The sequence below is a fragment of the Scleropages formosus genome, chromosome 23, assembly GCF_900964775.1.
Source record: "Scleropages formosus chromosome 23, fSclFor1.1, whole genome shotgun sequence".
In the NCBI taxonomy this organism is placed as follows: Eukaryota; Metazoa; Chordata; class Actinopteri; order Osteoglossiformes; family Osteoglossidae; genus Scleropages; species Scleropages formosus.
The window spans coordinates 15,392,223-15,513,072 of record NC_041828.1 but is presented as its reverse complement, the minus strand read 5'-3'; the positions used below and the strand labels follow the sequence as shown (position 1 = coordinate 15,513,072).

General features: G+C 48.3%; 1 protein-coding gene across 1 annotated transcript; it reads left to right on the top strand.

Annotated features, from left to right (window-relative positions):
* The first annotated feature begins 18,971 nt into the window (after positions 1–18,971).
* Positions 18,972–118,984, top strand: jarid2b (jumonji and AT-rich interaction domain containing 2b). Its single transcript, XM_029248322.1, has 18 exons — positions 18,972–19,624; positions 69,719–69,854; positions 74,844–74,976; positions 89,093–89,262; positions 96,364–96,528; positions 100,502–100,704; positions 106,098–107,283; positions 109,166–109,671; positions 110,144–110,236; positions 110,656–110,774; positions 111,901–111,971; positions 113,353–113,467; positions 115,274–115,379; positions 116,059–116,241; positions 117,032–117,162; positions 117,244–117,427; positions 118,394–118,501; positions 118,617–118,984. The coding sequence occupies exons 1-18, from the start codon at positions 19,580–19,582 to the stop codon at positions 118,836–118,838; spliced, it is 3,876 nt and encodes a 1,291-aa protein (XP_029104155.1). The 5' UTR covers positions 18,972–19,579; the 3' UTR covers positions 118,839–118,984.
* The last annotated feature ends 1,866 nt before the right edge of the window (positions 118,985–120,850 follow it).

Genomic DNA, 120,850 nt, shown 5'->3' with positions numbered 1-120,850 from the left:
GTTCCACGGAGAACCTGCTGGCGTTCTGCTCGGATTTGGGCACGTGGATCACTTCAGTAAAAAGTATTGTGATCAAGGCAGTCCTGATGATGTTGTGAGCAGCACCGCTCTCCTGTGAATGTCAACAAAAGTGCTAAAGAAATAAACGTAAGGAAGGTTTTTTTCTTCAGTGCTTGAAAAAAAGTCATAGATTACAACCGTTTTTTGAGGATTTAAATGAAAGTTATATTTTTAGCCAAGATAAAGACGGAGTTGTGTACGTACAAAATTCTCAGAATTGTTATCATTTAATTCTTTTTTCTAAGAAAAAAAACATTTCTAATGGTAAGTGCTGTAAGTTAAATAATTTACCTTGCAGAAATAAGTAACATTATACAAGAAAAAAAATATTCTTTGCAATGAAACTTTCCATTTCAATCCTCCTTATATGGATCGGATCGTCTTAAATCCCCTGGATTAAAATCACGTGTAGAGCAGCAAGAAATACCCACCACAGATTTACTGAAGTAAAATCAACGGAGCACATGTAACAAATTAACTGACATATTATTTGACCAAACAAAATATTGCTGAAGTAAACCACACACACCGTCTGAAACCACTTATCCCGAGCACAGCCGTGGCAAAACCGGACCTTAACCTGGCAACACATGACGCGAGGCTGGAGGGGACACACCCAGGATGGGACGCCACTCTCTCACAAGGCACCCCAAGCAGGACTTGAACCCCAGACCCATCAGACAGCAGGACCCGGCCAAACCCACTCCCTCCACCTAGACTATTCTGGAGGAATTGTGTAATAGCCCTTAATGTTTTCACATTCAGTTTACATCTCTCTCCAACATGGGGGTTGAAGACTTGATGGCAGGGGCTGTAAGGCGTGTGATGTGTCAATGTGGTAAGAAAGATGACAGAAATTAGTGAAGGGGTCCAATGTGGGGTCTGGATGGCCCCAGGTGGGAAGTATTCTAATTATCCCTTTAGCTGGCTTGATTTAACTAAGGGGCAATTACTGTTTGACACGGTGCCACTTGGAGTTGGACAACTTTGTTCATTAAATGAACGAAATAACTAAAAAATGTGTTTTTTTTTTTTTTTTAAATCCACGTGCCCTTTATCTAATATTCAAATTTAGCTGAAGACATTCAGTGTGAAAAATTTGCCACGAAGGAGGAAATCAGGAAGGGGGCAAATATTTTTTCACGGCACTGTATATAGCATAGGGGGTGCGGTGGCGCAGTGGGTTGGGCCGCAGTCCTGCTGTCCGGTGGGTCTGGGGTTCGAGTCCCGCTTGGGGTACCTTGCGACGGACTGGCGTCCCGTCCTGGGTGTGTCCCCTTCCCCCTCAGGCCTTACGCCCTGTGTTGCCGGGTAGGCTCCGGTTCCCCGTGACCCCGTACGGGACAAGCGGTTCTGAAAATGTGTGTGTGTGTGTGTGTGTGTGTATATAGCATTGCTACGGTCTTCAGATTTATACTTCGTTGATAATGGTGTGCAGAGCTGTCATGTCCGTTGCCTCTGCCTTGCTACACCGAGAATATTTCTGTGTGTACCATACACAGTGCACACCACAGAGGTCAAGTGAACAGGCAGGTTCAGCCTAAACAAATTACAATCTACACCGAGTATTTGGTCAACATATCAGTTTAAAGGCAGGCCAGCATCATAAAACAAGCCCCAGTTTACGGACAGTATCTGTCTGACACTCGAGGTACAGTTTACCCTTAGGTTTCAGGGTAAATGTTGAAGTAATGGCTGCATTCCTTCCATTGACAGTGGACACAAAAGGTCCAGGAGAGTCAGGAGAGGAGGAGGTCTATTACAGACTAAAACCTAAACAGGAGACAACAGGAATTGAGTTTGGACCCCATGAAGACACTCATCCTGGCCTTTAATGAGCATCTCCCTCATTACTAATGGGAATAATGTTGCCGTGCTCCAACTGTGACGGCAGACGTCTCAGACCGGTCCTGCGCCCCTCTCAGAAAACTTGTGCCAGAAAGGTGATATAATTGAGTCCAGAAGGAAAACTCTCCACTGCTTGCTAGACCAGGCCCTTCTTAATGTCTCCAAAAGCTCCCAGTCTCAGCCTTCGGGGATCTTCTTTGAGGTTTTCTTTTTCACCCGAAGCTTTCATTATACTTCAGTCATTTCACACCTAGGAAATATATGGCTATGTGGCACTTATTTAATTCTAACTGTTTTGCAGCCTTGCGCTCGCAGGCATGGGCTCTTTGCCACCTCTTTCTTCCTTCGTCCGCCAAGTTTCCCCGCACTCCTCGGTCCCTCGCTCATCTCTTTTGACAGGTCATAAAATCCCAATTCCGCACTCACTGTAACTCGGCTCGTGAACCTCGTTATTGCTCCGCATTAAGTCTGAAAAGCGATGGCACTCTTTAAAAGTGCTGCTCGCTCTAAATATTTACAGATTCTTTCCCCATCTTCACCCTCCTGAACAACCCTGTTGGCACCTGCTCCCTGAAACAGGATGAAACAGAGCCAGAGTCCTCTTTGTTTTGGTGTAATTATTAGGATTACGTCAGTGAAGAAATGCATTAATGCATAATCCACCCCACCCAAGGCTTTATAGCATCGGCTGCTTTTAATTTGGAAATAGGAATGGAAGCTCTAATTTGGAGTGGCTTTGAGCCCCTGCCAAGCCCTCGCTTCCATTGTACTCTTACAGCTGCCCTTGCTTTCCTTCACGCCCGAAGCCCCCCACCCCACCCCACCCCTTCTGGCCTTTTTCTTACCCATCTATGAGGGCCAGACCAGCGGGTGGGGGTTTGAGGCTGAAAATTTGTGGTGGTGGTGATCAAGGGGGAGCTCACTACCCTCTCGGCATTCATTCTTGGGTTAGCGCCCCATGCCCTGCTTCCAGTGCCTTTTACAGTGGCACACAAGTGAGGCTGAAACGACACGTTCATTTCGGTCTCGGACCTCCCACCGCTTGTCCCTCTGCTCGTCCCTCATCGGCGAGAAGGTGGGGGACAAACAGATAGAACTTCGAGACACAACCGTACGCGGGCAAATCAGAGTGTGGTCAGGGAAGCAGTAAATAACATAATAGTAGCGAAGGTCACGCTCTTAGAGTCAAAGGACCTGGATTCGAACCCCACCTCCTGCTGTAGTACCCTTGACCAAGGTACTTACCTTGAACTGATACTGAACAATTACCCAGCTGCATAAATAGGTATCACTGTAAGTAACGTAACACTGCAAGCTGCTTTGGAGAAATGTGTTAGATAAATGAATAATTGCAAATGAAAAGATGCACAAAAATCCAAACATTCCTTCAAGGATTAAAAGAGAATTAAACTGGAATTAAGGATGGAAAATTAAGTGTCTAATTCTTCTAATTTGATCTGCAGATAACAGACCTGCAGCATCACAGCATCATACTGCCTGCACTAAAATTAAAGATTAAAATATCTGAAACATCCAAATTCAGACATATTATTAATATTTCATCAGTCTAATACATGATATTTTTGACCAATAAATCTTGGTAGAAAAGTGGATGCGGTGGTCAACTTTTAGCTATTATCAAATAACTGAAAATTAATGCAGATGATTTATCAAATTAATGCACAAATCCACTTTTCAAACTTTTTGATTAACGTCTGTGTTCTTCTATGGTGCGAGAAGAATGTGTGGGATACCAGAACAAGTTAATAAAATAAACGCACTAACAGTACGCATTTTTACTTTATTGCCCTATTCCAATCTAATACAAAAATTCAGTATATTTCAGTGCATTATCCAGAGCCAATGCAGAGCACCTCTGCACAAATTTATATTTAATTTGAATAACAAATTAATCCTTTTTGAAGGAGCTTTCCAATTTCCAAATGTGTGTTCATAATGACTTCCAAGGGAGCATTTTACATTGGTAAAGGTTACATCTCCATGACAACTGAAATAGCTAAAGGAGGGAAAACAGTTCATTCTGAACTCGTAATCATGCTGGGAAAAATTGTTTGTACTTTGGCACTGAGAATATAAAGAGATTTTTTTGAATAAACAACCTTTCAATAACTTACCAACTTCTACGATCCCCAGCACCGTTAGGATACGGTTAAAAACAAGTCGAATTTGAATTAAAATAATATGAGAGTGTAATTAGAAATAGTGGTTGTTCAAGTCTTTACTGCCTGATGTGGATAGTAATGTCTAAACTGGTAGCAACGGAGAAAAGAGAAGGCGGATGGGACACAATAAAAAGGTAAATCTGAATACAGAATATCGCTGTTGGCAAAGGAGCGCTCACTGAAAACGTGATACCGTGTAGCTGTGAAAGACCTATTCTTGTTTTTCGGTAACCCTTATGTTTCCGCACATCTCACAGGGCCGAGTCAACAGGCAAACGATTGATGTGTTAAAGCCGTGGTCTTAAACATGGTATGACTTAATAATGCTTAGGAATAACATTTGTATGACAGCATGATGCATATTCGCCCACTAAGTGAAACAGTGTGTGCTCCCGTAGTACAGATGGGAGACGGATACATGCCAGCTCTTTCCCCTTGGATGTATCAGAAAGAAGGCTGACCTCAGACTGACTCCGCGGGCCTGCGCTGCAGACCCGATCCTTGGGAAAACAGGAAACTGCGGTTTGGAAAATGTTACGTTTATGGGTTTTGGAAGCTCTTGCTGAGACTCCTCTCCCTGCTCCCTCTCCTCAGTGAATGTAAACAGCACAGGTTACAGTCACGTGTTTGTCTGTCGGCAACACTTTGTAGACCTGAGAATCAACGTTGCCGTTCATCAGCGGTCCACGTTGCCGGGGATGCGAGAGTAGGCAAGACTCGTGAGCGAAGCACACCTGCTCTAAGAACTGATGCGACTTACAGCGTACGGGGGGCGCGGTGGCACAGCGTGTTTGGCCGGGTCCTGCTCTCTGGTGGGTCTGAGGTTCAAGTCCCACTTGGGGTGCCTTGCGACGGACTGCTGTCCAGTCATGGGTGCGTCCCCGCCCTGCGTTGCCGGGCTAGGCTCCGGTTTGCCGCGACCCCGCTTGGGACAAGCAGTTTCAGACTGTGTGTGTGTGAGACTTACAGTGTTACGGTCTTCACGGTGATTTACCCTTTTATAGAGTTCAGCTGTTTCTGCTGTATCAACTCAGCAGGAGGGGGGATGCAGGCCCGTGACCTCAAAGTGCAGAGGTGGCGGCTCTGTCCGCAACACTGCCTACCGGCGCTGTACGTAGCCTCTTATCCTGTGCTTATCAAACAAGTTACCGCCATGCTCCCGTTCTTCCTTACACCCCCTGGACTTTATTTCATCTACTAACAGGTGTCCCCCTCAAAGACTGGCATAAAAACAAAGTTGGTTGCGAAGCCCGGCGGCTTCGTGCCCTCGGCTCAAGGAAGCGCGAGAGGCTAACAAGCGGATGGCCTCGGGTTCACTGTGCAAAGGCCAAGCTGTGATGAACCAGAGTGCACCCTTCTGAGAGAGAGAGCCAGTTGTATGCGTGCATGTGTGTGCGTGTGTGTGCGTGTGTGTGCGTGTGTGGCAGTCATGGCAGCGCCGGGGAGGTGCGTGGTTGGGTTTGCTGCTGGGACACGTGACTCACCCTAATTTGCATGAAAATGCAGGCAATCTTGAATCTCCCAGCAGGGGTTGGAAGAGGTTAAGTGGCAGGCCTTTGCCCCAGTTAAACAGGAAGCCTGATTCGTTCGCGGGTGAGCGGCGGCGGTTCGTTTGTGAATCGACATCTTTTCGAAGGCCGCGGGGACGCACGGCTCATTTAAGAAGCCTTCTGAAACCTCTCAAAAGTTACGGGGCGCCGAGATCCCTTCCCGAACTAAAGCAACCTCTCAGGAACCAAGTGTACGTCACACCGCGTCCCTTGGGACCGCGGGTAGGTGCGAGCTGCTTGTTCACGTGTAGGAAGCGAACTACGAACGAATGTGGAGAACATGAGGAGAAGCCCACCACGCTGCACCACCTAGGCGTCATGGTCCCAGCCCTGTCCCACACGTGCTTTCCTGAGCTCCTCGCTCTTTGTCATCCTAGCCTCATCATCCTCTCACTTTCCCTTTTTTCGCAGAGCTGTCACGCTGACATCAGCACAGGATGTGATTAATCCCGGTGCGTTTTAAGACCCAAACGGAGCCTCGATCGCTCGGCGATGCCGCAGTAAGTCGCGGCGTGGCCGGCGGCTGTCGTCGGCTGTCGTCGGCTGAAAGCCAAGCGGTTGGAGGGACAGATCGGACGTAGCGCTCCGTGGCTTGACAGCGTGTGTAATTAGCATGGGCGCATGTAGTCCCGTCCTATTACTCACTGTCAGAGACAAGGACAGGCTCTAAAAATAGCGACCGGGCATTATTCATGCCGTTTGGACCAGAATTTCTGCGAGGCCCCTGCGAGGCCACTTCCTGTCCCACTGGCGATGAAGCCCCTGAAATAGAAACAGGGCAGTTTGAGCGCGTACGAACAAAAGGGATGTGATCTGTCCTCAACCCTTAAAATAACTTTTCCGTTCTTCGCGTGTCAGCAGACGACAGTTCAACAATGCGCAAACCACGGGAGTCGAGAGGCATTCATTCACTTTGGGTCGTCTGGTAATTTCTTTGCGCAGAACTAATTTCCTTCCTTCAGGAGAGTGAAAATGTGAAAAAAAAAAATGCGCGAGCGCGCGCACACACACACACACACACACAGAGCCATCCAAGCTGCGAAAAGCCCACGAATGTTCCCAGGCCCCCTTCACACCACAGGAACTGGTCAAGCCTTGCAAACAGATCGACAAGGGAAAACCACAAGCTGGTTGCGCAGAACACTCAGCAGCATAGGAAGTGATGCAACTCGCGAGAGTCACAATGACAGGAAAATACGAGCGAACGTGAGCGGAACGCCCGAGCGGCATCCGCGACGTGGCGCGGCCGCCGACAGGACAGCCCGCGATCGCATTTGCCGATTGTTCTCTGCGGGGCAGAACCTTTTGTCGCATCTTTGAGGAACCGCTGACACGGCCGGAGCGGCGCGTACCTCTGGCCTTTCCTCTCAACCGCCCGCTTTGGGGAAGCGGACGGAAACACGCTGGCGGTGACAAACACTCGCGCGTCTCTGCGGGTTCGCATAAACACACGGATCTTGGCTCTTCTGAAAGGGACACCTGCTCCGCGCTGACATGATTCACTCCGCCAAAAGTGCTGTGAGAAACTTTTGGAGGAATATGTGACTCGTGAGCCATGACCCCCCCCCCCCCCCGCACCCCCCCGTGTGTGTTTTTCTACTGCTTTGTTTGTCTTGGTAAGGTGTTGCCATGATTCACTAGGCTCACTAGGGCGTATTGTTTTCTGAGATGTGCAGAACGTTGCTTTGGAAAGAGCATCTGTTAAATGGATAAAATGAAGCGGGTGAATATTTGGGAGCAGCAGGGAGAAGGTTTCGAACAGCGTATTGACGGGGTGTTTCGTATCTCGGAATCTAACATATCCATATTTCAGCCACTCGCCGCACCAGACAGCAGAGGCACTTGTGAAAAATATGTTCGGACTAAAAGCGCCACTTTCATATATATTAGTGCATGAACTGAACCGTAAATCATCAGACGCAACATTAATAATTAAAGAAATACTGATAGAGATCGCTGACATGCTACAGTATCAGTGACAATAAAAACAAAACGGTTCACACTTCGTTTATTTTAAAACTGTTAATGTTTAAGTACCTCCTGCTAAGCTGTGCGCTTAATGTTTTTTTCTTCAGTCTAAATTTGTTCTCAAAAATCTAATTTATTGCAGGCTCTCAAAGACAGTTTTCTTGTCTGTTTTCCCTGCAGAGATTAAAACGGTAGCTTATATGTTTGATTTTTAAATATCCTTCAAGAACACTGTGGTCTTTTCTTATTGTCCAAATGTGAAAAAAATAATATATGTGCCAGATATCATATTTTATGTTATTGTTACATAGTCAATGCCACCACTACTCATGTGTTTCAATGATGTGCAGCTTTTGTTTCATTCTAAGACCCAATCTTGTGTGCCACTATATATTTAAGAACGACATCCTGCGGGAGACGAGACATGTGGTATAACACAAAAACTTAAAACATCATTTTAGTCGAAGAAACATCCTGTTGCTGTGGCTGATCGCAGAGCAAAAAAACGCTTCCAGTAACCATTATCTCAAAATACAGATGAGGTCAAAAGCAGCACTGGAAGGACATTATTTTATTTCAAGGCAAATGCAATACCTTAGAAAGAGCTCCTAGTTAAAGTGGCAAGCAAAGTTTGACAGGAATTTCATATTTAAAATGCAGAGAAAGTGCTCCACTTCAAAAATGCGGAAAATCGGTTTCATCGGTAATTTTATCGACTGTTGTCCTTGGATAATTATTTCCAGATGAAATATGAGTTTTGTTAGTGTCTTTAAATGATGCCTGTCCATCTGCCCGAGGACATGGGAGCAGCAAAACCGTTTCGTATTTGTTGGCGCAGCAATGAGTGTGAAGGGTGGAGGAGTCATTTCAAGTGCAAAACATTGCGTTTGCTCTTTGCTGTTCACATCAAGTAGCGTAAGAGGTTACACTGGTGCTTCTGTTTTGAGTGTCTGTTCTAATATATAGGATGGGCTGCAATTGTCAAGGAGGACCTCAGGTGCAAGAGACGGGGGAATTGGGCCTTCACAAGCTCACAAATGTAATGTTTCTTGAAGAGTCTCTTTCCCCATAGTGGTGTAGGCCATGTACCCCCATAAATAGATTTTTTTTATATATATTTAAATTTTGTTTTTTTTTTTTTTTTTTTTTATCTCGCGCTATGCTTCTCTTGAATTTTGGATTTTGGATGTCCGTGTTATTTCTGTTGGAAGTTTGATTAACAATCATCTAACTTGTGGAAAGAGGCTGAGAAAGCTGGGGGTTTGTCCACTTCCTTGTAAAGTGTTCTTCAGGAAACAGCGAAGAAGGAACAATGTTTGATGTTCAGAATACGGGGCGAACATGTCAAATGGTAGGTTGCGACTTCTTCAGCCTGATGTGTGAGATTAAGTCCTCCTGACTGGGTGGGAGTACTGTGTTTGCCAGCAGTTGTGCCATGCGTTGGCCAGGAAATCTAATCTCGTGGCACCAGCACAGCTGGGTGGGGTTTTGCCGCCAGCCGGACCTCCATCACAACCCATATCGGCAGGGGACCGGATGCAATAAAAGCCATGAAGCCTGTTGTTTCCTTCACTTGTTGTTTTTAATCTGTCTTCCTGCATACCCAATATGTTTTTGAACCCCCTGCGCTGTGCCCATTTGAGGTGCTGAAAACAGTGACCTTGAGGGGCAGGAGGTCCCTTTGGTCCCCAAAGAGTCAATCATGCAACAGCTGAATACTGGCAATGCCCACCTTCTCAGGAGTCAGCTGAGATCAACCACCCAACCAATGTCAACAACCACGTGTCCCAAGCAGGGTCACAGCAAGCCAGAGCCTACCTGGCAACACAGGGGGCAAGGCCAAGGGGGACACACCCAGGAGGGGACACCAGTCCACCACAAGGCACCCCAAGCAAGGCTCGAACCCCCTGACCGGTCACGCAGCGGGCACCAGTCAAACTTGCCACACCACCACGCCCCCCAACAGAGCTCATGGCTCATGAAACAGCACAAAGCATGTTTTCCTGAGACAAAGGATGAAACAACAAGCTTTCCCAGCAGCCCCAGAGGTCAGCCAATAAGACAAAGAACACACTGAGTCCCTCGCTGTTGCAAAGGCTCAGCACAACCTGGAAGGATGATCCTTCCAGAAACTGTAAATAGCTGAGTTTGTATATCTGTGGCAGTGCCAAAGCAGATGTACAGTACAAAGAAGATTAAATATTACACCCTTTACTTATCGTCATCATAATGACATTACAAACAGTGGTAAAGCTTCATCTGTCCCGTACCATTTCCAAAACAAATATCGTGTAGAGGATGTCTTGTGGCTAGTAAACAATGACATTTCAACCGTGTGTCCGGAGACAGGTTTTTGACCTTGCTGTATCACAAAGTGAAGGAGAAGGGTTGGCAGTGCTGTATCCAGGTGAGTTGTAAGCTTGCGTTTGCGTGATTCTGCTCTGACATCGTACCCAGAACCGTGGCCGGTGGTGGAGCGAACGGTAGTGACGATCCTAGGGGCTCTCACCTGGAGAGGGGTTCGCAGATTTATTTTATTGAAAAGGGCATTAGCTGAATTGTTGTAGCTGATGGAAGCAGAAACACTGTTCCTCTAAATCCAGTCACGCTAAATCCAGGACTCTATACACAATGGCGGTTGTTTTCGAGAGACAAGAATAACACTGATTTGCACCTCTGGAACTACCCTGCTTTCTTTGAACTGACGTCTAGGCTCAACGGACAACTTCTCTCCAAAGTTTTCACCACTGTTTCATAGTAAATGCCATGATCCTCTGTAGGAAAAGACTCACTGATCTTACTGCTCCACGGTGACCTGTTCTTTAAAAGATGCTATAAAAGACTGTTAGCAGATGTTATTTGCTCTGTGTGTCACTTAACAATTTACCAAAAGCTCTTGATTTCAACACCTGAAATCTGCAACTCCGTGAGTCCATGAGTTACACCCTTCAAACTCAGCAAATTAATTTTACATGGATGCATTTTGGCTGGACGTCATGGGGGTGCGGTGGCACAGTGGGTTGGACCGGGTCCTCCTCTCCGGTGGTTCTGGGGTTCGAGCCCTGCTTGGGGTGCCCTGCGATGGACTGGTGTCCTGTCCTGGGTGTGTCCTCTAGCCTTATGCCATGTGTTGTCAGGTTAGGCTCTGGCTCCCCATGACCCTGAATGGGACAAGAGGTTCAGACAGTGTGCGTGTGTGTGCATGCATTTTGGCTAGATGTCTTCACCAGCATGCGTTCATACTATATCAAGAGACACATATACACAGTGTATGGAAAATGTGAGAGGTTACGGCATCATAATTACTAGACACGCAGATACCACAACAGAAAGGAGCCCAGTAATTTAATGGTGTGCATAGTATAAATGAAAGAAGACAAGGGCAGTATGTGGATCATAACCACGGCTAACAGCAGAAATAATAGAAAACTGGATGAAATCGTGAAAAAGAGATTAAAGGCATCTCATCAGTGAATATACTACGCACATGTGACTGTCACCACCGCTTCTTGACAGCTGGGCTGAGTTTCATAATTCGGCGCTGCGTTATTAGTACTGTGCGATTCTGGGGTTCAGACGTAAGGTTTTTCATGAGTAAACCCAAAGGCTCCCAAATTTAGCACATTTGCACTGACGAAAGGAGCGGTTTGGCGAAGGTACGAGCGCACAGACGCGGTGACAGTGACAACATGTTGAATTAATCACACACCGGGTCCTCCTTGGGACTCTGAATGTGAGCGTGAGGGGGTTTCAGAGGGAGCAGCACGCTTGGTTCAATGCATTGCACATGTACACACTCCAGCAGTACCGGTTACTGCCTCTGCAGCATTTATTTGTTTTCCAATTACACCGAGCCCACACACCCACTCCGGGCCCAAATGCCCCTCAAGAGGAAACATTTGAAGTTCCCACAGATGTCGCGGTATGGCTGCCAGCGCAAGACGAGCAGGAACTTGCAAAGAATTCATAGGTCCGGCCAGCGTGCTCCCACTGAAATACATCGGGAAAGAGATGGACCGAACAGATGTGGGGAAAGGGCCTCGTCTTCTGCTGTCGCAGCTTCGCCGTGTGGTTTCCGCTTCACCTGACAGGGACGGCCGCACCTCGATACCGCCGCCCACACCTTCCCAGGAAGACGTGGCGTCCGCACGCAGCCGTCGCGAAGACAATTCCAGGCGCGATGGTCAGCGACACGTTATGGAGATGCGGCTCTCTTTCTCCGCGGCAGACTGCGGTAGCTTCTTGCGCGTTATCAGCCGGCTACAAGTGAAGACGACTTCCCGAACAAGCGGGCAGTGGCCTGGCTAAACAGTCCCTGGCCCCCAGCGCTCATCATTTAGAAAAAAAGGGGTGGGGGTGGGGCACGCTAAACCGCATCCTGAGTAGATTAGAGATCGGCCCGACTAGTCGAGGACACTCCTCTCCGACGAGCTCGTCCGCGTCGGACCGGACCGTCCTCGAGCAGAAAGCAGCAAGCCTTCGCCGGGCACAAACCGAGCGCTCTTAGTAACAGCCCCAGCTTTCGACAGCTGTCGTGCCGGGTCCTCGCTCTGCCGGATGGAGAGGAGATGGGCTGCGAAGAGCCGATGCCGAAGCGTGTTTCGGGGGCCTGCGCGGAGGATCGGGCTTCGCGCCGCGAACCGGTTGCTAACGTGACGTGGTAAGGACAGCAGGACCTCGCTGCGCCTCTCCCGCGTCTGCGTGCGGTCGGTGGCTCTAACACACAGCTCGGTCCTCGGTCCTCGGGCCACCGGGCCAGCTCAATGCGGGCCCTGTTCTGCGTGCCAGCCCGGCCCTGCTCCCGCAATCCCCCGAAACATGTTCCCCGCTTGCAGCTGCGAGGCCGAATCCCCGGGGGGTCGAAGTACAAGTTTAACGCGGATGCGAACGACCGCGGTTATTTTCTTTCTTTACCGTAGCTAGCAGCGACGGACTCCTTGTAAATGAGAACAAGGAGAAATCTGAGTGCAATCACACTGTCGGGACCCGCCCCCACCAACCCCTCGCCCCCCCATCTTCTCCACAGGGATCTGGCCTCATAACAGATGATCCTGGTCGGATATTGTAATTGAAAGTAATGATAATTAATGTCATTGTAATCACAGTTTGTTATTTGGGATGTTTATGTGATTTAAAAAAAAAAAGAAATGTACAGAGCAACCATTAACCCTTTAGCACACAGCTTTTGCACTGACTAGTCTCGGAAAAAGGACTTTGTCTTATGTATCGAGCTCTTTAAATGCGACAACATGTGTATGTACTAACTGTAAATGAACAAACGGATTACCTTTGTGTTTACATATACTTTTTGTGTCTAAAAAAAAAAGGTTAGAAATTTTTTAACATGAAAACACTGCATTGAGGAATTGAAATGAAAGATAACTGTGCATTTAAAAATGCATAAATAAAGAATGAGGTAAAACTGCTCTGAAAAACTTACAATAAAAAACATATTTTTGTCCTTTATTATGAAATACTAATTTACTAAATTTTAATGGAAAAAACCAAAATGTAACAAATCACACACACATTTTCAGAACCGCTTGTCCCATACGGGGTCACAGGGGAACCGGAGCCTAACCCAGCAACACAGGGCGGAAGGGGAGGGGACACACCCAGGACGGGACGCCAGTCCGCCGCAAGGCACCCCAAGCGGGACTCGAACCCCAGACTTACCGGAGAGCAGGACCGTGGTCCAACCCACTGCGCCACCACACCCCCATTGTAACAAATCCATATGTTTATATAACAGTGAGTAAAGGCAGGAAGATGATGACAATTACACACACACACACACACACAGCCAGAGCCTAACCCGGCAACACAGGGCATAAGGCTAGAGGGGGAGGAGACACACCCAGGACAGGACACCAGTCCATCGCAAGGCACCCCAAGTGGGACTCGCACCCCAGACCCAGCGGAGAGCAGGACCCGGTCCAACCCACTGAGCCCCCCGATGACAATTACAAAAGGCATAAATATGCATATGAAGACACACACACAATGTCTACAACTGCTTGTACCAAGCGGGGGTGCAGCGAGCCGGAGCCTAACCTGACAACACAGGCCGCAATGCCGAAGGGGGAGGGGACACACCCAGGACGGGACATCAGTCCGCTGCAAGGCACCCTAAACGGGACTCGAACCCCCCGACCCACCGCAGAGCAGCCCACAGCCAAACCCGCTGCTCCACCGCACCCCTCTATATGAAGACCCTAAAGCAATACATTTTTGTTTAAACAGAACTTTACATATACGCAAGCTACTGTCAGTATTCTAGGTTTGAAAAGAATAGTCGACAGTAATTCTTTTGGAGACTCTACTGCGGTCTTAATACTAGAATGCTTGTCCTTCTGCGGAATTACATTAGACAAATGTAATGCACAGAACTAGTACAACTGATGAATATTTTAACCGGCATGCTTCACATTCAGCAATGGCACACCAGCAGATGCCCGTAAGTACATGCTGGGAACGGGAGGACAATATGAACGCGATGGGCACAATGTTGAACTTGATCCAGTACCGTACACATAGAGCTTTCTGTGAGCGGTGTGTATTTCAATGAGCTCTTTTCTGCACAAGTCCACTTGATGGAACAGTTATCCAGTGAATCCACTGGCACAAAAACACCGTGTTTATCTTGGAGTGTGTTTGTCATGTTGGTGAGCAGATTCAGAGCACTCGCTGATGGACATAGAATCGCGCAGCATTGTCAGGTCAATTTCAGCTCACAAAAAACACTCCGCACCTTCCTCTGTTATTTACTCCTCCCCAGCTAGCTAGTGATTATTGAGTTAGTTCAAGTACAATCGCGTCTTTTCAATTGCAAATAAGGCCCAGGAAGAATGAGAGAAGACAAACAAACGTGAAAAAGCAACGCTCGCTGAAAAAAACAACCTATTAGAAAGGGGACATATGTAGCTAAATTACAAGGGCCCATGGGAAATGCAAATTGGATGGACCTCCCACAAGAATTGCATCCTTTATTTTCATGCAAACTGTGCTGCTTAGAAAAAGCCCAATATAAAAACATAAGGAATATTGCCTTCATTGAGCACCTCTCTGAAAGGGCTATAATATATTCTCTCAGAACACTCAATTGACCCGTCATTAATAATCCTATAAGATTGCTTAAAGCAGTGCTCTAAATACTATTATTGAACAAATGAATTCAAACTGCTTCTAAATAGCCTCAAACTGAAAGGAAGCATCTAGAATGTTCCTCGTCAGTATAACATTGACCATCAAACTACCAGGTCAGTCAGCTACTGTAGTTTTAAATAGTCTTACCACATTTAAGCTGAGTTTAATGCACTACATGACATTAATTCCTTTTTCCGTAGCATTGTATTTCCTGTAAATATAAAAGATATTTTTGGCGTGCTCCGCTTCCCCAAACCTAAAATATCAACATGACATGAAATGCATTTGCAATTAAAGGTATTTGCCAGTTCGCGTATTCAAGAAAAAAAATAGATGGGGAATAAATTTAATCCATTTTTATCCTTTAACCCTCTCCATGATTATTAAGTGTTCCGTATTGGTGCTGGTGAACTTATTCAGTGAATCTCGATCAGGTACCCAATCAGTAGGCTGCTGAACTAACCCCCCACCCCCACCCCCTTACCCTACTCTGCGTCGAATGGACCACCCAAGCTGTCGTCAACCCGAACTACAGCTGGTCCCCAGCCACGGAGGCCAGTGTTACTTTGTCTCCACGCGGCAGAGGTCGATGGTGACGGCCCCCGCTGCCTCCTCCTGCCCACAATGGGCCGGGGAGGTGGCTTTTGTGCACGGTGCAGGTGTCCCACCATGAAAGGCGCCAGCGGGCCAGAGGCACCCCCCTTCGCCGAGCTCGGAGAGGCCCGCTCCACCTGTGCCACAGCCTGCCCCACATGAGTCATTAAAATGGCCACAAGAATACACCTTTTCATAGGGGCTTCCTGTCATCCCGCTGGAGAGGCTGAGAGGCGCAGTGGCATTCTGCCGTTCGTGTCTGGACTACAAAAGGCCAAAAGGCTCCCCATTCCTGTCATCTTCTGCTGAGATTCAAATACCCGCGAAAGCCATTAACACACAGCTGGGCGGGGGCGGGAGGTGAACGGGAGGTCTGGGTGAGGGGGGAAAGGTGTGGGTGGGTATTGAAAAGAAGCAGAAAAGTTTTGGCTCTGGCTCAGGTGTGGACGAGCGCTTCTTCGCTGGAGGAGACCAACTGGTGGAAGGCTCACATGGGACATTTTGGAAGCTCCACGCGTTATGCAAAAGTCACAGGCGGATTATTATTCTTTAGAGAAGCACATGGTCAGATTTTTCACCAAAAGTGGTTACAACCTAACTAGGTAGTGTCTGTACCTAATGAAAGAGCTGCACACTAACGGTTCAGCCAAATGCAGTCAAGTGAGAGCAAACCTATGACCTTGGAAGCCCAGTTCTCCTTCCCAAAATGTACTGTTTGCTTTGATTTACCTGATGCAACATCTCCATGAATGTTTCATTTCACAGGAGACTTTTGAACTCAATATACTAATTATCCTTTGTGAGAGGCTTAACTCCCAAGTCTCCCCACACCAGCAGAGAGATGAGCCACACAATAAACTGTGTCTGTGAGCTCGGGAATAGACGTGCTCTGTGGGCTTGTGCGAGGGGTGGGTTGGTTCACTCAGCTGGACTTTAATCACCTTTTCATATAATACAAATAATACAGATGTGTTTAATACATAAGCATGGTTTGCACTCAGTTCATCTATGTAACCGAGTCTAACACTGAGCTTTGCCTTATAAAGCAATATCTCCCACAAGAGCTAGGTTGTTACGTGCGATTTCATAGCTCCAGTTGTACATAATTACAAATCTTGCAAGAAAACAAGAGAATATCTACACCTCTGAAATAATGCCACTCATACAATTCCAGTTACGACAGTGCAGTGTTATATAAACAGAGAGGGACGAAATTTGTTACAAATTGAAGGAAAACATTAAAACCAGTTATTGAACATTGGAGTTGCTTGACATCAGTACTGGTTTTATGTTTGTGTTGCAACATACAACTCAGCCTTTCCACTTTGTTATTTAATGTTTAATAATTATAAGATCTTCATGATTAATAAAACTGGTGCTTAATTTCTGACCTGAGATGACAAATTTTTGGGTTAATTCGAGACATCACGACACACAACTGGAACTACCTTTAAAGCAAGTTTGTCCGAAGCAAAAAAAAACATTGTATAATCTATGAAAAATGAACAGCTATTTAATATTAAATTCAGATGTTCATTGGCATTTGGACATCGTGTCACCTCGACTGGTGATGAAACGTTTGCAGTCCAAATGCCGAGCTCGGCAAATACATGAACATCGGAATCAACAACTTGAACTACAAACACCACCAATCTTCTCCACCATTGCTAATTTAATATTAAAGTATGAAAAAATCAATTTTTAACAATTTTGTTCCTTTGCTTGGGGTTACTGACAACATAACCTTTGCACAAGGGTCCCAGCAATGCTTCCCTCATAAGAAGAGTTAGCAGTGTACACACACACACACACACACACACACTTTCAGAACCGCTTGTCCCAAGCAGGGTCGCAGCAAACCAGAGCCTAACTCGGCAACACAGGGCGTAAGGCCAGAGGGGGAGGGGACACACCCAGGACGGGACGCCAGTCCGCCGCAAGGCACCCCAAGCGGGACTCGAACCCCAGACCCACTGGAGGGCAGGACCCGGTCAAACCCGCTGCAGTTAGCAGCGTATGGAGCGTGTAGAGTTCAGAAAACTCATTAATGGTATGTATAGTTTACTGTCTATGGGCCACCAAACACCAAGGCTTTGAAGAAAAAAAAAAATCTTGCTGCAAGATTTGATGTCAGTGCCTCATCTGTGAGTGAGTACGGGGGGAAGAGGACATAGTCAGCAGTCATAACCACTTTATTGCAAAATCATCGTATCTGCGCATTCACGCCTCGTCAGACCCTCCTTCGGAGCTGCCGAAAAGCGGAGTTTCATCAGTTCTGCTTTTCCTGACAGCCGGGTCAGGGCAGGTCACCGGGGAGACAAAGGCGGAAAGCATCACCTTCCAAACACCGCAGCATCACAAATTCTTCGAAAGACAGGAAAACGCGTGTGTCCCATTGCTAATCCCACCCGGTGTTTTACACTCTTCTTTCGAATTGCGCAAAATGTGAAGGAGGGAGCAGCGCTCAACCAGAGCTACGTGACTGGAGAAAGGGCTACATTGTTTCTTTAACTCTGTCAACATGGTGCTATCAAAGGCTTGTCTTTTTTTTTAACTGTCTGCATAAAGAAGAGCTTTTCTGACACTTTTAATTCAAAACATTTACTCAGAAGTGCGCTGGGGCTCAATCCACACTCACTGGGGGCAGAACTTGGTTACTTCCATGGAAATAAAAACAGGTCTCATAACTACCATAATTACAGGTGTACTTTAATAACATTATTATTAGTATTATTACTGTAGTTTATTTCGATTGTAAGCAACATTTACAGCGCAGACATTATATTACATCGAACTAGCAATTTTAAGCTTTAAGGCCTACTCTTAATTAAAATATTTTATTACACAAAATTCCAAGCTTCGCAACAATGCAAGTCGCTCTGGATAAAGCTAAATAGAGAACAATAATAACCATTATTACAAATAACAATAATATGAGGTGAAAACAGTTTCTGACGTGTGAAAAAGCTCTTCCTTCAGCCGCTCTTTGCCAAAACACACCTGATAGAGCGCTTCGCTTCATTTCCATTTTTATGTCCAGACTTCAGTTACCCAGAGGTACATAATCCCTCACTTACTCTTAAATTCTCTCAACTTGGGTTGAATTTTGACCACAAAAATACTTTCCAACATTATCGTTTAATAACGTTACTCGCTCTAAGGGGGCGACTGCCGGGTGCAGACACTGGAGGCGCTGTTTAAGAGCGTCTTCTTTTTCTCCCTTTCACTTCCCACCGACGCTCCACGAAATTATCAAAAATATATACACACATATATATATATATATATATATATATAAATACATAAATATATATAAAATATATATTTATATATTTTACTGTGTTTACATATATCCAGGTCAGTCAGCTACTGCATGTGTATATACATGTAAACTCACTAAAGTGATAAACTTGGGAGTTTTCTAGCGGAGACACGCTTGTCCGGCGTACTTCTTGCCGGGAGCTGGAGCGCTGTTTTTAACAAAAGCCTCCAGAGCAGCGCAATCGGTGCGGTTCGGTAATTTGCACTCGGTCCCTTCCATCGGCGGCCCTTTAAAGTTGCCGCTGCGCGTGCCCTCGGCCGCGATAGGCCCCACGCCGCGGAAGAAAGGGGAACTCGCACCGCCCCCTACTCACCATCCCCCGTGCGCGCACATGAGCGGCGCCGCTGTGAGAGTTCACTTGTCGTACTGCAAGCTCCGGCGCAAAACGTGACCGCGCACCTTTTTTTTTTTTTTTTTTTTTAAAAAAAAAAAAAAAAAAAAAAAAAACAAAAAAAAATAATAAAATAAACAAAAATATTCTGCTCGCCCACATTTTTAAATACCCTTTTCCCCGAGCAAGATGTAACTTCTCACAGCGAATGAATGCCCGCTCTTTTTTACAACACTTATTTTCCATTTCTCTACAGGCACAGGATCGCGGGCGACGAGCCTTGCCGTTGATGGGAGATATATTGTGAATTGTTTTCAGTATGTTACGCCGAAGTGATCTCCTGTTTTGCTTCTTCCTTCTGCTCGTGGATCTCTGATTTCTCCGATTTGTCTCATTTCGGGAATTTGGCACCGAAAGCACTGAACCGGGGAGTGCGAGTGGAGCGCCTTCTATCCACAACAAACGGGGGATTTAAACGGCACTCGACGTGCTCCACAGAAATAGAGATAAATATAACAATAAAAATAAATTCATGTGGCGATTCTCTCTTTAGCAAGAAAACATTTTGGATTGCAGAATGAGCAAAGAAAGACCCAAGAGGAATATTATCCAAAAGAAATACGTAAGTCCATTTTAATTTAATCATTAACTGTAAATTGACCTTCCAAGTTTGTACGTCCTTCTGCTTGTTATCATGGAAACAGCTAGTACCGCTTCATCGCTGACCTCCCTTCGCTGTAAATTCCACACGAAGGAAGTATAACACGGTAAAACGTGGTACGGAGCGTTTAATGTTTGAGTTGCCTCGTGAGTGCTCGTGACGCTCGGTTTTCTCCATCTATTTTGATATATTTGATCGCTCGATCGCCGGCGAATGACGGTGTGAGGAATGTCGCGTGTGCGTGTTGTATTTCTGCAGCGGTTCATATTGATCAGTCACGTTGTGTGCTGGAATAAGGCGAATTTCCCCTCGATTGCTGTCAGGACGGCTTTGTTTGCTTTGCGTTGCGCTCTCGTTTAAAGCCGCGCAGCCATATCTCGCCTCCGGCTTGTTCCGGGTTCCCAGTCCTCCTTTCACGATCCGTTTTTTAAATCAGCTGCGCCCTCTTATTAACACAGCGGCGCCGCTTCTCCCCGTCTGATCAATCGCTATGTGTCGTGCTCTATTATTTTATTGGTGGGGGGTCTTGGGGGGCAGTAACACGTTCGCAGAGCTCGGCCACCGGACCGTGATGCATCGGAGGGGGGGGGGAGAAGCTGTTTGATCTGTAATTCTCCGGCTGCACGCGGAGGGAGAGAACACGGTCACGCGTTCGGGCCATTTAATTCGGCGCGGCGCGCGCCCGAACACAAACGGTCGGATACGTGCGTTCAGGATCAGGGCTTGTTTGTTGCCCCCCCCTCTCCGCCGAACGCGCGGCGTGGTGTGTTTTTGTTTCGCTTTGCGCGTGACCTCTGGGTGCGCGGGCGCGGGGTCCTGCTGCTGTTCGGGGTGGCCCTGCCGTCGTTGTTTCAGGCGATAAACAACTCTTACGTGGTTATACTATGAATTCCAGTGAGCACGGCTCACGTTGGCAGAGTCCACCGCCAAAACGTGAGCTAGTAAAAAGTGGGGGGGGGGGGGTCCGTTTCCGAGGAGGCAGTAATTCCTGCAGTCGCATTGCAGAGGCGCGTGTGTCGTGCAGAGGAGCAGCAGCAACCATTTTATCTTTGCAGGAGATCTTTAAAAAAAAAAAACAGGAGTGTTTGGAACGCGGCCATACGGGAAACACACACGCCATGCAAAGGCTTGTCTTTTTTCCCCCCGTCGTGCAGAGCAGTCTCACACCCGGGGATTAAAAAAGTGCAAGGCAAACAAAGACGTGAAGGCGAAGTGAGTCGCTCAGCACATTTCTGTATCCTCGTTTAGCATTTAACCCTGAGCTCACGGGCTCGCCACGCGCGCCTCCTGTGCTTTTTCGGAACGTCTCGTGTCCGCGTATTGCACAAACACGACGTACCGCTCTCCTTCCGACATTTTCCATACGTCCTATAGCCTTACGTGACCTCAAGTGTGCCGTGTACCTGACTGAGTTGGTTCGAGTGTTTGTTTAGGGTGCCCTTTAAAGCAGTCACGTTGCTCTTACGTCAACATGAAATTTGGTTCATTTTTAGAATTCCGTCCTACTTCCGCTACGAGTCCAACGTGATGAAACTTCCGCTCTCTGCCACTCTGGATCAACAGGTTAAATCGCGTAGATACGGAACGCCGGTAGAGGCTGTGACGTCACAATGGATTTAGGACTCGCAGTCCGAAAACTTTGGGGACTGCACGTACGCACGTCGACGTCACCCGCGTGCCGGCCGCTGTGCGCAATGCTTCGCGGCAGCCCGCGTGCGTTCGTTTGAAAGGAATTTCAGCTCGTGGACGTTCTAACGGAAACACCCCCGCACAACCGGCTCTAAAATATCCCAGATCTATCTATATATATATACATATATATATATTATACACATGTTCTGTAGGCTCGCAAATGTTGAATGCAAACATACACCACCTTTACTGTAAAGCCGGTGTTAAAACATTCTTAGAAATGAGAAAATCAAAATTTTTGTCGAAAAATTCCTCTTCAGAAGAGGTGTATAATTGTGCTGTTTCGGTAGAAACAATCGCAAGTATCGGATTGTGGCGCGTTAGTTTCAGCTTTATTGTAGGCAATTTCGTTTTCTATAATCCATTAACTTACTGAAGGTGTCTTTCCCTGGTGTTGGGAAGTTACAGTAAGTGTTTATGTAGGGTCTAAAACTGTTAGTTGTAGGATCAGCTGTTGAAAGTTTGTGCATGCCACACCTCAGCTCCTGAAAGGCACAGCCTGCTCTGGGATTTGCTGTTTTTATTTTTTTTAATTTATTTTCTTGGGCTCTCTTAAAATTTAAAAATAAGTATAGATTTTTTTGAACGAAGGAACTAAAGCGAGGCTGCCTTAAAAGGAAACGGTATTGTCTGCTGGTCTCTTGTAAAGTTTAAAGTGGCCCTTAATGAAGGACTTGGCGCCTAAATACCCAGCAGATTGAAATGAGAATACGTACGCGGTGAATTTGAGGCGAGGTGTGCAAGAAGTGTTGCGAATTTTAAAAAGGCAGGGTGAGAAACATTAGCTCAGACTTAGATGAAAATGAACACATTGGGGACACCAGGTGGCGTAGCAGTTAAGAGTTGATGAGGCCTCGCACTTGCGGGTCCGGGTTCAGATCCGTCCTGGCACGGTTCCCTCGAGCAAGGCACATACTCTGAAATGAAATAATAGAGAATACCTAGCTGTGTAGATGAGTAAATAAGTTGCTTTGGAGAAAGGAGTCGACTAAATGAATAAACGCAAGTGGTTGTGACGATCCCTCACTTTTGGCTGAGCTGTACTCTGCCATGTGGGAACTGAGTGCGTGTGGCAGTGCCAAGGCATTCACACTCTTGGCTGTTATGCTGACAGCAGAACTGACACAGGCCTCATAGTGGGCCTCAAAACAGCTTCTGTATAATGCAGTTCTCCAAGTTCTCCAAAGTTTCCCTCCTGGCTGAAAGGGGGGGGGGGGGCAATAAACTAAAAATCTGAAAGAGTTCAGTGGCACGTCATCGTGCCGCGTTTCATCGATTGTTTCCTGGTGACTTGACAGCAGCAGGTAGTGTGGCGGTTAGTGCTGTTGTCTTGCGATCTGAGGACACAGATTTGCTCCTGCTGTAGTACCCTTGGTCAAGGTGCTTACCCTGTATTGACACGGTAAAATTCCTCTACCGTATAAACGGGTAAAAAGGGTTTAGCGTACAAACCTATCATTCTAAGTTGCTTTGAAGAGAAGTAGCAGCTAAATTTATTAAAAATGAAATATATTTGCTGCAGAGGAAAGTAGTTATCGTTCCTGTCATTTATTTAAAGGCTAAACTTGAAAAAGGCCGGAGTCGGGCTGGGATTCAAGCCTCTTTGCAAAGTGGCGTTTTTCCGTGGGACGGGGGTGGGTAGGTATACTAGAGGCCTGCAGGACAGTATGTGTTGTCGCTCGTAACCAGGAAGACTAGTGTACAGTGTGACTTCCTCTGCTGGTCCACCTTTTTCCGTTACCCCGGTAAACCTGGCTGTGCTTCTTTACTCCATCTGTCAGTTTTGTACTTCAGGACAGCGGCAGTCCGTTCTCATTACAGGCAATCCCTTCAAATTGTTAATGCTCTTTCTCTTACAAATTAATTAAGGCTGATGGTCTGTTTCAGATGGGAATCCCGCTTAAAGGAGAAATTTACTTTGTCGTAATAATGCTGGTCTTCGAATATTTGGACGTTGCTTTGGTGTTGAATGTTTTAACGGTTGGTTCGAAACCACTGAAAAAAATCTGCGTGAACACGGGGCAGGGAAGAGCTTGGTGAAAATTTGCATTTTGGTCAGCCAGGAAAAGAAGCATACCGCATATTTGGAATGACTGAGCAGTTTAGAATATTCCTAACATTCTTTATTCTGCTGCTACTTGAGTGCTGTGTGTTTTGTCCTGGAAGGTCTTTGTTCAGAACAGCTCACATCTGCTAGGATCTCTGTGCTGCGCTTGAAATCCGCTCAGACCAAACCAGGCGAACAGCATCGACAACAACGGCGTACTGGGGACCTCCCAGGAGCCTCTGCTCCGACCAGAACTCTTGCCCTCCTAATTTAACCTCTCCTTAATTAGCGTAAGACAATTATACATGCTTGGCTTCACTATTGCCCCTGGAACAAGAGTTGTGTTTTTTTTTTTTTTTTTCCCCCCCCCTCCTCCCTCTTTTCTTTCTCCCCCCTCTTCCCCTCCATATTCACCAGAGGTGTTCTTAAAATATACTGGGGAGGATGCTCCTAAAAGTAAATGGGGAGATGGGACAGAAATGCCTTTAGTAAAATTAAATATGAATCTATAGAAGAGAAAGTATGATTTCGACATCCGGAAAAACTTGTTACTGAAAACCTGTACTGGCAGCGTCGTCACTGGTGCGGACATGTAGCCAAATATTGTAATGTTGGTGCTTCTGTGTTCATTTATGATTAAATTATATTTTTCATTTAGCTTAAGCGTTTTATTTTATCCTTTCGATTAAGCAAAAGTGACAATAAGGGCAGAGTTGATGTGGCTAACATGGCCGTTGTTGTGCAGGGCCGAGCTGCTGCCGGGGCCCAGCTGGGGCTCGGCCCTAATTCATGGCTGTATGGTGGGACAGGCACAGCTGCTGCGGGGCCCTTTACAAATGTAAAGGAGCTGTCAGTGTTTGTTCCGTCAGGCGTACAGCCGATGAGGCCAAGTTGAAAAATCCGCTGCTGCGTTCGCTGTGCAAAAAAAAAAAAGAGGGAGGGGGTTTGAAAAAAAAAAAAAAAAGAAAAAAACCTTGGGTGCGACCAGGGCGGCAAAAGCTGCCCGAGTCCTGCAGCTTTAAAATTTAAATGCAGGCCTTGCGATTTGCGATGGGCCTCGTGATGACCCTCGGGGTTGCCCTCTTTTTTTGTGCGTGAGCTCCAATGCGCTTCATTTAACCTTATGTTTTAATGCAAATGGTCTTTTTAAATTTACATGTGTGACATGCTGGCATTGTGGGCTGAGCCCTCACGGGGGATGGCTTTGTAATGGACCAGTCTAATTGTGTGAGGTGTTAAGGCAATGTGTGAGTCTAGTCTTCCTCAATCCATGTGAAGGAAATGGCACTGTGGTAAATGAGCATTTGTGGGACTGTTACTCAGCATGGTGAGCAAGTGACATGGGGAAAGTGAATATGTAGGCTGCTTGAATGTGCTCCCTTTGTGGTGATGCAGTGTGTTACGAATGTAGATCCCAAGTGCGGTCTTGGGCTGTATGAGGCCGGTGTCAGCCACTGACGGCTATGTTAACCACACTGGTTTCCTCCTTTCCCTTTTTTGCAGATGTTGCATAGATCTTTTTGTTTGTTTTGATTTTTTTTTTTTTTTGTTTTTGTTTTTCTCCTTGTTGCGTAAAACACAAAAGATACAAGAAACCCGATCCTCGATTTCAACGCTGTTCGAGACATGTCTAAAGACGGCAGTGTCCACATGATCGCCCTGAGCTGTGTCATCAACTGGCATGTTTTTACTTTAAAATAAACAGAACAATGGGCTATTTATGGCCTTTGGCCACGCAGTGTATTTAAAATCGAGGTGTCCTGTTTAACATCACTTTACGTCACATGGCTCAGCAGGCGCAACCAGATGCATGTGTAACGGAACTAAGACAGGATTGTTGGAAACCTCTGCTCTCATTGCCAAAAAGGGGTAAAAGCAACAATTACATGCCGTGAAAACTACAACTGAACTCATTTTGACAGTTTTTAAATGTGTATTTCTGAACACGGACCGAAGGAAGTCCTGACGATTGGTACGCTACAGAAGGACTGCGAGTCAGGGGTTTGAAAAGATACAAACACGTCAAGCTTGGATTGCTATTGATGACAGAGAACTGTTTGGTACTTGCCAGTGATGGATGATTCTACAAGGCTGACCTTATTTGAAATATGCCCAATATCAATTCAGCTGAGAATATGGCATGACTTTATAATTAAAACACCTACCCTATGTTACTGTAGCAAATTGAAGAAATAGTGCAGTTGTTCCATAATGATTTAATGTATGATTTTAATTTGTATGAATGTCGACATTTCTACATTATTGTAATCAGCTGCATAATGAGTGTGTAATTTATTGAAAATAATATGAATTACCAGACAGCTAACAAGACCTCTTATTTGAGTTGGTTAGTTGTGAGGTGATTATCGGTAATTTATGCAGTATTAATTGTTGTTTTAGAACAATGGTCCAGCTCTATTGGTCTCTTGATCTATTGCTTTGGTGCTGTTGGTTTTCCTGACTGCTGCCTTCAAAGAGATCTTCAAAAGCTGGGAAATAGGGCTCTCAAAGCGCTTGGCCTGGAAAGTGTGTGTGTGTGTGTGTGTGTGTGTGTGTGTGCGCACGGGCAGGCGGGCGGGGTGGGGTTTGTTTGTCCCCCTCTTCTCCCCGCAGAACAACTTGTCTGCCAACTGACCAGATTCCACATTTCTCCATCACCGGTGGTTTTGCCCTTGCTGCCGAGTCCACTCGGGCCCACGGTGACGGACAGTAGACGGTACGCTCCTCTGCTCCCCATACCTCTTGCTTGTCGTTATTGCATAATTATAGCTACGACATATTATGCAATTTGCCCTTTGTGATTGTGGGTGCAGATAACATCAGCGAGCAGGGAGGCATTCTGCCTCCTTAACACCTGATACGATTCCAGCAATGTTCCACGTATGCAGAAGCACTTGTACAAGGAACTTGGCAGAATTCTATTGCAAAAATAGATGCAGCGCTTGCAGAAGTGTGTGTAATGTGTATATGTGTGTGACCTGTATATAGGAGGCTATGTCGATTTCTGCTCGGTACAGATAGTTGCAGGTACTTTTTGACTTTCCCTTACACATGTGTAGTAATATTTCCTGGTGGGGCTGATGACATGAGACAAAGTGCTTTCAGACATAGCTGTCTGCATGCTCCTGTCGAACCAGATGGCCATATGGAGTGTTTTGGAGAGCTTACTTCTGTTTTCTCCTGGATGTGGGCGCCTGACTGCTGGTCTTCGATGCGGGTTTTGTCTGAAGGTGTGCGATACGCTCTTGAAATATAGACTGAATGTAAAACCAAGTATAATGGTCTATCCGTGAGGCCTGGTGAACTACACCTTGACGACCCCCCACCCGCTGTGGTATCGGCCACTTTGAACACAACTGTTTTTCTCTCGATAGACGACTAGTTGTCCGACATCTGTAAGGAGCCCTGTTTGCTGCCTGAGGAGTTTTAGAGGGTAATGATTGAATGGCCAATATCTGTCCTCTTAACACTCCCTAAGCCATAATTTTTTCAGTTATTGACAGTATTGTTTATCCGGTTTTGTCAAGATTCAGTTTCATAAGTTTTTTTCATGTTTTTTTCTATTCTACTTTTATGAATTCCTGTTAGTCTATTTGCAGCAGGCCACTCATTCTGAACTTGCGTAGTGTTTTCACTTCATGTAATTTCACTAAATGTCTGAGTGCCCGCTCAAGTCATAGTGTGAGTATATTATTTATGTTTAAAAAAAAAAAAAAACTTGATTATCTTCATCAGACTGCTGTTGACACACTGGGCGTTTGCGTAACCTTATGAAGAATCTGAACTTTTTGGATGTATTTTACATCTTGGTGCGAATGTATAATGGATATCTTGTTTTTGTGTCTGCAGTTTATTTTGCCAGGGATCTAAGGTGTGGGCCTCTCTGAAAAAGGCACCTTTCACTAATGGCAAATTAAGAACACCACTAACATGTGGCTCTGGTTATGGAGGAGTCATCCGGTCTGTAGTAAATTAGTTAACCAGCTGAATGATTTTAACAAAAAGCTGTTTTTTACTGCAAGGACACTGCCGTTGTCCCTTTGAATGCATTTTACCTGACGCTTCAGTTTCTGTGCATATTCAGCTCTGTACAATGCAATAGTTTCTGTTCCTTGCATGGTGCTCGGTCCTTCAGAGGCTCGGAGTAAATTGACAAGATTCCAAAAAAATTTGCATGAAAATTTGATGCAGAGAGATGTTTACTTTTTTTTTTGGCTGGATGCATTTGCTCACCAGTTAAGTAAGGCAGCTGGTTAAGTAACGTGTGGGAGATGTTGTTTCCCTGGACATGTGATCGAGCTGAAGAGAGTAAAGCGGCGACACAGGAAGTGCTGGTTCCCTGCTTGGCCCGTGTCAGCGAAGTCCTGCTGAGTCACGCTTCTGTACCGAAGGCCGGGGGGAACGCGTGCGAGGGGGTCGTACGACAGTTCGTGGGTAACGAGCACGGACAGAAGCGCTCTGCTCGCTGCATTGTCAGTTCTCCTTCTCCTGGATGCAGTGCAGATCCTTCTTGACATGTGGCCCCGATTATTATGTCCTACTCAGTTTGCATGTTTCTTTTTTCTTCTTTTAACCCCCGGTGGTTGCAAAGTTTGTTTTGGTTTAGGTCTGCCAAAGGAAATGTTGGCCTCTTCCCAACTATCTCTTGTGCAGCTGGATGGCGGATTGTGCGAGTTCCAGGCTGTCCTGTGTCGGGGCGCTGTTAAAAGTTGGCCATTCCAGAGCTTAAGAGGTTGTTGTTCCTCCTGCCCCTCTGGCAGCAGCGGCAGCGTCCCTCTTCCTTTGTCCTGCGTTGAAGCCGGCCGGCCGGCCAACTTTCACAAACTTGCTCGACGTGCACGGCCCTTTTCCCGCCTTCATCAAATTGAATCTTCACCATCGGGGAGACTGTGTGGAGCTCGCTTCACCGCAGAAGGACAGCGGTACCCAGCTAGCACTTGGGGAAGGATTTGCAAACAAGTCAGTGGAAGGAAGTAGATGCACGATCATTGGTGGCAGTTCTTTTTGGTACGTTAAAGATGAACAAGCATTCTGAAGTGCTTTTCGCACAGACGCATGTAGTCTGCACAATTACCACCCAATTACCAGATCAAAGCATCGTTACAATGAAAACATGCTTTATCTGAGGACACTGCTCCTCATTAACATCATCCAGGGATTTCCTCATGAATATCAATTGGCTATTAATGCCGCTCTACGGCGCATGCGTGTCCGAATATTAAATCCTGTGCCAGATATATCGTCCTACCACAGCGGCGCAGTCCTCTTATTGGTTATTTTACTGTATGATGGATGGATTTTTTTTAGTTTTTAACGAGCCAGAAATGCCCCGAAGTTTTAATCGGGGAGTTCTCGAGGGCTTCGGTGAATTTAACATGACGCTTTGTCTCAGTCTATCGCTTACATAAGCTCTGTTCTTGCAGTTGCAGGCGATGGCAAGTGTGAGGGAGACATGTGGCCTTACGGATTCAGCTGCATTTCTGAGGTTGTTGCATTTTGGTTCTATCTACTCACCTTGACATTCATGGTTTATATGAACAGGTCATGGGTCCCTGCTTTTATGTACCAGGTTTTCATAATGTTGCTTTGATTTGTCTTGGCTAAGGCTGTAATTTATATTCAATGATTTCACTTGGCAATCGTGGTGCTGCAGGGAATATAGGTGTTTGTAAGATCCTGCCTGCCCAAGGAGCACAGGTGTCTGGTGATGGGCAAATCTGGGGCCAAGAGCCTGCGTTCAGATCGCTGTGCTGTCCTGGCCAAAGTTGGAAGCTGGACTGAGCAGGAGACTCGAGTCAGACTTGAAGCAGTTCAACGCAGGAGGGTTGGAGCAGTTTAATTAAACGATATCTTGAATGGAATTTCACTTTTTCTTCGCTGTTGTTTTGGTTCTCAACTGAATGTTTTAAAATCGCTTTTTAATAGCACTACCAGTTCTCAAAGTAATGTGTTAAATTTTGCTGGAGCTAATGTTTTTTCATGACCCACTTGATAAAATAAAATATTGTCATTGTTTTTAAATTAAATGGAAATCAACTTGAAGTTTAGAGGTTCACCATTAAGCAAAGCACTTATTTGTTTCCTTTTTTTTTTTTTTTTTTAAAATAAAAACTTGACAGAATATTCCTCTGGGTGACAAATACAATTTCAAAGTCACCTAAAGAAAAGGTTGCCATAGTGACCAAAAACTGTGCTTTTTAAAGCAGGATGTCATCAGTGGGGCCTAACCACCTGTTTCCATAGCAACTGCAGTAGCACCACAGTAGAGTGTCTTCCAGGCTTTCAGAATCTCTGCTTGAGTGTCTCAAAATAGATATGCACTGAAATGGATAATTGATAAAATAAGTAAAGTAATAAAATAGTAGCACAGTTTTAGCATTTCGGGGGGGGGGGGGACATTGTAGTAGTTCACTCAAAAGCCATAACAAGACATTAGCATGTAGAAGTGTGGCATCTGAATTGTGTACACAGGGCAAATCTGAGAAAACTGAAGGTCATGGAACTCTAAAAGCTGCTGCCAACTTCATTGTTTTCTGAGCTCAGTAGTAGTCTCCATTGTTTCTGTGCTCATGGTCCAGCTGCGATGGCCGCGGCATACTGTATGGAACTGGTGTTACCAATGCGCCGTTTAAGTTTTACATTTGTTCATTTAGCAGGCACTTTTTTTCTCCACAATGACGTACCATGATCAGTATGTGGTAATTAGCTGACATCATCCAAGACAGATCTTTCTGGACTGTAGGAGGACACCAGAGAACAATTTCTTGCAACCCCACATTGGAAGGAATTATAGTATGGGTTTCAGCAATATTTTGACGTTTGCATTTATTCCTTTGGCGGATGCTTTTCTCCAAAATGACGTGCAGCTCTGAGTTTAAAAAAAAAAAAAAAAAGTAATTTCGCAACAGATGAAATTGTACAGGTACTATTTTTGAAGTACAGTCAGGCTATCCTATACTGGTTTTACCGTTACATGTTACACCACTAGCTGCTTATAGACATGACAGGAAATAGAGGTGGTCGGGACAGATGGGGTGATTCAAGTTGGAAAGATGTTTTGAGACCCTTCTTGAATACTGAAAGGGATTCAGCAGTTCTGAGGGGGGTGGTGGTGGTGAACATTTGTTCCTCATGGCTTTGGGTGCCACTAGTACAATTGGTGTTACAGCTCCTGTTTGTTTCTGCCCAACAGAGGACCTTCTGTCACAGTACCAAGATGCCTTAGCAAAGGCGGGCATCTCAACGCCACCCTGTCACGAAGGGTCTGGGTCGTTGAGCAACTCGGTCACAAGCGCAATGCAGTGTTGCTTCTTTACAGCTTTTGTGTAACTGGAGATCTGTCTGCGTTGCATCAGGCGCAATCTGTGGAGGAAGAAGGACCGCAGGTGTGTCGGCAATGACACATGGGTGCCGGAGGCTGGAGAAATAGTGCTACGTAGGCTTGCCCTTACACTGTTCCACCGCGTGCTCACTTTTTCATTCGTCTTGCGAGCTAACGCGTGCGCCTCTCGTCGCTTTTGTTTTTAGCTTTAATTTCCACACGGAATTGAAACGAAGCCAAAATCTCCCTTTCCAAGCTTCAAAAGTGCTGTGATCTGTTTCGAGAAACGAGTCTCTGCTTTCTCGTCGGCCGCTTTCGGCCAAGTCGATCTGAAGCTCAAGAAGAGAGGCGTTCCAAGTAACAGGGAAGATGAGGTGGGCGGGCGATCTGAAAGTCATGCACGCCAGAGAGCTGCTTCATAAACCTGGTTGTGCCAGTATGCTCTGCTTTCCGACTGGGGAATGGGTGAAAACCCACAAAAGTAGTTGGCACTGCCTCTGGGTCAATAATGAGAACCTTAATATCAAAGGTGCTTCGGTGAGATGAAGGATTCTAACCTGGATCCTCTGCACCCCAAGGCAGCAGCTCCAGCTGCTGTACGAGGCAGGTTCTTGAGTTTAAGAAAGTCAAACCTTCGTAGTAAAATAAAATAATGCTTGCTTATGTAATTCCTTGTTTGGCTTTTCCTCTTTCTCGCGTTTGTGGCAGTATGTCTTGCAGAGGCAACGCTGATTTAATACTCTGGTGAATTAGTGCACTCACGGCTCGGGCTGGGATCTCGCACGGCTGAGTAACAGATGACTTCTTTACGCCGTGAAGAATGTGAGAATCATGGATCTGCACTGTATCAACATCTTCCTAGATATAGATTTTCTGCTACAACATGCTAACGGATGGGGAAACTATTTAAGCGTATTGCGCAGCTGTCCGGTCGGCGCCGGTCTATAAACAAGCGTATGCAGTGCTTTTGAGTCGTGTGCTAATTTAGCGTTTTGAGCGGGTCTCCAGCTGAGTGTGTATGGGCGCTCGCACACACACACACACACACACACACCTACTTACCTCTGAAAGGCAGAGCAGACTTTGTGACCACCTGGTGAAGGTTTCGGTTATTCTGGCTGCCACTGCCCCTCCAGCCCTCTGACTAATTTGTAATTTTATCTGGCTCCTTGTTTGCACCGTACTGTGTGATTCTTCTCGTCTCTGTTAACCCTTGACGTGCCGCGCGTATTGACCGGTTAGCGTGAAGAAACGGCAGATGTGTACTATGCCAAATAAACATAACGAGATGGGGCTCGGTAGAACTTGTTCCCGCAATCAGGTGAGGAATATGCTCGTGAATAAAAATAACACTAATAAAAATTGTATATAGCATCTCAGAAACAATTTCTCAAAGTGCTTTCTGGTGAAAAGGCATAGTAATAAGTTAGGTGCAGCTAAACGCATAATAAAAGACCACCAATGAGACATTGAGGTAACAAAATGATACAAAAAGTAATAGGAAAAATAAATGGGGAGGAAAAAGGAGGAAGCAAATATTTGACAACAGTTGCGGGAGTGTATGTTTTGAACCTGGACGTAAAGGTGCTTAGAGAAGGAGAATCTATTTTTGGAAGGGAATTCCACAGTTTGGGGGTGTTGCAGGGGAAAGCCCGATCGTAATAAAATAAAATGCACATGTCAACTGCTTCTGTCCAAGCTACTTGTATTGCTTATGCTTTTGTCTAGTATTTTTACATATTAATATTACTGCTACTACTACTACTGCAATGTAGTTGCAAACACTGAGCCCCTGAAGGTCCTTTAACTTCTGCATGCAGTGCTTTAATTTGCTTTGATTTTTTTTTTTTTTTAATTAAGTATATCACACTCTGAAGGGGTCCCTTTAGACCCAGCAGTGTACCTGTTTACAGTAAAACTGAAGTAAATGTAAATTTACCTCCTTTTCCTGTGACGCGCACCTCCACCTGGTGCCCCAGCATTCCGAGCTGCTGAAAGCTGGTGGGGACGGAACTGAGACTACGTGGACTTATGGTCCCTCTGCTTGGGTCGGGTGGGAGTAGGAGGCCTCCCCCCCCCAGCGGTCGGGGCCCATCTGTCAGTCACAGTGGCTCGGCCAGACAGCCCAACCAAGCGGGCGAAACCTCTGGCTTTACGGGAGTTGTAACATCGTCTTCCTTTAGAAGCTGCTTTTAACTGTCTGGCCGTGAATGTCTTTGAGAATCTGATGAACGATAAGGAAAATGGAAAGTGAGAAAATACAGAAAATTGTCCAAAAGTAAACTTGTAGAAAATATGCTGGGCAATTTATTGCACTGACAACCAATTACCTTCTATAGAATTACACCATATATATCAATAATGTTTTTATGTTGTTAGATAGTATTTTCAAAACAGGCTTGGGCTGCACTGACCCCCCCAAAGGTTAAGAACCCTTGTATGAAAGATATGCAAAGTGCTTTTTTTAAAATTTTCCCATGTTTTTGACATTGTGTATTCTTATGTGCAATATGTTCAAGTATGTAAATGGTACTTATTCACTTTTCGAAGGTTTCCTCTGTTCAAAGAAAATATTCTTAGCTGTTAAATTGAGTCTTTTCCTTCAGAGAAATGAGCACAATAAGGTTTGGTTTGTTAGTTAAAGCATTTTCCATTTCAGAGAACTTTTTTTTTTTTTTTTTTTTTGTCTCCAGTGTGCAAATTCCAGGGAGACTTTAGCAAAGTAGGCGTATTAATATTTAAATAACCTGTCAACAGTTGATTGATCTGAAAGCCCGAAGAGAGGTCCCGTTCTGGCCCGCTGGAGCACACAAAGGCTCGCACTGTGCGCTGACTGACGGCAAAGCGGAGCGCAGCAGCTCAACGAAATTCAGCCGCCGCGTTTCCATGATGTCCGCTTCAACACGTTGCTTCCCCCCCCCCCCCCCCCCCTTCAACGGTTTTATTTTTTCCCGTACATCCGGGCTGAATGAAAACGTGATACAGGTCTTCTCACTGTCGCGCTTTTTTCCTCTCTCTCTTCCCTCTTCGTGCTCCTCATGGGAACTCCTGGAGAACTTGCAGGCTTCAGGATGGGATGGGTTTGGTTGAATGAAACGGTTAAATGTAGCTGAATTTCAGTGCCGGCGTCTGGATACCGTGAGCCCTTAGTCAGCAAGTCTCGGTGGAGCGAGAGCACAGTTTCACTCTTGTCCAGACCAAGCCCCGTCAGAAAGGCGATCATGTCAAAGCCTGCTTTTGTTCACATTGTCATACTTACTTAACCTGAACTGGCCAGTTTTTATGGCTCTTGAATATTCCCCTAGGTGCTAGTTAGCCTTACGCACTACTTAGCCATACCCATAAAATTCAATAATGTATGTATTTTGCCTTTTTTTTTTTTAATTTGCCAGTTTTATAGTGCTGCTGTAGCCCTTTAATCTAACCCAGAATTTCAGTAATGAGAGGGTGGTTTTGGTTGGGAATAATGATATTCATGGTCATACCTCAGCCCCTTGATGTGTGCAGTGTTTTTTAATTTTTTAAAACTCAGTTGGGCTTTAACCATTGCCCATCCGGCTCGCTTCTCCTCTTATCCGCGGTGTGCTCGTTTCTGGCGCGGATGGTTGACCTGAAGACGTTTTTGGGGAAAGCGCCAGCACCGTTCATATTGTGTGGTCAGTTTTGGTCAGTGATTGAGGTGTTGCGTTGAAGGGGCATCAGGTGGCATGACGGCCAGAGCCCCTGACTTTGGGTGTGAACGATCCGGGTTCAAGTCCCACCTTTTGCTGTAGTAGCCTTGAGAAAGGCACTTACCTTGAATCAAATCAAAATCAAATCGAGCTTTATTGTCACATCGCCGTCAACATAACATGTAGAGAAGAGTGAAAATTGATGTAGTTAAGAAGCTTAACACTGTAAATCACTTTGGTGAAAAGCATCAAGTAAATGAATACATGTAATTGTGTATAAATGTGAAAGCTAGAAGCGGTGGTCGCTGGAGAGCCTTAAAGTAATCGATGACACTCCCTGTAGATACCCTGCTTCCTTGAGTGACATGATCTCCAGCTGTACAAATAAACAGTGTCAAGCTATTAGTTTTTTTTAATTTTTTTTTTTTTATTTAAATGTGTAGCTCTTCAGCCAGGAAGAGCCACCGTAAAGCCCGCGGCAGCCGGCTTCGTTTGCTGCAAGATGCACTTGTGGGTTACTTGGTTTTGCCTGATGGGTGTGCAGTAAACCTGGGTGACACTTTTGCCCCAGTGATGGGTGATCATCTAGCCACATTTAACAGACGGGAACATGAAGTGAAAAGCAACGCAACGCAATGCGATTAAAAACTGTACAAATGGAGGGTTTTAGGGATGTGCGTGTGCAAATCCGAGTAAAATGAGCACACAAGTGGAAATGGCAGTGGCGCTAAATATAAGTAGGTGTTATTAGTGACGTTATACTATGTTACCAGTGTTAAGTTGTAACTAATGTGTTGGTTTCAGGCTCGATGCCAACAGTGGAATTGAATCTGGATTACTTGAGTGGATATGGATTATGATGTGCACTTCAGAGGTTGACAAGGGACACTGTTCGAGGGGGGCATTTTTTTTTTTTTTTTTTTTTTGTACCTTGCTGTCCTGATTGCTCTGTATCACTTGCCAGAAGGATGGGCCCAGACACCTTCTCTCACTGCTTTCCCACCCACTGTGTTCCCTCCAGAGGGAGGTGAGAGGAGGCGTTGGGCAAGAGACATTGACCGAGGTTTTGAACGAGCTGGCAGGAGGCGCTCTGGCGTTCACGTCATGCTTCCTTCCTGGAGAACCCAGTCTAGACCCCAGTTCTTGTTTTAGGTGTGAGAAGATCTACACCCTGTGGTGGTTGTGCTGTGATTCGAAGAAGTCCTTGAGAAGAGAAGGTGATGAAAATGGGCCCAAAATGGCACCAGCGAAAGCAGCAGCGGCAGCAGCAGCCATTTCACCCCTCGCCTGTCCTGCTGGTGGGAAAGAGTTAACCCGGCTGAGAGTTCTGCAAGGGGAGGGATGACAAGTGTTTGGTGTGAGGAAGAAAGCCAGCGAGCACCATGCTGCTGTTGTAGGAGAGAGGGCTGGGGGTGAGGGGCGGAGCTTCGAGGTCCCGCTCGGCCCTCCGATTGGAAGGCGCTAGTACGGCGAACAAAGTGCTTTTGAGGAGCAGGCTGCCAATCCCTCGGTGTTGTAATCGGACTCCGTGGCACCCCCACGAACTCCAGCCCCCCGCCCCCCTCCGCCCCACAGCTTTGTCTGCTGTTTAAGTGCTAAATAAGAGCGGTGCTGCAGACAGGCACGGCACGACTGGGACACCACAAGGACCTGCTGTGGGCAGGATGAGACTGAATGGGAGAGCTTGTGTGTGTGTGTGTGTGTGTGTGTGTGTGTGTGTGTGTGTGTGTGTGTGTGTGTTTATCCCCTCTGCTTTGGGACTGTGACACGCACATCCTGAACAGCTTAAATTGAGTGCAGATCACTGTACAATAAGATCAATACAGCTGCAATGGAAATGGACTCGGCGTGTTGTATCAATATTTATCGACACTGATTACACGTGGGTTCCCGTACCCTTTTTACGAGTGTCCTTCTATTCATCTGAGACTGAAAATGAGCGTATTTTAAAATGCCCTCCAGGTGAACGTGGCCTTTTTTCTTGCTCGTGGCAGTGTGCCGATCACGGTTTGCCTTGCTGTAAAAGATGTGTTTTACTGTACTGACAGCTCACCTGGTGGTTAAGGCTAAAGGTCCTTTCACAGAGATATGAGTTTCATTTATATATGAAAACAAAATGACTTGTTTAAGCTTTTTTATTTTTTATTTTTTTAGTAAGCAGTTGAGTAGTTGGATGCAAATTTCACAAGTATGAGGAATTTTCATAATTTTGAAATTGAACCTTTTGTCTGAAATATTGCGGGTTTTTTTTCCCTCGTAAAGCTGCAGTGCGGCGGGTGGCTCGAGAGCCACATTTGAAACTGTCAAATAGGTTCTGCTCTCTGGAACTTGTTTTCATTAAGTGAAGAAAGCTGTTCTGGTTTTATGGTTTGTTGGCTGATGGGACCGGCACGTTTAAAAGGAGACTGGTTCGCGCTCCGCAGCTTCCACTTGGCAGGCGGACGTGCGTACAAAGCCACCGATCGCGTCCCCCCCCCCCACGGTGACAGTCTGAATCACTGGTTGGGGGCTGACGTTTGAACCCGGTGGGCAGGGCAGGGCCGTGAGATGGAATGTGGAACGTCTGCGATGGCTCTCGAACCCTGGGTCAGGACCAGATTTATCGTGGCCATCGCTATAAGATTGTCCATGGGTTTGTCTTTTAGGAGGTGCTCTCTGTGTGTGTGTGTGTGTGTGTGTGTGTGTGTGTGTGTGTGTGTGTGTGTGTTTTTAAGTAGAAAAGGAAAGAAATGGCAGCCTTTTTCAATTCGTTACCCGTACTGGCACTCCTACTCGGAGAAAGGCGTTCTGCGAAAATCCCTGTTGACGATTTTCACGTTTGACAAGACGTGGAAAAATCCTGAGCGAGGGCTGACGAGTGTCGCACGCATGGTGGAACCCCTGAGAGGAAACCGTGGCGGAAAGTTGCTGCGGTCGGTGTAAATACGTCACCCAAGTTCATCGGCAAGCCAGGGAGCGTAAGGGCGTTCGTACAAACCCCGTGTTCACGGCCGGCCTCCTAGCTGAGTCACACTACGAATAGTTTATTCAACCGGACTTTATTATAGCGGAGCAATTCCCCCTATTAATAACAAATAAAGGCTAATGATCTCATTAACTTTTTTTGGAGCATATTTCTGATTCCCTTGTAAACTGCTCCTAAAATAAGCGCTGAGCAAATGTTTGAACACTTACCATGCGTGGTCTACCCTGTAACCGCTTGCTGTAAAACAGCCTCTCGTCTACCTGAGTTACCTGTGTGTCACCGTATTGTGGAAAATAAAATAAAAGTGCAGTTTAATTACTCCATCGTAACCATTTCATGAAGCTCCTTGAATTATTCATGCAAAGCGGAGACCCCAGCTGCGCGGCGCTGAAAAGCAGCGTGGGCCGTTTGCAAAGGAAGATAAAAATTCCTGCAACGGTGCCGCGGCGCACCGATGTGTTTATGTCCACGCGGGGTTACCCCCTGTCAACTCCGTCTCTCATCGACGATATTGTTGCCGCGGAGGCTGTGTTGTTCAGCTGAATGCTAATCTCGGGATCCCCCCCCGCCCCCGGCCGACACCACGGAGGCGTGAGAGACATCGGTTTGGTCCCAGGATGCTTCAGACAAACCCTGAGCATCTGATGATTTTTGGCAGGGCCATGTGGAGGCACTTTATTATTAAGAATAGTTGTTGTTGTTTGTCTAACCCTTTCTCATGTCCTTGTTCTGCTTTTATGTTTATTTATGTGAAGTGTTTCTCCAAAGTTACTTAAAATGTTGAGCTACTTGCACTGATTTACCTGTTAATACACCTGAGAAATTGATGAACTGAAAAACAGAGGCAACCCAGGACCTGAGTGCTTTGTTTTATGATACAGGTCCAAAAGACAAGAGGCCTGGTATTTCAGACATCTGTACAATATGTGCTGGTGTTAAAACTTGAGTTAAATATTTTAAAAGAAACATTTTTTTTTTTTTTTCCTTCACCATGTTGTTTACAATAATTCATCTAAATGACCCTTTTCTCCAAACCGGCTGAAAACAAACTATGCGCAGTGATTTAATGAAATTTTATATGCTGTAATAGTCATTCACTTAGCTGACTTTTGCCCAAAGTGACTTGCGATGTTAAGATGATGCGCAGAGCTACTAATCCAGTGGAATGGAGACCCAATTCTGTTAGCATTACGTGCCTTTAAATATGTGTCTTTTTTTTTTTTTTGCACCTAAAAGCACTGATACTTTGTCAAGTTGTATTGTCTGCTATACTGGGTGTAACTTTTTGTATTACAATATTCGTTTGCTCGGCCGGCACTTTTCCCCAAAGTCACCTGCTACGATAGTGTGGTATGCTAAGTGACTTATTTACCCATTTATACAGCTCGGTAGTTTTTACACAATTCAAGGTAAGTGCATTGATCAAGGGAACTAAAGCAGGAGGTAGCATTCGAACCTGGGCCCTTTCATCACAAGGGCATTGCTCTCACTGCTTCACCACCTACTGACCCCTTTTGGTAGTTCTTTTACTGATGAAGAGATGTCTTTATGATGCAAGCAGGTTCATCTTCGCAACGCACGCGGCCAACGGGGCTTGGCAGACGGGCGAGCGCCCAGACTCGGGTCTCCGGGGACCTCTGACTTCCTTCCAGTTTGTGTTGAGCGGTGTCGCCGGTGCCTTTTGGCATTTTTCCATTTCTCCCCTAGTGGCTTTTGTTCTCCTCGCTCCTCTCGCCTTTAGTGACGCGTTCCGTTTTATTTTCGTTCGAGTTTCTCTGGCCCTCCGCCACAAAGTGTGCCGAAGCGTGGAAACCTCTGAAATGGGGTGGTTTCGTGGAGCCGGAGGGCGTCGCGAGCGCGGGCCCCGCAGCTGACTGCGCAAGGCGAGGCTGTGCCAGATGTTCTCTCGGGGTTTCGCTTTGAGGCAGACGAGCGAGACCGATCCGTTTCGCTGTCAGTTAAAGTGTGGAGAACAGACAAAATTACCCCCGGTTCTGGTTATTTCCAGGAAAGGCCCGCGCGGGTGCTGCGCGTTTTCGGGCTCCTCTGACCTGCCAGAGAGCCCTATCTGGGAGGCCGGGAGGGTGTAGCGCCTCTCGCTGAGGCCAAAATGAAGTGTTCAGAGGCCACAGAAATACGGGGGTGTTTGTGTGTTTAAAAAAAAAAAGAAAAAAAAATCAAAGCAAAGGTGGGAGGGTCAAGGTTTTGTTAACGTCACTTGGAAAACATTTACACGTCGTACTGCGTTTGGTTAACTGGAGGTGTATGGATTAGTGTCACCGCACGCTTGAAGGCCGCCGGTTCGAATCCCACCACCTGCTGTAGCACCTTGACCGAGGTACTAACCCTGAACTGACGAGGTGAACGTGACCCAGTTGTATAAATCGGCGACTAGTAGCTTAACATTAAGTTGCTTTGGCGAAAAGTGTCGGCTAAGTGAATAAACGTAAATACTGCTTTTGACCAATGCAAAATTATTAAAGTGGAAAATGTGAGAAGACGGCGACACCCGTCACCGAATTACTTTGCTAAACCATTATACTGGCTGTTCCAGGAAAGCCCCACCTGTACTTTGACGTTCTTCTCATTTTTCTCAGCCTGGCGCTGCTGGCTAGGCCGCTTCTGGCCCCCTTCGAAAGTGTCAGTGTTAGGTGGAAGAGCTCCGTTTTTCCGCCATGCTCATCACGCACGCGGTAATGAAAGGAAGAGTGTGTGTGTGTGTGTGTGTGTGTGTGTGTGTGTGTGTGTGTGTGTGTGTCGTGAGGTATTTCCTATGAACACCAGGTTCCTGCCTCCTATCTCGCGTCGCTCTTCGCGTGTTTGCCGTCCTGCACTTCAGCGCACCGTGTTGGCGTTTCGATCTTGGTGTACCTTGCCATGTGGGAACAGCAGCCAACCTGGAAGTGGGGCCTGCAGGTGGCGTAGCGGTTAGAACCGTCGCCTTCCAACCAGAGAGCTCGGTTTCGAATCCCGCTGCCCTCTGTAGCACCCATGATCAGGGTGATTACCTGACTAGATGAGGTAAAAGTTAACAAAGTATAGTATAAATAGGTAAATGAGTGTAGGAAGCCAAATGCACAATCCTGACACTGAAAGTCACTGTGGACAGAGGTTTCAGCTCAACGTATTAATAATAGTAATAATAATAATGTGACTTAATTTTCATGTGGATTGCCAAACTTGTCATTTTGAGAACGCCCTCCTCGGCATCGCCGCGCTCCCTGTCCCTTGAACTCGTTGTATGCAAAGTTCCTGCTGTCCTGTGCCACTGGTTCGGTACCGCGGAAACCGTCACCCCACCCCAGCACTTCTGTATTTAAACGGGGAGTTAAATGGAAATGAGGAATTGACGCGGCTTGCGTCTCGGCGGCCTTGAAACACCTCGGACAGCGAGGCGGCCGGCTGCTGCCTAATAGGTTATTTCAGCTTTTCTTACGTTGAGTGGCGCAGCAGAAACGCCTGGTGTGTGTGTGTGTGTGTGAGAGAGAGCTGCCAGCTGTTTGTGTGCAGTGTAACGTAGTGAAGCATTAAAAAAAAAAAAAAAAAAAAAAAGATCCGGTGTGTTTTCAAAAATCAGTTTACTCAAAACATGCAATCGCCAAATTTTGTAGTGTCTGCCGAGAATTGTGTTTCAAAAAAAAAAAAAATTTACAGCCCCCCCCCCCCCCCGGGGCCCAGCAATCCCCCACCCCCTGCTTTATCAGGTTGACTCAGTGGGGCTCTTGCTCAGAAAATAAAGGGGTGATCGACCACGTGACGCCGGGGCCTGCTGCCGGAGGAGCCGTTTATAAATGAACTGCGGAGGCTGCGCTTCGGCCCTTCGCTTCGCGACAGGCCTGTTAACGTTTCCTGTCTATATCTAATTCCTTTGGCGTAAAAGGGAGCGTTCGCGGGCAACTTTATCTGCCGCGAACCGGGTGAGATCAATGAACGCTCCATAAATAACGGATGTTTAGGGCTGGCTTCCGGCAGCCCGCTTCCTCTGTACTCAGACAGCGGTAGTTAACCTGTCTCCAGTACCCCCCGCCCCCGCCCGGCAAGTGTCGTCTGGCCACGGGGGGGGTGGGGTAGGGGTCTCGAAGGCACATAGAAGGCTGATCGGCTCCTGTTAGTCCTTTGTTTGACTTGGCGCTCCTCCTGCCGCTCTCTCAGCGGTGCTATTAGGACTGATCTGGCCCGGGTACGAGATGCAGAGTTAGCATAAGCGCCGTGCCTTAGGTGAGCAGCGAGAAAGGCTGCTGAGAGCTCCAGGTTTGTGTGTCTGAAACAGAGGGGCTCCCGAGTCCATCCGTTCCCTCCCTTTTTTGGGTGCGCCCAGAGTTCGGCATCTCCGGTTGTGGAGTTTGTCTTTGGCAAGATAGGGGGTAGGTTGTGTGTGTGTGTGTGTGTGTGTGTGTGTGTGTGTGTGAGAGGAACTGTTACAGCCCAGCTCACTGTCATTCTCCTCCTCTCTCAACATTTTTGTTCCACATTCCTGTGTTAGTCACCTTTTTCAAATCCAAGGTCTAACCCCGGGAACGACAAAAATGCGAGGACGCAAAAAGAGGTTGGCCGTGCTTCGCGAATGCGGCGCTTGATCTGCAGCTTCTTGGCAAGGAGCCTCTTCGCGTGTTCGCGCGAAGACTTGTTCGGGACAGTGGGCTCGGCATTATTGGAAACGATAAACCCAGCTGCCCCGGGGAATACGGCGTGCTGCGGCATCCTGTCCCTGGTGTGTTTGTAGTGCTTACAGCTAGCAATGTAGAATACTGCATACTTTGTCTAATGGAGACCCACATCTCTCAGCATTACCTGTCCTTAAATATGTGTACTTTGCATACAAATATGTTGTCGAGTCATATGATCTGTTATAGCGTTGAACGTGTAATTTTAGCTAGTACAATATTCATTGTCTTGGCCAACACTTCTCCAGAGTGACTTGCCATGATTGCATGGTACGCTAATCTGATTGAACCATTTGCCCTGGGTAGTTTTTACTGTATCAGTCCAGTTGAAATACCTTGATCAAGGGTACTGTAGCAGGAGGTGGGTCCTTTACGAAGGTGCTAGCTCTGATTCACCACCTCAGTACTTGGTTTTACCTGCTGTAGTTGGTTCAAACTACATTCCTCTGCAGTCGAGACTGGATTCTAGATAAGTGTTGGCTCGCTGCAACTGAATGGCAAATGAGTGGTGAGTAGCCGATTCATGCCGAAAGTGTTTATTGCCTAATTGAATGCGGCTCAAGCAAAGTATTCCCTCAATATGCCAATATTTTTTCCCAAACCAATTTTCTGTCTCTCCGAATCGATCGCTCAACCCCAATTATTTGTGATCGCCGAAGTCTCAAAGCAGGGAAATAAAACTGAGTGAAACGATAAGGAAGGGAAAACAGGAGGGAAGGCATTCCTTTTGATAACATGGTTATACTTAACGGTTACGCTTTCCTGCTCCAGTGTTTTTGAAATATCTCAATTTGATCCTTCATTTGAAAACAAATTTGTTTAAGTGGATTAACAAAGACGTCCCGTTGTACTTTCCGTACCAGCGTGGGTGAGGTGAAAGTACCTCTGTAAACCAAAGACAAGGAACCAAGTGTCATTCTGAGACGAGCACATGGGTGATTATGTTCTTCCTTGTGAAACCTCAGATGTGCTGGTGACAAAGCTTGGTAGTTATATATATTCCTTCTCATCACAGAAATGAATTTATTGAAGTAATCTAACTGTGTGTGATGATTTACTGTATACGAGGGATTGGCAGTTCGGTGGAATATTTCTGCCACTATGTGCTCCAGCACCTATGGAGCAGACGATGTGATTGTTCGGTGGTTAACCGTGGTCCGCTGTCTCGGAGCCCCCTGCTGCGTTCGTCCCGAGCGGTCCTGTAACAACTGGCCCGTTGGCTATTGCCACACGGGCTTCAGGTGTGTGAGGTAGGTAGGCAGGCCAGAGCACACTTAGCTCAGATCTGAGGAAACCACATTGCACAGTCATAACTTGTGTGTCAACTGTACTTGTGAGGATACCACAGCAACATGAATTAATGGGATGAATAACAAATGCTGTTCAGCCTCGATGGCACGTTGTCCGTCCTATGTAATGGCAGAAGCTGTCAGAGAGCCTTAGTCATAGATCTTCCTTCTCTGGGTTGAGACGTTTGTTTTTATTCCTCAGCTAGAACTACATTGAGGTCACTTGTGGTTTGTAGGAGGTCTAGCGCTTATCGAATTCTGGGTGGCGATTCCTGCAGGTCTTCAGGGGTTGGAGAGGCTTGTCAGACAACTCGTGTTAATTATGAAAGGATGGAAACGACCAAAGCGATAATGAATCGGTCTCTTGGACCTCACAGAAAAGAGCGGAAGACCTCCGATATCTTTCGTAGGAACTGCGGTTGATGGGTGGTTGGACTGGCTAATGGGAGCACTTAGATCAGGGTCTTGGTTAGGAGTTTTGGGTAAGTTGGTCTTTCACAACACCTTTCACCCACCAGTCTTCCTTGTACTGTGTGTGGTTAATGTTATGTGCAGTGTATTGGTCTACTGGTGGTGCAGATGGTTGGCAAGAAGGCCAAAAGATTGCTTAGTACAGCCTTGGAAGCCTCAGTGCACGTGGTCTTGCGAAAGTAAACCCTACAAACAGCAAATGACCCATGCTCTCCTCTTGGAGCTGCTGCTATTTGGGCCACAAGGTCTCCACTTTAATCCATCACTTTACACACTAGTTGGGAAGGTGCATTAGATGCTTTAGTGGAGTTGTTCTGCACGTATGCTCTTTTGGAGAGGGTGAAGTAATCGTGATACAAAGCATAGTGCTGACTCCACTGTGCTGCCTTCTCCAATCAGCTGGCAAAAAGTTATTTTTGGATTTACAGGCGGAAACGTCCGTTGAGAATGGCCGCTATTCTAGGAGCAATTGCTCACCGAAAAGCATCTAATCCCCTCCTGTTAGCGATCATGTGTGGACTGCATACCATCCTCTCCGCTGGGGTCCTGGACCAGACACCATCTACTTGTATAGTTTCCTAACAGAGACGACTGCCCTGCCTTGAGCAGCAGTGCTGAAGGGTTGTAGAAGATTCCCCCCCCCTCTTCCTTCCATGTCGTGTCCTTCGTAAAAGGGTTCCAGACCTCTTTGGTGAAATTAAGACAGAGTTGAGGTCACGGTGTGACGGCTGATGCTGTTCAATGTGGAGCATTTGAAAGGCATATTAAATTGCTCCATTTCTTTTTGGGGAGTCATTTTCACGTTGTACAGTTGCACTGGTTGCCACTTATGTTTGGCGCTCAGAGCTGCTGTTGCAGAACAACAGGAGTACCTTTGGCTCGAGGGAGAGAGCAACTGAGGAGGACTGCAGCGAGGCGCAAAAGGGTACATTTCCGTCATTCATTTTTCCATAACTACTTGTGGGGCCAGCTTGACTCCGGGGGAGGGCTGCCTGAGTTGGCCCCTTTGTCCTCATTCATAACTCCAGGCGGATGCTCATTCAGGGAGGCACCACCGGTCACCTTGCATTGATGGATTCTGTTTGCCTAATGCTGGGTGAGGGAGCTTAAGAGCGGTTTTCACCGGCTATGAGAGAGCCTGGAAGACTGCAAGGCTAAATCTCTTCATGGAAAAATAATTTTCCTCAAGTATTATGTTGATGACCCAAGTTAGCTTGTCAGAAGAAAGGACTGGTACTGATGTCACCCGCGTTAAGCCAAATCCACAGCCGTTCTACCCCCTGCGAAGAGGCTGAGATGCCGAGTCTCCTTCCTGACGTTCAGCCACTTTCACAAGGCTTTGCTCACCTCCAGAAGGAGATCTGTGCCGGTTGTCCATCAGCAGCACTCGGGATTGGGACAGGAAAGGGGGTGTGATGCCGAAGGGCATGCCCTCCTGTCCTGTTGTAGTATGGCTATGTACCGGAATCCTGCTGGGTGATGGCGGATGGAAGCAGGCATCAAAATCCAAATGCTGTGCGGTGCAATGACGTCCTTGTGCTGAGGTTATGGCGAGTTTGCGCGAATCAGAAACGCGGTACAGTATTCGTGCACCCCTTCTTCCTTCCAGATTTAAAGCTCTGCAGTTGGTTGAGTTTTTTGGCGCAGTCCTTATTTATGAGTTCTCTACATGAGAAGGCAGTGGCAGTAGGAGAATGTGTTGTCAATTTTGCATATATTCGTCCAGTGCGGTGCTCACTGGTATACCTGTAAATACCTCTGTAGTCATCTATTTATGTACTAGTACAATGTTCTTATTTATATACCTATGTACATGTATTTATATACTTGTACTGCTTCAGTCTTGTTTTACTAAAGATGCAAATTAATTACCGAGCTGTTGTATGTTCCGTGAAGCACAACCTGCCCGAGCGCATCATTGTAGTCAGTGGCGTAGCGGTTAGTCGCTGCCTTCTACTTGGAGTACCGTAGTTCGAATCCCCTCCTGATGTAGTAGCTTTGAATGATGTATGAACCCTGCATTGATACAGTAAGAATTAGCCGGGTTTACAAATGACTAAGTCGCCAAACACTTTAATGAACAGTTAACAGCTAAGTTTGTTGGTCACTTTGGAGAAAAGCATCAGCTAAATGCTCATATCCTTAACATTAGCACACCATTAGCGATGGCTTGAATTAACATCGCTCTGCAGACCGGATGTCCTTTTGTTGGACTGACCGCCCAACCGCAAGGCTCTTCGCAGCTCTCCTTGACAGATGGCAGTTTTGCATATTAAATTGTGTGTATGTGCATGGTTCGGTTCTGCATTTCGCATTTATTTCCTATTGTTACCTTGCGTGGTTTGTCACGGGCTCTCCAGCGCAGCGTCTGCCTGGTTCTCGCCGTGAATCTGAGCGAAATGCGCTCGTGCGATCGATAACACCATCTAGCAATTTTGTATTCCATTAGCTGTGAAGTGTGCGTGTGCGTGAAGTGCCTCCACCCCCCATGGGAAAAATGCTCCTTAACCATCTTCTGTGACTCACCGTTATGGCCAGTGAAAAGGCACTTGATGCAGCGTTTTGACCGGCGTGTTCATTAAAAGCGGAGTCTTCTGTCTCCACCGTGTCTGGAGGAGAAGTGCCTGGAAGGAAGGCCTCGGCGCGAAGGTTTTGCATCCAAGCGTGCGATGACCAGCCTTTCTTCCGCACAAAGCAAGGGAGGCCCTTTCAGCGCGGATGGAAAAGAGCGTTGACCACATTGTCCGAAGGTTCCCCGCCTCTTATCAATGGGATCTGCATACCATTAACTGCAGAACCCGGTTCTTATGGGGCACGGAGAGGAAGAACATACTTGAGGCAGCTGGTTATTGTCGTTCGGCTCCCAAAATGCAGCTGATCAGTGTCTATACATTTAAGATTTATCGGGGGGTCACGGTGGGGTTAGGTTTCCTTGGCTGTTACTGCGTTGTCCTGTTGTGAAGGTATTCTCGTAATTCCCAATAGTTCCGCTTCGATCGCACGTCCAGCAGCTCCTCCGCGACCGAGATGGTTTAGAAGGATCTGGTCCATTCGACCGCGTCGCAACCTCGTTTTACCACAGTTGCAGAACGAGCGCAGCGTTACGGACCTGCTGCCAGCGAGCCGATCTCGTTGGCAAAGCTCGTTCTCCGGTCCGGAGAGTGCGCTTCACACCCCCTGCCGGGTAGCATGTGCAGGTTGAGTCATCTCTGGCGCGGCTCTCCCCCCAGCTTGCCTGCGTGTTGCCAGTCCAGACGGCGAGAACCAAGTGCCAGTCGTGTTGTGCCCTCTTTCTGATGTCTCAAACGCGCCCTCTTCCTTTCGGGGAAAGTGGGGTGGCCGATGGCGGATCTTCGAATCTCGGGGTCGCGGGTTCAAATTCCACCTGCCGGTGTACCGTGTTCGAGCGAGGTACCTACCGTAAATGGCTCCGGTAAAAGTACCCAACTGTGTAAAGGGGTGAGTAATTATGTAGCTTAACGTTGTAAGTCGCTTTGGAGAAACGTGTCGGCTAAACGAATAAGCGTAATTGGCAGAATTCAATTGCCGATGCAAATCGGGTTGTGCCGGCGCATTTACGTGCGTTCGGTCAGCAGACGCTTCTCCCGTGGGAGGAAACCCAAGGGGTCGTGGGGAGAACGTACGATCGAAGATCCGAGCCCGCGTCGGAAGCCGTGGCCCAGCGGTCGAGGCTCCAGTGCTACCTGCTGTGCCGCTGTACATTTTGCCAAGGATATTTTATTTTGAGTGAAAATATGAGGGGTGAAACACCTGGAGTGAATAAATAGTTTTTAGATGCATCGCTGCGCTAAGTAGGTTTTTCGTGTATTTTCACACTGGTTTTACTCCTGCTTGAACCGCTGCCAGCTTATTTGGGTTTGAAATGGTTTCCTGAGAGTAGTGAAAGCAAAGCGAGATGTTTGTTCAGTCTCCGAGTTCTTCCCGTCCCGCGCCTGATCTTTCCGCGTAAGTAGCGGCTGCGTTCGGCGACGAATTACGCCGACCCTTCGCGTTTCGTTTTCTGCGCTCGACAAACCGGCCGTTTCGCGGCCCCCCCCGAACAAACCCCGCGTTCCTCGAGGCGTCCGCGTTATTTAAGAACGCACGCGAGCGAGCGCGTCTGCAATTACCGAACTGTTGCGGAACGGAACCCCGCCGCCCGTTGACGCCTCGTCGCCAGAACGAGTCCCGGCTGGTGGACGGAGAGGGGTCCTCGCAGGGCCGCGGGCGCTCGAGTCGGAACGGAGCTCGCAGGGCAACTTGGATGAGAGAGAGCGCCGCAGAAAGTTTACTAGCTTTTACAGCAGCGAAACATGGTGCTTCCACACGGCTTACTGGCCTGCCTACCTCCCTCATGATGCGAAGCTGCTGACTTTTTACAATAAAAACCCTGCGTACAGCTGGGTAACTTTTGCTGTAGCAATTCAGCCCAAGTACCTTGATCGAGGGTACCGCGGCAGGCGGTGCGGTACAAGCGTCGGTCCGTCGAGTAGAAGACGGCAGCTGCCGCAACCTCTATGCCGCCTTCTGACTTTGAGAAGACGTTCGTCGAGCCTTGCGAAGGAAGCATCACGGGGCCCTCGGAGGGAGCGGCAGGCATCTTCGCAGCCTGCTCCGCGGAGACGCCGAGTAGCCTGGGCGTTTTTCGAGAACGAAATCGACGTCCCTTCGTCGCGGGGTCGTCGCCTCGCTCGCCGCGATTGATTTCCAGAATTTGGTTTGCGCCGGGTTTTAGCTTTGCTGGCTGCGCGTGTAATCCGCGTCAGAAGTCGATCCGAACCTGGAAATATTGCCTGCTGGCGGATGCACCTCCGAGGATTTCCTCTTTGTTCGCCTAACTGTACCGCACCGTCACGGAGGATACATCATTTCGGTTTATTTAAGCGGAGAGCGGCTTTGTTTGCAGTCTGCACGCAGACGGCGCGTCGGGAAGAGGCGGAATGAAACGCGCTCCGCTTTCCTGCATCTGCTCGCCGGGGCCCTGCTGTCTTTGGCTGAGATGAGTCATAAAAAGTCATCAGTTTTAATTGAGGCTTATTTGTCACGATTAAAGCGTAAGTGCGAGCACATTATACACTTGTAAACAGCTAATTAGCCGACTGAAAAATTTTCGGAGGGAAAATATGGGAGTTATTGTGTAAGGGATTCCTGACGTCGGCAGCCTGTCTCCGCTGCGATTTGGCCGCGGCTAAAATACAAGTAATTGTACGATCGGCCTTTCGAGGCATGATATTGAGACATAAAGTGAAACCTTCCATGAAAATGTTCCGCGATGCGCAACTGGCTGCTTAACTGTGTGTTGGCAGCGTAGGAACAATTTTCAGTGGCCCGCCGCGTCTTTATTAATTTCTTCATCCTGGTTTTGCCTCTTTTTTTCTTTTTTAATCATCGCGGACACAGGTCAGCGAGCGCCGCGCCGGTACTCTGATGCCCCGGATTGTCCCGCGATTCCACACGTTCGCGTTTATTCATTTGTTACGCTTTTCTGCAAAGTGATTCGGTGTTAAGCTACGCACAGTAAAAAAAATTACCCAGCTGTATAAATGAGTAAATTAGTGTATCGGTTCAGGGTAAGTACCTTGCTCAAGGGTACTACGGCAGGAGGTTGGGTCGGAACCCGGGCAGCTCTGACCGCCACGTCACCTGCCGTTCTCACGGGGGCGGCTGGTAGCGTAGCGGTTGGAGCCGCTGCCCTTGGCCCAAAGGTCGCGGGTTCAAATCTCACCAGCAGCTGAAGCGTCAGCTAAATGAACAAATGTAATGCGAATGTTTGGTGTTTATTATGTGGACTAATGATCTGCGGGTCACGTTGCGCTGGAAGTGTGTTTGGAGTGTATTTAACAGATTAGTGTATTGGAGGCGCCCGGAGCCCCCCGTGGTTTCTGTACCTTTTGGACCTTTTGGACCTTTTCCTCAGATGTTTCGAAGGAAGAACAGGCCTTTGGTCCTAATCGGGAGGAATATTGAGCTTTTAATCAGCCACCGGGGCTCAGGAGGGGCTCTTCGGTGGGATCCCGTGTCGCCTCTCGCTGCGCCATCGACCCGTTCCGGGACCGCTTTCCGTCGCCAGGCCCCTCGAGCGGGATGCTTCCCATCTGCCTTGCTTCCGCTTGTTCGCGCCGAGATGCGTCCTTGCATCGGGCGCAGGACCCGCTCTCCGGTGTGGCGTGACGTGGACTAATGGGCTCTGCGTTCCGGGCGTTAATGTCATCGCGAGCGTCCGCTCGGGCTCCGGCTCGGGAGGAGCGGTGGTTTGGCCCGAGCCCCGGTTCCTCGACCTCCGTCACCGAGATGGGCTTCTCTCAGCCCTCCGCAACACGTGGGACCGCCGCTCTGCTGCGGAGGTTAAACACCTCGGAAGGTGTTCGGGCTACCTCTTGAAGGCTCATTCTGCGATTAATTTGCCCCGCGGTCTACATTTGGCCGTCGCGCGCCTCTCTGTGCCGCTCCGGTTTTGTCCATCCGGTTTTCCATTTACGTTGATTCTTTGAACGGATGGCGTGTTCTCGCTTCACCAGTCCTCTTCATTATTTTAAAATATTTGTTATTATTTACTCTTATTTACCCATTATTTATCCTTCACTATATTTTACATTATTATCCATAACGTTCCCCCCCCAAAAACAGTTTATTGTTGAGCCACTTAGTGATTTACACATGTATGCTGCTGGGTAATTTTTACCATCATCTTACTGCAGCTCAGTCTTTGTTCACATTCAGTGTTTTTAACATATTCTCACCTCCTCTCAATATTGTGAATCACTTATCCATGTCCGGGTTGTGGTGGTCTGGAGTCTATCTAGGAATCCCAGGGTACCAGGCCAGGAAGGATGAACCATGAGCAGTCCATCACAGGGTATCCATACATACATACGCACGCTGCGGGTAGTCTGGTCGTCAGTTCGGCGGAAACGCGTATTTTTGAACAGTGGGAGGAAACCAGAGTGCCCAGAGGAAACCTATGCGAATGTGGAGATCGAACAAACTCGTGCGTGGACGGCTGCGTTCAAACCGCTGCCTGACCACTCCATATGCCGTGAGGAGGCGGTGCTACCCGCTGCACCGCCTTGCCACTTCCGCGTTTCACTGACAAACGTAGCCGAACGCTATAATAAGACCGGTGCGGCCGAGTTCTCTTGCGCCGAGTTCTTGTTTTTCGTCCTCCTGCATTCAAGATGGCCTTTCATTATCCCGCGCGTCCCACTGAAATGAGTAGGCGCGAAACCCGTGTTTGACATCGCTCCTGTGCATCCTCTGTTGTTTTGTAAGGTGATTTGTCAGGGTGGGTCCGCCTTCTGCGCTGAGGTGCGTGTTGCCTGTTGGGCGGATCCTCCGCACACAGTAACTTGTTGCTGTAATCGATGGCGAACCCCGTCGTCGGGCTGCCGAACTTCGGCTTACGGTTAATATCGGTGTTTCGGTGTTTAATTGCGGCGTTCCGCTTAAGCGACGGTGACCCCTGTAGCCGAGCCGGGCGGCTGCCCGAAGATGCCCGCGGCCCACGCGCTGCGGAGAATATTTACGCTCGCTCAAGTTTCCCCATAGAAGTATATTAAAAAGTGAATTATGTGTCCGGGGCAGATTTTATCAAGTTTTTGCACCAATAGAAAATTTGCAGTAGCACCCACCCCCCCCCAGAGTGCCAGGAAATCAAACCCTGTTTTGCACCCTTCCTTTGAAATACTCCTCGACATTCCTTGTAGATAAGGGAGGAAAGGAGACGGGGGGGTGGATTTTGTACTCAAGGGGTGTCTTAGTAAATCTGTCGCTAAGCGTGTTATCAGTGGCGTGTTTGTTCTAGCAGTATTTGCACATCTTGACAATCGGCATAACTGAACTTGAGACGCCTGTGAAAGTTAATTATAAAAACACTCGCCAAAAACTACACACTTTGAGTTCGTCTTTATTAATTTCTTCAGTCCCCTCCCGCGTGTCTTCAGTTGCTGTTTATTTTGCTTATTTCTCTCCCAACCTTTTAACTGAAATATGAATTTAATATACCGTAAACGTAATGGCAAAATAACGCAAAGAAAAAGCCGGGAGCGGTTGCGATCCCGTGTTTTTCAAAAAATTCAAGCTGATATTTTATGACGCCTGACAAATATAAAGCTGTGTATGCTGCTCATCCACTTGCATCAGTTCACCAAGGATGTTGGGCAGAAAAAGGCCCGTTTGAGGTCTGTTCGTTCCCCGACGTTGGGCTCGTCGCCTCCCTTGGGTCGTCCCGTCGGCTTCGACGCGCCAACCCGTGCGCGAAAGTCGGCCAAACCGGCTAAACACCTTAGTTAAATAACACGTCGAACTGCAGCCGGGCCTGGGCGTCTGCGGTACCGTGTTTGGAGGGTGGGGCGTGAGGATGACGGGCTGTTTATCGGTTTACCTTTAGCCGGTAGGAGTTAGGGTTAACCCTTCGATCCACCCTGTTTTTGGTAACACAGCTGCGTGCAACACTAACCCTCATTAAAGGCAGCTTGAGGAGAACATCGAAGATCCTAGATGAAGTCTGCTTCTTGTCCTCAGGCGGAGGGACGGCGGCCGACTCGAGGGAGGCGGAGTTCTGCCGGTCAAATAATTGCCGGATGACTGATTTCTCCTCCACGGGGAACCCAAAAAAAAAAAAAAAACCTGTTAAGTGAATTAGTTGCTAATTTTTGAAAAAGGCCATTTAAGTGTCCTGATTAGACCTTATCTGGCAAAAATATTTACATTTATTCATTTAGCTGATGCTTTTTCCCCCAAAGCGACTTACAATGTTAAGGTACTTAATTATTTACCCATTAATACAGCTGGCTAATTGTACCGGAGCTATTTAGGGCAGTACCTTGCTCAAGGGTAGTATAACCAGAGGTGGGAATTGAACCTGTGACCTTTGGGTCTAAAGGTAGCAGCTCTAAGCACTTCACTAAGGGCTCTCCCAGTATATAAAATATTATATACAAATGTTTGCTGCAATAGAAAATAGGCAGCAGGCTGCAGAGTGGTCAGGGCTGTTGCCTGGCACAAGGAGCCAAGTTTGAATCCCACCTCCTGCTGTAGTGCCCTTGAGAAAGGTGCTTACCCTGAATTGATATAGTAAAAATTACCTGGCTGTCTAAAGGGTAAATCAGTGTAACGGTTGGGTTGCTTAGCATCAGCTAAATAAATGGCCAGGAGGTATGAGGTGTCCTTCTGAAGGCCACTTGGGTGGGTGGTAAGGATGACTGGGTTTCAGCCTGTGCCCCACACTCTGGCCTTTTCAAAGCGGTGTATTCACACTCTCTCTCTCTCTCTCTCTCTCTCTCTCTCTCTCTCTCTCTCTCTCTCTCTCTCTCTCTCTCTCTCTCTCTCTCTCTCTCTCTCTCTCTCTCTCTCTCTCACACACACACCTGTGTGCCGGGATCCCTCGCTGTGTTGGCATGTGCTCTGCCCAAAGCCGAGCTCCTTCACCCCGGGGCTCCGCGCGCCAGCCCCGCTGCCGGGTTCGAGCCGCTGGTGGCGCAGAGCACGCGTGACTTGGCCGGCGGAGGCTCGCCGAGAGAATGAGCTCCTTTCACTTCCCCTGCACCCCCCGTTCTGAAGAGAGCAGAGTGTGTGGCGAGGGAGGGAGCGGATTTTCTCCCAGGCTTTCTTTTGGGGGGCGAGACCCGCAGCTGCTCAAACAGCATCACTCGACCGGCACGCTTTGAAGTCCTGACCTGCTGCTGGGCCCGGATCATAGCCCTGCCGGTGTCTGCGCCTTTGTCTCTGTCCGTCTCAGCCCCCGCGCACGCTGCGTCAGTGTAGCTTAGAGCTTCAGTCCAGAGCAAGTTCTGAACACCCAGAAGGGGCTACAAGTGTAATTGTTGTGCTGGAGTAATGATTCTGTACGTCCTTTTCATAAGAATTTGCTAGAACTTCCGTTTTATACAGGAATGGGGATTTGCGCCTGGGTGGGTGGGATTTGGGGATGGGCAAAAGATGGTCTGCTCGGGCAGATGGGTTTTAAGAATCGGTCTCCCGTGGACAGCCGGTAGCACCTACACGTGAAGTTGAAGATTGCTGCCTGTTCCATGTCTCTCACAGCAGGGGGCGCAGTGGTTAGAGCTGCCTCCTCTGGCCTCAGATAACCCAGAGAGCAGATGTTCTCAAAGCACCGGGAAGGTCGGTTACCGCATCTCGACGTTCGGACCTCTTCTGATATGACTGTGGTTTTCAGCAGCCCCTTAACTGCCAGCGTTTGCAGTAGAGCACGACCTCTGCAGTAGGGATCATTCAATGCAAATTCCGCTCCCAGCTGCCGAAGCTGAAAAGAGGTGCGGGTGAAGCCCCGGAGCTGGAGGGCGTCTCGCCGTCCCCCCCAGCCGGAGATGTCGGCAACAACTAAAGTCGCAGATACGAGACGTTTTGTGTCAACTGTAAGCGTTTGTAACGGTTGCCCTGGGAGGAAAGCGGTGGTTGCTAAGCAGCGTAAACATGGTACAAGAGGAAGTGTTCAGAAGAGCGCCCGGTGCAGGGCATTTCACGGCTTCGTTTTGGGTCGCGCTGGTGTTTCGCTTCTCCTGGGCTGCGGGTTCGAGTCTGGAGGGGGCTGTGTGGAGTTGACGTGTTTTTTTTTTTTTTTTTTTTCTCATGTCTGTGTGGGTTTCTACCTGCAGCCCGAAGATGTGGTTTCAGCTGAACTGATGGCTTTAATTGCTTCCAGTAACACACACACACATATGCAATCACAGACTCCCACATTACTCTACACATGTGTGCATGATTGTAAGGAGTTTACTGCAGTGCATCAGCACTAAGTCAGTCGCCTTGGATAAAGTCATAGAGTCTGTGAAGGAAGCTTTAATGGCCTGATGCTTCAGAAAGCGAGTCAAGCTTGGCATCGGGTGCGGTGACGGTCAACGGCGCTGGCGAGGGGAAACTTCCTCGTGGCTGAACCCCCCCCCCGCAATCCCGGTGGACCCAGATCTCTCAGCGGCAGCACCAACGCCATAGCTCGAATGCCTGTTGCTGCCTGGAGGTTGGGGTGCAGAGGCCTTGCGAACCCCATCTGTGCGAAAGACCGGTAGCGTGGTGGACGAAGGGCAAAGGGGGCCACAGGGTGAATAAGTCTTTCTTTTCTCCTCCTCCCACACTGCCCCCTCCCAAAAAAAAATCTGCGCCATTTGTCATGCAGAAGGCACTTTCTTAAACTCGGGTGGATGGGAGGAAAAAAAGGCAGGTTGGGGCCACGGAAGCGGCTCGCGGACCTTTCGGTCGGGGGTGATTGACAGGCCCTTTGAGCGGACGCTGCTCGCCCATCGTAAGGGAGGGCGGTGCTGGGAGTGACCCGTGGCCCCCGGGACCACCTGCTCCCCCCCCCTCGGCCCCACACGGGCCGCAGCTCCGGCCCCAAGCGTCGCTGGGGTTCGTCGTCCCGCTCCCGCTGTACGTCTTTGGCCGTCCGGAGGCTGATTGATCTACGGCAGCGGTGCACTTACTTTCCGCATTAGCGGGACGGACTTTAATAGGCTCCATCTTCATGCATATTTTATTAGCCGAGATTAAGCAAATGGGCCGGGCTCATCTTTTCTGCAGTTTACCCTGACAGTATGTATCGCTAAAGAAGCCACATCTCTGAAAGATTTATTATAATTATTTATTTTGAATTGCGCATCTGTCGTTTTGGAGCCTGCCGTCTTGTTGCCGAGTGTAATTCCATCACATTAGAAGCTCAAAGATGGGTTTGCCTGAAAAATATGTTTAAAAAAATAAAAACAAACTCCATGAGAGGCATGTGGAAGGTAAATAAATATATCTAGCTCAATAAATCTGGCTTTTATTATTTCCCCATGTGCCGTCATTGAAATGTAATAAGTTTTCCGAGGACGAGCAGTCGCTCGCAGCTCCGTCTTGTGGAAGGGAGCAATTCTGTCCTGATCCGCAAGGCGACCCTCGGTTGGAGTGCAGGTCGCAGCCCGTTTCCCCCCTCGCCGCAAGCGTCGACGCCGTCGAGGACGTCCTCGCAGGGGAGGGATGCGTCCCAAGCACCTGCTGCTGAAATTCCCAAACGCTTGGAGCTCTTGCGCTCCCTCCCACGCTGTGGTTCTGTGCCGGACGGTACGTGTCCGTGGCGTTCTGTACCCTGCAGCTCGCCGGCTGTTTTCAAAAGCCCCTGCCAAACGCTGCCTGCCGGTCAAAACGGCAAGCGTGCGTCTGCGCGTGCGTCTGCGCGTGCGTCTGCGTCTGCGCGTGCGTGTACCTGCATGTCACTCAGATATGAAAAACGTAAGAGGCTTCGGATGAACTGAATGTGTTAAATATGTCAGCATATCTGAAATGAATAAGCTACAGGTAACGCCATTGTGACAGCTGCCGCTGCCTTGCAATCAAAGGGCCTGGGTTCAAATCGTGCGTTCCGCTCTGGTACTCCTCACGGAGGCGATTACCTTAAATTAATGCAGCGAAAACACCTTGCTGGAGTACATGGGTAAATCGTGACGGGCGCAGATGCGGTGCAGGTGACGCCCGCTCCCCTCGTCCACGCGATGATGGCGCGCGGCTTACGCAGACCCCCTGCGCCGTGAAGTACGGGGCGGGCGGGCGGGTGCCCGCTGGATAGCGGAGTAGCTGCGACGTGCAGGGGACCTGATCTCAGAACAGCGACAGGGTGCGAGCGGTGCAGAAACGGGGCGCCTGTTCAGCGACATCCTCGTGTGGAGGAAGTGACAAAACCACAAGCGTGCCCTGCGTGTCACCTTCTCTCTCCGCCAGAGAGGTGAAAATGATTCCCCCTTCCCCAGAGAGTGCTGTAATAACTTTGTATGGCAGCTGTAAGTCTCTCAGCTCATAAATGAGACTGATTTGTACCAGAAAAAGGGATGTAGCATTTTAGATGGGCTCAGCATAATTATTAAGACAGTTAATCATGTAATTAGGGCTTCACTGCACTCATCTCTCTCTCTCTCTCTCTCTCTCTCTCTCTCTCTCACACACACACACTATTGCATGTATGTGTGTGTGTGGACAGGAGAGCATGTGCAGGCCATAAAAATTAAATTTCTCTGTTTCAGTGAGATCCATTGCAGAAAGTCTCATTCATCATGATAAAGAAACGTAGAAGGTGCTTTTATTTCAATTAATAGTAGGGATCTTAATTCTTCAGCCCGAACAGCACCCTCGAATGTGAATCGCTGGCATTGTTTCTGTTTCGGCTCATGATTTTCTAACGACTGAATCGCAATTTTAAGCTACGTAGTGTTTTACCCTTTTGTGTGGTATGGTAACTTCCACTGTATCGGTTGGGTACTTTGATCAAGGGTCGTACGGCAGTCGGTGGGATTCAAACCTGCGTCCTTCAGGCGCGAATGTGGTGGCTCTAACCACTGCGCCACCTGGTGCTTCCGGTTTGTGGGCAGTGGCCGATTTAACCCCGGTTCATTACCTCGTTTAGGGTTTGTTTTACCGTCTTTGTTAAGCGCGTGCTTGATGCAGAAGAGCCCGTCCATGAATGGACGCGCTCTTAATGTTTAACACGGTTTGTGACAATCTTGGCAGTCGCCGTGAGCTTTGCGGACCGTGGCACCAAGTACTGCGCATGGCACCAGTGAAATCACCCCATGACAAAGACCCCCTTTCACGGGATCCTTCTTCCGCTCCGCTGTATGGTAACGGCACCCTCGGTTTCAGCGGACGCTCCTCGCTCCGGTAAAGCCCTGCGAAAACCCGCCGTCCGCGAGCTACGCATGTAAACGCGGCGCGGGCCCCGTCGCGTCCCAAATGAAAGGCGGCCTCTTCCCGCGAGGCTGCCGTAAATCTCGGCTCGGCCGAGAAACGCGGCAGGCCTGCCGATGGCGTACGCGGCCCAAACCGCAGCGACCGGGGGGCGTCTGAGGACAGCCCCCTGTTTGCAGCCCCCGGGACCCCTCCTCTGTACCCCGCAACCCAGAGTAACACCTCTCTGCCTCAGCTGCCTGCCAGCACTTTGGAAATTTTTGCACCATCTGCAAGGAATTAGCTGGGAGTGCATGGCGTACATGAGGGGGGCCGGGGGGTGCTCTGCCCGTTGGTACGAAAGTGACCCGTGTCACCTATCCGTCCGAACCGCTCGCCCCATACGGGGCACGGGGAACCGGAGCCTAACCCGGCACGCAGGGCGCGAGGCCAGAGGGGGAGGGGACGCACCCAGGACGGGACGCCAGTCCGTCGCAAGGCACCCCAAGCGGGACTTGAACCCCAAACCCACCGAAGAGCAGGACCAACCCACTGCGCCACCGCACCCCCTACCGTGTCACCTATGCTTGAAATAATATAACGCTTAAATCATAGTGTTACGCTGCTGCTTTGATTCCTCCCGTTACAAACATTTGAGTTAGAAATTCTCAGAATTATCCAGATTAATTTTTACTTCTATATCTTTCCGAAATCCCTCTTGCGGAGCAAGCGTCCCCTGCCTTTTTTGCGGAAAATGTTTCTTTAGTGAATAAACCAAGGGTCGTCTCTGATGTTAAAGCCGCAGCGGCTTGTGATGCGATGCTTTGATTCGTGAACAAATACTCGGGGACGTATTTCCCGTGCCAGTCGTTCATAAGTCAGAGTGAGAGCATTAAGTGTTATTGGTAGGACGGTGTTGATGACGTGCCGTTTCGGCTCTTTCTTATTGCGGATTTTAGAGGGCACGCAGAACGCGGCGTACCGCGCCGATTGATTTACGCTGTGTATGTAGGAAACAGGTGGCACGGGCGTCACCGTGCGAGTTCCGCAGTGCGCCGGCTCTGCCGTAATCGCCGAGTGCGAGTGCACCGCTCGCTCGTGCCCGCGAACGCCACATTTTCATAAGTGGGCATGCTGACGCGGATTTAAACAACGATGTCCTTGATGGGCGCTAGGGCGACGCCCCCCTGCGACTGGGGACCCTGCTGGTCCTTTGCCGGAGCTGCTGCTTTTGCACCTGAAGGTCGCAGGTTCCGATTCCGCCTCCCGCCGCGGTACCCCTGAGCGAGATACTTACCCGGGATTGCTCCACGTGTCAGCCGCATGAATCGACGCAAGTGGTTCGAGACCCACTGAGACCGCATTGCTGGGCTGGTGCTTTCTTTCCTGTCAGTGTGACGCGGTCATGAGGCGGGGGGGGGTCATGGTTCTTGACGGCATCTGCTAGACAAAATGACACCCTGCGCCGGAAGGGATGGCTCAGGGTGTTGAAAGTTATGTGCGGAATTCCGTCGTGCGAGTTGAAGGGCCTGGTTCGGTTTGGAAAGCCCTCAGGGAAGTTGTCTGCTGAAGGTGCTTTTCTTGGGTTGCCGGCGTTTCTGCGTTGAATGAGTTGTTCTCATCAAGGCTTTTTGTGAGAAGTGTATGATTTCAACTTGGACAAGCCTCCTTGTGTCATTGGAATTCCACCTCTAATGATATGTTTATGTCCTCCTTGGACTCATGTCTTCCTCGCTCCTCCTCCTATGTCCTTCATAGTCCTGCTCCAGCCCATAACTTGGCAGGAGTGTGTGGACCTACACCGCGTTGGACCCGCGCTCAGAGTCGCTACTGGGTCTGTCAGGCAGCCTGACATCTGCACCACAGCTGGAGAGGTTTCCGTGCCGGAGATTCTCTCTCTCTCGCCTCTCGGAGATCTCTTCACCTGAGAAAATGGCGTTTTAAAGGACGCGCTCTGCAGCCGTGACACACGGCGATAAACCACTTGGCTCTCACGAGTGCCTCTTGGATCCTTAGCCGCTTCTCGAGGGGGGCCCAAGGCGACCGGGGCCGGAACGTGACTCGCGGTTTAGCGGCCTCCTCTCGTCCACGTGACCCTTCCTGGCTGCCAGCTGGCTGCCTCCCTCAGCGAGGTAACAAGAAGCACCAACTTTGTGCAATTAGACCGGGGACGGAAATATGAAGAGCGCGGAAAATACCGGGTTCGAGTGTCGACGCTGACTGCGGCGCGCTTGGATAATAAGTGGAAACGGTAAGGCAGCGCTGCGTCCGTGTGAGGTCCGGTGGGGTCTCGGGTCCTACAGCTGCTCTTCTCACGAGGTCGGGACCAAGCAGCTGCTCCTTGTTCATATAATGAAATAATATATAACTGATTTCTCTCCGTTTTTCTCGGATCTCTTCAAGTAGCCTTGCCGTGCCAGAGTTGATCACTTGCAGCGGTTTACCCATTTATACAGCTGGCTATTTTTACTGTATTCCTTACGATTAGGTACCTTGGTCAAGGGTACTACAGCAGGAGGTGAGATTTGAACCCAGGTCCTGTGAGTACAAGTTGACGGCTGTAACAGCTGTGTTACCTGCAGCCCCCAAACAGCTCCGTTTTAAGGGTGGCCCGCGCATGGCGTAGTGGTCAGAGCTGCCACCTTGCGCTCAAAGGACCCCCCAGGTTCATATTCCACCTGCCGCCGTAGTGCCCTTGACCGAGGTACTTGCTCTGAATTGATGCAGTAAAAATTACTGAGCTGTATAAATGAGCAAATAATTCTGAGTAACTTTGAAAGTTACTTTGGAGGAAATGGTCAGTGACATCAATAAATGTAAATGAGTGTCTGCCCAGGCGAGCGGGTTCGCACCTGGACCAGGTTCTCCGTGCTGGTACATGATGCCGTCGAAAGGTGTGGTCGCGGACCGAAGGCTAGGATCCGCACCGCCGCGTGTTCTCGGGCGCTCGGTGCTTCGAAGAGCCTCTGCCTCATAACTCTTACGCCGCGCTCCTTACGGAAGCGTCAATTGCCCAGCAGCCCAGGCGGCTCCTCGCCCCAAAGTGGCACCTTTGTGAGCAGAGAATGTCTCCATCGCGGCTGTTCTTCCCCACAGTTGTGCAGCTGTTCCTCTCTGGGCCTGTTTGCTGTACATCAGCCACACACACACACACACACACACACACACACACACACACACACACACACACAGTATGTCAAAGTAAGTCTGGAAACATCATCTAAACCTTCTGCCATTTAGATCCTCTGTTTCTCTCGCACCCCCCCCGTTTTAGTTATTGAAGACGCGTGTGGAAGGAGCACTCTGCTCCATCGCGCTAATCCCTTCTCAGCGGGCCTGAGCGGGGCGACCGGTTGAGTTGAGCCGTCCACTGGGCCCACGCTGCATGGACCAGAGTCCAGCTGGGCTGGCAGCTTGAAACCCTTGGATTTGGTTTAATGCTGTTTCTTAGCGCTGGGCTTCTCGATGGATGTGTGTGTGTGAACGCAGATTGCAGCATCTGGCATAGTGTTTAGAACTGTCTTTGCAGATGATGGATATGGGTTCAAATCTCACCTCCGGGTGCAGTACCTTTGATCGAGGAACTTGCCCAGAACCGCTAACAGTTAATACTGTCATACATATGGGTAAGTCTGAGTAGTTGGGTTAGTGCGGGGGTCCCTCCCACAGGAAGTATGAGGTGCCTCCCAGGAAACTTGTCTTCGTTGCATTTGATTAATTTAGGGAAGGACAGGAGGTGTCAAGATTAAGTTAAATTTCGGGTGAGGTGTGAGGGCACAAAAGTTGAAAATCCTAGGCTTGGTGTAAAATACCCAATGTAACATACCTTGGTCTGGATGTCGGCTAAATGTCAAAATGTACGTTGTCGTGAACTTCGTGTAGATGGCCGCCATGCTTCGGAACGATTCCGAGAAATAATTCGGTATTTTAGGTTGTACCGCGTTCCCGCTCGCTGCGGGGAGGGTGGCGATCGCGTGGGAGGAGTGTGCGCGGACGGCAGGTTTTTGGTTTGCTGCCACGTGCTTTGCGTTCTGGATGAACGTGTGGAACCTGGCAGCGTCCCCTGTTCGGGGCAGGCGGTGAAGGCGAGGGGCCGGCCGTGCGCTTCCTGTCCCGGCGCTCCTGGTGTTTTGATGATAACCAGGTGGGCTCTTGCATCCTGTCTGAGGTTGCTGGCCTCTCTTCGGTCCCAGTGTCCTCCTCCCCAGGCACCCTCCTTTAAAATGAAGCACAAGTGGGCTGCTCATTCCTGCGCACTTCCTTCTTTATGGCCTTTAAAGAATTACCCGGGGGTGGAAGCTGCCGCTCGCTAACTTATACTGCGCGTCGAGGTAACTTTTGGCCATTTTGGATGGCGCTTTGCGCAGTGCGTGCTCTTTATCGTTAGGATCATCTTGGCTCTGTTGACCTCTCAGCAGGACACTACTCCAATTTTGCCTGGTCACTGCTCACGTAGACCCGATGGGAATGGTCAGGGCGTGCAGAACCACGCCCAGGCTCGGCTGCCGGCTTTCAGTGTGCAGCCGCTGCTGTTGTGAGCACACCCTACCGGCCCCTATGGGGGCTTTGGTCTCCGAGACCCCATAGAAGCACGGTCTCCGATTTCAGAAATCTGCTTCCTGAGGGACCCGCATCAGGGTTTGGGCCATGCCGAACCACGATGCCCGATGTGGCCCCAGTTCGGTCGCAGCTAGGGTCGAACGTGAATACGTTTCCCCGTGGAAGTTCATGTATTTTATGGTAAAGGAACAGTCGCTGGGTTGGTGTTCTCCAGACATCATGTATGGTCAGCAGTCAAATCTGCAGTGCCCGCAATGCCCAGAGCTCTTTGAGAGCCCATGAGTAGAAAGGGCTGCATTGAGCTTCATCTGCTTTGGTGCTTTTGAACCCTGAAAGTCCTGCTAATCTGTGCATCGCTTAAAACTTCCAGGGAATTCGTGCGCGTTGAGTATTAGAAACCTTTGAAAGCGTCAAGTGACATCAGCGTGCCCTGTGAGAAAGGGCACGGATCGAAGTTTCTTGTTAACAGCTTTGTTCCATGTGTTCGGTTTATAGCTTTTTTTTTTTTTTTTTTTTTTTTTAAATTCTTTATTTTATTTTGCCCTGAGTAAAATAGGGTGGGGAGGGAGGCATGATGACACATTTTCAACACCCCCCCCCCCCCCCAGTGGTGAGGTGCCGTGGATTGCGTTTTAGACAAGGTCATTGTACTGTGTCAAGGACTTTTATTGCACCGCTCAACTTGAGCGATGTTTTATTACTGCAGGGACAGTATTTTTCTAAATTTTTTTTTCCCCACCAGTACCATACTGGAAAATCGATGAGCAGCCAGATTCGTAGAAAAGCTCTTTTTCGTTGAGAAGTTTGGGATTTCTCTGCGAGCTCTAATGATGGTGTACGCTGGCTCTTCAACGTAAGAACACAATTGCAACCAGAAGTCTGTAATTTGATTAGTTTGTAAATCCATAAACCGTGTCACAATCGATAAAAGTCTAATCATGCAGACGCGCCTCGGTTTATTCACACGCCGCATTGTGTGAAAACTTCAGATGCTTGCAGCATTCATCATCTGGCCACTTTCGGTTGCGCTTTTGTCTATACGGTCAAAAGCGTATCAGAGATATACCTTGGCTTACGCTCTTAGTAGGTTCTGTGAAGTATGAATGAAGAAGAAATATTAGCTATAGGTGTTCTTTCGTTTTTCGATTCGGCGGGATGATTTCCAGCGGTCCGTGACTTGGCGAGCAGTTCCCAACAGCTGCTAATGTCTGAAAACGCAGTTCTGTGGCTTGTGTCGCGCTGCTGGATCGTAGGTTTGGTCGGTGACCCTTCCCTGCCAGACCCAGTAACCTCCTGGACGGGGCAACAAGCAGCCCTGGTGAATATGGGCTTTGGGATGCATCCTTCAGCTGCAAGACACATGCAGACCACTGGAGGAGGGTGTGTGTGTGTTTGTGTGTGCGTGTGCGTGGGGAGGGGGGTGTTGGCAGCACGCAGCTACTGGAAGAGGAATGTGTGCTGTACAAACACAAGTTTTAGGGAATGTGTGTTATAATAACAGAATAGAGCATGTAAAAAGGGATCCCTTCTGGCGTGCCGCCTGCATTCTTTGCTGATGAGATCCAGACCACCTAACCGAGGGCTATATATAGGGCCCGCCGTGCGACTCGGCACCGCTCCCCCCTGCTTTTGGACTGAATCCTCCGAGCGGCTCGCTCTTCCCCTGTGGCGAGTCTGTTTTGATACCTCTTTGAGGATGGAAATGAGCGAATTTCCTGCGCGGAAATGCGATGAGTGCGAGGGCGGCGGAGATGGGCACCGAGCCGGTCCCTCGCCGGAACGCTGCTAAAATGGCCCTCTTTTTGTTCAGAATTGTGCACTACCCCTGTGCTCCAGCTACTTTTAATGTTCGTCATCCGGCGGAGAGTCGTCTTCGGTAACGTCGCGGCGCCGCGTCGTCTCCCGCCCCGTGGTGCCGTTGAGGGTCCATCGGTTTGCTGGTGAGCAGGTGCCTCTGCACAGCGTCCCTCGAAGTGTGGAACGCTTCACCGAAGCGCCGTACTGGCATCACATCTGTCAAGAGCACACTGGAAACACACCTTCTCAATAACAACAGCTGGTACTGTAGTGGTTAGAGCTACTGCTTTTGGACCCGAAGGTCGCAGGTTCGATTCCCACCTTGAGCTCCAGTTCCCTTGCGCAAGGTATTACCCTAAATTGTTCCAGCAGAATTACCCAGCTGTGTAAATGGGTAAATAATTGTAAGTACCTTAACCTTGTAAGTAATTTTAGGAAAAAAGTGTCAGCTAAATGAAAAAATGTAAATATTTTGCCAGGTAAGGTCTAATTAGGACACTTAAATGGCCATTTTTAAAAATAAGCAATCAATTCACATTATTATTAATTCATTAATACCTCAACATTGTAAGTTTCTTTGGAGAAAAGTGTCAGCTAAACGAATAAATGTAACGTAAGACTGCTATCCTAGGCCTCTACTCTTGATTTACCCCTTTTCTTGTTGCTCCGATTCCTCATAATGCGACGAGACGGTTTGGAGAAAGCAGTGTATAAATAAATATATAGAGGTAATATATGTTCTGCTCAAATGAAGCTCTTTAAGACAAATTACTGTATGCAGTGGTTTAGTGTTTAAAATGTGCAGCTATAAAATTGTGTGTGTGTGTAACATTGGTTTGTGGAAATGTCACACATGCCGTGTATGTTGTGTTGTTGGACTTGGTAGCCTCATGTAGTGTTTGGATTAGAAATGTGGGTTCAAATCCAATGTACGTAGCACAACACGTGAGGTGTGTACAGCTTCCTTGGGTCAACACATAGCGAGCAGAATCTCCCCAGGGTTGATGCACGGTGCAGAGGATGTTGGGATGCCCTCAGTGGTGCGGTGGTTTTTTGGCCACCCTTTTTCAGTGTGATTTTCATTACTTTCTCTCTCGAGCTGCAGTGATTTTATTTTTTTCTTCACCGTTCATTGTAGATCTGCAATGGAACTCATCTACGAGTTTGCTCTTGACCGTGAGGTACCGGCGTCGTCGTGAAATGGGCTCTTGCTTGGAGCAGTGAATGACGTGTGTGTGTGTGTGTGTGTGTGTGTGTGTGTGTGTGTGTGTGTGAGAGAGAGATTGAGAGAGATCGCACTCATTCATTCGTTGGATGAAATATGCCTCTCTGGACTTGATGGTTTTCTGTTTGAGGTGACGTTTGCGATCCGTCACCGTAACATCTCCGCTTCTCGTCGGCGCCGAGCGTGGGCCTCATCGGTCAATATTGCGCGTGGGCTCGGCAACCCGGCGGTGCAGCGCGCACAACAGATGCGTGGCATTGCGTGACGCACGGTGACACGCCGTTACTCTGACGCACAACAAAGCGCCCTGTGCTCATTAACGGGGCTGCCAGCTTCCTCGGGGAGCGGGAGGCATGTGCTTCACAGGCCGATACACATCTCGAGGGGCCCGTGTCGCTTTGTCAGCCGGCCTGCCCCTCCTCTCTGGGGGGAATTCATCTGAGACAATTTTGTGTGTGTGTGTGTGTGTGTGAGAGCATTCTACGTTTTTATTGGAGCTTGAAATACTTTTTATACACATCAGCTCATTGCTTTGCTCTGTGTTCACGTTGCTCGTGAGCAGTAATACAAGTGAAACAGCCCTAAATGAAACTTTGCAAGGTTTGCGGAGAACTGTATGTTTCTGCATACACGCAATTTACTCCTTTTTTTTTTTTTTTTTTGTTAGCTGGAGCGTGTGAGCCTTATTTACAAAACTCATTACACAACTTGACTTGGCTGGATTCAGTTGGGGCGAGCAGCGCAGTGTTTACCGTGTTACACACCTGCCCGAATGAAGTGGCAGTAACTTGTAGCTCTTATGGATTTCAGTAGCGTGCCGTAGCCAGCAAGACGACAGTAATCCAGATTTAACGTCGCGGTGACCTTGAACAGCCGAACTCTGCTTGAAACGCTTTGAAATACCGTGATTTCAGCCGTCTCCCTGTGGTAGGACAGCCCTTCTCAGACTTTCCTTAAGTATTTCTTGTTCTTAACACTCATGTCCACCCATTGATCGAAATTAGAGCGGAAAAATAATTGTTGCCTCCCGTTTTTTTCCGAATTTCTACCGCGCTGTGTTTATTTCCGCCGAGTTTGTGCAAGAACTTGTCCGTACCGGTGAAGGTTGAGACCCGTCGTACAGCGATTGAAATGCAACAAGTGTTTGCCTGACATTAGTAGAGGAAACACAGGAGATGGTCTGCTCCTCTTTCACTGTGTTTCATGATCAGCTGGCAGCCCCTTGCGTGGCAGATTTCAGGTTTTGTGTGTGTGTGTGTGTGTGTGTGTGTGTGTGTGTGTGTGTGTGTGTGTGTGTGTGTTCAGAGTGGCAGAATAAATAGTCTGGTCCCGTGCCACATTTGGAGAGACTTTCAAGCTAATTCCTGGAAGGTCACCCAGGTTCAAAGCATAGCATCCACCGCGGTGGTGCCGTACAACGTACCTAAGTGAACCCCCAGCCCGGGCCCCTTCCGCTCGACGCCTGGCCGGCAGCCAAGCCGCAAGGAAAAGCAACGGCGGCGGCGGCCTAATTGCCTCTTCCCTGGCAAGCGGCAGCCTTACGTGGAGGAAGCTTAACGCCGGGGTCTCGGCGACTCTCTCTTCCGACTAGCTAACGCTAGCGCTAGCTGGAGTCCGGGCCGCTGCAGCGTGCTACCAGGCCTAGCTGTACGGTGCCGCCAGCGCTAGCTCGGTCTGGGTCATTTCCCACACACGGTCCGTTACTCCGGAGGGGGCTCGCAGCCTCGGTTCGCTTATAAAGCCCGTCTCGTTTACTCTTCTGGCCACGGCGTTAGCGACGCTTTTCTAAATCGCCATTATTTCAAGGCCTAACTGTGGGGCGGGAGGTGGCGCGGTGGTTGAAGCCGCTGCCCTTGGACTGGAAGGGCAAAGGTTCGGATCTCACCTCCTGCTGTAGTACCGAGTGAGAAATGATGCAGTAAAAAAATTACCCAGCTATGTAAATGAGTAAATCTCGTGCTCTTAACTTTATATGCGTTGCTTTGGAGGAAGGTGGCAGCTGAATACAGGTCTGGTTTATTTATTTGTTTTAAACTTATCACTTTGAGGCCCAGCAGGCCCCCTGTCCGCTGCAGTCTGTCATATAAAGTATGCAGATGGGTGAAAACGGTGTTTGTGGGGGTTTTTTTTTTTTTTTTTTTTGGGGGGTTGGCGAGTCTAATGAGGAGCTGCGGTGGTTTCATGGCAAACACCTGGGAGTAGTGCGCTGTCACTGTCGCAGAACACAGGCTCTCTCGCTCACACACGCGCGCACACACGCCACACCACACCCCAGTATTAACACAGCGCTCACCTGTCAGCCGCCTCTGAACGTGCTGCCTTTGTTTTCCTTGCCAGCTCCCCGAGGCCCGAGTCGCTATCTTTGCGCTTCCGTGCAAGAACCATCGGCGCACGGCTGTCTCGCGCCCCCTTGCAGGAAGAACGGCTCGAGCATTTAAACAGGCGCCGAGCAGAGCAGCGGCTCGGGGTCTTTGAAAGTGGCGTCGGCGCATTTCACCATTCCCCCCCAATCCTCAAAGGTGCCCTGAGTAAACATTGAAATTTGTATTCTTTTTTTTTTTTTTTTTTTAAACCTGTCTCAGTGCACTCCTTCTTGGAGTGTTTTTGAAATATTCCTGAAAGTCTTGCCCAGGGAGGTGGGGCGGCTGTGTTTCTGCATTTGCGGCGGAGGGCGCAAAGTGGCATTTCTCAATGGTGTCCGACTTAGTGGCTGTCCGCGTGTGTGCGCGAGAGAGAGAGAACAGGGAGTAAAAAATCTGAATTTTCAATAAATTTCCTCATTGAGAGACGGTGCCCTCGGGCCATGGCAGGTCTTTCAAACCCACCCGAAGTCAGAGCATCACTACTTGGTCCAGACCCTTTCGAGCCCCGACCTTCGACGTCTCGAATGCGAGGCGCTATTGTGCCGCAGTGCAGACTGCTTCGGAGCGCTTATTCTCTTTAAACAACATGATCCGTACAGACATACGTTCGAATCCCAGTGCTTGATCGTGTTATGCCTATGTAAGTTCATAAGGTCCTTGGTGCGGACTCAGACGAAGGTGGCGTAAGAATGCCAATAAGGCCACCTCTTCCTCAGTGCTTTCCAAAGGGCACATGAGCTGTACATCATGTGGGCCATCTTTCTGCCTGTAACGCCAGAGGTGGAGGGGGGAGGGCGGCTGCCCCATGGGAGTCCTTCAGCTGACAAGTCCTACTCTGCAAATGGTCGCGGTTGAACCTCGTTTTCGCTGGCGGTCTGATCGCCGGCTCTGCTGTGCCCTTCGCACCCTCACACGTCTCGGTAGCATGAGTTTCACCGCTTCCGATTTGGGGGGAAGTTCGTCACAGCTTTATTAGAGCTGCTTTCAAATGAATTGAACTCCGTTTAATATTATTATAGAAGTGATACATCTATGGGGTGGAAACCCACAGAAATCCATTTAAGGTGAATATTTTTCTTCCGCATACCAACTCTAAATACTATATTAGTTCTCAGAAAAAAGAAATAAACTTGCATCGCACATTTAAGTAAATCAGTCCTTTCTCAGTGTATTTGCACAGTGCGAAGATGAGCGAAACACGCTGAGAGAATTGGCCCAACAGTTCTCCCACTGGGTGAAGACAGCTGGGCCCTCATTGAAGGCCTTCTGTTGTATCTGAGAAGTTGGTTCAATTCAATGAACTCAACCCACCAATCTGTGCTGCATTCACACTGTGACAGGTGATTGAGAGCTTCCTGAATGCGGAAGGAAAATTCCCATCAACTGTCGGGCTCCTCAGTCAATCCTTTTAGAATTTCATGGTACCCGCGGTCCGTTTGACTCTTTGCCACACAGTAGCCCAACAGGTGAAGCGACTAGTTCTCGAGATGTTTGTCAGATCCGACTGCTCGTTTGCACTCGGACCCACGAGGTTTTGAGCAGCAGCGAACGCCAGTTTCCTTCGGAAGTGCACCTCGCCTTCTGAATCTATTGTTAGACTTTGACTTGCATGGTTTACGTGTCGGGGAAAGAGTTGCCAGTCGCAGAGCAATAAACAGAATTCTTAAACAAAAGCCTTTCATCAGGCTTTATAAAGTAGAGCATCCGCAGCTTCGAGTGCCTTGCGAGTGCCAGTGTGCTCTTCTTTCATGAGCGCTTGTTAGAGCAATGGCTGGGACTCTGTGCTGAGACGGTGGGCTTTGGCAATGGCGTGTTTACATCCAGCCAGATGTTTATACAACATAAGATGAAAGACTTGGAGAAGAATGCTCCACGTACCAGTTTCCGCACCCAGCAGGGAGGATAGGAAAGGGGTATTGACCTCTGCCCCCAACGGAAAGGGAAATGTGTGGATTTGGAGTGAGTGTTTGCCGTCTAGCTAGGTGCTACTGTTTCCTTTTTCGATGATCTTCTCCACCTCATGTCAGGGCAAGGGAAAGCGTTGTGTTGTAAACCCTGCTGGATGTTCGGTGGACTGTGAGCTCTTCTAGAATTTTTCATGGACCAGGAGGATGCGCATGACGTGCGGTGTTTTTTGGAACTTGGCGTGTTCTTAGTTTAACTCAAAGCAGCACGTCAGCATAGCGGAAGAGGCAGTGTGTCGAGCGGCACGGCCTGCTTCAAATGGCAGTCTTGGCGGTGATTTAAAAAACATGGTTTGTGGTAATTGTAATAATCGCAGTGATTGTTGAAGATGCTTTGGATGATTGCGTTTGCTGATGTGTGTCCCCTCCGCCCCTGCAGGACGACAGCGATGGGATCCCCTGGTCGGAGGAGCGCGTGGTGCGCCGAGTGCTCTACCTCTCCCTCAAGGAGTTCAAGAATGCGCAGAAGCGGCAGATTGGGGACTGCCTCGGAGAAGGACCCAAAAACACAAATGGTAAGCTGACACTTTACCCTGCACCTTTTACCTGTACCTGTCTCCCCGGCTGCATGTTCCATTAGCTAACCGTGGTGATTAATGCCTTCACTTTAATGGGTGGAAAGTTGAGACTTTCATCTGATGCTGTTGCCTGTGGTTTGGAACCACCGTGCTGAAGGTCGCGATCTCCTGAGGACCGAGTGAAGAGTCGGTGCTTTGGAAGGGGCAGGAGAGCTGTAGGTTCAATGAGGGTGGTCGGGACTTTCGGGAGGCTGATAGAGGGTGGTGAACGTTGGGTGTGGGGGTTTGTGGTTTCATGCCATGTGTTAGTGGTGTGTCTGTGGTAGTGGTTACCCACAAGCAGGGTTTAGCCTAATCTGGGAGGTGGCAACAGCCGTATGGTGGTCCCAGGTTTGAGTCCTGGGGGAGTCAGTGCAGGCTTGGTAGAGATGGACGAAGAGGTGGTCTAGCAGTTGCTGCACGTCTTTGTCACGTCCTCTTGTGGCCTCAGTAGATGCCTGGTTAAATCTGGGTTATTTAGTGGCTAAAGGTTGAGACACAAGGCCCCCAGTTGCAGGACCATACTAGTTTTTCCTGTGGAAATGGTGCTTGCCAGAAGCACATTTTGGTGGGTCTTGGGGTGTCTCTCAGAGCACCTGATCACCTTCCCACAATTTATTTATTTATTTATTTATTTTTAAAAAGGGGCACAAACGTTTACATACAATACATTAGTAGCGGCTGTTAAAGGCTTATCTGGGCATGACATTTCAGGGACCAGGTAGTGGTGTCCACATGGTGACCCAGCGATGTACTGTCAAACATTGTTTCACGCTACAGCTCTGTATCCAGACAGCAAGTAGGGGCTCACAGAGCTGCAGAGAAGATTCAGGGTAGGAAAGGGAGCATTTTCTGGTTTAAAGCTCAAAAAAGTGTACAGAGAAGGGAAATGGAGGCAGGAGCAGTTGGTTAGTACTTTTAAAAAGGTCCTGTCTTACTAAGGAGCTCTTCTATCGTATGAGACAACTTTTCCTTAGATCAACACTTTCTTTTCATTCTTCCTAATACATGACTTCCTCACTCTTGAGTCAGGAGGTGAACGCTACTGGCTGGACAGAGATGATTTAAGTACAAGGTCCTGCTATGAGGGGGATGAGGATATAAGGACTGGATGGGAATGGAGAACTGGATCCCCCCTGGGGCGGCAACGGTGGTGCTGCTGTCTCACAGTGCCTGGGGGGGTGCGAGAGAACGTGAGTTCGATCTCTGCTCAGTCTGTGTGGAGTTTGTGTGTTCTCCCCGTGTCTGCTCTGGTTTCCTCACACAGTCCAAAGACATGCTGTTCAGGTTCCCCCATAGTGTGTGAGTGACAGTGTATGTGTGTTCCACTGATGTATGGATGAGTGACCCAGTGTAAGCAGTGTATCCAGCAGTGTAAGTCACCGCGGTGAATAAGGTGTGTGGGCTCATAACACTACATAGACTTTATTGGAAGTAGCTTCGGAGAAAAGCGTCTGCCAAATAAATGTAAGGTGGCCGATGGCTGGGAAGCAAAAAGTAAATAGTGGACATTAACTACAATGTTCATATTACCAGTACTCTATTTTAGAATTAATGTACTATATTTGAGGGGTGTGGTGGTGCGGCAGGTTTAGCCAATGCCCACTGTATGGCGGGTCTGGGGTTCGAGTCCTGCTTGGGGTGCCTTGCGACGGACTGGCATCCTGTCCCGGGTGTGTCTCCTCCCTCTCCAGCCTTGCGCCCTGTGTTGCCAAGTTAGGCTCCGGCTTGCGGCGACGTCGCTCGGGACAAGCGGTTGTTGACAATGGACGGTACTGTATTTACACTATTATTCCATGTTAGTATTTTACCATGAGGAATGTGTGAAATTATAGTTTTAAATATCCTGATTGCTCATGTAATAGAGTATAATGGATTTTCCACCAACAGTCAAATTACTCCGGTGTTGCGGAACTTCGTTGAAAGTGGAGGATCATCTCTGTTTCTACATGTGAAAGGGTTAGATGTATGAACGTTGAACACAGCAAGTAGTAAAAGTACATTTCAGGCCATTGGTGAGGCTGTAGTTACTGTCATTGCTGAGCTTCTTCTTAAATCTAGGAAGTTGTGGTCAGAAATTTTACCTTGAGGGTGTTTCTGTAGGTGAGCTGCTTGTCCCTTTTCTGACATATGGTCGAATGGGACGCGAGCGAATAGGCTGCCAAGAGGAGGAAAGAGACGTCTCCGCTGCAGCAGGGCCACGTTCTCCGCTGCTCTCCAGGGCTTCTTACCGCTCCATCTTCGTCAGTTCAGCAGGCGCTCCATACATTATTAAACCGGTGACATCATGTCCCCTTCCAGCCTTTCTGCCGTGACTTCCAGCATCTGGGGCTGGAGACGTAGCGGTGGGAGGCGTCGAGGGGCTTCGTTTCATCTTGGCGCTTCCTCCAGAGGCCGGAAGCGTGTACTTCCTTGCGCGATGTGGGCGACGGGCCCGCGTCCGAGACGCTTGGCGCTCCTCTCCCCAGGTGGCAGCGCGCGCTCAAGGCCACGCGGCGGATCGCTCGGTGCCGAGGGGAGGCCCGACCGACACGCTCGAAGCGCTCGCTGCTGCCAGCAAATCCACACGTTATACTCATTGGACGCCCTCTGTCATATCACCTGCAAATTTTTTTTTTTGTTTTTGTGGGGAAAGCAAAAAAAATTTGCAGCGTGAAAATAATTTTTAAAACAATTAAATGTCACGGGCACTGCAACCCCCCGTTTGCTATTCTGGGAATAACGCTGTGTAATTTGTGAGCTGTAACAATTTCGTTGTGCGCATCACTGCTTTTCACTGTCAGTTTCAGAAGTCTCGACTTGACTAAACGGATCAAATTAGACACTGTTGTTCTAGACTTGACAGAATAAACAGAATACTAATAAAAGGAGATACTTGCGTCTGAGTAATATTGCTGTAGGTTTCCTGTGCGATGTGTGCCGAGCGCTTGGCCGCTCCCGTTGTGGAGCACAGCTGCATGTGCTCTGCGAAGAACACTATTATTCAGGGGTGATTATGCTGTATGTTTGTTCGTAAAGTTGATTAAGCCCTGAATAATGTCCATCTTTGGAGTTTATTTTCTTGCTCCACATTAGTCTGCCTGACAGCTCCGGCCGTTACTCGGCATCCGGCCCGGCCGACCAACGGCTCTCTGGAGGACAGCGGTGGAACCAGGCTGATGCGCATGGCTTCGTTACATGTGTGGAGACGGGATTAGGGCCTTTAGCAATATCTTATGACTGTGTACACACACACACACACACACACACACACACACACACACTGGCTGAAACCGCTTGTCCCGAGAGGGGTCGCGGCGAGCTGGAGCCTAACCCGGCAACAAGGGTGCACCCAGGACGGGACGCCAGTCCATCGCAAGGCACCCCAAGCAGGACTCGAACCTCAGACCCACCAGAGAGCGGGGCCCGGCCAAACCCGCTGCGCCCCCTCTTATGGATGTATCTCCTTTGCATTTTATACAGCAGATCTAAGTGAAGCCGGGGAGGGGTTCGGTTGTCAGCGTTTCTCCCGCCGCGCCGTTGGTGTGAAACCGACGCAAGCAGAACAAGGCCGACGGGAGGAGGCGGTCCTGACAGACATTTTAATGGTGTTTGTTTATTTGTTTGGCCGTACGCGCTTCGGTTTTGGCAGAGCGCCGCACTCTCTTTAGATTAATCTGTTTGTCAATCTGTAGCTGTATTTGATCAGTTAACAGCCTCTTGGAAACATTTTAGGAACATATTTTGGGGGTTAAGGGTGGGGAGGGTGACCCAGCGGGTGAATTTTTTTTTCCGTCGCATCTACTGTTTCTGCACCGGATTACTGCGGTATCGCGAGTTTCGCTCAGATTATTTTGTCGTAGGAATGGGTGAATTAAGTAAGAGCCTTGTCGAAAAAGCGGAGTGTCGGCGGTGTGCCCTGGGACGAGCCGCGTCTACCGGTGTGGAATTGGAGAGGCTCTAAAAGCGCCTTCTGCTCGGCCCGGTTCCGGCCCCTGTTCTCCTTGACCGCGACGGGTCTAAAGCGCACGTTCCGCCGTCCGCGGTGATTCGCCCCAACGTCGGCTCGCGTCGCGTGCAGGAGGACCTCCGGGCGAAGCGCGCACCTACCGCAGAGTGCAGCCTGCGAGCTGCGGTTTCTCCATCCGAGCGCCCGCCCTTCGCTCTTCCCCCCTCGTCACGCCGCGCTTGCTCCCGCAAACGGTTTCGCGCATGACTCTGCCGCTCCTTCCAGCTGAAGCAGCCGTTTCTGCCCTCGCGGTTCGGGACTCTCGGCCCGAGAGCGCGGCGAACCCCAGAGCCGATGACACCGGTCGCCGTCAAATGTGGAACGCAGATGTGCGAATTGGGTTTTTATACACAAGTGAGCTTCTGCTGTGCCCTCACTCTGTGGCCGTGTACATTTATTCATCTGTCATGGATTTCCAAGTTCCCCTAAATTTTTTTCTTTTTTTTTTTTTTTTTTGGGTTCCCTTTCCTGTTGAAAGTACCTTCCTTCACCCTGAACGCTTTTTGTAGAGCTGTATAAACTCCTCACACATGCGGCGGTATCTCTTTTCACCGTCCTCAAGGCTGTAGCTTCCCTCCCTTTTCAGTTTTTTTTTTCTTTTTTTTTTTGCCCTGCTCGTCGTTCCCGTCACGTTCCGTGCGCTTGATTGAACAGTTCGGATTGATCTCGACCGTTTTTCCTGGGCTTTGCACAGCATTCGGCGAGGCACCTTTATCCCGCTTGTGGCCGCCATCATGAAATGGGGTTTAAACTATTGGGAGCGACGACAAGAAACGGGCCGCGCTAGTGGCGAGCGGTCGCAAGGACCTGACCTTGACTTGTCCCACAGCTGCGTTAGCACAGGATGAATGTAGTACAGTCAGTCTCAAACCTTTCAGTCAATTCTCTCTAGTTTTGTAACCCCCGCCCCCCCAAACCCCCAACCCCCGAGCCCTAATCTGTTCCATGTTGACCTGCAGCTTCGCTATCAAACGGCCAACTGAATGGATCCGGACCGAAGGGGCTGGATAAGGCAGACCGCTCCAGAGGCTCCTCCTCCCGCAGCACCGACGGCAGCAGTGACTACTCCGAGGATGGTCCGGTCAAGAAGAGGTAGGTCCGGAGTGGATGGCACTGCAGTCGGAGACGATGGCAGCGCCGTCGGATAAAAACCTCTTTTACCTTTTCCCACTCTCTGCGTCCAGGGTAACGTCCGGATGCTTATCTCACTCCTGGTTGATAGGCCTGCTTTCTAACAGTGATGTGTAAATTTTGCCAGCAGTTTCAGCTGGTATTGGAATTTTTTAGATGACTAAAAGGCCGCAACCTGCAGCGGCGGCTCTTGATCAGGTGTGTTCAGGGAACCAGGCTTTAGGTCTCACTTTACTTGGGAGCTCCTGCCGTTCCTGGCACCATGGTAAAAGCCCAGTCTGTTCAGCAGTGAGGGGGTGATGTGAGGCACCGCATCATGATGTTGGCATGTTCATCAGGCACCAGAGGACGCTGGAGGACGAGAGGGGCTATGGTGGTCCTGCCAACATACTCCCTCCTGCCAGTCTTACCAACTCAGAACTGTGTCCGCATCTAGTGCACGTGTAGGCAGACATCTCACCTGTGATCTGGGGGAATGTGAGGCCTTCTGCTGGGTTACCATGTTAGCCATACATTCAACATAGCCAAAATGTAATGTGGGAATGTCCTCAATTTGGTGCTGCATGGTGAAGCAAGTTTCCACACAATTACCCATCATGCAAAGCAGGCTTGATCAGCTGTGAAACTCTAAGATTTGGTTTCTTGAGGCTGAGGTAGGTGTTTGTGTTTTTCTTTTCTTTCCTTTTCTCTTTTCCTTTCTTTTAAAGGCCTTTTCTACAAGGTAACTTAGGAAAAGCAATAATTTACAATTTCCCAGGTTATAATGATTTATGCAGCTTGGACGTTTTCAGTGTATCAGTTCAGGATAAGTACCGTGATCAAGGGTACTACAGCAGTAGATGGGGTTCAGTCCTGGATCCTTCAAGCGGGAGGGTGCAGCTCTAACAACTATGCCACGTGCTGTACTTTTGAACTTATGTTTTGTACTGTAACAGAAAACACCTGTATATAGTAATTTTCCAGTTAGTCTAATTAGGACACTTAACTGGCAATTTTAATAAATCTTGTGCAGTAAGAAGGAAAACGTGCTGAAACACAAACGTTAAGCGTATGTTTTGCATCAAAGACGGATTTAATAAGGTGGCGCAGACTGGATGAAGGCAATCAGATTAATTTTAAGGATGACCCTAATATGAGTTACATTTCTTTTTGGTAGCCCTGAGATGTTTCTCTCATTTACTTTTTTTATATTGCAATCATCATTTTTTATGTATGGTTTATATGGTTTTGAACAGTTTGGTTTCCTGTTTATCATGTGAGATGATAATATGCACATGTAATTTAATTAAGTTTAATTTTGACGATTACAGGGTTTTTACTCCTTTCCCCTCTTCCTGTTAACTGAAGATTTATGTCTTTAGAAGGTGTCAGTGTGGTGTTAAAAATGATAATCTGTGAGGCGGTTTTTGAGAACGTTTGTCAAGATGTGCCCAGTATGTTGAAGGAGCAGCAGAACTGAAGCTCCACCTCCTCCTCCTCCTCCTGATGACAAGGAGCTCGCTCCCATGGGCAAACCCCCCACGCTCTGCATATTCATGAGAACATAACTCTGAAATCTGTCTCGTTTCTCCTCAACTATCTTGGGCTCCACTGTGGGGAAAAGGCGACTGTTTGACATGTGTCAACTTCCTTACTGCAGACGTGCTTCTGCAGATGTTTACTGGCATGGTTGTGCAAGGCGGCAGGAAAGCACCCCCTATCCAGGTGTTCTTCACCTGTGTGAGCGAGATTTGACAGACCCTCCTCGGCCTTCAATACGTGACGGTGTCCAAATTGTTCTGCTTGGCTGGTTATATTGTCTAACCAGGTTGTAGCCATTTAAGTTGAGCAAATAAAATTCTGTGAATAAATGCAGTGTTGAAATGATGGGTCATAAGCACTAGTTGCACGCCTGTATGAAGTTTGTAACCTTAAATTCTGTTGTAACAATACAGGTGGCCCCCGATTTACGATGGTTCGACTTACGATTTTTTTTCGACTTTACAATGATGAGCTGGCGATAGACATTCAGTAGAAACCATATTTTGAATTTTGATTCCCCCCGGGCAAGCGATATGTGGTGCGATACTCTCTCGTGATGCTGGGCAGTGGCAGTGATCCGCATCTCACAGTTTGTCACGCAGAGGTGTGTATTAAATGCATTTTCGGCTTACGATATTTTCAATTCGTGATAGGTTTCGCGGAACGTGACGCCATCGTAAATCGGGGACCACCTGTACATGTATAAATGTGCAGATTTGTAGCTCACTTCTGGGTCAATCTGTTTGATAGCCCGGTGAGTAATTCCAATAATTAAATCATATTGGATAGTAACGATGATAACTTTCCCTCTGTGGTTCTGGTGCCCGTCGGCAGTGTGCGCAAACGGTCTGGGCCTCGAGCTGAAGCCGCCACTGTGAAGTGTAGGATTAAAAATGTCACCCGCTGCATGGGGCTGACCCTCCCCCACTACCGCCACTGCCGTGTGAAAGCCCAGCATCGAGATGCAGAGCGGCTAAAGGCCAACCTCTGGTAAATGTCTGCTTCGGATGGCCTGCAGCCTGGAGAGGGGTCTATGATCATCCTGGAAACTGCCACCGGTGTTTTTTGTCATATGTATTTTGCCTCGCAGAAGGTTCTGCGAGCACCACACCTGTCGTCAGACTAGCTGTCACCATACACGGTGCCTCTGGCCTGTAATCTACTCAGCAGGCGTGGCGGACACCCCAGCTGGGCAGTTGATTGGTGCCAGGTGCCGAGATCGGCAGAGTGACCGCTGTGAGCTGAAGAGAACCGCAAAGCCTCGGGACGTGAGCCCACTGTTCACTTTGGGCGTCTGGTTCTTCGTTATCTGTTTCCATAGGAGCAGCAAGAAAGGAATTCCCCCCGCCGCCCCTCCCAAATCCACTTTAATTAGTGGTTTGGAAGCTGAGGTTGAGGTTGCAGCCGTTCTTCGTCTTTCGTTGGACAACTCCGGAAAGGAGTCGCCGGGCAGGCGGTGCCGGATGTCTTCATGGTTTGCAGGCAGCGGTACACCTGGAGGAGTAGCGAGGGGGTGGGGTGAGCCATAGGTTCCCTGACGATCCGGCCATGCTGGGGCAAATCCATCCCTCCCGCACCTCCGGGGAGTTTCCTGGGAGAGTGAAGGAACACGTATTCTCAGGCTGCGAAATGGTAACTGGTTCGACTGGGTCCCCTGACCCTGTGCTCCGACACTTGGAGCATGGCCCGCTGCCCCCACGAGTGTACCAGAGTTTCTGCAATCCACCAGCTGGCTGCTCAGAGTGAAAACAACGAGCATTTTGCTCGAGGGAACGTGTTTATGACTCATCCGAGTTAGTCTCCGAGCGCCAATGAATGTGGTCAATATTTGATAGAAAATGCTTCTAAACAGGCATATCTGGGGCTCGTTCATATCCCGCTGTCCCCAGGCACATTCCGGGATAAGTTGAGACGAACAGACAAACTGAATTTCTCACACTTCTAAGATGTACTTGAGTGCCAGCGTTATCAGCACTCAGCTCTCTTACAAATGAATTAAACCAAATGTTTGAACCAGGAACTTTTTGGATCGAGACGAGGCCACTTGAAAGGCAACCAAGATCCGTCTCCGTAGACTGTAAGCGTTCAGCCTAAATTTATTGTGCTTTTGAAGGCCAGATCTTCCCGTAACGTTGCAACCAGGCGTTGAATCTTAAGACCTTCGTCATTATGCTTGCTTGCAGAGGTGAAGTAATTCTCCTTTCAGATTTCTTCCCTTTAATTTGATCCGATTTCAAAATTTTAAATTCATTAGTAGCAGAACAGCGCTGAGTCACAGCAGCATCGAGACAGGAACAGCATACCGAGAAATTGCAAATCCAAATACATAGAACAAGGGCGAAAGGTTACAATGTGTTGGTATGATTTTGTGACAATACCTAAGAAGTTCTGGAAGGCAGTCCAGACATTGCAGAATCTGCATGGTAGCGTGTGCCAAAATTCCTCAACAGTGCTACCGACCACGGTCATCAATGATAAGAGGGAAATTTAGTTGCAGTCATTCCAGCTAAAGGTGACAAAGTTATTGACTGTGAAGGGGAAATTATTTTTTCACATCTGTGATGGCAAATTTAATTAAATCTTCCGCACCAAAGAAATGAAATGAGAACAATACTGGCCTCATTTTTCCCCTCAGACTTCATATACTATTAGGACAGATAAAAATCTGATCAAACTTGTCAATAAAAGCTGTAGAAGTTGATAAAACTGGAAAAGGGCAGCTACTTTTCCAAAGTGCTCTTAATTCCCTAATGTAATAGTAAATGGACACTATAAATCCATTATTTGGTTTTCCCCAGGAGACGTTTGTGTTTATATCCATGTTACGTCGGATACAGCTGCAGTGCACTCTCGCGATATTGATTTATCCTCTCTCACCAGTTGTTTTTCTTCATTGCTTTGGTTCTTTACTGATGCTTTTGTCCAAAAAGATGTTGCTTACGTTTGCTAACATTTTACTATAATGATTCCCGTAACCAGGATAATTTCCCTGGAACGTAACGTTTTTGTTTAACCATTGAGCTCCCTGGTGGGTGGGTGAGTGAGTGAGTGAGTGAGTGAGGAATGGTGAACGACGTGTTCATTGCTCGGACACGCCTATCTGTTCCAGGGCATCGCGTGAGAGGAGGTGGCACAGGTAGACCAGCCAGGCCATGCCGGGAGCTTAGTCACAATGCAGGAATGCCCCCCTCCCGGCCAGCGGGCTTGCCTGTCATCCACCCCACTGTCTTTATTGTGGGTTATGTTGGTGGGCGTGGCCACGCCAGGCTGGGGCCATGGCGCCTTATGGGAGGGCAAGGGAAGGGAGACAGGCGCCACCTCTGGCCTTGCTATCGCGGGCTGCGATCAGTGCGTAGCTCTGTGGCCGCAGAGCTCCTAATTGTCAGGTACGGTGTTTTCCAGTGGACAGATGGCAGGATGTGATTTTCTTAGGCTTTGGGGGAGTAGCCCTGCTGGGCTTTACTGCGTGGCTTTTGAATGCTCTCATCACGCAACAGGTGGAGCAGTGGTTAGAGCCACCACCTTGCACTTAAACTAGGGTTCAGATGGCATCTCCTGCTGCTGTTCCCTCGATCAAGCTGTGTATTTCTCAGCTGTGTAAATTGTTAAATAATTTAACGAAGTCACTTTAGAGGAAAGCATCAGCAGCATAAATGTAAATGCAATTTATTTTTAAAGTATTCTGCACTTCTGCTGGAGATATTGGGCCATACGGTTTTCTCTTTTTAATCCAAAGAACTGATCAACACAGCTCCGTGTTCTTCTGCAACAGTTCAAGTTAAATACTTTTCTATAGATCACAAGATCAGATCCCCTGCAGGGAATTGCAAGTCCATGTGCTTGACCTCCGCTGTTACCTGGATGTCTTCAGCCTTCGGTAGTCAGAGGCAACAGATCCCTTCCCCGTTTATTTAAAACGTCGCTTTAAATAGGCTTGACTAGATCTGGTGTTACAGAATAGTGGTATTTGCTGTTTCAGCTGAGAAGATATTATTCCCGACTAACTTGTTAACGTGTGCTCATCATCATTAAAACAAGTGGAGAAAAAGCCCAATTTCTTAAAAAAAAAACATGCTATGCTATACTGACACAACTTGTGACTTCAGAAGCCCACTTGTCCCCTAAATTAATGAGCCTTGTGTTGGTCACCCGGTATTATACAACAGCACTCTTAGATTGCCTTTATTAAAATCATGTTCAAATTGGATGTAGTGTTAAGACCATCTCTGCAATGTGGTGAAATAATAAATCATGTTTTAAAAAAAAAAAAAAAAAAAGTCTCCCTTAATCACAGCCAAACGCAGATTCTCTTTTTCCTTATTCTGTGTATCCGAATGGGTCTCTGAGTCCGGGTTCCCGTGCCAGTTTGTTTGCATGCTGCATATTGTTTGGCAGCAGTAAGGCCAAAGCTTCTCGCAGTGTAAGCCTATGAAAATGTTTAGCCTCAGTACAAGGACTGATGCTGTGCTGAGCAGATAAAAAGGAGATTTACAGTGCAATAATTCATAACAGCAACACTGCGAGGCTGTTTGTGAGCTCGACTTTAATTAAAACCAGCAATGAAGAGGCGCTGACTTCTGAAACGACGCATCTGTACTATGGGAATGGAATTAGGAGTCCGCAGTCTTTTCTAATTATTATTATCATTGCTGCTATTATTATTATTATCATCATTGCTATTATTAGTCATTATTTATTATTCACTAAGCCAGTGCTTTTCTCATTTGCATACTGAGCTAGTAATAATGATAAACAGTACCTGTTCATACAGCTGGGTAGTTTTTACTGTATCAATTCAGTGTAAGTGCCCTGATCAGGGGTTCTACAGCAGGAAGGAGCAGGATTTCACCCGTGCTCCTAAGATTGCAAGGTAGTGTCTTGAAGCACCGTGGTACCCACTGACCATAAATAATGGAACCCTAGGCTGCAAAGAGCCAATGATCTTAACTTTGACTCCTTTGCCCCAAGCAGCGTTGGAGCCCTTCCTTCCTCTACATGCCGTCCTACACCTTTGTGTTGCAAGCTGGGGTTGATTGAGCTTCTTGGGTGGGGGTAGGATAGGTTAGCCAGGCCCCTGGGTTCAAGGGTCAGCTAGATGTGGGACCATTCATTGAGGCGGTCACAAATGAGAGCGACACTGACAGAAAGAAATAAACACTTTAAATGAAACGAATCTTCAGTCCCAGTGTTTACACTCTGTGTTCTCAGCAGGGACTTGCCTTAAATCCCTGATTTATGGGGATCATTTAACACATTCTTCATTTTTTTTTTTCCGGGTAACTTTAATGAGCTGTAATTTCACAGCAAGCATGTTTTTTTTTTTTTTTTTTTTTTTTTAAAGCACTTTGTGTCATGCGGAGACTCCATTACAAGCTTTTTGTGAATCCTGATTGCGTGACTTTTAAAGACTAATTTAAGAAAAAACACACACACGCATACCTATTGGCAATAACTTGTCTTTGTGTCAATCCAAAGAAGTCCTTCAAAGTCACTTGCAAGCTGGCGATGAAAAGTGTACGTATGTCCCTCATCTGAATGTTGCACCGCATGCGCAGTTCCTGTGGGCTCTCTCACCCTGTCCCCACGCAGACCGGCAATGTCAGTCTCGAACCCGGTCTCCTCCCGTTCTGTCACGCAGGCATCTGGAAGTGCTTACTTTCAAGGACAGTTGGCAGTACTGATTTAAAGTGCTTTCTGGCACCCCCCAACCTGCTCTGTTACCCTCAGAATTACTCGAACAGGAAACCCGGATGGGGCTGTAATTAAAAAGGCCATTTCCACCGGTTTCCTGTGGCAAGATACAGCTCTTTCCCTTGACCATCAGGACCCAAGCAAGGGATGCATGCAGCTGTTATGGATGTGTGGATGCTGATCTAGAATGCCACTTCTCTGTTGTGTTCAGTCTGCCAGAGTGTTTCCATGTATCCCATCTCGACACCTTTTTGTCCATCGGTGACCACTGGGTATCGACCGTTTAGTTACCAGGTGTACCCTCCCCATCTCGGGTGCTGTGGACGCATGTTGTTGCCGCTGGAGCAGGGTCACAGAGTTCGCCCTAAACGCATGGCTCTTTCCCCTTCATAGTGGGCCCTCTGGCCTCTAGGGTGGACATGTCTCCCCACCTTACCCTCCCACTAAGGGGAGGGAGGGCCTGACCTGGAGATTAAGAGCCTCTCCCAGAGCACAGGAATGCCTTTGATGGCCTGGGTCCTGCGACACCGGGCCGTGAGCGGGGATCTGGGGCCTGCCATCGGCGCCGGCTGGCCTTTGTTTGCGGAAGGCCCTTTGCTTCGGAGAGACAGACGGACTCCAGACTGGAGAGGCTGGATGGCCTGTGGCTTTCGCACTCAAGCCTGGGTCCTGAGACTCAGAGGAGGGGGCCGTGGGTTCCTGCCCAAGCGACCCTTGGGATTGTTTAATTTCATTCCGCTGAGCTGTAGAAACGAATTTCCGCAAGCAATCTGTATGTATAGATGTGATTCATACCATGGAGCGCAGCCATTAGCCTTGTAAGGACTGCTTCGCTATCTCAGCATCTTATTGATGAGAAACACTAGGGATCGTCGTAACGTGCAACGTATTCTTTCCTTGCATGAATTTGTAGGTTACAGCTGCGGTTAATTTGCAGAGCATCTTTTTTAATTGAGTTTGTGGCTAAAGCTCCCTTGAAGCTCAGCCTCAGTGTTATCGCTCTTGTTTTGCCTTTGTGTACAGACAATGCCCTGAAATACATTGGGTTGTTTTTGGGTTGAGCCAGGATTTAGTACCTCGTGTGGGAAGATAAGGGTGGCGTGAGCCGCCAGTAGGTGATGCGCCGATAACTGGGGTCGCGATGATTTCCAGAGTACGTGCGGCTAGAGCTGGGTGAAGCTGATATGAACGAGCTCACACTGAAGGACTCTGGAAATGACACTGATCTCCACAGGTTGCGGGAATCGGGCCAGGTTAGCGTGTCCGCGTGGGATAAGGCGGTAGATGGAAACGAGCGTTGCCAACTTGGCACGTGTTCTAGCCGAGGTTTCATCATTGGGTCCTGGGGAAAGCATTCTGGAGAATCCATGCAGCACAACTTCCGCCATCAGAGCTCCGGCTCCTTTGAAGAGTGAGCCCGGATTACCTCAGGATGAAGGCACACATCCTGCCGTAATCGCTGGCTTGTGCCCTGATTGTTGGTTTTGTGCTCAGACTTCAGAAAGGCTGACCGGGTGGTTCCCCCCCCCCAATAACTTATCGCCCGATTCTTCCTGAACCAGGGCCTGTTGCTGAGCGGATCTCCTTTTCCTTGTTAGGCATACAGCTGTTTGTGTAGTATCAGGAAGGTGGAGCTTCACACTTTCTGGCTACATGTACATTTATATTTATTTATTTAGCAGACACTTTTCTCCAAAGCAACTTCCAATGATCTCTATGTAGTGTTATCAGCCCACACACCTTATTCACCAAGGTGACTTAAGCTGCTAGATACAGATATATGGTTGAGAACACTGGAGCCGTTGTAGCCTTGACTAAACTCGAATTGCATTTAATTTTTTAAAAATGAATTTATTTCATAATGGGAAAGCCTTCATGGAGCTACTTGTCTAGTGTATACTAGTTCATACGGTGGATGTGACAAATGGACTCTATTGAAGAATCACTTGTCTGCATCCAAATCTCTCCTCCTGTTGATGAAATGCACCTTTTCTGTTCTCTGAGATGTAACTCGCGAAAAATATCTGCTTAATGAATAAATGTCAATGTAAGCTTCTGAGTTTTCCTAACAGCCAATTTGAAGTGACTGCTTAAACTGAGCTGTCATGCTGATCAAAGGCCATATGCTGAAATTCCAGTTTGGTTTCTCTTTGTTTTTGAAATAAGTAAGGTATAAATTCATACTGAATCCACCTTTTTAAGACCGGTAATAAATGGCCACCATTGAAGAGTAAAGCATGGCGCAGGTGACTGAAAGTAGACCCCGTTCTGCAGCAAGGTTAGCTGCTGGACGCGCGCGCCGACAGTTCGAGCCGACAAACCGTGGTGTCCAATACTGTGAATCCGTACCGTTTGGACCCACGCCAAGCCTGGTGACTCCGTGAGGCTCCAGTGTGTCCCTGGCAGAGACGAAGGGGTGTGCGTGTGTGTGTGGGGGGTGGGGGGGGGGTCATTATACAGGCTCCGCCCAGTCCGCCCACGCAAGCTGTTCAGCTGTCCCCCGAGAGCTCAGGTTTCCACATAACGCCGAGATCCGTTTAACTGCGCAGTGAAAGCGATTGTGTTCATTTGACGCTTTTTCTGTCTAGACAGGATCTCTTTAAACCTTAGTTGCTCGGTGCCTTTTTATTGGCCTGCTGCTTGTCCTGAGCCATGTCTCATCCAATTAAATTCCTCCTTTATTTAACAGCCATCCGAGCCCCATTCATGTTTTCTTTTTTTTTTTTCTTTTTTTTTTGTGTTGTTTTCATGAAACTGAAATTAAAATGGAGGGAAAATCAATAGCAACTTTATCCCCTTCTTATGCCTTCGGGGCAAAGTGTGGGCAGGGGTCTTTACAGATTTGGCTCCCTTCCCTAAGCAAGACGGGTGGATGAAATGAAAGCATGGCCAGGCCATGTTTCCTGCTCTTTCCCCTCCAGCGTTCGTTTGCCGTTTGCTTTTTCGAAAACCGCTCACCTGAAATTCCCTTTTCAAGTTGATGCCGGTCCGGACTTCCCGCAGCGGCTCTGTGAGAGAAAAGCTGAACTCTGCCGTTTCGTCGGCGAAATGAGACCACCGGCACGTTGCGGAACCCGACGCATCAACTCTGACGAGCGAATAATTCCAGCGCTCTGCGTCAGATTCGGGTTTCCGGTAGTTCTAATTCACATTTGACGTGGATGTGCTGAAAGTAGGCCTACGAGTTAATTTCCACATGAACACTGGGTGCAAGATTTATTTTAAAATGACAGGTCACGGCCGTTCTGTCCGCTGCATCTTGAACCCGTTTCGAAGTGCAGTATAACACGAGTATATAAATGAGATTTACATTACGTCTGGGTTGTGCACAGGTTTCTTGCTACAAATCACTGCTATTCCGCTGCTGCAGTTCTGTCATTGACGCTTGGTGGTTTTTACATTTACCTTTTATCATTTAACAAATATTTTTCGACATTTTTTCCCCTTTACAGTGATACTGTGTAAGTAAAATGTACGTAAGTGAAAACGATGTCTTCCAGGAATTACTCCAAGTACAATTTCTGCAAGCAGCAAACTGCAAACATGTAAAATCTCAGTCAAGGAAATATGTTTAGACATGGTTTACATTTATTTAAATCTCATAATATTCAGTATTTAGCTGGCAAATTCTAGGTAAACTGAACTAAACCATTCCCATAAATCAGTGGAGTCACATATTTATATAGCAGTGCGATATAACACACACACGGCAATTTGGACTGAGAGGAAAGTGGAGCACCCAGAAGAAACCCACGTGAACTTGCCGACTCCACGCAGGCTGAGCCGGATTTGAACCCGCATCCAAACGTACAGCACTGGAGCTCTGAGACTCCGCAACAGCCTGCTGGGCCACCCTGCCATATCTTAGTGTGGTATTAATATAGTGATTTTTGCACTTTACACTTGGTGTGTGTCCTGCTTTGTCTAGTGTCAGTGCTTGTTGCAGTGTCCTTGCCAACTGAGGAAGTTGGTTGGAGGAAAATATGGGAGGCAGTCACAGAATGTACATCAACACACGTCTGTGTTTGGGGAAGCTGGCGGTGCAACTGTAGCCGTTACTCTGACATTACCGTCAAGGCACATCCACTGTTCTGGAGTATCCTGAATGGAGCAATGATGGCTACCCCGTCAATTCTTGTTCCCGCTTTATGTTCGTTGCATTTATTTCGTCAAAGGTTTCTCCAGTGTGACTTTACAGCTATTTACTCATTTATACACCATAGTATATACATTAGTAGGAGGTGGGATTGAAACCTGTTTTCCTCGAAGTCCAGAGGTGCTCCATTGTCTGTAGAGGGTCCCCTGGTTTAACGTCACTTGCAGGTTTGAGTGCCGCTTTTCCTTTGGATAACCCGGTTGGACCAGGTGCATCCCACAACCCCTATGTTGCGCATGAATGGCCGAACCTTGTCCTCGCTCCGTAGACACTACGGAAGCGAGCGATGCCTTTAAACCGTGCCGCACAATGAAAACAATACCGGTCTTTCTGGAGCGGCGGGTCTCTGAAATCGATCTCGCGGCCGTCCGCTCCCTCGGGGGGAGGGGGTGTACCTGGCTGCCCGGCGAGGTGCGAAGTGTTAGTGCACAGTCCTGCCTGAACCATGGAAGTCTGGGTTTGACTCAGTGACTCTCTGAATGGCATGAGGACAAAGTGAGACAGAAGTAGATGCACTCGCTTAGGTTTCTGCAACATCTTACGGGCCTCCGGTGCTCTGTTGGAACATTAATCGCGACTTGGAGACGTCTCCCCCTTGTTCGCGAGTCAGCAGGAAACAATGTGCCCTTCTCTGTGCTGCCCTCGGCACAAAGAGGGCATAACTTGGTTCCCCGCTGCAGCGGACGTCAATTACCTTTTTGTTTTGTCAGTTCCAAAAGCCTGAAGCAGCCTTTCTGCAGGAACAACAAGCCTGATGAGTGACTACAAAGAACCCAAGAGCAAATGGAGTCATGTGGAAATGTTTAAACTGCCAATGTGCAGTTTAATTTGTCTCTTGGTGCAGTATTTGCACATAAATCAGTGTGGTCAACATAGTGTTACTTGGAGCCTACTGGGTCAGTTGGAAGATTACGGAATTTGACCCCTCTCCATTCCTTCCACTCTTAAATACCAAATGACTTTTTTTTTTTTTTTTAAAAAAGGAAAAAAAAAAAAACCCTACTCCAGAGTACTGAGTAAAGAATGTGATTTATGGATTCATTTACTGTAACGCTGTCTCATGTAGTATCGGTGAAATGTTTGAGTCCCCTTGCTGGAACCAGTTCCTGGACAAGTTGGTGGGGCGGCACAGTACGGTGGGACGGTGAGTAGTGCTGCTGTCTCAGCATCTGGGTGGTGCGAGAGAATGTGGGTTCAATCCCGGCTTAGTCTGTGTGGAGTGTGCATGTTCTCTCCTTGTCTGTATGGGTGTCCACCAGGTGCTCTGGTTTCCTCCCACAGTCCAAAGACATGCTGTTCAGGTTCCCCATAGTGTGCGAGGGACACAAAGTGTGTGTCCCCTGATGTATGGATGAGTGACCCATTGTAAGTAGTGTATCCAGCAGTGTAGATCACCTTGCTGGATAAGGTGTGTGGACTGATAACACTACATAGAGTTCATTAGAAGTCGCTTTGGACAAAAGTGTCTGCTAAATAAGTGTGTAAATAATTTATACACCACCAGATACAGTCCCCATACCAAGAAAGGAAAGCAAACATATGCTCAACTGTGGCAGAAGACTACTGATTTGTCTAGAAAAAAAAAAAAGAAAACCCTAAAGTGCAAGTAGTGTCTCTTGAAATCCTTGTTGTAGAGATGACAGTCTCATTGAAAGTGAGACTGCCTTCCTTTTCTTGTAGAAGATGAATCTATTTCTGTGCAAGTGTCACAAATGCACAATGCAGTGGGAGATCGAATGAAAACAAATAATAAAGTGGATGTATTGACTCTTGAAATTGCAGAAAGAGAGCAGTTTAAACGTGTGAGGGGGGGCAGCAGATTCCGTGTTTAGAGACCTTTTAGTATTCCAGACCGTCAGCTCAGCTGCTCCCCTGGATTCTGTGAAATTAATCTTCCGAAGCAAGAAGAGCAATCTTGAAAGGAGAAATGCTTTGCGTTTCGGAGCGGACCCCGAAAGCCTTTCTCGACAGACTTCTCCTTTGTACTTTTTTTCCTTCATTTAAATCATTTGTGAGCTCCTGAAAACGGTAGTCTCTGTTTAATGGAGAACTTAATTATATTTTACAGATACCAGTTGAATCAAAAATGTCTGATTACAAGGTGGACAGCAGCCCGCAGGCTCTGCTGGATCCTAATGGTGACAAATCTCCGCATAGATCCAATTTTAGAAGGATAGTTTAAAACGCATTAAAATTATAGAAATTTTTTTCTGTATATACATCCTTATAGATATAGTTTGTAAAAATGTATGTTACAATGGCAGTGGGTGGCACTGGTTTTGAATATGCAGATGAATGTGTATTAAAAATTAACCTTGAGTAAAGATGTCACCTGGGACAGCTGGTAGTGTAGTGGTTAGTTACTGTCTTTGGATCTAACGGTTGCAGGTTCAATCCCCACCTCTGGCTGTAGTACCCTTGTGCAAGGTACTTATCCTAAAGTTGCTCCAGTAAAATTACACAGCTGTATAAATGAGTAAATAATTGCAAGTATCTTAACATGGTAAGTCTTTTTGGAGAAAAGCATCAGGTGAATGAATAAATGTGAATGTTTAAAAAATTGTAGAATATATTTGCACAGAGGAAATTAGAGATGTATTTGATTTAATACTCATTTGAAGCACTGGTTCAAGGAGGGAAAAAAAAAAAACAGCTTGATGTGTGGTGAGCAGCTCAAGACTAACTCCAGGATTTCTCCTCTTTGTGCAGGCCAAGACTGCAAGCACAAAGGAAGTTTGCCCAGTCCCAGCCCAACTCCCCCAGCACCACCCCGGTGAAGCTGCCTGAGGTGGCACTGCCCGCTCCAGTGTCCCAGATCACGGACCTCTCAAGACGCAAGCCTAAGACCGAGGACTTTCTGACCTTCCTCTGCCTGCGAGGTAGGCCTTTCCGTTGCCACAGAAAAAGTTTTCACCCTCATCTCACATCCACAACTTGCTTTGTAGGCCTCACCATTTCAGAATTGCAACGGAGTGCCCACCTCTGGAGAGGCTTGAGTGTCGTGTCTTGGTGAAAGGACTGCTTTTCCGAGTCTTCCTCGGTGTGTGTTGCCCGAAAGAAATAAGGCTACGCATTTGTCAGGAACAAAGTCGGACATGCAAACCTCAAGAAGATCTGGCAGATAGAGGCTGTACGACACCTGGTTTTAATGAGTGTGTGGGAATAGTCTATTGTTCTGGTCTGGGAACAATTAAAAACACTTGTGGCACTTAACCTCAGTGTGGAAATGATGCTTTTTGAACTCTGGTGCAGTTTATCCCCAAAAGGCAAGGCCTAGACCAATTTTGCTCCAGGCTGATAGTCAGGTTTCTTCATTCACTGCCATATCTTAGTGTGTGGGACACTCCCAGATTTCCTTTTGAGAAACACACGCTTGCAAGTTTGCCTATCCCCCTAGATCTTTTTGTTTTCGTGCTGGCATCAGATGGGTCTTTGTACAAACGATGTGCTTTATCACCGATTGGAGTAATTGTTTCTCGATGGCAGACCAGAGCGGGCAAGGAGTTGGGGCAGTGGTATTGTGTAAGGTCCGCTCTTCAGTAGCTGATAAGTAGCCCTATTCACGTCAAGAATGCACACATGCCCACACCGAGTGATAAACCCGCTCCTCCTTCAAAGTCCACCACGGACCCACACGGGCCTAACTAACAGCCAGAGCAAACATCAGTCAATGAAAGTTAAACACCAGATCAGTGGCTGCTTTTCCTAGAAACCCCAGGTTTGTTTTTCTCTCAAAGTGAACTTGCAAAGGAGCAACTGACCTTATTACCCGCTGGCATTCTGTGCGGCAATTTGCTTATTGTGGGCGTTGAGGTTTTAATTTTCGAACAGTGCCAGAATGCACGCTCTCCTGTTTGTTTTGCCGAACGTCAACAGTGTAGGCAGAACAAAGATGTTCCTTCAGGTGGACGTCCTAATCGTGGGCGCATTTCAGCAAAGTGTTGTCAATCTGCGGGGCACAAACTGGGTTGCGATTGTCATATCTTCTGTAACTTTCACCACCTCCTCAGAAATGTTTTAAACAATGCTAATTGCTCTGCGCTGCTGGCAAAACAGCCTTGCACGTTCTGTGGGAGCTGAATGGTTCTTTAAGGTGACTTTAGCACAAGCCAACATGATCGCACACAACATGAGCAGCTCATAGAGTGCTGGCCTCCATTTGTAGATGAATTTTGTGTTTCTGTTAACCTTCACTGGCTTCATTTAAAAAAAAAAAAAAAAGAGGTTAGAGACGAAGAGCACATAGGAAGATCCAGCAGCGACTGAAAACATTTGTAAAGCTCTAGTCATAAAACAAATGATACTTACTTCCAATAAACTGCATTTTGACCTGCTGGCAAGATTACATTAACATCAAAAAGAAGTTTCATTTGAAATCATTTTGACCTAATCCTAAAATCATTATGTCGTAGGTTTTCATCGTTATCATCCAACGAAGGGATTTTTTTGTCTGATTTTACAGTAAGCATTACCTTTGACAGCACTTCCTACGGAAAACCATTTATAGGCGCCACCGGTACTGGTGGGCTGTTGTAAACCTGAGGCTCCTTCCTGAAGTTGCGTAGACTAGCGGCTCTTTATCGTGACTGGTTTGGTTGAGGTTCTTTGAAGATGTTTTGACGCCATGTTCTCTTGTCATTGAGGCTTTATCATTTAATCTCTTGCCACATGCACGCCACACAACCACCATTATCGCCAACATTTGATGACTTGATTTCTCAGCAAACACTCCCCCAAGAAAAGCTGATGTCACAAAGTCTTAATGGAGCTGGTGAAAGAATGTCAGCCGCGCCTACGGAGATGGGAAGTCCTTCGGGGAGACTGCCACGTACTAATGGTGCGAGGTGGTTTTTAACCACTGCTTTTTTGTTTCAAAGGGTCTCCTGCCTTTAATTTCCCACAGAAACAGCCTTAGTGCTGCTCACCATACTTAAATAAAGGGCAAGCTGAGAAATGGCCTTTGCATGGACTTCTGCCATTGCTGTTACTTTCCCTCAGTGAAGAGATCAAACCGTACGTTTGCTTTTGTATTTCTTCCTGAGGTCCTGTCCTTGGGATCCTGGTCTATGTAACTCAAACATGTCCTGTTCCAGTTCTAGAAGGGATCGATTGTGTACCCAGTAAAAGGGTCAAGGGTTTATTTGTATAACAGCTCTTATTTGGCTCACTGCCAATAAAATGTTTATCTAATCTGTTATCTAGAGCAATGTCTGCTAAAGACATTCCAAAAATTTTGACTGTACAACAAAACAAAGTAATTTTAACATGATCACGATTTTATAGGAATGTTTTTACCCCCACATCACATGATTTGTTATCCCATTTGAATGCCGAATTTCCAGTCAACGAGGCTTTTCAGGTGGGATTTTAACTCAAAGCTATGTGCTTCTTTTCTCAAGGATTGATATTTTAATCCTTCTAGGGGGCTATGTGTTTCCTGATGCAATGTAGTGTAATAATCGTTGTCCGCAGAATAAAGGCAGTGTGCCATTGGGGTTCATCCCAGTCCTGTACTTATCATGAATTCCCTTTGTGTTTTGGATGCTGTGGCTTGTTAGCTGCAGCCAGCACGAGGCCTAGGAGTTTATTCTTCCAGTAAACGTGGCCTTAGTTGGGCTATTGCTGAAGACCCCCGTGTGACCTTGGGATGGAGTTGTCCTTTTCGACCTCATCTATAGTTAGGGAAAGTGCCCTCCGGTCAAATTCGAGCCATGGTTTTCTTGGAAAGGGAAATTCAAGGTTCTCTGGAGTTTCAGTAACGAGTTATAATTAAGCTTAAAAATGTCGGTTTTTTACAGTTGTCACCAGATGTTATCTGTCAGATATGGGTGCCCCTGCACGTTTCTTCTGTGTGTTTTTATACTCCCCAAAACAGTCTTATCTCCTTGTACCAGACACAGAAACCTTCCAAGGTCTCCCCCTAATCCAAATTAAGTGGAATTTGTGACTAAGAGAGGTGTTGTCTTCCAGAAACTTCTACAGCAGGCAGAGTCACAAGCATGTAAAAAAAAAAAAATAAAGCAAGTAATAAACGATGTGACTATTCACCACATGGTTTGTTTTTAATCAAAATCATTAAAAGAAAATTATAGTCAGTGTAATTGTTAAAATAAGTCATAATAGAGTAAGCAAAAACAGCATGCCCACTCCAACAGGAGGGTATGGAATTGGTGTACCGCTACCGCCTTCGGTGTGCGTCTTTGGATTGCGGACATAGGGAGAACGTGCGAACTCCACGCACTCCAAGTTGCGTTCGAATTTATGCCCAGCGCACGGCTCGGGCGCAGCGAGGCACCAGCCGACCAAACCTATAGCTCCGGTATTCGTTGCTCTTGTTGAGTGTTAAGCCTTTCTCAAATGATGCTATTGTTATCCAGATTGAATAAGAGTCCCACCTTGAAAGCCTACTACGCGAGCCCAGTTGTACCTCCCTTCCTGCGGCCCGTGGCGCCGGTCCTCCGTTGACGCCCGGCTAGGAGTTCGCAGGCCCGGAACAAGATGGCCGCTCCCAATTCAATTAAGTATGCGGAGGGGCTACGCTGCGGCAGGGAGCAGCCTGATTAAATTTGCCTGTGACTCCTCAGTTGAGGGCATGCCGGGTTAATGGATTTCCAGACATTCAGGAATGTAAATTGGAGAGGATATAATCCGTAATCCTCTGGCATTCCGCGCCCCGGTTTTAAGACAATGTTATTGAAAAGAGACTCGGCCTCCCAGCCCGCCCCGCTTTTCCACCAGACGTGCGCTGACAGGAGAGCGACGCGCTGGGACCGTCTCCCGCTCGACATCTCTCCGCACCTAGGTGCCCCGCTGCCCCTCGCCGTGGTGGAAATTAAATCCGGACAATGTGACGGCTACGCACAAAAGAGCTGTCGGGAGCGTTGAGGTCGTGAGCTTTGTCATGGCTTTGGGGCCTTTCTGTCCAGCAGGACCTATATAGTAATTTTCTTTATTATTGTAAAGGCAGCCCAAGGAGAGACCGTGTGTGTTCGCGTGTGGTGTATTTATCACATACGACGTATAACCACATCGTGTGTCAGTTTGGAGGGGAAAAACCCTACGCGGAGTAGTTTTTCCGCCGCTCCCTCTCCCTGTTGGTTGAGAAGTGGGGACCGGTGGTGTATTCGCTCCTAATTGTGATTGGTGGTTATTTTAGAAGGCGCTCATAATTGCGTCGGTGAAAACTCTCCCCGCTTTTTGCTTGGCTGGAGCTGTCAGGGCTGCCGTTCCGTTGCCAGCTGCTTTGTCGGTGAGCCCGTGCGCTCCTCGTGGGAAGCGTGCAGCCGAAGGCGACGGCTGCCGACCAGGAAGCCCGTCAAACCGTTCCCTCCCGGGGCCCGCAGTAGGCGCGCCGAGTGAAACCGGAGCCCAAGTTCGGGCTCCGGAAAGATTATAGAAGCCGACTGCAGCCCTGGCCTAGGGTTTCGGTCGTGGCGACAGACATCACTTAGCTGTGTAACCCTTGCCCTTCCTGGAGGCCCAGGGAGAGAGGAATGAGAGAGACCCCCTTCATCTATGGACCGGGGGGTGCGGGACCGGGACCCTGTGCCGGAGGCATCGATGCTCCCCGTGGCCGGTCTGCCATGTGGTCCTCAACCTTTCCTCCCTCGGCCATAATTGCAGTCATTTTTTTCTCCATTGGCTGAATCGTTGAAAGTTGATTATGTATGCCCTTTCGGTTTGTTTGCTCTACAATTCCCCCTTTTCCGGCCTCCAGGAGCACGATAGGAGTTCTAGTCCTGTTGTCCATCCAGGTTACCAGATGCAGCTAACTGCCGTATAACATTTAGATTAAAGTGCTGGTTCCATGAGTTGCGCGTTGCATTTCCGAAACATATATGTATGCAAATGTGAGAACGTGAGAAGTTCTGTAATTCATGGCGACAGCAGGTGGTGTAGTGTAATGGTTACAGCTGCCACTTTAGGACCCGGTATCTCTGCTGCTGTAAAAATCTTGGATCAAGGTATATGTTCTCAATTACACCCCAAAAAAAGAAAAAAAAAACTTGCCGTATGCATGGGTTAGTCATTGTAAGCAGCTGGGGTGGGGGGGTGTCAGCTAAATGAATAATTGCATTGCACTGTTTATTTCTCAGATTCAGCACAGAAATTACCAACTTAGAAATGCGGGCCTTTGTGATGTTCTCAAGTCAGGGAGCAAAAGTGTCTGCGAAGGTAATTGTTCGAAGCCCTCCCGTCACGCGAGTTCACGGCTCCGCATTTCACCCAGGCCCTCGGCCGGAGGAGCCACGGAACTGGGAGGAGAGCGGAGAGATGAGGCGCCGGGCACAGGTGCCGACGTAACAGTTGAGAACCGATCCAGTTGCCCTCACTGTTCCGCGCTTGTAACCGCGGTGACGGTAATAACTGCTGGATGGCTTTCTGCAAAAGGCCTCCGTGCATGTGTTAATCGCCCACTTTGCGTCCGCGCCGCACATCTTTCTGGGTCCGTAATTGCTTTTTGAAAAGGCCGCTAATGGCCACCTTGCCGCTATGAGTCTGGACTGCGGTGTGGGCTGCAGACAGTATCCACACGTGGGGTGCAGATGTGCTTCAGTCTCAGCCGTGGCCAGCTGCTTTAACAAGGACCTCTCTGGACCTGAACAGGGACGCAAACGCGGTTTATGGGCGGCTAATGAGTACGCTTTTATATAGGCATAACCGTGAGCGGAAAGTGTTTTTCTTCCTTTTTCTGGGACCGTTCCAAAGTACAAGTGGATGAGGATGGCGACTGCTGTGGGTGTGAGAGCGCTATGGAGCAGTGAGACAGGCTGTTGCATTGACTGTACTGTTGCTGACTGTTCATGTAGGTCTTCAACCCCGCGTGAAAAAGGTGAACAAAGGCTCACGTGGAATACATCCGGGGCGACTCGGTGGCACTACAGGTAGCACTGGTGTCCCACGGTTTCTGAGCTCTTGAGCTCAAATCCTCTAGGTGTGGAGTTTTTGTGTTCTCCCCGTGCTCCTATGGCTTTCTTTAGATGCTCTGGTTTCCTCCCACAGACCAGAGACACGTGCTTCAGGTTTGTTGTGCACCTCACACCCTTTATTTCCAGAATAGACTCCGAGACCACTGTACCGGACAAGTGGTTACTGAAGATTGGTGGGTGAATGGAGCACATACATGCTTTTACTTCATTTGTATTTTGATGCTGAACTGAAGTGTCAAGATGTCCTTTGAGCTCTTGTGGAAATGAAGGGCTCCACACCTGAAGAGTGAGATTTTGTAACATCTGAGTGTTGAGTGTCAAAGTACATAAAGTATATTTCGGCGCATGCATACCTATTTTTGTCTTCTACATGTAATTTAAGAGCATAAGAGTCAGCATTTCACATTTTTGCCATTAAAGCGCACCCCACGAGTATGTTGTCCAACACGTGCAGTATCTAAAAGCTGATATCAGCTGTTGTGACAGGAACGGCGAGCTGCTCATGTGCAGCTGAGTGAAGCCAATTGTGACAGGAAATCAGTATCCATTTGGAAGAAAGTATAATCCTGTTTAAGTTTTAAAGCTCCAGATTTGCGAGGATTAGCTCTCCGGCACACCGCACTTCGTGGACTCGCTCTCTACACGGGTTTTCCCGAGTCGGCATTTTTTTTGTCCACTGTATGCCGTGGGGGGGGGGCGCGGTGGCGCAGTGGGTTGGACCGGGTTCTGCTCTCTGGTGGGTCTGGGGTTCGTGTCCCGCTTGAGGTGCCTTGCGGTGGACTGGCGTCCCGTCCTAGGTGTGTCCCCTCCCCTTCTGGCCATGCGCCCTGTGTTACCGGGTTGGCTCCGGTTCCCCGCGACCCCGTATGAGACGAGCGGTTCTGAAAATGTGTGTGTGTGTGTATGCCGTAGCCTTTATATCCTTGTCCAAATGTTTCTAACAGTCTCTCTCTCTCTCGCTCGCTCGCTCGCTCGCTCGCACACCATCTTCACTGGCATTGATGATCTTTCCATTTCTACCCCCTCCCTTCTTCTGGATGCTGGTCGCAGGCTCACCAGCGTTGCCCAGCAACATGGCATACTTTGGGAGCTCTCAGGATGAAGACGAGCTGGAGGATGAGGAGGAGAGCATGGCGAGTGGTGCACCGTCCACATCCTGCCAGTCCACTCCACGGAAGGGCAAGCCGCCTGGGAAGCAGGCGGTCAACGGACATGGTACGGCAAGCCTGGAGGTTCCAGTGGGGTGGGCCACCAAGCACCTCTATGCTTTCTGTACTTGAACTGTAAAGCAACATGCATGTTGATGGCTGACGTGAGGTGGGCAGCAGGTGGCATGGTAGCTAGTCCTACCACCCTGCACCGCCTCTAAGAACCCCGTTTCAAATGTCACCTCTCTTGATCAAGGTACTTACCCTGAAGTGAAACTAACCAGCAGTATAAATGGGTAAATGAGATTTTTGCACACGTTTGCATTTCCCACGAGAACAACGCACTCGAGCCACATAGACTCACACACACACGCACGTGAGGTGTAAAATGGGCACCTACACCGTTGGCGTTTATGGGATAGGGTAAGTGCCGTCGAGTTGGAGCGAACCGTGGGCCGACAGCTCGCGTGGCGTGGAGGGCCGAGGTTGTTGCGGCGGGAAAGCCAGCGGCTGCGTGTGCCGAACAGTGGCAGCAGAGCTTGCATGGGACGCGATGAGACGCTTCCGCCTCTGCGCTCTAATTAACGCTTGGCGGGAAAGGCATTAACAAGGTGTTTATGAAGTGAGCGCACAGCTGTGGTGGGGGAGAGGGGCTGCGCTTGGAGCGTGGCACCCCGCAAGGGTGTGTGAACAGCTTAACGGGAAATTTGCGAAGACTCTCCGGAGACGGCGTGTGTGGTCGTGTGGGGGGGGTCTGCTTATCAAACATGTCATGTTAAATGCAAAATAATGTCTTTGGTAGAGAAATATTTGCCATCAAGACCGAATTTGTGCTATGATGCTTGATCAGCCACGAGCCTACTCTTTGGGTCAGGAGTGAGGTCATACACAGAGTTATAGGTGAGGTGTCGGGTGGGCTGGGTGGGCCGCTCCTTAGTGTTGGGGGCCATTATGTGACGCATTAAACTTGGCCAGTGTGGTTAGTAGAGCTGTCACTTTGCAACAGAAGGATCTGGGTTCGAATGCCCGCTCCTGCCCTCTACTACCCTTGGGCCTGAATTGCTCTCGTAAAAATTTCCCAGCTGTGTAAATAGATAGATAATTGTGTATGAACCAAACGGTGTAAGTTTACATTGGAGTGCTTAAATTAATAATACTGGGCTCTTGTCTTCTAAGCCTGTCATTTTTCAAGCCCGTCAATGATTCACGCGTCAAAAGAAGTGAGACGCGGACTTGACTGTGGTTGTACCTTCCGTCATCCAAGGGTCTTTATTACGGTGTGCTCTTTCACACAAAGGCCGTTCTTCTGTGGGGCTCTTTGGTTTAAAATGATTTCGGTGGACGCTTCTGCTGTAGGGCTTATCAAGCTCTAAGGTCACTGTGTAGTGTGTGCGCTTCAGGAGCTTTGTTGAGTTTATCGCCTAACACACAATACTGTATAAAAATGTTTGCCTCATTTCCAGCCCTTAGATATCGCCGCAATACTTGAAAAGGGCTTTTCGTACTTCAGAACCTGAAATATTACTAAACTGAAGCGGTTCTCTGTGGAGGAGCGGGCCAAGCAACCCTGGTCAGCAGCTACAGGAATTGTTTAGTTGCAGTCATAGCAGCTAAAGGTGAAGCAACCAGTAACTGAGTGAGTTACTTTTTCACGGCTGTGATTGCACATTTGGTTATCTTCCACACAAAGGAAATGACAGCAAAAGTTACACCAGTTTTGTTTTTACACTTACATTTAGTTATTTATCAGATACTTTTCTCCAAAGTGACTTCCAATGAACTCTGTGTAGTGTTATGAGCCTACACACCTTATTCACCGCAGTAACTTACACTGCTAGATACACCACTTACACTGGGTCACTCATCTATACATCAGTGGAACACACTCTCTCTCTCTCTGTCACTCACACACTATGGGTGAACCTGAACAGCAAGTCTTTGGACTGTGGGAGGAAACCAGAGCACCCGAAGACTTACACTGTTAAATACACTACTTACAATGGGTCACTCATCCATGAGAGTACTCACATGTACAAGTTATGGTCCTGACCACACACACAGTCTGAAACCGCTTGTCCCAAGCGGGGTCACGGCGAGCCGGAGCCTAACCCAGCAACACAGGGCACAAGGCCGAGGAGGAGGGGACACATCCAGGACGGGACGCCCGTCCGTCGCAAGGCACCCCAAGCGAGACTCGAACCCCAGACCTGCCAGAGAGCAGGACCCGGCCAAACCCGCCACGCTACCGCGCCCTCCTGGTCCTGACCGTGATTATTTAATTTTTTTAAAAACATTAACTCGGGTAAGAAACGGAATGTGGAAGTAAACGGTGGACTGCGGCCGATAGCCGTGCTGTAAAACACACGCTGAAGCGTCTTAATGAAAACCAAAGGTGGCTGCCCACGTCGCACACGGACGAGACCGAAGGGAACAAAACTACTCATTTCCGCTGGCGATTCCGCACCGATGCTGGCGAATCCGCAATATAAATGCACACCAACTGCACATTTTTCAGAAGCCATAAATGGATAACTAGCTATTTATTGAATAAACAACATTTCCAGCTGCTCTCAGACTGCCTTTTAATGAGTCCTTCACGGGGAAAATGTTATCAATATTAGAGTTGGGGGAAACGGAGGGGGGGGCACTCGACGTGTTCCGTAGCTGTTCTTCATGTGTTGATTTCAGCCGAATAACATTATGAAATGAATCGCATTGCGTGGAGCAACAGCAGTGTGCGCTGCTGTTTGGTAAAGCTGTGTCTGTGTTACAGTATGTGTGCCGCGAGGGGGCGGCGGGTGGCGTGGCGACTGGAGCCGTCATCTTGCTATCAAGGGCCGCAGGTTCAAATCCAGTCTCCTGGTGTAGTACACTTGATGAAGGTACTTGCAGAAAAAATATCCACACACACCGGCGTCCCGTCCCGGGTGTGTCCCCCTCCTCCTCCGGCCTTGGGACAAGAGGTTTCATTAGACTGGAATATAGCGTCTTCAGGTTTCGGACAGTGTGTATGTATGTGTGCGTGTGTTTACACGTGTGTGCACGCACGCACGCACACACATGGCCATTCACAGAAGTGCATAAACTTTATTCCCCCCCCCCCTTGTTTTTCTGGCAACGCATAGCCAGGATTTATTGGATCGATCAGACGTGTGTGCTAGTGGCTATCGCAGATCTTTGCGAGTGGATTCATTTATTCGTAGGTGCAGTTTAGAAGTGGTTTCTTACTCGAGTTTAAGGATTTTTAGCTCCAATGGAGAGAAGCGCAGTGCTTCAGCTGATGGATTCTATGTTTATTTCACAATTCCTCGCTTCTTGGCAGTTTGTGTGGCAGATTAATTTGGCTTACGGTCCCTGCCAAGTGTGCCAGTTCTATGAAAGTTAGTCTGAGCAGATGAAATCGGGCGGCCGCAACCTTTTGCTTAATACTGCCGGAACAGTTAAGCAAATGGTAGAGATGGTGGTCGAACGAGTCAACGCATGTGGCCTTTGACCTTTGCTGCCTTTCTGCTGGTGCCATGACTTTGACTTTGCCTTAAAGGGGGGGGGAAAAGTCAGCATCTCCTCCTGTGCTGGGATCCATGTCTTTTGGTTCGCTTTGTATTTGGGGGCCCGTGAGGAAAGCGCTTTACATAATCGATGACTTGATCTTACGGTGTGGACGTTTGGCCCGGTTCCCCTCAGGGCCATGTGTGAGGCAGCGTGATTTCGAAATTCAGTCACGGTGGACACAGCGCTGAACAAGGCACCTTCTCCAGAAGGGGCTCGTCTTTTTTACTGCATGGTGGCGTCTGTCCTAAGTGACACCGTTATGTGTGCGGCACAGCTTCAGTTTGACTCTCCAGCAGCCTGAAAAAGTGTGTAGGAATCATAACTGTAGTTTCAGATCTCAGTTTGAGCCGTAACAGGTCTCAGAAGTATTTAACTTGGAAAAACTGTGCACGCGTGTCTTTTTCTCAGTGCCCTTTGACATTTGCTCCTATTCCGTGCCCCCCTCCGGTGCGTCACTGACCCGTTCGCGTTCCCTCCTCCCTGTCCAGTGTTCAACGGCCACGGCAAGGTGTCTCGAGAGAAGGACTCCACTCCGAAACACAAGGGCCGCGAGGCGACGCCGGCGAAGGAGCGCAGCGAGACGGCCGAGGGCCGCAAGGAGCACGCTGTTGTCGGCGAGGGGGTCTCCACCCGGGGGCCGGTCGCCGGCGGCTTCCACTACAGGCAGTCGGCAGAGGAACTCCGCAAGCAGGTAGGCCGCGCAGGGCCCCGCTCGTACCTGGGCGTCGACCACACTTCCCAAGAGATGGACTGGTAACCATGGAAAGCGGGCAAGCAGAGAAGGCATCACATTAATCACACGGTGCCTCTTATATTTGGACCTTTTCAGGACTATTGTGTGTATATTTATGGTTTTTTTTTTTTTTTTTTTTTATCCCAGTTCACATAGCTTCTCAATTTCCGAGGTTTGCGGTAAGCATGGATATAGAGCTACTACAGGACATAGAACTGCATGGGGGTTCGAGCTGTCAAATGTAAATGTTTGTGTATGTGTCCCCAGGACAGATGCCTGAGCTCATGACTTCGCCTACGTGCTTTTGAGCACACTTGTAATTTCAGTTGAGGTATTGCTCATTTGCCTGAGGACAGTAAGGTGTGTGTGCGCGCTTAAATTATTTACTTACTGAATGAATTTCTGTCCTGTGTTGTAAATGGACAGTAGGTGGTGTAACTGTTAAACTCGCTGCTTTTGGATTTGAATGAGCCGAATCTGAATCGCACTCCTGCTGTCGTAGCGTTGACCAAGGTACTTACCTTGAGTAGCCTGTACAGGCCGTCCCCAAATTATGAATGAGCTCCGTTCTGTCTTTAAGTCAGATTTCCACATAAATCGGAAGAGTTGGGTACAGTTCATATCTAACGTCAGTTAGTCAAATGTTTGCCTTAGCGTATAGTATACCGTGTACCTTTCTACGCATAAAAAACGTGAAAGAAACGCTTCTGGATACACTAAAACATCTTTAATATAACAATACAGTAATAATACATGTAATTTAACGATAACAATAAATGTTACTACAGTATTTATAATAAAGAAAGGGAGGAGGAGGAGAGAGAATGTCTGTGTAGGTATGAAAAAAAACATTAAAGAAACCAATGTTCACTTTTCCGGTCTTCGTTGGCGTTTCACTTTTTTCCCCATCGCTGTATTATTTCCACTGTAGTTTGTTGTGATCGTTTTCATGTGTGTTACTGTATTTGGCTTTCATTTTTTTTGTAAAAACACTATTCCAGATCACCTTCCTGGTAGTAATTTTTTTTTATGGGGGTTGTTCGTAACTACGGGTTGTATGTAAGTCGGACGTTCATAACCCGGGGACTGCCTTTATAAATGAGTGTAAGGAGTTTAATGTTATAAGTTGCTTTGGAGAAAAGTATAAAATCTATATGTTATGATTATCTAGCAGAACTGTGCTGAATGACCTCGATTCTCCTCACAAAGAGTCAGCCGTGTCAGACGTAGGGTCCATTGCGCTGAAATGCTTGTCTTGGTAGTCCTTGTGATTCTCGTCTCAGATTGAGCATCCCGTTTCCTGTCTCCGTAATCTGCTCGCACTGAGCTGGCAGCACTTACGCGTTCGGCCCTCTCCTTTCTCCCTGGACAACATTTCACGGGTCCCTGGGTGTTCATGTTGCTCGCTCGCTCACTCACTCCTTGTCAATAGGCAAGAGGGTCATGGTGGTCCACAGCCTATCCCAGATGCCTTGGGTGTAAGACTGGGTGCGCTCTAAGTGCTGTGCCAGTCTGTCAAAAGGCGATCTCTCACACGCGTTAAAACGCCAGTTGGACATTCGTGTGGTGCACTTTACTGCGTCAAGTGTTCAAATTCAGCAGCTCATTAGATGCAGTGTGATGAAGAAAACAGGTCACAGATGGTGTTTCGCCATAGAGAACAGGGGCTGTGAGATGTTGCCGAGGTGCCGGTGGAGTTGGTTCGGCTACTGGGTTCCAGCTCCTCGAGGAGCGCCGGGCCTCGCCGTAGTGTTTCCGATCTGCCGCGACTAAATATAGCAGCGTGGGCGAGCGGCAGGCCGTCCCAGGGCCTCCGTGTGTGTGCTTCAAGGAAGCTTTACAGCAGAGTAGCAGGGAGCTTGGTGAAGAATGCTCAGAGACCCTGGAGACAGAGACGCACGCACGCACACACAAACCTTAGATTCCATTACATTCATTCATTTAGTCGACGCTTTTTTCCAATGTGCCTGACAGCGTTAAGCTGCTTACGGGCCCTTTGTACACCGAGGTCATTTTTACTGTAGTATTTCAGAGCAAGTACCTTGATTAAGGGTATAACAGGAGGTGGGATTCAAACCTTCAAGCCCTAAGGTGGCAACACTAACTGCAGCACCACCTGGTGCCCTGTCTGCCATTAACTGAGAAGTGAAGCAGGTGTGTGTGTGTGTGTGTGTGTGTGTGTGTGTGTGTTGGGCTCACGGCCCACTGAGGTGCACCCCTTTGTTCCTGCAGCCGCCCTGTGTCCCTCTCTTGGATTTCCACACTTGGCAGCTGGACTCCCATCGTTCTGAGGGATTAATGCTTTCCAGCTGCCGGCAGGTCGTGCCTCGGCCGTTGCGGAACACAGCAACGCGCCCCCTTTTTTTCTGTAATCGTGTAATATGGAATGTAAAATGTTAATAATGGAACGCAGCAGTGTCTCCAGTCCCGGGCAGGTGTGTCCACGTGGTTTCCGTCCTAATTCTGCGATACGAGATCGAGGGGTTAACTGTCCCCGCGGCTGCGCTGCGCCTCTTCCGCAGGCGGCCTGCAGATGTTTTGCGTTAATCCTCTGCCATCCTGCAGCTGGGCTATAGCAACACATGATGTCATCTGGGCTCATCTTCCCCCCTCGTGCTCACGTGCAGCCAAATCAACTTCACAGCACATTTTTCCCCCTCCCTCCTCTCCTCCCCTCCTCCCCAGCGCTGGTCCACTCCCAGGCCGCTGCAGCAAACCCCCAGCCTGCCGGCTGCATCGGTCGTGGCCATGTGACCGGCGTCACGGCGGGGAGGGACTCCGCCGGCCCGCCTCCCCCCCGCCCCCTGCTCCCACGCACGTTTTCCACCAGACCAAACAATCGCGGCACGAGGCTGCGCTCACGTGCACGAGCTCCTGGGAGAGCGCCGCCGTAGCCTGATCACGCCCTCTAGTGGCGCCATGTCAAACCCTTCGCTCCCCGACTGCAAAGTCGTCCTGCTGGCAGGGACAGCTACATAAACATGCTGTTGTCAGAATGAATTAACGCTCTGTGTGTGTGTGTGGTTTTTTTTTTTTTTTTCTGCTGTTTCACTTAAGCGTAACTACACATAATATGCCGTTGACGCCGCGGCTCATTTGAAGAGATTCAGTTATTCGAATCGGAGAACGGTATCTTCGAACGTCTCTGCACAAGTGTGTGTTGGCAGACTGTCCGTGTTTGTCGTCTTGCGAGGGTGTCATTCATGGCTCACGGCTTCCCCGCTCCCCGCTGCGTGACCTGTACTGCTCCGATTCCCCTCTCCGCTCCACCGCGAGTCGTGTCAGAACCCTAGTAATGTTGCGACGATGCCTCCGCTTGTCTGATCTTCTTTGTGTCAAAAGTAGGCCTGAGTGTCGGGGTGGGGCGCGGGAGCTGCTGGTCTCTGACACCATCGCTCTCTCGTCGCTGGTCGGCTCACATGTGATTAACGGGCGCAAAGCTGTGCGGCGAGACGGTCCACTTTGCGAAGGAAAGGGCGCTCTGTCTGCAGGAGCCAAGCCTCCTCCAAGCCCCGAGGCGGCCCTCAGACGCTCATCTGCCGTGCGGATAAACGAAGGTACGGTGCGGGGCGCTGGACCGTTCTCTCGTTCATCTCCGTTGGCTGGTTCTTCCAAGAGGTCGCGCCCCTCCCTCTGTTCGTGACGATGTGCGTCCAGCGCTGCTCAGGCTCAGCGCCCACACCCCGCGCGTCCAGCCAAGCTCTGCCAAGTCATCGTGAGCATCACAAGGTTGTCTCCATGAGTTAAACAGTGTAGCCTCTTGTTGCCTACAGCGCCACCACGTTTGGTTTCTCAGCGATTGCTGCAGTGTGGAGAAAGACAGTGTCTGAAGGCATCGGAAGTCCACGTGGCTTCAATAGTGCGAGACATAGCTGGGCCGAAAAATAGTTTGTGTGTGTGTGTGTGTGTGTGTGTGTGTGATTGAAGACCCACGCAGAATCCTCAGTGGTACTGCAGCGGTCCCAGGCAAAGTCTGGAAAAACAAGCCTTTTATTTTGCATGTAAAAGCTTGAGAAAATCAGACACGATTTGAAAAAAAAAAAAGCATCCGGTGCTACTGGCATTCAAATAAAGGTCATTTTCTTGTAATGACATGTTCTGCTGGAATACACTTGTAGGAGTGTTGGAGGTCTGACTTGACCCCCGGTCTGTAAGGCCTTCAATGGATTCAGCACAGGGGTGTTGTCAGTGTGCCCAGTGTAAAGTGTAAAATGTCACACTGTTTTAGCATGTAGTAGTTCCACTTTGGGGCTGTTTTGTTATTGCTGTTTGTAGTTCTTCGGAAGTCTCCGGAGCTTTGTTTGAGCAAGATCCTCCGTGTGACGTAGAATGTGTGGTGCCTACAGATGACCACACACACACACACACATTTTCTGAACCGCTTGTCCCATACGGGATTGCTGGGAACCGGAGCCTACCCGGCAACACAGGGTGTAAGGACGAAGGGGGAGGGGACACACCCAGGACGGGACGCCAGTCCATCACAAGGCACCCCAAACGGGACTCGAACCCCAGACCCACCAGAGAGGAGGACCCGGTCCAACCCACCGCGCCCCCACAGATGACCAAGTGCGCCTTATAGTTTTAAATGATAACCAATGTATTATATTTATGTACACTGGCTGTTACCATACAAATATTTGCCAGTGTGTTTTTATTCGTTTTATTTGCTTTTTCTTCACATCTCTTCTGTTTATAGTGGAGTGAATGTGAGCTGTACTTCCACAGCCAGCTGGTAGATGGCAGTAAAGTGCAGGATCGATAGCTTGATTCTGCATTTACATTTATTCATTCATTCAGTTCTTACAAAGCAACTTGCAATGATTTATTCGTTCATACAGCTGAATAATTTTGCTGGCGCACTGTAGGGTAAGTTCCTTGCCTAAGGGTACTATAACTGGAGGTGAGATGTGAACCTGCAACCTTTGGGTCCAAAGGCAACACCTCTACCCACAATGTTACCAGCTGTCCCGTGGTGATTAGTGAAATGAATTACATTGCATGTCCAAGGGGTGAATCTGTCAATAAGTATGAGTGAATAATTATTTTCAGTCATTTAAATACAAGTGTAGCTGGAAGTTAAAATATTTTAAAGTTGTTAGGATTTTTTTACTATATGTATATTTTTAATTATCCACTTTTGACTTAGTGGAAAAAGTGACTTAGGATTTGGGAGCAAAAAGTTACTGACACACTGCTGGCCCCAGCTGTTTGTAAGGTTTGCTGGTTTGTTTGCGCGATTTGAGAAATTGAGCAACAGTGTTGAAAAACGTGATTCGTTATGAATACGAAATGACACGTTTTGAGCATCGCTTGAGTTTCTGAAGACCTCCTGTTCTTGTCCTCGGCAGGTTTCCAAAGTGAACGGACTCACTCGGGCATCCGCCCTGGTTGCGCACGCTCCCAGTGCCAAAACAAAAGACTTCCGACTGCCGTCCAAAACTGTGAAGTACGCGGACGCCGCGACCAAGAGCCACGTCGCACACACCAAAGCAAAACGAGTGCTGGTCAAAAAAACCAAACTGAACCACAGCAAACACACAGTTGTCCACAGACCCCTCCCCAGCAATCATCGCCACCACAACTCCCTCCTCCATCACCATCCCGAAAGCAACGCCCGCCATCGCCTCCACCACTCCAACTCAGGAAAAGCCCAAAGTAGCAATGCAAAAACCCGCAAACAGGTGCTATTGTCCAATGGGGCACACAAAGTGGCCGGCGGGGGTAGCATGCGGCTCAACGGACGGCTCAACGGGCGGCTGTGCGCCAAGGACGACATCCGGCAGGGACGCGAGGGCCTGCGTAACTCCAAGAGGCGCCTGGCAGCCACCGGGGGAGCCTTCAAGCTGCTCCTGGCTGACTCCAAAAAGGCCTCTGTGCAGGCTTCGTCCCCGGAGACGCGCAGCAAGAAGGCCATGCAAGAAAAAGAGTTGCCCAATGGGCATGCCGCTGTGGAGCCGGTGCCTCCGCCGCCGCCACCACCCCTGCCGCCACCTCCGCCGCCACCCCCAGAGAACCAGCGACCCCGGCGGTCCACGGCCGGCAAGCTCATGTTTATCAGACAAGCACACCACAAGGCCCAGGCTGCCCCGGTTCCTCCCTCAGCCCCAGCCCCAGCCCCACCGCCTCCCCCCCATCGCTCCACTACCTCAGCCAGCGAGCCGCACCGCACCCCTCACAAACCAGCAGAGCCTCGGCCGGAGAAGGAGAAGGAGAAGGAGCGCGAGCGGTCCCGCGCGGGATTGTCGTACTTACCGGAGGTGTTGGTGCTGAAGCCCGACCAGGGCGAGTTCCAGGACCCCCTCATGTACTTGGACTCGGTGCGGGAGCGGGCGGAGCCGTACGGCCTCTGCCGGGTGATCCCGCCGCCCAGCTGGCGCCCCGAGTGCAAGCTGAGCGATGAGATGCGCTTCGTCACACAGGTGCAGCATATCCACAAGCTGGGCCGTCGCTGGGGGCCCAACGTCCAGCGGCTGGCCTGCATCAAGAAGCACCTCAAATCTCAGGGCATCTCCATGGAAGAGCCGCCGCTCATAGGTAAGCGTGTTCGTGCGCGCGCCTCCCCTACAGCCCCAGAGAGCGCAGATGTCCGTTCTAAAGAAATGATGCTCCTCAGAAAGGGCCTTACCGTGGTAAACGGAGTGTTTCGGGGTAGCACTCGTACCGTTGGCCTGCTCGCGAAGGCGATGATCAGTGCCGGATTTCCCATCAAGCCCTGCAGGCACAGCGTCTAAGGCCTGAGAGAGAGGGAGAAAATTCGAAAATTAAAGACAGAAGGTTGAGGCGGAAATTGAATGCAACTAGAACGTCATAAACACAACTCGGTAACAACAACAACAATTTCTAGGCCCTTGAGAAGAAAGCGTTTCTTTGGCTTCCTCCGTCACTCGGGTGGTTTAACTATTAGAATAGTTAAAAGCGCATCGTGTCATTTGATGATGTTCGCTTGGCGCTCACCCTGGTTGTGCACGTTTCGAGCGTCCTTCGGTCAAGGGCTCGGAACTGCCGGACGTCCCGGAGTCCCTGCGGAAGTCTGACATCAGCGTTTGACGTGGAGGGTGTTGGGGGTGTGGCATCCGTTCGGCATGTGTTCGTCGGGAAGAAACACATTGTTGTTGTTTAGAAAGGTGCATGTTATACGCCTGTGTCTCTTCAAAGCACGTGGCGGAGAACTTGTTCGCTCGGTCGCACTATGTTGGGCACAGGGCGGTTTTATAGAGACCGGTTGGTGGCGCAGTGGTTACAGGTGTTGCCTTGTCCTGGAAAGAAGCAGGTTTGAAAACCACCTCCTGCTGCAGCACCCTTGATCAAGGTACTTACCCTGAATCGATAAACTACTCAGCTGAATAAATGGGTAAGTAACTGTAAATAATTATTGTGCTAACATTTTACCAGGGACCAGGACCAGCTGGTAGCGTAGTTCTAGTTACTGTCTTAAAATTAAAAATTACCCAGCTGTGTGAATGAATAAATAATTACAAATTCCTTGATGTTGTAAGTAATCTGGGAGAAAAACATCAGCTAAATGAATAAATGTGAATAATGATATTACTGTTATTAGACTTTCATTGTAGGAACCCTGGAGTGAATCTCAGAGCTGTAACACAAGTTTAATTTTTTTTTTAAAAATTATAAATTATGTGAGAATAGTCACCTGTGCTATTCCACAGTGGAGCCCCCCCCCCTCACACACACACACACTTCACCGCAAGTGTGAGACTGGGGGTGTCGGTCCAGCCGTGGGTTCCCTCTCAAAACGCCGTGTCAAATGCACAATGCGTGTGTGTGGATGTCGGAGGCGCTGGCAGGAGCGTGTTGGAAACGGGAGAAGGTGGTTCCAGCCTTGAGGCACCCTCAGCCTTTCCTTACGAGGTTTTCATGTTCACGATAAACTGCTCCTATAGTTGCTTGCTGACCCTAGTTTTTATATACATTTACTCATTTACCTGATGCTTTTCTCCAAAGTGATTTTAATTGGAAGTAGCTCAGCTTTATTGACCCATTTATACAGCGGCATAATTTTACTGGAGCAGTTTAGGGTAAGCACCTTGCTCAAGGGTACTACAGCTGGAGGTGGGATTTGAACCTCTGACCTTTGTTCACTATGCTACCAGCTGTCTTTATTATGCCTGTATTAATATTATATGAAACGGTGTTGTCCGCTCTCTCCTTTTAACCTTTCTTTACCTGGTACCTTTGTCCAAAGTGCCGTGCGATATCAAATTATCACCTTTACTATGGTATTCTTACTTTATCAATTCAGAATAAGAACCTTGATCAGGGTCACCACAGCAGGAGGTGGGATTCAACCCAAAGACCTTTCAGATTCATGCGGAATCCCTGAAGCGTACACTGCATGTTGCTGTGCGTAACCATGCGCATGTACTTGTAGAGCTCACCCTTCTCACACCGCCCTCAGGTGGCTGCGAGCTGGATCTGGCTCGCTTCTTCCAGCTCATCAACGACATGGGCGGCATGCAGCAGGTGACAGACCTGAAGAAGTGGAGCAAGCTGGCGGATCTGCTGCGCATCCCGCGCTCGGCCCAGGACCGGCTGGCCAAGCTGCAGGAGGCCTACTGCCAGTACCTGCTCTCGTACGACTCGCTGTCCCCCGAGGAGCGCGGGCGGCTCGAGCGAGAGGTGCTGGAGGAGAAGGAGAACCTGGAGCGGCGCAAGGGGCCCCTGGAGGGCCACTCGGAGAGCGCGCAGCGCACCCAGTCGCTGCCCCGCTACGAGCCCAAGAACGGCCTGGTCAACGGCGTGGTGCACAAGAACGGCCTCCGAGGGAAGCTGAAGGAGCTGGACGCGCTGGACACGCTGGACGCGCTCAAGATGGGCCGCCGGCGACTCTTTGCTCAGGAACAGAGAGCCGAGGAGCAGGAAGACAAGAGCTTCCTCAGCGACCAGCACAAGTGTATCTACAAGGTACGTCCACATCAATTCTTGTTAGGTACCTCGATTAAGGGTGCTTGAGTGGGAGCGGGGATTCGAACCCGGGGTCCTGGAGTGTAAGACGATGGCCCAAGCCGCCATGCCAGTTGCTCCCTGGCTGAGGAGCGCACAGTATGTGTACTGTGTAAGGGCTCACCTGTTCTCCAGGTTGCTGTGTCCGCTGTAACCTGTGTCTGTTTTCGTGGGTCCGCTGCTGAGCTCCGGCGACTTTGCCTTCGTTATCGAATATCCGCCAAACTGAGTCCGCTGTCAGTGACCGGTTTTCAGCTGCGTTAAAAGCAAAGCATCTTCAGCACTCGTGAGTCGCGGTCAACGGCGCAGTAAATCCCCGGGTTCTACAGGTTACGCAGCCCAGCTCCCGATCCATACCCTATGACCTCGGGGATGTTTGCGGGATCGCGGCTGCTTGAAACTCACCGACGTGTTTCCGTTTGCTCTCTTCCAGGGCAGATCCGTGTCCTTAACCACCTTCTACCGGACGGCCCGCAACACCATGAACATGTGCTTCAATAAAGAGCCGGGGGCAGCTGAAGTGGAGGTGTGCTTCTGTTGCTTCACGCTCGCCGTGTAGAGTTGTGTTCAAAGGGCGCAGGTGTTGACCGTGTGCCCTTAGAGATGTATTAAATATTTAACGTACACTTTCACACATTCGCACCTGGATGTCGTTACTGTGGAAAATCGCGGTAAGCAGCCTGTTCTTTGGCTCTGCAACACTGGGACTTGAACAAGCAGCCCTCAGGTTACTGACCCGTGTCTCCCACTACTGAGCTACCTGTTCTTCCACTCAATGAGTCAGTCCCTCGTCGTGACTGTAAACCCACCAGAGCAGTTTCAGACACACCTGAATTCGAGCCCAGATGTCGTGCAGCAATAGGGAGATGTGGGCCGGGACCCGCGCTCTGCGTGGCGCTCGCCCTCCTGACCCCCTCCTTTCCTCTGCTGCTCTCTGTACTCCAGCAAGAGTACTGGCGCATCGTGGAGCAGAAGGACTGCCACGTGGCCGTGCACAGCGGGAAGGTGGACACAAGCACTCACGGGAGCGGCTTCCCCGTTGGGAAGTCAGAGCCATTCTCCAGGTGAGGCTCCATGCTTCTGGGATCATGTCAGAACCCAGCTTGTACCGGTGCTGCATTGGCAGCAGCAGACCGTGTGCTCTCTTTACGCACACACGACACACCCATTCTTCACATGATGGGGTTAATTTATTTTTTTTGTATGATCGATACATATGCATACACACATATGATTTAACATATTAGGAAACTGCTGTATACGTATGTTTTTCTATAATTATTATTTCTTACGGGGAAAAATTGATTCCCGGAAAAATAACAGAATAAAAGGTATTTTATGCATGGTACAGTAATACCTCGCCCTACGTCGTTTCGTGTTGTGTCGATTTCCACCTTACGTCGGTTTTTTGGTAAATACGTGTGGAAAAATACAATTCGTCTTCAGTCGGCTGACGCGACTTTACCCCGGTCAGCTGGAAATATTAAAAATGGTTAAGAGACTTAAAAATCACTTAAAAACATAAAAAAGCGTAAAATCAAATAAAAATAAACGTTAAAATATATAAAATAATATATTGTAATCTATAAAATCAATTAAAAGCTTAAAAATTAAAAATTGTCTTATTTACCCCCGACGTTCGGTGCCGATAACGTCAAGTCTCGCCGCATTATTTGTTTTTTCTTTACTTTAGCATTAATTTAAGTGTATACACTTAATGGTAATGCTTATTAGAGGTTTATAGGGGGTCTAAATCAGTTTTTCAGGGGTAATTTTGTTTTCCATCGTTTTTCGACTTAAGTCGCACCCTTTGGAACCAATTAACGACGTAGGACGAGGTATTACTGTAGTTATAACGCTGACATATTTTTTTTCAAATATTGGAAAATTTCTGGCTTCGACTTTTCTTATGTTTCCATTCATTCAGTATCAATATCCACTGGCCCATGCACGCACATCCATTGTTTTCGCAACCATAGTGGGCACTTTAGCTTACGGTAGCTTCATCCTCAGATCGTGTTCACCTTGCTGAGCCCAGGGAACTTCTTCACCCTCTCCGGCACGGTGTGATCCGACCTGGTCGCGGTGCGTGTGGGTCTTCTCCCACCCCAGGGACAGGAGCTGTGTGCTTGGGACCGGTCCCATGTTGTGCTGCAGGCAGGTTCTCACCCTCCTCTCTTTCCTCTCTAGACACGGATGGAACCTCACAGTCCTTCCCAGTAATTCTGGATCCATCCTGCGCCACCTTGGTGCTGTGCCAGGTACCTGTTCCTATACTAATTATTTATGTTGTTTAGTCTGAATATGTTTCCGTTTAAAGAAAAAAAAATGAAGTGTACTTTAATCCCAGTGTCTGTATAATGGAATGAAATGAACCGACGCGGTCTCGCCCTGTATAAGCAATGACCACCCGTGTGTTTTTTCTGCGCGAGTGCCGTTGTGGTGGCTTACTGCTTGCGAATGCAGGTTTTTTTGAAGGGTTTCATAGTCGAGATGATTCCTCCAGCAGGTCGGTTGCGTGACTTGGCTATGCTGGAATTGATTTTTTTTTTTTTTTCGGTCGGTTTCCGCTTCTCTGGAATTTTCAACGATCGTCCACAAAGATGCCTAAAAATAAGGTTTGTTAAAGTTTTGCAGAGTAACCCCAGATGTTACCCCGTCACAAACGGTTGGCCCTGACCGCAACCTTTTATTGCCCCTTGATCCCCTTGTCAGCAACACAGGCCATTTAAGGATCCCAGCAAACGGAATTTACCTTTAACAGAGGTGGTCTCTTCTTCGTCTGCTGTGTAAATTTCTGGGACAGTAAGAGAAGTCATACATAAAAGTAAAATGTGGAAAAATAAGACAAATAATGGATACTATAAAGAGTAAATAAAGCATTATAAGTAAACTATAATAAATTATTTTTTTCTCCCTTAGCCTGGCAGTTTTGTTTTCCTTTCCTCAGTTGCCAAGTGGCTTACTTGTATGTAACCCATTAGGAAATGCCATTTGTCTCCCCCCACTGTGCTCACTTTGTCACTGTATAAGAAGTACTATTTGAAATGTGCATTGAATTGTTAAATATTTGTTTATTTCTTTGCTAGATTGATAGTGTTGGTTGTAACACTGCTTCATGTGGGACTGTCATCAGTTGGGTATCTCATGAGCTTGTCAGCACCATTTGGCTTGTATAAACCTGTGCCCAGGAGTCCCTTTGGACAAAAGCTTCAGCAAAACAAATAATGATAATAATTATAATGATAATAATGAACAGTGTGGAGGAGAAGGTTGGCGCACCCTTGGTTGGGGCCGGTTATGAAATGAGCATTTTCGAACAAACCTCTTCGCAGCTGTTCAACATGGCTTGGGTTCAAGGGCTGAGCAGCGCTGCCAGCACAAGGAAGGATTGTCCCACTCAGAGCTCCCTGGCAGCCTCTCCATGATCTTGGATTTATTGTTCTGGCTGGATGGAGGGGGTTGAGTCCTAGTGGGCCTTTACACATCTGCCCGGTTCTCGTTTGCTCCGTTTGTTTGAACTTTTAATGGAGCAGCTCCCGCCCCTCCCCTCCCCTTGTCCAGCCATCATGCTGCGTCACTTGTTCCGTACCCGCCCACCTTCATTTCACTCTCTGTCTCTCTGTGTGCCTTCTTCTTCAGGGGTGACCATTCCCTGGCTGAACATCGGCATGGTCTTCTCTACCTCATGCTGGTCTCGAGACCAAAATCGCCTTCCATACATCGATTACTTACACACGGGTGCTGATTGCATTTGGTAGGTACCCCAGGAACCCGGGCCAAGCTTTCACCCGTACTCCAACAGGGACAACGTGGGCAATAAGCCCTCGTCTTCAGGGAGATCCTCCTCCGGCGGGCTGTTGATTCAGTGGTGTCTTTTGATGCTGCTTTCTAATGCATGATGACAATATAAGCACATGAAAAAATTTCGAGCGATTAAGACGTTCGTGGAGGCAACCGGATGCAACTGTTATTGTCAAGTGGTGTGAGAGATGTTCTCGTCAGGCCGCTGATTTATGATGTTGTCAACAACATTGCTTTTTACATCCTTTTTGCATTAGATCTTCTTATGATCCTACTTCAATCTTCAAGGCAATGCGATTCCAAAATATTCCAAATGCCCCTAATAACAGCAACAACAACAACAATAATAATAATAATAACAATTATAACAATAATAATAACCTTATTATTATTGTTATTGTTGTTATTATTATTATTATCATCATAAGGTCATATTATAAAGTCTCATTCATGATTCTTTATGAGAAATGACATAGAAATAGTATAATGAGTTTTGGATAACCTTGTGATAACTGATGTAGGACTGGAACCAACCCAAGTCTTTGGCAGCAGTGCTCCTTGTCTAGTTGGCACTGTGCTAGGCTGTCCGACAGGGCAAATGTACCATCTCTGTCAATCGTTTTGCTGCTGTCTCACAGCGTATGCAGTAGAAATCCACGTCCCTTTCGTTCCGTTATCCACTGCCGCTAAAAAAAAAAGGAAATAAACCTTAACTGTCAATGCAGAGGTGCGAGATCATCAGTCAGACATGCGCTATGTGGCAAAGGTGGTCAAAAGGGCAGAAAAGGCTGTTCCGCAAATAAAAGTAAAATAAAACATAACGTGCCAGATATAGAAATAAGGGACGAGAGAATACGCAATGCTGCCCGGTGTACGCATTCGGTGCTGATATTTCCTCCAGACGTTCCCTGTAAGTGCAAAGCGGGGTTGGTTTAGAATGAAATTGCCTTACTGCAGTTTCCCGGAGGAACACCTTGTGTCTTTTAAGCATGAAACGGTAAGCTGGAGTTGTAGACGTCCATAGTAGCTCCTGCTAGTTTGTTGAGGACAGCGAAGGGCGGTAGTCGTGACAAAGCACTGTGAGATAGCCTGCCCAAGCGTAGGCTTGCTCTCGCTCCGTGTTGCACTCCCAGCCAAGACGCACACATGGCTGCTGCTTGGCTGCACACAGAGCTCTCATGGGTGAGTATTTACTTTTGATACTTGTCAGGCTTTGGAGAAGGTGAGTTAGTGACTTACGTGGCCTGGATGTCCGCACTGCACTCAAAATACCTCCTAGTAGGACCAACAGGCTCTTATAAATTCATGTCTTTTTATTCATCTTTTAAAATCAAAATAATTGTGCTGTTTTGCTGTGAACATGATTGTACTTGGTCAAGCCAGTATGACAGGGTAAGGAGCTTAGGTGAAGAACGTGTCTTCTGTTCACCCTTCCTGAACTGTGACACCTTACTGTTACTTCTCGTGATTCTCAACGTGCAGTATTTGGCTACATGACCAAAAATCTCACTTCCTGTATGAAATATTTCCCTTGAGGAGCTGAGGCTCCTCCTTTGTGAGATTCTACACGCAATAGGAGATATGTGCGCTCTCCCTTTGAACACCGTGCTGTATGGGCTGTGGCATTATGGGTAAATCCTGTATACGCTGACCGTGAACGTAGTAGCCGGTCACTAAAAGGGGAGGACCGGCTCCGCAGCGAGAGTCCGGAGACGCGAGGGTGCGAGCGGCACCTGACCCTCTCATCTGTCCCCCCCAGGTATTGTATTCCTGCTGAGGAGAAGGCGAAGCTTGACAAGGTGGTCCACACACTGCTGCAGGCCAACGGCACCCCCGGCCTCGAGATGCTCGAGAAGAACATCATGGTGAGAGGATGGGTCACGGGTGTCGCAGGGTTCTACAGCACTTCTGAGGTTACCAAATCAGTGACGCACGCACACACACACACACGTGCTTGCTCTGAAAGGAGGGGAGAACTCATACGTACATAGTTACACTTAGATAAACGAAGTAATCCGACACTTTCCTCCAAAGCAACTTATTGTTAATCCACTTACAATTATTGACTCATTTTTTACCACAGCAATTTTAAGGTAACTACATTGCTCGAGGGTATTACAGCTGGAGGTGAGGCTTGAACCTGCGACCTTTGGGTCCAAAGGCAGCAGCTTCTATGTTACCAGCTGTCCCTGTTAGCGCATTAGCACAGAAGAAACTTGAATCGAATTAAGGCAACATGTAGAGGGCAATCTCAGATTTTCTGCTCGTAATACAGTTGTTGTTTTTAAGTTCTGATTGATTTATCTCTTAAATTTATGAAAATATATTCATAATTTCTCCCATGAGGATTCCCTTTTTGGTTGAATGAACATAGGAAAACCGCTGTTTTCGTCTAGTTCTTCTGGCGCCTTCATTGTTCTTTGTTTGATAATTGAACATTTAAATGAATAAACAGTTTTAGATATGCATGGAGAGGAACGCAGGCTAAGTGTGATAACCCCCCGCCTCCTCATCCCCGACATGTTCCCTTCCTCTCGTCCTCAGATCTCCCCAGAGGTGCTGTCGCGAGAGGGGATCCGGGTCCACCGCACCATCCAGCAGAGCGGCCAGTTTATCGTCTGCTTCCCGGGGACCTTCGTGTCCAAGGTGTGCTGCGGCTACAGCGTCTCCGAGACGGTGCACTTCGCCACCGCGCAGTGGATGAACATGGGATACCAAGTGGCTAAGGTGAGTGTCGCCGTTACACCGACCCCTCCGTCGCCTCTGCTCTGGGGCTGCTGTTGGAACTGGACTCCACTAGAGGGCATCTTTCCTCTGCCCCGCTTGTTGGAACTGCGCTTCCCGAACCCTTTTAGTGGCGACCCCGAATGCGGTCGGCCCTGGCTCGGCGACTTCAAACACAACTGTGCACCCTCTTAATTTGTAATTATCAAATACAAATCACTAAAATGTTCTCTTGCCCAAAACGTCTTTCGCATCCTCAGTCTCGGCTTATCGAAATCGCCGGAGCGTAAACTCAAGCGTCGACTCGGCTGCGATTGTATAAAAATCATTTTTAATTTAAATAAACGACAGGTCAGTGTCCGGTGCTCCGGTTTCCTACCACAGTCCAAAGACGAGTGTTTCAGCTCAAAAAACATTTTGCTCAGTAATTAAGCATAAAATACTAAAGTCACAGCATCATCTATAGCATCACATTGACATTGTCTGCTTGACGGACGAATGTTGGGCGTAAACATACTCCGTCTTACCAAGTGTGTATGGGTTTGAAATTATCCACAGCTATTCTACTATTAATTTGATCACTATTTCAATAATCCCTCATATTGTGGCAGTGAAGGGGTCCCCTGTGAAGCTGTAATACGTCATATTTTCACGTTTCTTCCGTTGAGCCCGTCCTGCGAACCTTCATTTGGGTCGCGACCACGGGCTCGGGAATTTTTCCGTTTGTGCCGAAATGCGTCAAAGTTGCCACCGCTGTTTAGTGCTTAACAGCCCCTCCCCCACCCGTCGCCAGGACCTGAAGTGCAGGCGCATAGCGAAGCCGTTCTCCATGGAGAAGCTGCTGTACCAGATCGCCACATCCGAGGCCAAGCGGGAGAACGGACACGCTCTGAGTACAGTCGCTTCTCTTCTCAAAGATCTCAGGTGGGCTCCCCCTCCCTCCCCAAGCACGGCCGGTCAGTGCGTGAGCCCTTGATCTAAACGCCCACTCCCGTCGCGCCACAGGGACATAGAGTTGAGACAACGGCAGGAACTGTACAAGGCGGGGCTGCTCTCCTCGGCCCGCTACGGCACGCAGGACAACAACCAGGTGCTCGGCGACGGCAGGAAGAAGGCGCGCAAGTGGCTGGCGCTGGAGTCGTCCGAGCGGCGCTGCCAGATATGCCAACACCTCTGCTACCTCTCCATGGTGGGTCCCGTGGGCTTCCTGTTTGGGGCGCACCGCTGCACGACTCGGTCTTCACGGCGTTCGGTTCGCGTAATCGGAGACACAGAGTGCTACTTTCACATGTGTCCCAGATGGTTCCCCCCTGCTGTAAATGGGGATGTGTGTGTGTGTGTGTGTGTGTGTGTGTGTGTGTGCGTGTGGGGTCCTCCCACCCTGAAATGGCAGCATGTCGTGAATGCGAGAAGAAAGGCCGCCTACCTGTCGATGGCGAGGGAACAGTTTGTGTGGAGGAGCTCAGCTCCGTGTGGGTGTGCTCCCTTCGCACCGTGGCCGAGAGCCGCTTCTCACGCTCTGGGCTGCAGTCGCACGGCGCCCAGCATCACGGTTGCCTAGTAACAGCTCTTCAGCATGTTCTCTTGAAAATTGTTTGTCCATCTTATGAGCTGCGTTGCCTGTCTCTAGCGCAAACGCGCTGCTTCCATTGTGGCACAGTGGTGCAGCAGATAGTGCTCGTGCCTCAAAGGTCCTAACCTGTGGGTTCGCACAAATGGGGTCCAATGTGGCTCAGGCTGTATGCAGTTTGCATGTTCTCCCAGTGTTTGTGTGGGTTTCCTCCCGGAGTTCTGGTCCCCTTGGTGTGTGTGTGTGTGTGTGTGTGTGTGTGTGTGTGTGTGTGTGTGTGTGTGTGTGTTATGCTGCTCTGATGTGTACGGTTGGGTTGCTGACTTGTAGTGAGAGATTAGAGCTGCTGCCTCCAGACTCAAAGGTTACAGATTCAAATCCCCTCCTGCCACCAAACCCTCGAGTAAGGTACTTACCGTAAATTTGCCCTGCTGGATAAACAGGCGGACCGTGGTAAGTAATTTTGGATACAACGGTCTGCTGAATGAACTAAATGTAAATCGAAGGAGGCCGTCATAACCGCTGATGCTTCATGCGTGATGATTGCCGTCCTGCATGCGTAGAACCTGTCTGCTGTGGTCGCAGGTGGTCCAGGAGGACGAGAACGTGGTCTTCTGCTTGGAGTGTGCGCTGCGCTACGTGGAGAAACACAAGTCCTGCCGCGGCCTCAAGATGATGTACCGCTACGACGAGGTAGGGCTCCGGGCGCGAGGCGCGGCTGCCCCGGCCCGCCTCACGAGAGGCTTAACCGCAGTGCCGTGCCGCCTCTCACGACGGCGTTTTTCTCCCCTCCTGCCGCCCGCCACAGGAGCAGATCGACAGCCTGGTGACCCAGGTGTGCGGCAAAGCGGCGTCGAGGGTCAGCGACAGCTGCAACGGCGGCAGCCCCGGCAAGACGCCCGTCAAGCGGGGGCCCCGCAAGCGGGCCACGGTGGAGGTGTCCCTCTCCCGCCTCTCCTCCTCCTCCTCCTCCTCCTCCTCCTCCTCCTCCTCCTCCCACCTGTCCAAAAGTGCTACAGGCTCCTCCTGAAGCTGCCAGGAGAGTCCCTCTGCGTTATATTTCTCCTTTTGGTCTTGGTTGCTTTGGAAATACCTTCCCGACCGCCTCCCCCACTTCCTGTGACAAGGAAGGTTTTGCACTAGCTGGAAAGACTTTTATTTTTAGACATCTTTTTTTTTTTTGAGGTTTACTAGCATTACATTAGGTGTTCACATATATACACATGCACACACACAAATGTGAACTTGTGTGTGAACAGATGAGGTCACTAATAGCGTGCCAACTGGCATAATACACACCCCTCCAGACCTCAGCAAACCCCCCTCCATCAGCACACACACACACACGCGCACACACTCCGACAAGAAATGTGAACACATTAGACCAAAGGTTGTTCCTTTCTGCTCAACACAACCGGTCACATCCATTCAGTCAATGATTTTTATTTGTTTTCTTGGCAAGCAGCTGTTCTGGGTGCATAATCTTGAAAGACAGTTTTTTTTTTTTTTTTTCCTCCTTCATAATCTTATTTTACCTTTTGATTGTATCCATGATGTGGTCCCCCCTTTCTTTTTCTTTTTTTTTTTTTTTTTTTTCTTTGGTGAAATAAAAAGTTCCCCCCCCCGAAACTTGGGGGTCGGAGAGGCAAACACCTGGGAGAGGGCTCCCCTTTTCAGGAAGTGTTCGACCGGCGCTCGTTCCGCGTTGGCGGTCAGCGAGCGAGAGAAGGACGGCCGGCGGCTGCCATCCTCCCCTCGCGTGAGAAAACTGTGCCTGATTTTATTAGGAAAAGTCCGCATTGTTTTTGGTGCTGTTGGGTATTTACTGTATATCGGACAACAATGGAGTGCTCAGTGCTGGCATTGTCTCCAAAACAACTAAGGGCCTCCCGCGTTTTTGGTTCTAGATGTGCAATCATGTTAACATTCCATACTCCTAGTCCAATTGTTTCATCTGTACCAGTAAGCATTAATTATTATTATTATTGTTGTTATTATTATTATTATTATTATTAATTATTATTATTTTCAGTGGTTTTTGATTTATATTTTGGTCTGTTGTGCTTTCACTAGAGCCACTAGTCAAAGGTTGTAAAATGTGAAATACGAGAACCCTGGTTTCCTTTTTTTAATTGTTTTTCTTCTGAGTTTTCACTTTTCCAGATATATATTATAAACACAAACAAACAAAAAAGCAAGGTTTAAAAAAGGAAAAAAGAAAAAAAAAAAAAAACATACTTTTGTACATATTCCTGTAAATTTCTTTAAATACTTGAGCCTTTTTGTGGAGAGTTAGAAGGGGAGCCGGGTCGGGTGGGAGGGCGAGGAGATGAAGAAAAAGCCTTACATTTCAGTTTCTTCATCGGCCGGAGTCTGCGTACAGGGTTTGCTCTTGTATCATTTATAAATAAGTGCTGCTTACATCACTGAAAAAATATGGAGTAGCGGAGGCCCCCCTAGTGTTTTTTAGCTTTACTTTTTTAAAGAAAAAGGGAAAAATAAGTTGACAAAAATGGTTTTTACATTTTCATTACTGAAAATTCAACAATGTAGTAGCTACTCATGTTGCACTGAGCTTGTCAGTGGTGACTGTCAAGAACCTATAATCCAGTTTGTTGGTTGTTGTCCTTCACAGAAGACTGAGCTGTTTTAGGAGTATTTAATGAAAACAAAGTTGAGTGTTTTCAAATAACGTGGTTGTCAAGTTTTTATGGCCTTACGATGTATTTTATTCAGACCTTTTTTGTGTTTTTTTTTTTTTTTTTTTTTTTGGTTTTGTTTTGTTTTTCCTTTTTCTACAGTAAAACTATTGCTTACAGTCTGACATTTAATTTATTAGCACCGTCTTTCCTTCCGCATGGAAAGATCCACGTTGGTTATATCGCCAGTTTTTTACTTTTCGAGTTTGTACTTTTAAGGTTTAATAAAAACTTACGGACGATTCACTGTCAGTTCTTTTCGAACCGCCTGCTGTCTCTGTCCTTGGGACACCCGCTTCGTGTGTGTGTGTGTGTGTGTGTGTGTGTGTGTGTGGGCACTCAC

Excerpts from the sequence above, each read along its gene's own strand:
- jarid2b (XM_029248322.1), top strand. The coding sequence starts at position 19,580 with ATGAGCAAAGAAAGACCCAAGAGGAATATTATCCAAAAGAAATAC. Across the intron at positions 19,625-69,718 it reads ATATTATCCAAAAGAAATAC|GACGACAGCGATGGGATCCC; the intron begins GTAAGTCCATTT and ends CCGCCCCTGCAG. Across the intron at positions 117,163-117,243 it reads TCTCTTCTCAAAGATCTCAG|GGACATAGAGTTGAGACAAC; the intron begins GTGGGCTCCCCC and ends GTCGCGCCACAG.